This window comes from Ochlerotatus camptorhynchus, unplaced genomic scaffold, assembly GCF_037179485.1.
Source record: "Ochlerotatus camptorhynchus isolate MF236.1 unplaced genomic scaffold, CSIRO-AGI_Acam_v1.1 ptg000781l, whole genome shotgun sequence".
Lineage (NCBI taxonomy): Eukaryota > Metazoa > Arthropoda > Insecta > Diptera > Culicidae > Ochlerotatus > Ochlerotatus camptorhynchus.
In genome coordinates this window covers 153648-297826 of record NW_027041246.1, presented here as the reverse complement: position 1 = coordinate 297826, position 144179 = coordinate 153648, and the positions used below count along the sequence as shown (strand labels likewise).

Genomic DNA, 144179 nt, shown 5'->3' with positions numbered 1-144179 from the left:
TAGCAAAATGATATATGGGTTCTCAGAATTTCGTAAAAATTGGTAGTTTTGTTCCTTATCGCAAAATAATAGACCCATATTTTTTTGTTATTAGGGTGACCATTTCCATGTAAGAGTGGTCCAAAAATCGTTTTTCTCAAAAATCCTAAAGCTTTTGAACCACTCGACCGATGCAATGAAAGGTAATTAAAAATACTGTTTAATAAAAATATAATGATACTGAAATATTAAGTTTTTGAGTTGAAAAACATTGATTGTATTTGGAGTTGGTTGGAAATGTTAACATGAAGCTTTAGTGTGATAATTTATTAGCTAGAGAATGATCTTTAGAAGGGAGTAGGTGGATAGTTCCGTTAGAGTACGGCAGTATGAAAATTGAATAGAAGTTGAAAATGAGCGAAGGGCCATTAATGCGACAGTTTTTAAAGATAGACGCACATTTTTGCCTAACCCATACGATGTACGCGGAGACTTGAAATTGATTGATTGTATTTGTTTTTTATTGATTGGTATGTAGATAGAGGCAGCAATATATTTTTATTTTATTATCACATGATATCACAAAATCAGCGATGTTTTTTTTTTTCGTTTTTGAGTTATATTTTCTTAAGTTATTAATAATTATATTCTCCCAAAACCGAATATTGCGTTTTATTGCCGTTGGTAGAAAATTATAATATCGAAAAAAAATTCCGTTGAAACGATTTTCAACAGGGTAGTCATATATTTGGGGTAATGGCATTAGAGGTAATCGCTTTCGGGATAATGGTGTATTCAAGGTAATGGGATTCGCGAGATGTCCTAAAGTTGTGCATCGTATTCATGCCAAGGAATTGTAAGAAATGAATGAACTCAGGTAAACAAGCATTTTATTATTTGTATTTTTTCAGCTTTGTAGAGAGGACAAACTAAGTAGCACACGCATGTTGAGTATGACATAAAATTTTGCATAGCAAAAATGTTTTCCTGAACTATGAAACAATAAAATGTTACGATCAGATGCTTTACTTGTGGGTAAGTTACAAGAGAAGTTTCCTATGTATGTGTTTTACATATAAAAGCTGCGACTATTGCTTTTAGAGAGTCCAGTCTGCAATTTTATTATTGCTGAGTACTCACTCCGAGTGAGCATAATACTGTTATCATTAGCTTGTTGAGATGCATTTTAGTTGGAAATTCGATAATTGGGTGACGACCCAACTATGTAAACAGCTTAGAAAATTGTCCCAAACTAGGTACCGTAAAACGGGGTATCTTTGATAATGCGGATAACTTTGATAGTATAATATAAAGATTAAATTTACTCGCTGTGCTTTTTCCAAATAAGAAACATTGGTTCCATATTGTAGCTTAGGGTATTTCCGTTGATATGGTATATAGTTTTTAAATAGTATATGTTACATATTTTACAAAAATATTAATAAACCATTTTCGTGTTTTCGCCTTTTTGAAAAAGCACTGAAACCATCACATATGAAATGTATTTTCGATACAGCCATCACAAATTCAATGTTGTATTCTTATTGCTTATGAAGTTTCCTGATTATATACTCATTCAAAGTTTCATATTTAAAGAGCTAAATTGTTTGAGATTAACAATTTTTTTTTCTACATTCATCGAGCATTATCAAAGTAACCCCAAATCAAAATACTGAAGTTCGGTCACAAAACTAAACAAATAGTGCAAATGCTATAATTTTCGTTCAACATATGACTAACGAATTAACTCTTGGATCCTCAGTACTTGTTCTAAAAATATAAAATTTGAAAAACAGTCATTGCTTTAAAAAATATTTAGAATATACTTTAAAAAACTATCAATGTTACCCCGTTTTACGGTACTTGGAAATGATCTAGTGAGCTGTTTATGTGGAAGACTTGAGTTTGACATCTTCAAAACCGTCTCAATTATCTAATGGCATTCGGTAGATGGGATGAGGTCCCATGTAATACATATTCAGAGAATTATGTAGAGTAAACTTCTTTTCAAATAAAACCAGTCATATAGATGTTATATAAACTGTAATAGAACTTGTGTGTTGCTTGAGATTGCACCCAACCAACGAATGATGACTGTTCTACTCAATAAAATTAAAATTAAACTTACCGGAAAGTAATTTTGGTTTGAATTCATCCGATAAAAAATTGTCGTTGAAGCCCTGCGGAAAAATAAACATAGAATTAAAAAAAAATATCTGTTGCGTTCTTCAACAGTAAAGATGCATAGACTGTAAGCTGTTATGTGCAGTCCATCCACAATAGAATGTAAAAAATTAAGAGCGATCATCGCACTACGAGATGATTCTTATATGCCTTTACCCAGCTTTTCTCGATCTATGGGTCACGACCCACGCATACAGCATCATAGTATATACAAATACGACATATGTATTCAATATTGATGGGTTGGGAGCTTATTAAAGCTCAAAATAAGAAAAAGAAGAAAAAAGAAGATTGAGAAAAGCTGATTTAGCCTATTCGATTTCGCAAGTGGTGCAACGTGAGTGCAACGCTCATGGCTCGAGTCAAGTCTGCTCCATTTTATAATACTTTTTTTATGTTTCATAAGCGTTGTTTTGATTCATAATGCATAAACCATGGCCCACTTAGTAATGGAACAAACTCTTTTGCTCATTACAGCACTCCTAGTGGACGTTTTTGGAAGCTTTTAACGTCTATTTGTTAACAACAACAATAAAAACCACTCCGTATCGAGCGCTGAGCCGGTTAACACGGTCCCGGTCTCGTCACACGACATTCAGTTTGTGAGTTTTTTCCACCCTCGTGTTTTTTTTTTTCGCATTACAGTCAGTGCTGCGTCCTGTCAACAATGTCAATTGACGCAAGATATTGGTCTAGTACTGAATTTCACGTCTGACACTGATATTAGGCGGTACGGCTCTGAAATTGCTGCCCATATCAATATCACTAGAGAAATGCTGAAAATTATATGAATAATAATAAATCAACTTTTCTGTATAACCGGTGCATTGTTGGTGCCCGTCTATTTCGAATGTTCATCTCTATCCATCCCGGTAAAAGTGAAAGCTCATCATCATCATTATCGACGTAACCAGTGTCATCGACATCTGCAGCCGCACAGCAGCGCCAGCGGCAGCAAACGACTACCTACGGCCTTACCAGCAGATGCGGTTATTGACTCAACCGAAGTAAGTGCAGCGTTCAATCTCTGGATGCTCCAAGCAGTCATATGTACAAATGGTGAACGAAGCATCAGCCGTCCAAGATGCAAACCAATTTTCGCTTTTGTCAGCTGACCAATCGGACTCTGACTCATCCGATGAGGGTGATTCTACGGTGGTACACGCACCTTCAAAAATTGACAGTCCTCAAAAAGAAAATACCCCTCCCCGAAAGTGCGCCGTAAGAAAACTAAAGTCACCTCCAGAAGATTGCCAAATTACCAGGGTAATGGGGATGAAAAAACGAAACCGAAGGCTCCTGCTGACAAATCCTTGGCTGCAGCAAGAATTTCCCGCCATTAGCCAACAAAGACAAGAAAAATAAAAAAGCTGCTCCTCAAATTTCTCAAAAGAAATCCAAGTCCGAACGAGGTTTGCTAGTTTTTTCGGACATTGTGGAATTCATATTTAATATTTACGTTCAACATACAAACCCCTCTTAAAAGCTTAGTTTCTGCCTTGCTTCCAACATTAGAATCATATATTAAGCAATTGACTGTTTCATGGCCCCTCCTTGCATCAATCATATCTTTCGATGGATAATTCGTCGAACGAGGATCAAGATATGATCACTGTGCTACAGTGGAACTGCCGTAGTCTAGTGCCTGAACTAGAATCGTTCAAATTTCTATTTCACAATTCTGATTGTGATAGGTATATTTGCACTCTGTGAAACATGGCTTTCTTCCAATAAAAAACTCAACTTCTACGATTTCAGAATTATTCGCCTGGATAGCGACGATTCTTATAGAAGAGTACTTTAAGGGATCAAAAAGTGCAAAATTTCCCTTCCTGATCTATCAGGCGTTGAAATCGTCGCTTGCCAAATAAATGAAAGATCTTTGCATAGCTTCAGTATACGTTCCACCAAGAACCTCAATTAGCCGTAGTTAACTCTGGAATCTAGTTTCGATTCTTCCATCCCCACTTTTAATTCAGGGTGTTATGAACTCCCATGGTACTGGGTGGAGCGATCTATACGATGACAATAAAGCTATTTTTTCCGATTTATGTGACGATTTCAACTTGACTATTTTTAACACTGGTTAAGCGATAGGTATAGCAAAACCTTCGGCTCAAGAAAGTCGACTCGACCTAGCTTTGTGTACAAAATCGCTATCATTGGACTGTCGGTAGAAGGTTATCAATGATCCCCATGGTAGTGACCATTTGTCAATCATCATTTCAATTAAGTGTGGCCCTGACTCTGCAGAACCATCTCGAGTTCCAATTGATGTTACAAGAAACATTGACTGGCAGAAATATGTGACGGTGGTGACAATAGGTATCGAATCCATAGATTTCATCATTCCACCGTTGGAAGAATATAGATTCCTCATCGATTTTATTTACTAAAGCTCACTAGAAGCACAAAAAATAAAAGTTCCAAGTGTACCCTTCAAAAGGAGACCAGCCACACCTGGATGGGACGAAGAATGCACAAAATTGTATGTAGAAAAATCTGATGCTTTTAAAGCTTTTCGTAGACACAAGACCTCCACATACTTCGAGGAATATTCAAAGCTTGCTCGAGCAGAAACGAATATCTCGATACCTCTAATTGGTATGGATGAGCATGACATAAGAGGTAAAATACCAAAAAATAATACAAAAAAAAATGTTCCAACAATACCATTCCAACACCAAATTATGATAAACCAATACCAAAACAATAACACCCAGGTATTCTTTTGGTATCCATAATTTTTTTGGTATTTACAGAGTATTTTCCATGTAATTTTTTTGGTATTATTCTTTGGTAGTTTACCTTTTATGTCATGCTGGCCAAAACCAAATCAGAATTAGGTATTCATTAGTTATTTTCTCCTGCTCGGGTGAGACAAAGATGGAACAATTAGTCAAAGCAAAAAACGCGGATATTGGCGCAATTTCGTCGAGGGACGCTCACAAGAAACCTCAATTAGCACCTTGGTGAGGGTGGCTCGCAACATGCGTAACCGCTCATGTTCTAAGGGCCCATGCATTAATTATGTCACGCTAAATCGAGTAGAAATTTACCCCCCCCCCCCCTATCGTGACGTTTTTCCTATACCTAATGCATTAAAGGGTGTCCACGATGAAATTGCCACACACAAAATTGATTCGCAAAATTCGAGTTTTCATCCGATTGCCATCAAATTTTCAGGGATTGAGAAATAACTATTAAACTTCATTTTACCATTTTACTCGTATTTTATTTACAGTCCATACGCAAATGCCCGCACCTTGGCCTTAACCCCGGCCATAAGATTCTGCACAACCTGTGAATCAACCGTTTTTTGCATGTAAACCCATACTTTCTTCAGTTCCTCGACTGTCTTCACTACCTTAGGTCGTTTAAGAAGGTGCTGCTTCATAATCGCCCAGTACTTCTCGATGGGGCGGAGCTCCGGAGTGTTGGGAGGGTTGAACATTTTCGGCACGAAATTGATCTTATTGTCCGCATACCACTTCAGCACGTCCTTGGAGTAGTGGCATGAGGCCAAATCCGGCCAGAAGATTGTTGGGACGTTGTGGGCCTTCAGGAGAGGAAGCAGCCGCTTCTGGAGGCACTCTTTTATGTACACCTGTCCGTTCATCGTGTCCTGGGTCACGAAAGGTGCACTCCGCTTCCCGCACGTGCAGATGGCTTGCCAAACCAGGAATTTCTCCGCAAATTTGGACATCTTCTGAGTGCGGACATGCTCCGGAACGCTGAACTTATCCTTGGCCGTGAAAAACAGGTTGCCGGGGATCTGTTTGAAGTCGGCCTTCACATATGTTTCGTCGTCCATGATGCAGCATTCAACTTTCGTCAGCATGTTGAGGTACAACTTCCTGGCACGGGTTTTGGCGGACTTGTTCTGCTTCTCGTCGCGATTAGGGGCCTTTTGTACCTTGAACGTTCGAAGCCCAGCCTTAGTTTTGGCCTTCTGGACAAAACTTCGGCTTAGGTGCAGCTTCTTAGCCACATCCCTAACGGAGGCGTTCGGATTTCGGTTGAAGGCCCCAACTACGCGGTTGTGATTTTTGGTGTTGTACGGAATACTTTTTCCTTCACTTCTGGGCTTCCGATCGGTGGTCAACCGTTCCTCGAACCGCTTAATCACTCGCGACACCGTGGAATTCGCGATTCCCAACGTTTTTGCGATGGAACGATGCGAGAGATCCTTGTTCTCGTGATGAATGCGCAAGATTTTATCACGCACGAGCTGTTCTTTCGACTCCATTTCCGCGAGTTTTGATCACAGGACTTTAAAACTTGCAGGATGTAAATAATGCACTATGAACTAAATCCACCCAAATTTTCATTAAATTCTACCCAACGGTTAAAAAGTTAGAGCAATTTCATAGTGTGGCAATTTCATCGTGGACACCCTTTACTTGTCACAAAATCTTAGACCCCCCCCCTAGAGCGTGACATAATATATGCATCAACCCTAATGAGACTAAAGAATACTCCAACCAATGAATTCCGCTAAAAAGGTCTGTCCGGACTCAGTTCTAGCCAGGGCTGGCAAAAGTCATTTTCAATGAAAGATCTCACGCGATATTTGCAGAGATACTTCTGTCACTATCATTGGATGAGAAATACTGATGTCAAAACCGCATAAGAATTATTTTCATGAGTGCTTGATCATTGAAAAATGACAAGAATGCTAATGATCGGTCGCTTCGTCTCGTGATAGTGAGAGGACCTGTTTTCTCATCGTCACATGACGGCCGTGATATTTACCAGCTCTGGTTCTAGCACAACATATTCTTCGAGAAACGTCTCCAAGCGGCGGCTCTCCGTATAGACCATTCACAATGCTGGAATTCTCTCTGACACTTCTTTCATCGAACAACTCCTCCCGGGAAGCGATATGATTAAATTCAATCTTCTGAAAAATCTCCCAGATATCGCTAGAAGACGCTTGCTAGACGACTTATTCAATTCCTTACTAGAAAACAACATTATACCGCCTGAATGGAGACAGGTCACAGTAAGAGCCATTCGAAAACCTGGCAAACCAGCTTCTGACCATAATGCATACCCTCTGATTGCTATGCTTCCGTGCATTAGGAAATTGTTGGAGAAAATGATTCTTCGGAGATCAGTGGGTCAAGTCAAATAACTTGCTATCAAATATACAGTTTGGGTTCCGCAAGAGCAAAGGAACAAACGATTGTCTAGCGCTGATTTCCACAGATATTCAACTGACCTTTCCACACAAAGAGTAATTGGCTTCAGTCTAAAGATACGATAGTTGCTGTTTTTTTTTTAATCTTAAACGCGCTTTTGAAACAATTTCTCGGCCCTTAGTGTAAAGTACAATCAAGCGCTTTGGAATTACGAGCAGGGTTGCTTCCACTCACTAGCTATAAAAAAATGTTTTTCGGAATTATATAATCATTAGGGTCTGTTCATAAACTACGTAGACAGTTTTTTTGGGATTCTTGACCCCCCCCCCTCCCCCTGCGTAGACAATTATCCATACAAAAAATTTAAAATTTGTATGGGCCGTGGATAATTCTCAACCCCCCCCCCCCCTAAACTGTCTACGTAGTTTATGAACAGCCCCTTAGATATAATGATGTATTGTACTTATAAGTAACAAGAAGAGGATGTAAAGCATATGTTTGACTCATAAAACCTGGCAATTTCGCTTTCAGAGCGTCACAATCAGCGATCTTATGATTCGTGAGCGTTCACTCAGAGTGAACGCTCACGAGTCGTAAAATCACGCACTGAAAGCAATATTGACAGATTTTATGTTTCAAACATATACTTCACGACCTCTACCATCTCATGATTTCATAATTCCGAATAACATTTTTTTATAGCAAGTGAGTGGAAGTAACCCTGATTACGAGTACTGCATACAAATGGTTTGAAAGCTATTTGTCTGACAAAACTCAACGGACTGTTTTTAATGACTCTGTTTCCAGTCCCGTGGGGAATAACCTTGGGGTGCCCCAGGGAAGTGTATTAGGGCCCCTGTTATTTATTATGTATATTAATGACTTGCGACGTGTTTTACGATTTTGTGTGTGTGTGTGTGTGTGTCATCCTCTATCCCTCACCCAGCCGGGGGCGTTGGACAAGTAGAACTGCGAATAATTTGATCAAATCTCATGCTCCGTAATGGTGCCCTTTATGTTGTGAAGACTGGTACTTCAAAAAGGGTAACTTTTGAGGCAAGACAGGGTGTCCTCAACAAGTTAAGGGAACAGGATGCACTAAACGTCCACAACAGGTACAACAAAACATCACATATACGCCCTTATTCACACTAACTACTCAGGGGGTAGAAGGTCAAGAAGAGCCACCGCCGCCAACTAAAGCTTGAACCGGGTACCTGGGACTCCCACGATATACCCGCGGCAATGGTCAGCAGACGATGCCCTGTGCGTATTTAGTATGTAATATGTTTTATTTGGATACACAAAATGTTTGAAGCCATGCGTCATCTAAACAGTAAGTAATATACATCACCACAAATACACTTGTCAACAATCTTCAACTGGAACGTACTCACCAAATCACTTCACCCGGGAGCGCATTCCCTATGCTTCCACGGACATTTTTCCCTCCACTCCAATTACACAACAACCAAATATCACTTTTCTTCACTTTTCTTTTTCAAGTCACTCCGTGCACAAAAGCAATGCACATCGCAAAACCGTAACAATAGATCAGCGCCGTTCTAATCACCGCGTAAATAAACAGAAATTAAAATTTTCACTCGCGATTCCACAAATTTCTGGTCCGGGAGAAACAATCAAACCACGCAGCGCCAAATCTTCAGATGCTTGCCACTTGCGACGTGTTTTACGATTTTGCGACATTAATATTTTTGCAGATGATACTGTGTTATTCATTGCAGCTAAGGATTTAGATGATGCCGTTTAACGCTTGAATAAAGATTTGCGTTCTCTAAGTAGATGGTTGAAGTACAAGCAGTTGAAATTGAATACAAGTAAAACTAAATTTATGGTAATTTCACGGAATTGATTAAATGAGAACGTCTCTGTTGTAATTGATCGCGTTCGAGAGATTAAATATCTTGGCGTGATTATTGATAACAAACTTATGTTCAACTCTCACATTGACAATGTCATCAAGAAAATTGCCAAGAAGTATGGAATTCTATGTCGACTGAAAAACGATTTAACTATTGTCTGTAAAATACAGCTTGAAGTACAAGCAGTTGAAATTGAATACAAGTAAAACTAAATTTATGGTAATTTCACGGAATTGATTAAATGAGAACGTCTCTGTTGTAATTGATCGCGTTCGAGAGATTAAATATCTTGGCGTGATTATTGATAACAAACTTATGTTCAACTCTCACATTGACAATGTCATCAAGAAAATTGCCAAGAAGTATGGAATTCTATGTCGACTGAAAAACGATTTAACTATTGTCTGTAAAATACAGCTATACAGTCTTCATCAATCATCTCTCCTCATCTAGACCTTTGCCCTTCCATTTTATTTCTGGCCAATGCAACACAAATATCGAGATTACAGCGCTTGCAGAATAAAATAATGCGTTTGGTTTTGATATGTAATAGATTCACTTCCTCAACTTTGATGCTAGACGCCTTACAATGGTTGTCGCTATAGCACTGGCGTAAATAGAGGGGGGCCGGGGGGGGGCTTCCCACCCCCCCCCCTAGGCTTTGGGTTGCCCCTCCCCCCCAGAAAATTGCAGAAATAAATACCGGAGCAATTTATTTTCCAGATTATTCAGAATAAATTTTGCTGTGATTTTAAATTGCTTAATATATTGCATATTCATGGTTCATAATTGGTTCTCATCTTTTATTTATTGTTTCGTTGATTCCCTTTAGTGTAGAAACGTTATGCCTTGATGACACTTGGTGCAGTAACTAACTTTTTAAATTGGCATACCGTTACTGCAACTTCACTCTTCATAGACTTCTCTGACACAATTGGTATTAGTGAGTAAAAAAAACCCGCTGTCGGGTCAGACACTTTGACAGTTGATTTTGTGGTTAAAAAAAATAAACAAAATCTGTTCACCCAAAAATTGAGTGTGCAATATATTTTGCCTAACTAATGGTTACCGTGTAGTGCAGGCTTATCCCCCTGATTGTTTTGACAGTTAGATTAGCTTGATTTTTTCTTGCAACATGTAATTCCGGTTAGCGCAGGGAAGGTAGGAGCAAGAGTTTAATTTTCACTTAAATAAAGACCGTCGTGAAGTACGGAAGTTCAAACCTAATCCGAAAAATTACAGTCCACCGAATTTTATCTTCGACCACTGAATTCCTGAAGAAACAAAATCGTTTTTACTCTGTTAGACTAGCACAATTGTGTTAGTGAGATCTCGCGGCAAGAAGTCTATGTCATCCAATGACGTTTATATAAGGTTCGGGCCAATAGACAGCTTGCTGTTGTTCGAAGCAAAAATATTGTAAGTAATATCCCTCTCCATACTACCGATGGTTTATGTCTTGTCAGCTAGGGACATGGCCCCTCCAACCCAACATGGTAGTTACGCCTCTGCGCTCAAGTAAAGAATTGTATATTTAACTATGGTTAACGGTTTGCTGCCTCGATATTTGTGTGATCGAATTGAAAGAGGAAGTGACTTTCATAGATATACCTAATACTAGAAACACGGTTGAAATAAGAACACCACATTTCTTGACTTGTGCTTCACAAAATGCATTATATTTTAAAGGAATAAATGTTTTCAATTTGATGCCTAGACATATCAAACGTTCAGCTACAGAATTTAAAAGACACTGCATTTCACACGTTAAATCTGTCGTTTGAACAGTTACCCAGTGATTTTTTATGAATTGACAAATTATGTATCTTGACGAAGTTATCTATAACGAATTATTTTGTATGGATAGCTGTCATAATGACTCTTTAATAATTATTGTAGCACTGCAAAAACTATTTTTGTTCGCCACGATGGTGATGATGGATTTTTAATTTTTGATTTAATAGTAGTAGATTAATTTAAAAAAAGTAGTCTACAAAAGTTTAAGCCTCGCACGCGTATAATGGATATAAGGACTTTTTTTTAACATTTGATAAAAAAAAAATGCAATTTTGAAGCTTATTTGGAAGATACCTTGAGTTAGTAGTAAGTTTTCTGGCAAATGTTAGGGGTTCGTTAGCATTCCTGACATTGCTGAAAATTATGATAGCAGCAGATTGCGGGGTTGCTAGTGTAATAGGATGCTTTGTTGATTGTTCATTAACTCTTGATTGCTTGTAATACTTATGAATATTTTAGGTGGACAAAAAGGCGAACTAAAAGGTGGACGCCTGAGCTTTTCCACATTTATATCGCTGTGAAGCAACTGTAAACTCTAGAGGGAATTTATATCTGTAACTGAAACCAGTTTGATTTTGTTTGCTAACCTGGTTAAATGTTATACTTAATTATCTTAAAGATAAAACGTCCAGCTCAAACCTTTGTAGGGGTAAGAGGTAGGACCAACATCATCAAGGGGGCTTTTTATTAAGTTTCCATTGAAATTCTGTCAGACAATCTGCACAGATGTAGACTTTCTGGAATAAAAAAAAAAATAAAAAAAAATCTTGTACAATTTGTTGTCAGAAAAGCAAATGAACTTTTCTCTTGAATAACTGACAACTTCCAGCATTATTTACACGGGCCTGCTCCAAGACTCATGTCTCAGCCCTCTTCTTTAGAACTTTTATATCCAAGATATCAACAACTGTTTGGCAGAACAATGCACGCTAAGACAACTCGCAGATGACGGTGTGGTTTCTGTACGAATTCCACATGCCGTGGACTTGCAAGAATCATTGCAAAGTTCCTAGGATAACTTATCTTCTTGGGCCAGTAATCTATGGATCGAATTCTCGCCGCTGAAAACTGAACTGGTAGTGTTTACTCGAAAGCGGTACCCAGCCCAAATGCAGCTTAATCTTTTGGGCAGAAACACCTGTCTACGTTGTTTTATTAGAACATTTTTTTTAAGTATTTAGCCGCTTACTACTGTGATGCTTCCATCTACAAAAAGTCTCCTTAATAAAGATATAAAAAAAAATTCCATCTACAAGGTAGCCAATCAGAACCTCGATATGATTCAAATATCAAAAGAAAACAATCAAACTAACGTTTGTCAGAAAACAAAGAGACACAATTTTGATTACAGACAAAAAGGGACATTTATTCCGAATAGAAAATTTTCATTGAAATATCAAGAACAAAACCAGAAAATATCACAATCATTGAAAATTATGAGGAAAACATAACTCACGGAAATAAACAGTTGAATTGCATAAATTGGGTATGCTCATTTCAGTTTTGGATAAATCAGGATGCGATGCTGACCGAATTATGTTCCTATTGAGCTTTTTTGGATTAGTAAGTATATGATATTTAAATGACCATTATATGGAGTATTATGCAGTAAGAATAAATACAAGCTCAGCAGCGAAATGCTGTTCCAATTCATCTAAAACGGCTGAAGGCCGGCGCACAATGCATAAAGTGTCACGCACATTTGATACAGTTGTAATACGTTGCTGCAAAATAAAAGCTAAATCTATTGTCTAACTATTAAATTTGCATCAACGCTCCTCAAACGGATGAAATGTGCGTGAGTTTTAAGTAAGATTTGAAAAATTAGCTGGATATCCAAATTATTTAGCAGTATCATTTAAGAAAAGATCCAGGAAGAGCTGGAGATAAGTGGAAATAGGTTGTGCAAGCCGATATAGTAGTTCTTAGAATTCCCTAAAAGTTGGTAGTTTTGTTGCTTAATATATCAAAATATTAGACCTATTTTTTTTTTATTTTGTCATTAGGGTTCGGGTGATCCGAAAAATCTTTTTTTTTCCAAAGATAATTTTTTTTTCAAAAAAAATACTTTTTTTTATTCATAACTTTTGAACCACTAGCGGCGCCGGTGTAGTGCTAAGCGTGACTACCTCTCACCCCAGCAGGCCTGGGTTCAATCCCAGTCGGCGCCGCCAGTGTAGTAATATCCTTGAATCCTTCCTGGAATCCTTCCCTCTCTTTTCTACGGAACATGCAACACATGTTACGTAGCATCAAATTGCACTCTCACCATAAACAGAAACATTCCATAACAATCCATAAATTAAACGTTTATGTTTATCACCCAAATTCTTAACCTACTGAGGACTGCTCAGTCGGCACCCGAAAACCTTTTCCTCGATTGGCAACCTTCTTTAATTGTTTCCGCATGTACACTTCACGCATATACAACCTAAGTAAAATAAATACAACTCGCTGTGTCGCTTTGACCTCAATAGCCTTCTCCAATAGATAGAATGAAATAAAGACACATTCAATGTTCAACCGTAGAACGTTTAAGTTAATTATCGGAGTCCGTATGCCACATGGCTGACTGAATTTGATATTTTGATATAAGCGTTCGTGATAACATCCCGAGCAGAGTGAAAACAAAATGAAAACTAAATTTGATATTTTGATATAAGCGTCCGTGATAACATATTTTACTTACCGTGTGGTCGAGTTAACAGTAATCATAACAAAAATGACATCCAAATGGTATATGATGGATATTAAAATGATAAAAAATCATGTTTTCTTGATAACAAATCTATGTATGCGTTTTGATATCAGTAATTTCGTTTTTTTTTTTAATTAATTACTTTATTTGTACAGGCTCAATCGAATAAACTTTACAGAGCCGAGTTATCATTTTTGTTATACATTATTGATTTCTTATATTTAAAGTTAAAGGAGCTGGACCGGATACTCGCGGTTGTCTCGAGGTTAGTGGGGATTTACAATTTTTTTGGATGGGAAAAGGGAGAGGGAGGTTTGAAATGTGGTTTACGATACAAATATTTAATTAATCCTAAAACATGAACTAATTTCTATTCATCTTGAAAACAAACATAAAAAAAAACCCACACGTACAAAATACAAACTAAACACAAGGTTAATAAAACTTACAATCTTATGTTAATATTCTTAAAGTAAACATATATGAGTTTCATAAACTCCAGATCGCGTCTAGCCAAAATATCCCGAACTGGAACATTAGGTTGTCTACCTCGAGCCCGAAGGGAATCGTACAGTTCAGATCTGACTCCGCGATGCTCAGCACAAGACCAAATAATGTGATCTGCGTCCTGGTAACCTTGTCCACATTCACAGAGATTGCTGTCCTTCAGCCCAACACGGAACAAGTGAACGTTTAACGAATAGTGATTGGACATGAGGCGAGACATCATACGAATGAAGTCTCGACCCATATCCAACCCCTTGAACCAAGAACTCTTCGACACCTTAGGGATGATCGAATATAGCCATCGTCCCAAACTCCCTTCACTCCACTTATTCTGCCAGCTGACGAGTGACTGTTGACGATAAATGAAGAAAAATTCATCGTAGGCGATTTGTCGATCGTAAATATCGCCTTCCATAGCGCCCACCTTAGCAAGTGAGTCAGCCATCTCATTGCCTGGAATCGAGCAATGAGATGGGACCCATGCAAAGGTGATGACAAAAGATCTTAAAGATAAAGCACTCAGAAGCTCTCGTATTTTCATGAGAAAATACGAGGAGTGCTTTACCGGCCTCATAGAGCGAATAGCCTCGACAGAACTGAGACTATCCGTAAAAATAAAATAATGATCTGGTGCAAGTGAGGCGATCGTTTCTAGCGTATAATGTATTGCCGCCAGCTCAGCAACATATACGGAACAAGGAGCTTGAAGCATTCGAGAGGCGCTATGAAATTCGTTATAAATACCAAAACCAGCGGACGCCTCTATTAATGATCCATCTGTGAAGAACGATCTTGCGGAATCAACTTGGCCAAACTTTGCAGCGTAAATTGACGGAACAATCATGGAACGATGATGTTCTGGGATTCCACGAATCTCCCGCGTCATAGATAAATCAAAACTAACTGAATTGCTGAAGCCGGAGAAGCATACACGATGGGGATTATGCTGTGAAGGGCTGACATCCTGAGTTATGTACACGTAGTACAATGACATAAAACGAGTTTGAGGGTTCATCTCAAGAAGCTTTTCAAAGTTTTCGATTACCAGTGGGTTCATAACTTCGCAACGGGTGAGGAGCCTGAGGGACAATTCCGAGAACCGATCCGATAGTGGCAACATGCCCGCCAACACTTCTAGACTCATCGTATGAGTCGAGTGCATGCATCCTAACGCGATACGAAGACAACGATACTGGATACGTTCCAGTTTGATGATGTGAGTTTTAGCCGCCGACTGGAAACAAAAACTACCGTATTCTAAAACCGATAAAATCGTTGTCCGGTACAACGTTAGAAGATCTTGCGGATGGGCTCCCCACCACGTTCCGGTAATTGTTCGGAGAAAATTGATCCTTTGTTGGCATTTCCGCTTCAGATACTCAATGTGGGATCTCCAGGTGCATTTTGAATCGAACCAGACCCCAAGATATTTGAAGGACATAGAATGAGTGATCGGTTTACCCAAAAGTTGAAGCTTTGGTTGTGCTGGGCTATGCTTCCTAGAAAAAACGACCAACTCAGTTTTCTCCGTGGAGAATTCGATACCTAGCTGAATAGCCCAAGTAGACAAATTGTCTAAGGTATCCTGTAAGGGTCCTTGCAGGTCGACCCCTTTGGGCCCTGTCATAGACACTACGCCGTCATCTGCAAGTTGTCTCAACGTGCAGTTGTCACTTAGACAATTGTCAATTTCTCTGACGTAGAAATTATACAAAAGGGAGCTTAAACATGAGCCCTGGGGGAGACCCATGTAACTAAATCGAGAAGCTGTAGAGTTTCCATGAGAAAAGCTCATATGTTTCTCTGACAGCAAATTGTACAAAAAGTTATTTATTAATGGAGAAAGGCCACAAGCGTGGAGTTTGTCTGAAAGGACTTCAACGGATACTGAATCAAAAGCCCCCTTGATATCCAAGAATACAGAAGCCATTTGCTCTTTTTTAGCAAAAGCCAACTGAATTTCAGTGGAAAGCAACGCGAGACAGTCGTTCGTTCCCTTGCCCCTACGGAATCCAAATTGAGTATCTGAGAGTAGGTGGTTCGTCTCAACCCATTTGTCCAAGCGAAAAAGGATCATTTTCTCCAACAATTTTCGAATACACGATAACATCGCGATGGGACGATACGAGTTATGATCTGAAGCGGGTTTTCCAGGCTTTTTAATGGCTATAACTCTCACTTGCCTCCAATCATCCGGAACAATATTGAGCTCCAGGAACTGACAAAACAAGTTCAACATGCGCCTCTTAGCGACGTCTGGGAGGTTCTTCAACAAGTTGAACTTGATTCTATCAGCCCCCGGAGCCGAATTGCCACACGAAAGGAGCGCGAGTGAGAGTTCCAGCATTGAAAAAGGCTGGCTGATCTCGTCTACAGAATTCGTCATTTCGCGAGGAATCATCTGTGCCGGCACGGAATCAGGACATACTTTTCGCGCGAACTTAAGAATCCAACGATCTGAGTACTCCTCGCTCTCGTTGTTCGAAGACCGGTTACGCATCCTTCGCGCCGCGTTCCAAAGCGTATTCATCGTCGTTTCGCGCGATAATCCGTCCACGAATTGCCACCAGTATCCGCGTTTCTTGGCTTTGATGAGGCTCTTGAGTTCGCGTTCAAGAGCCGAGTACGCTTCGAAATACACGGGTGTTCCACGTTTCCGGAAAAGCTTAAACGCGTCGGACTTTTTACGATAAACCTCAGTGCATTGGTGGTCCCACCAAGGGGAAGGAGGTTTCCTACGCAAAGACGTTCCTGGAACCGGCCGAGTTTGAGCTCGAAGCGCGCTGTCCAAGATCAGATTGGAGAGGAAGTTATATTCCTCCAACGGTGGAAGCCCTTCTACCGACGACACGGCTTCCTCTATCGCGGTCTTGAACGTTGTCCAATCGATATTACGGGTGAGGTCGTACGCGACGTTAACGGATTCTGACGGATGGAACCCACTGGCAATCGAAATTTTGATCGGCAAGTGATCACTACCGTGGGGATCCTGGATCACATTCCACGTGCAATCCAACGATAATGAGTTAGAGCAAAGTGTGAGGTCTAATTTACTTCCCTTCGAAGATGGTCCAGCCAAACGTGTTACTTCTCCATTGTTAAGAATTGTCATATTGAAGTTATCACAGAGGTCATATATAAAAGTAGAACGGTTGTCATCATACAGTTCCCCCCAGCCTGTACCGTGGGAATTAAAATCTCCCATAATCAACCGTGGAGCAGGAAGTACTGAACATATATCTGAAAGTTGTTTTCGATTAACAATGGCTCTAGGAGGAATATAAACAGAAGCAATACAAAGGCTCTTACCTTTAATAATAGCCTGACATGCGACAACTTCAATACCTGTAAATTGTGGAAGATTCACTCTATAGAAAGAATGGCACTTTTTGATCCCCAAAAGTACCCCTCCTCCACGCGAATCCTCACGATCCAGTCGAATAATGTTAAAATCATAAAAGGGAAGATCTATATCTGAAGAGAGCCAAGTTTCACAAAGAGCAAATGCATCACAATCATTATTGTGAACTAAAAACTTAAAAGAGTCTAATTTAGGAATAAGACTTCGACAATTCCACTGTAGAATAGTGATCAAATCCCCGACCTCGTTTGGAAAATTATCCATCGAAAGAAATGATTGCTGCAATGAGGGGCCACTTCAATGTCAATTGCTTCAAGAGGGTCTTTACAGTAGGAAGCATTGCCAGAACAATGCTTTTGAGAGGATCAGAAATATTCAGGTACTTGAGAATATCGTCCACAATTTTATCAAATGCGAACAACCCAGATGAAGAAGGGGCTTCTGTTCTTAAAAATGGGACATCAGGGGTTTTGGATGTCCCCGGGAGAGGTGGAAAATCCTGTGTATAGTCAGTTCTTCTGAATCCAGGAGGAGTAGAAACTTCCTTTTTTCCACCACTCCTTGATTTGGGCAAGCTGATTTGGGGTTCTTCATTCTCAACTTTCAGCGAACGGATGCGTTTTCGTTTCCGTGCTGAAAAACGGAAAGAAGTTCCCTCCTCAGCCAAGTCAGAGTCAGTCTCGTCATCTGACAAAAGAGAAAAGGGATTTTTGTCGTTGGTCGATGGCGTGGCCGTCTTAAGCATTTCTGCAAAAGACTGCCGGGAACGTTCCTTAAGTGAGCGTTGTAATTTCTCCCCGCGTTGTTTGTACACCGGGCATGACGAGATACCATGAGGAGTTCCCTTACAGTACACGCATTTTGGTGCGGTAGCTGCACAGGTGTCATCCCCATGCTTCTCTCCGCATTTGGAACAGCGTGCCTTGCTGCCACAGTGGGAGGCCGTATGTCCCAACTGCTTACAGTTTTGGCAGTTCATGACCCGGGGAACGAACAAACGCACAGGTAGTCGAAGTTTTCCCAGCTCGATGTAGTGAGGAAGGGCTGAACCAGAAAAGGTCACACGGAACGAGTCTGTGGGGGTAAAACTCTTTTTACCCTCGCTGATAGATACTGAGCCCAGTTTTTGGACATCCAGTATCTTCACCGGAGGAAGCAAACGGTTCTTGAAACGGCCAACCGCCTGCTTCTCCAAGATCTCGGGGGTCAGACTCGCTTCGGTGACCACACCTTCGATCTCCACATCACGAGCTGGGATGTAAACTCTGTACTCGAGCGTGAAGAGCTGGGAGGCAGCAATCTCGTTAGCCTGCTTCAGGTTAGAAACGGAGACACGAAGTTTATTGTGCCTAACCTTCGTGATTTCAGTCACGGCCGAGTATCGCTTCGTCAGATCATTAGTAATTTGCATTACATTCAAAGGTTTGTTTCTGGGCTGAAAGTAGACAACCCATGGGCCAGTCGAGTCATCTGGATAGGCTCGCGATCGGGGGTTTATCTGAGCCTGTCCTTTGCCAGACTGAGACGATGAACCAGGGATGACATCATCTTTCTTTTGAGATGACGTACGTTTTCGACCCTTCTTGCCATCGCGTGGCAAAGTGGTGTCATCTTCCGACAAAACGTCCATTTCGTCTTGCGACAAAATGTCCATTTTGCCGTACTTGTGGGAGCTCAAAACGCTCTACCACTGAAACGATAATCACTCGGACACAATACACAAAAAAAAAACTACAAACACAGAACACAAACTTAAAATTTAACTATGGGCGAAAGAGAGAAACAAGAACAAAAACTTATCTGATAATCCTATACTACTACCACCGAGCGTTAAAACGGCAGCAGCGGAGCGACGCGCAGCGTGGATGATCTTCGATCAGCGTGTGCGGGCGGTCTTCGTTGGTGTGTGCTTATGTGAGCGTCGGCACTCAGCTGAACACACGATGATAGATGAGCGGTGTAAATGCGGAGGCAGATGCTGACACTCGATGACGATGATCCGTGTGCAGGTATGCGTTACCACGCACCGATGGTGTGCAAAATGGTTGGCGAATTGGCAATCGTAAAAACAATTTTCCTTCCGATGATGCCGAAAACACACTTTCTTCTCAGAAAAAACTCACTTTTAGTTAATTATTTAGCTGGGAACTCTAAGCGAGAAAAAACTGACAATTTAAATCAAGCGAATAGCGAGAAAACTTCCAAAATAGCGGAGCGCGAACTAAGTCGACCGTACTTCTTGCTAGGACGCAGTGGAATGATCAGTAATTTCGTTGATAATAAACAAAATAAGTAATCAATATATTATTACAACCAAGGTAGACAAACAAAAAAAAAATAATAAAAAAAAAAAAAAGGATTATTATTTTGATATCATGATATCACATTTAGTTATCTCAATGTTTTAAAATCTATTGGTTGATATCAAGATTCAAAATCAATGAGTTTTCATTTATTCAAAATAAAAAACAAACCTATATTTCAATCAGTTCTATCGATATCTATCTTATATCGATTAGTAAATTAAATTCGCAGGTAGATTAATATCAACAAATGTTGTAAAATAGAACTGTAAAAATCATAAATGTCTTTGTGATGTTTATAGAGAAAACAGCAAGCATTCTGATTGACTTGTAAGAAAAAAAATGTAGATTTCAGTGATAAATGTGGATGCTGTTTTCATAAAATATCTTTTTCTTTCATTTATTTAACATCGGTCTTTGTTCCGCAAGCTAGTGCCAATCACAGACGGACATCGATTGCCATTCATTGACGGCAATCGAATGTGCAGGAAGGCAGCTTCCACACCTGCGTAGGATATCGCACCCATTCAAACACACATGGGCCGGGACCAACGGCTTTACTTCCCTTGCGAAGGAAGACGTGAACAGAGATTTTTATGCCTCTAGACCCATTAGGGTAAGAAAACAGTCACGCTTACCACCACACCACCGGCGCTGGCTTCATAAAATATCATATTTTGTTTTTAATTATATTTTTTAGAAATATAAAAATAATATCAAAATATGAATTCAAATGAAATTAAAAAATAGTATATCAAAATATGTTATCAATATGATTTCAAAAACATAATTTGATATCATTTTGATATTATTTTTATGTTCGACTTTGCTCGGGAAGCAGCAGGTGAAAAGAAAGCAGCAGGCATCAGGTACGAGAGATAGTGATTTTAATGTAATTTTTCGTTATTTTGCGTTTTAAACTAAATAATTAGTTTTGTAGTTAATAATTAATGGAAAATAAGGCTGAAAGAATTGACAAAAAATTTAAGAAATTTTGAAAAAGGCTCCGAATAGGAGATATTTAAAAGAAACATTGTGTAGAAAGTTAGAAAAAGCCAAGGAAACCTATGAAAATATTCTTTACTTGTTAGAGAAATTCAAATTGCATCATCCGAAACCACTGTTGAGAGATGCTAGAAACATTTTTAGTGAAATCAAAATTTTTGTGGACACAAGATTAGATTGTGGCAAACATTTAGTTAGGTTCAGAACATTAACCAAAGTAGTAGTTGTTGTCATAAGTTTGTATTCAAAAGTCAAAAAGATGCCATTTGACTTTAAAACAGCTACGGCACTCGTGCAACCCTATGATGGTTCACCAGGTGGTTTGGAAGCATTCTTAGAAGCATCAAACCTGCTGTTAGAATTAACCGAGGCAGCAAATGCAGAAGTTGCTGCTAAATTCTTTAAAACGAGGCTTATACAATTGCCCTAATTATTCAAAACGTTAAAGATAGATGTCAGGATAGAACAACACCGGACAGTATCATCGCAAAACTCAAAGCGACTATATCTAAAAACACCTCTCAGAATTTTTGCGAAGAAGTTGAAAATCTTACAATTCAACTCGTAAATTCGTATATTACCAGTAAAATTCTTGCAAAAGTTGCTACAAAAATGGCAACCAAAGTAGGTGTGGACACTCTTATTAACGGTGTAACAGATAATGACACCAAAATAATATTGAAGGCAAATGAATTCACTTCTATTCAAGCCGCAATATAAAAACTTAACGAAAACACAGGAGGATTATCTCCACAAATATTAACTGTAAATGCTAGAAGAGGAGCCGTAAATAGAGACTTATACAACCCGAACCATAATAATTACACAAATCATACACGGAAACAAATCCGATTCCTTTATCATGAATAAAAAATCATGAAATGAAAAAAACTTGCCATCCCATGAAATTGTAACAATGATTCATGATTTCGTCATGGAAATTCATAATTTCATAATGCAGTGGAATCAAGACCGCTACAAGCGTTACACGTACTTGGCAAACCATGTTCATAAACCACACTACATAGGTATCTCTTATATGCCTTTTGTCTTCCATTTTATACGAGTACTGATAGTCTAGTGGTCAAAGTATGGACTTAATGATCTCAAGGTTCAAGGTGTTCACGGATTCTGATACTTTATTTTATTTATTTTTTTTACATTTTTTGGTTAAAAGTTAAACCCATGAATTTAGCTCGTGATTTCAATTCGGATGATTCATGATTTTGGGAATTTTTGATGCGTTACAGAAAAGTTGCTCATGATATCATGAAAATTAATCATGGTGTATTTTCATAACATGAAAACACGCTGTGTTCATGAAATCATGAATCATTTTTCTCATTTCGGAGATCGGTTTTTTCCCGTGTAGTAATTACAGTAGTCGTGGTAACTACACAAACCGTGGAAATTATACAAACCGTTTTAACCAAAATCGTAATAACTGTAACAGAATGCGAAATCAGTTTAATAATACCCCATTCAATCAACGTAGTTACTCTTTTCCTCGTGGACGTGGTAACCATCACACGTACCATCAACCTAATAACCGATTCAATCATCAAGTGTATTACACACATGAACAAAACCATCTGATGGGACAGCATGACATAAACAGACCCCCACACACTCACAATACGCCACACCCAATGCATACTCAAATTAATCACCCCTGACCAGCAACTGCCAAATGGCCAGTATCAACAAACAATGACGAATCACCCTTTTGCGGTACCGCTGGGGCAGTTTACACTATACACGTAGCTGCCTCTAATTTTGTACATATCAGCACAAACGCAGCAAACAGAGTATGTTCATTTTAAGTGGACACTGGAGCTGACATATCAACGTTAAAAATCGGAATTTTAGCAAACTGTCAAACATATAATCCTAATGATAAGTGTACCATAAGAGGAATAACATCAGAAGTCACCTATACCCTAGGAACTGCTGAAGTTTCATTAAATTTAGACGATCAAGTACTGCTAAATAGATTTCACGTAGTACAAGATTCTTTTCCAATACCAACAGACGGTATACTGGGAAGAGATTTTTTACCACGTACAGTTGTGAAATAAGTTATGATAGGGTTAACTACCCCATTTCCGGCCTATTAAGCACAACCCGCACTTAGTCTTTCTTAATCTAACGCAGTTTAGAACCAAACGGAATGTTATTATTACTGATAGCTTCCAAATTTATTTACCTTTCCGTACGTACCGTAAGATTTGATAAAAAGAAACCAATCGTTAAGATATTGTCAAAAATCTAACACTGCTTCTTGACGCCAAAATCGGCCTACGGATTCTAAACTCGGCCTAACGCAAAAATCGATAAAGATATCAATGCTGCTAGACTTAAAAAAACTCAATTCAGAAATAAATTTAGCAAATATACAAAATTATGCCAAGCACCCTTGACAACAGTTATGTGAAGAGTATAATGATATATTTACCTTAAAAGATGACTTTTTAACATGCAATAATTTCTACAGACAGAAAATAAATTTAGCAGATAAGTCACCGGTATATATTAAAAACCATCGAAATGCACAATGCCTTAGAAAAGAAATCTGTCGTCAAGTTGATGATCTAATTCCAAATGATATAATTGAACCTTCAGTATCGAGCTACAATTCGCCGATACTTCTTCTTCTTCTTCTTCTTCTTCTTCTTCTTCTTCTTCTTCTTCGCATTTCAAGATTATTGCGTAGGCATTATTAGCTTATTGCGTGCTCTCAACTTAGTGTTCTAGATGCACTTCCACAGTTATCAATTGAGAGCTTTCGATGCCTGTACCATTTTTGCATTAGTATAATTGTGTGGCAGGTACAATCATACTCTAAGCCCAGGGAAGTCGAGAAATTTTCCAACCCGAAAAATTCCTAGACCGGACCGGGAATCGAACCCAGCCACCGCCAGCATGGTCTTGCTTTGTAGCTGCGCCTTTACCGACTGAGCTAAGGGAGGTCCCAAGAAATCGACTAACTCTGAGAAAAAATGGAGACTTCCCCTGCCCAGGATTGATGATATTCTCGACCAGCTCGGCAGAGCAAAATATTTTTCCACTTTAGATCTCATGTCTGGTTTTCATCAGATCGAGGTCGAAGAAAATTCAAGATAGTTTACAGCGTTCTCTCTACAGGATCGCGGACATTTCCAATATAAACGATTGCCGTTTGGGCTCAACATCAGTCCAAACAGCTTTCAACGAATGATGTCCATTGCACTTAGTGGATTAAGTCCTGATTGTGCAATTTTATATATTAATGACGTAATTGTCGTAGGTTGTTCAGTTGAACACCATCTGGAAAATTTAAGAAAAGTGTTTGAATGTTTTAGACAACGAAATCTAAAGCTTAATCATGCGAAGTGAATTTTCTTTAAGTCAGAGGTGACATTTTTGGGACATAAAATAACGGACAAAGGTATCTTACCCGATACTTCTAAGTTTGATGCAATAAAAAATTACCGAAAACCACAAAACGTTGATCAAGTTCGAAGTTTTGTGGCAATGTGTAATTACTACAGGAGATTTATTCCAAATTTTGCAAATATTTGTTGCTGTTTGAATACATTGTTAAGGAAAAATACCATTTTTACTTGGACAGAAGAGTGCCAGTCAGCATTCGAAAAATTGAAAAGCATGTTACTTTCACCCGGAATTTTGAATATCCGGATGTTCAAAAACCGTTCATCTTGACAACAGATGCATCAGATATGGCATGTGGCGCAGTCTTATCACAAACACATGGAGACAATGATCTAGGGAAAAAGACGGCTTCGGCATGACAGACTATTTTCGGCAACCCAAATTGAAACACTATTTTCACTGGATTTTCTTACGAAAACACTTCGCTGAATGCATGCAAACGATTCTTTATGCTTTCAGCTTCAACATAAACAGCAGGGTTTTCTTGAAATGAAACTCACGCACTACAAATTGTAGCTGATTTCGAGTTGCCGATAATAGAACAGCGGATTTACATGCAGTTCAAATGGAACGGTTGCCGAAGAAAAACTGGTTGCCGACAATACTCGCTCTCACTAGAGAAGATTGGAGCTTTGTAAAAGCGTTTCAAAACAGTTTTTGACAATTCTTTCGACTGAAATTGTTAGAGCAGCTGGCGGCAAATGTTTGTAAACAAACCAATACTGCATATGTGTGCGTTCCATAGAGAAAAAGGCTATAGAAAGAAGGTCGCTGCTTAGGTTGCCGAGAATACGTAAATTCCCCTACCTGTTTCTTTCGCCAGTCGCGCGTTTACAAAATGCAAAGCAAACAAGCACATCATTGAGAAGGAATTAGCTGCTATACATTGGGCGGTTATGCATTATCGACCCAATCTATTAGGTCGTAAATTTTTAGTGCGTACCGACCATCGACCGTTAGTGTACCTTTTTGGAATGAAGAACCCATGGTGGGTATTTAAATGGTGATACAGCTTTGTCACTATATAGGCGAGGAGGTCGCCGGGGGGGGGGGGGGGGAGTGCGGTTTTAGAGCAAATTGTAAACAAACTCGGTCGCTGTCCCATACAAAAATCCAATATGGCTGAATCATGAATTTGACACATTAGAACACCTATATGTAGTCACCTTGGAAAAAACCCTTCTTCAAAGTTGATACGAATGAGAATTCATCTCGAAGAATTCGACTTTGAAATTGAGTATGTTCCAGGAAAGAGTAACGTCGTGGCCGACGCTTTATCTAGAATTAATATAACATCTAACGAATTAAGGTGATACGATACGTCACGCATTTTTTGCTTTTTTTCTCTCCTTTCTATGTGTCAGTGAATTGATTATCATTGATGCTGTAGTGGTGTGAGTGTACATCATGCACTACCGTAAACCTAGCTGCTAGAGTTCGTTATTATTAGGTCGAATGTGTAACAGAGACTATTACTACATTTCCATTCAATTTGCCAATATTATCGACCTACCACCTCCCAGGACACCCCTTCCTATACAGAAAATAATTATGCGCCTAGCCACCAAGACCAACATGTCAAGTCATCATAGAAGTTAATTGATTCAACATCATACTTTGGTTACATACGACCTTTCCAAAAGTGATTCCAGAGCTCAAACCTCCAGACACACGGTAAGAAAAAAGATCCCAAAGTGACTCAATTTCACAAATTTCGGCACTATATTGCAGGAAGCCAAAAGTTGGTAATGTGGGTCGAAGAGTTTTCATTTGATTGTTTTCAACTAGTATGGAACTGACAATTCGTTTCTACCCATAAATAGTTAGTTGTACCCAAAAGTAGGTGAATACGATTAAACTCAAAGTCAAAAGTAGGCAAAAATGAACTGGCCGCTGGATATTTTTTCTTATAGTGTATGTTTTTGTTTTTGAATCATCCTTTGCCGCCTTTTGCATATCAGCTGATGGCTTTGAGCAGTGCAACCAGAACGACACATTGTTTTCTTTAGAAAATTTCTAGGATCATTTACTATCATTTTTTTGTCTTGAGAAACAAAATAAGAAATTGTTTTAAACATTTATTAGTGATAGTTTCAAAATTGCACACAGTTTAACCACCTTAAAAAGCAAAAGAAGCATTGTTTTTACACACTTTGTTTCAATTAAATCGACAACACTGGATACGATGATAGATGATTCGTACACACACCTCCATAATGAGGTGTGTAGAAAAAAGGTAATCAAAACAGTTTCAACTTGCAAAATTATTCGCGGCTCGTGTTTTTAACGATGCAAATGATATTATTTAAGTAAATATCGTATTTAAAAGTGAATTAACTTGAAAGTTCTTGTAGAAGCACGTGTCGTAATTGTTTTTAGTGTGGTTCTGAGAAGTGAAAGCTAGTGAAAACAGTTATTGAAATGTCATGCCCTGAGCAGAGCAAAATCGGCTGATCGTACTTTTTAATGTAAATATTACCAATGAGTGAATGAAATGGAAATCTTTTGGTGGCAAAGTATAGAAATATGTATCCAGATCTTATTCATACAATTCAGGCCCATTTTTTAAGGTTTATAATTAGTAACTTACTGTTTTGTAGGAAGATGTCTTTCGTACGCATACCATAATACATTTATTTAATTGTCTGTTGATTTGATTTGTTTGAATTGGTTTTCGGCTCTTTGGTGTTGGCAGTCGCGGGCGATCAATTTTGCTCATGCTCATGCTCTAAGTTCATTTTTAGCATTTCGATGATGGAACGTCTTCAGATTTGTATTATAAGGGGGCTTATTACGGATGTCACATCACGGTGAAAAGTTGTCACTTGTCGTCACGGTGAAGTGATTCCCATTTGATTTGTACGGTAATCACGGCTCTTATTCTGAGTATCACTTTCTTATCACCGTGTAGTGACACCCGTAATAAGGCCCAATGATACACCATTTGGTTTTGGCTTCGGGCAAATCCAAGTATAATGCATGATAACACTGATTCATTTAAAACCATGGTCGCATCACTTATCAAGGTGAATCCTGATCCAACGAACCCAGCTTACTAACAAAATCTCCTTTTCTGTGTCTTTTGTCGGGAGCTGAGGAGACATAGAGCTGCATCATATTGTATGTAAAGTGATTATTGTTTTCATTGCGGAATACCAGTTTTTTTTTTTATTCATATAAATGTATTTTCATTATTACGTATTTTAATGTTCTGATATATTTCATTTCTCCATTACATATGTTTACTATATATATCAATAAATACTGGGTTGGGAGGGAGCATCAGGGTATCATTTGACCTGAAACTGGACGATTGGAGTGGTATGACAACCGGAGTCTAGGAGGGAATAAACACTATCATTTTCTTTATCCTACCGATTCGATTGTGATGGTGTGAATTCTACTCCAACAGTTTCAGTGAGATTGACGCGCCCTTCTTAACAAACCATCCTGTAGGAAGCTTAATAAGTATTGCGAATTGCGTTATTCGATTTGTTGGATCGTATCGTTGGAAGGAGATTCTTAAATTCCCGTGGATTTCGCGTAAGTGTCTCTGCTTACGGGTCCACCCCACCGTTTTTGGCCCTTCATACAGCGATATTGTGAATTCAGATCGGTAGCTCAAATTGATCTTGCTATTAAGTGGAGCTGCATACAAGACAAGATCTTCGAAGGGATGGTGGCTACCTTACATACATTACATACATACCATAATACATTTATTTAATGATTGTAGGGACAGCCATTGTTGCATGACGTGCCGTATCACCTTAAAGACGATGAATATTTTACAAGTGCAGACAAGGTCAATGCTACGCAAACCATGTCTAGTCAAAGATAATAACCTCAGCAGACTACCGGAGCCTGATCAACTTCACGTGTATGAGGCAACAACGAAGAGGTATATAAGCTCAGAAAGATAGAATTTTCTCCAATTTAAAATAAAAATAAACAAATGATGGCACTAAATATTCTAGAGAAAAATTACAAAACGAGACTAACTCTAGCGTTAGGGCTCAAAATCAACAAAAGTGAATTGCGATTTTTTTTAACTGATTGAAAAGGGTTCCTTCCAAAATAAAACATCAAAGAAAACTGAAAGAGAGTGTATCGCTATTTCGACTAGCGATGCCATATTTAATTACATAAGTATCAATGATTTCAAAGCGATTGGAAATCAAACACTGAAAAATATAACCATTCTTATAAAGAAATAACTGATCCTAATGAAATACAAGCTATATTACGACAATACCATAATATGTACACCAATCGGAGGCCATGTTGGAATAAACCGGTTGTACAAAAAACTTAAAAACACTTATATTTATTATAACCAAATTTGTTAAATCATGCGAAACATGTAAAAGGAACAAACATTTCTCAACAGTACAAACAAACACTTTAACACTTAAAGTATTCGACATAATTGCAATAGATACAGTAGGACCATTTACAATGAGCAACAAAGGAAACAGATACGCAGTAACCATACAATGCGATTTGAGCAAGTATGTAATAGCAATACCTGTTCCCGATAAATCCGCAGATACAATAGCCAGAGCAGTAGTGGAAGGATGTATCTTAGTATATGGACTATACATTCCATAACGAACCACCTTTGCGTTCGGACGCGCTTTAGCAGCGCTCTTGTATATACTTTTAAATATCCAAACAATTTTTTATCATATTTTAAAAACTGACCCGCGCGAACTCCGTGTTTATTTTAAACGTTTTTTTTTTATCATCCGACGCGAGTGCAATGAAGTGCGGAATAGTGAATTGCGTGCAAAAAGACAATCGCTTTCTATGGCGCTGCCATGGCACCTGCAACCGGACCTTTCACGCAGGTTGTGTTGGTGCACAGCGAAATCATGAAGACATTCTTCGGACCTTCATGCTGCCTTTGTGCCAAGACTGCCAGGATAAGTTCATAAATGAACTTAATCTGAAGGAACTGTCTACAACATTGAATGGCATCAAAGAAAACATTGGCAATACTTTGGAAGCAAATCACAAATTGCTTACTAACTTCAAAAACCTCAGTGCGACGCATGACGCAGTGCTCGACCGTCACCAGCAGCAACAAACTTATTGCTGTTGAAATGAAAAATGCAATTTCATCAATTCTGGACACACCTTCGGCGGACACCTGGACAGCTGTAAAAGCGGCAGCCAAATCAGCGGCAACAGCAGCAGTAGCGGCAATAACAACAACAACAACAACGCACTCAATTAACCAACTACCTGCAATAATTTCCACACTCAAGAATGAGTTAGCGGACTCCCAAAGTACTCTAGCATGTGAAATAAAATCTCACATAGAAGAAATGGCAAAATCTCTTTCAACACCAGCCGTCATCATTTCCAAGAATTACACAATTGACGAACCAGCCTCCAGCTGGTGAATCTTGGGAAATAAAAAAGTATGGAAGCGTGACTGGACAGAATATGGCGCCAAGCAACATTCCCGCCGTCTCCAGGAAAAAAACGAGGAAAAAGCCAGACTTAGGCGCAAAAAACGAGAAAAGAAACCAGGTAACAACCCCCACAACAACAACAACAACAACAACAACAACAACAACAACAACAACAACAACAACAACAACAACAACAACAACAACAACAACAACAACAACAACAACAACAACAACAACAACAACAACAACAACAACAACAACAACAACAACAACAACAACAACAACAACAACAACAACAACAACAACAACAACAACAACAACAACAACAACAACAACAACAACAACAACAACAACAACAACAACAACAACAACAACAACAACAACAACAACAACAACAACAACAACAACAACAACAACAACAACAACAACAACAACAACAACAACAACAACAACAACAACAACAACAACAACAACAACAACAACAACAACAACAACAACAACAACAACAACAACAACAACAACAACAACAACAACAACAACAACAACAACAACAACAACAACAACAACAACAACAACAACAACAACAACAACAACAACAACAACAACAACAACAACAACAACAACAACAACAACAACAACAACAACAACAACAACAACAACAACAACAACAACAACAACAACAACAACAACAACAACAACAACAACAACAACAACAACAACAACAACAACAACAACAACAACAACAACAACAACAACAACAACAACAACAACAACAACAACAACAACAACAACAACAACAACAACAACAACAACAACAACAACATGCACCCACTCGGCAACTCCGAAATCGAAATTTATTTGCCATAAAACATCACCGCACAAATTATGCAAAATATGGGCCATTAAACCGCATGATGGCCTCTTACAATAAACACTGCGAAACCATTGACTTTACAATGTCTCGGCATAAACTAAAGCAATATTTTTATTCCATAAGAAATAACAACTCATAAAAGAAAAGACAAGAAAGCTGACACTACTTTTTTATATAAATATATATTTAAGAAAACAAAACTGTATTAATTGTACTAGTCTACGTTGGTTGACGAAATAAATAAATAAATAATGAAAGCAATCAAAACTGATCAAGGGACAGAGTATAAAGGCATATTTGATTCCGTTTGTAAACTTTTGAATATTGACCACACCTTAACTACCGCTTATCACCCACAAACTCTAGTAGTGTTGGAAAGGAATCACATATGTTTGAATGAATATCTGATAATCTTTGTCAACGAGTTAAAGAATAATAGGGATGAATGTCTACAATATTACTGTTACAGCTACAATACAACGCCTAATATAAACCATAATTATACCCCTTTTGAAATAGTATTCGGAAAGTCAGTTAACCAATTTGACCAAATAAAGTTAAATCAAGTAGATCCAGTATACAACCATGAATAATATGTGAATGAACTTCGATATAAATTGCAAATGATACGTAACCATATATTCAAAAATATAGAAAATGTCAAGCATTCAAGAACAAATGAAGCAAACAAAACAATAACACCAACAACAATAAACGTCGGAGAAAAAGTAGAAAGAAAAAAATTGGATATCGTTAATGACGGACCATACACCGGAATAGAGTTAGATAACGCTAATGCCACGATAAAACATGCAATCAATATGAATATTTTGAAAGTACACAAATCCAGATTAATCAAACGTATACATTGTTAACTAAATTTTAGTAAAGACGAAGCGAGTGACATTGATTAAATTACTCAGAATGGTTCAACCATTCTTCCTAAGGAGGGAGGTGTAGTAATATCCTTGAATCCTTCCCTCTCTTTTCTACGGAACATGCAACACATGTTAAGTAGCATCAAATTGCACTCTCATCATAAACAGAAACATTCCACTCACCCAAATTCTTAACCTACTGAGGACTGCTCAGTCGGCACCCGAAAACCTTGTCCTCGATTGGTAACCTCCTTTAATTGTTTCCGTATGTACACTTCACGCATATACAACCTAAGTAAAATAAACACAACTCGCTGTGTCGCTTTGACCTCAATAGCCTTCTCCAATAGATAGAATGAAATAAAGACACATTCAATGTTCAACCGTAGAACGTTTAAGTTAATTATCCGAAGTCCGTATGCCACACCGGGATGTTCTGAGGCATAACATCTCTGATCACGCCTTCCTTCGGCTTCGCCTTTGGTCCCCGGTTCATGAGTTGATGGGTCGATAGGTAGGGTCCAGGCGTGGGAGCTGCCTCCCTGGCGTCGGTAGCATTGGTGCTCAGCACGGATTTGGATAATCCTCTTACTCGACATTAACAAAACGTATGGAAGACCACCGTTAAGTGATTTTGCTTTTTTTGTTTTTGAAAACACACATGACAACTCCATATTAAGTTTAAAGAACCCAATTTGTCTTCAAAGGCATCATATGACCATGTCATGGAGAGCATATGGTTATGTGGATTAGTCGTCTCTTTCATTCTCGCACTGGAATCTGGAGTAAGTTTTCCACGAAAAACCCGCATGAAAAATCCGAAAAACCATTGCCAGGGTGATACATTTTTTCTTATAATTTTTTATGCTTGAATAAGGTACACCGGGGTAAGTTGAAAAGAAAGGCGTAACTATTAGCGAAAGTGAGATATCACTGAGCAGTTCCAGGCCAAATAACAAAAAAAAATGATTTTCAGACTCGACCCTCTCTGAAATTGCATGAAACTTTATATGGCTATAATGTTGGCCTATGGATCTAAGATTGGGCCCATCGCTAAAAATCTGCTATTTATCAATTTTATCTAGATGAACGCGTTATTGGGACGGCACTAATGGATATTTTTGATCGCTATTGAAAATTTAGTCGATTGCTGAATTTATATATGGGCCAAAATTAGGGGCATTTAGGCCGACATTACACCCAATACCCCTAGTTGCTTGTTATGGTCAATCATTCACATTTCAGCTCAAATTAAGTCATTTTGAATCTTGCAATAGGTTGCAAAATAAAGTATTCAAAAAATTTCAATAAATCCACTAAAACGCCACAACAAACCGAAATGACATCTAAGACAATGTTGTAGGAAGAAATAAATGCTTTTCAGAAAGAAATATAACAGGTACAAAAATTTACGAAATTTTTGGTAAAAAATCTAGAAAGTCTTAAAATCATTAATAACCAGTGAATCCAAAATGACTAACCAGTATATGACAAACATATGATCATTGTTTTGAAATTTCATGACAAAAAAAATGATGTATCTTTATCATTGTTGCAAGCTTGACGCAATAATAACACATAATAAACACAATAAATAACGAGGTTTTTTTTTATCATGATACACAAAATGTGTCACATCTCATTGTTGCTTACGAAACATATAAAGGCTTTTTAGTAGAATGCTTTGTATGCGACAGAAACGAAGTTAATCATGTCACATGTTGCTCTTGCCAAAGAGAGAAGTTATTTAGTTATTCTCTCTTTGATGTGTCACTTTTCATTCTACTACTACTATAAGTTTTGTTTTATGGCCTGCTTTTCCTTTGCTTCCTATTTCAGTTGCTTCTATACTGTTCGTGAGTGTAGACATTGTAAAACCATGAGTGCGTCGTTCGGAGACGAAAAATCAAACGTATCCGAAAAAGTTCGTTAGGTATTGTTGGAAGATGGTGCTTTTAATTAATTAATTAATTTATCTTTATTAGGGAGGCTTTCAGCCTGGGGCTGGTTCGCCTCCAAAGGTGGTGCTTTTAAGTGCAGTTTGGGCACCAACTGTAAGTTCCCGCACAAAAAAATTATTGTGTTTTACATGCTGAGCACCAATGCTACCGACGCCAGAGAGGCAGCTCCCACATCTCGACCCTACATATCGACCCATCAACTCATGAACCGGGACCAACGGCTTTACTTCCCATCCGAATGAAGGCGTGATCAGAGATGCTATGCCTCAGAACATCCCGGCGGCGCACAGTGGCACGAATATGAATAAAGACGGTCAAAAATATTTTCTACCCTTTTTCGACGTTTTAGAGACTGGGTGTCTTGGGAGAAGTTGCTCAAAATTATAACTCGCATCTTTTGAAATACACACCTGAATAATATTTAAGCTAGTATTACACATCCAAATTCTAACTTTTTCCAGTTACGAGATAATGGTTCCATGTCTTGGACAAAGTTGCAGAGCAGTTGATTTCATGAACATTTGTTAAAGACACGAAATTTCTACATCATAACTCTGCAGAGCTATAATAGATTTTCTTTTAAGACTACCTTAATATTGGTTTTTTTTAAGTTAATTAGTGCTTTTTTCAAATTTGATCAATTTATCATGTTCTAAGAAATTGTTGGCTTCATATACAACTTTGCTGAATACACCAATGCTTTTCATTGACATCAATGTGATATACAGCCTATCAAGCGTTTTTGTGATGTCATATTCAACGGCTCGAAACGAGGGTGGGCGGGCCCAGGCGGGGTCTAAAACTGGTTGTATTTTGAAGATTACCTTATAAAATAGTACTTCTGAAAATTTCAGCGTTGGGTACTGAGGGGTACCTAGCCAAATCTCGATTCGAAAATGTCAATATTATATACAACCCATCGGACGGTTTTGTGACGCCATATTGAACGGCCCGAAAAGATGGTAGGCGGCCCCTGGCAGGGTTTAAAACCGATTGAATTTCGAAGATTACATTATAAAATAGTGCTCCTGAAAAATTCCGCGTTGGGTATTGAGCTATGAATCAATGATTTTAACCTGAGTACTGCGGACTCACTCAAGGTGCTTGTTACTTGGGAGCCAGTGTGAACTGCCAAGCGGGAGCCAAACATTCAGAATCAGCAAATGCAGTAACTGTTCTTATCTACCGTCAAGCATTGTAATCTCATTAAAATGCTCTATACTTTTTCATAACACATTCTTAATTTTAAGCTCAAAGATAAAAACCAACAAGCTTAGTGATGAAAGTATAAAAACCAGCATAGTTTTTATGAGGCAGCTGAGTTTTCAATTACTGTAAAACATACTTTGGCGAAACATGTATGTAAACAAACTTTGATAGAGTCATGGGGGCTCAAGCACTCCTGGCGCAGAGCTTTTGGCGGGAATCAACTGAGAAAGAGCAAATCAATTTTAAACTTGAGAAAATTTTCAAGCAGTTTTCCATTGGCTTGCAAAATAAAATTGGTCGACTCCGCAGTACCCAGATTTTAACCTACACATGTTTGAACTTGCAAATTATTTAAATTATTAAGCTTAATCTGGAGATGTATTTAATGGGTTTGTTCTTAATGTGTTTGTTCTTAATGTGTTTGTTCTTCAGTGTACCTACATTGATATGTACATTCATTGCAATTATGATACTCATATGTTGATAGTTGCAAATATTATAATGCAAGCTAATAATATTGGTATATTCTTTGCACCTTTATTATATACAATATGGACTAAAATATCGGTATAACTTTCAAGAAAACTAGAATAAATGATAAAATTCTGACTACGGTTCTAAAGGGTTCCAACTTTGGACCTACCCACACCACCCTCATTTCAGAACATGGAACGTGACTTCACAACAGATGTTTGAAACTTCCTCGTGCACATCGCTGAACGCTGCTGCAGATGACTATTTTGCGCTTGACGTTTTGGCGATAGCAAAGAGCGATAGAGTTTATTTAATTATCTAGGTGTGATTTTTTTCACGAACAACTTTTTTTTTTTTTGCTTTTTTATAGAGACTTTCAGCCTGTAGCTGGTTCGTTTCTTTACGAACAACTTGTATTGAAGTTGTGGTTCAAAATGAATTCATTCAATCTTTGTCGGATGGAATTGTTCAAAGTGTGGGCGGAGCAGATTCATGGAAATCGTCATGTCAAATATTATCGAAGATAGTCAGGTAAGGAGTAATTAAAACATATTTTTTTCAATATTGGCATACTCTAAATATCAAAGTTCAGAATATGCAGTTGATGAACAAACCTATTGATAACATTTCAAGATAATGCAATTTTTATATAGTTGTAAATTTTATCAGGAGTAAGTAGCACACTCGTAGCACACATTGGTTTATAACTTGTACTAAATATATATAAACGAGATTTGGCTAGGTACCCCTCAGTACCCAACGCTGAAATTTTCAGAAGTACTATTTTATAAGGTAATCTTCAAAATACAACCAGTTTTAGACCCCGCCAGGGCCCGCCCACCCTCTTTTCGAGCCGTTGAATATGACGTCACAAAAACGCTTGATGGGCTGTATATCACATTGATGTCAATGAAGAGCATTGGTGTAAAGGGTGTCCACGATGAAACTGCCACACACAAAATTGATTCGCAAAATTCGAGTTTTCATCCGATTGCCATCAAATTTTCAGGGATTGAGAAATAACTATTAAACTTCATTTTACCATTTTACTCGTATTTTATTTACAGTCCATACGCAAATGCCCGCACCTTGGCCTTAACCCCGGCCATAAGATTCTGCACAACCTGTGAATCAACCGTTTTTTGCATGTAAGCCCATACTTTCTTCAGTTCCTCGCCTGTCTTCACTACCTTAGGTCGTTTAAGAAGGTGCTGCTTCATAATCGCCCAGTACTTCTCGATGGGGCGGAGCTCCGGAGTGTTGGGAGGCTTGAACATTTTCGGCACGAAATTGACCTTATTGTCCGCATACCACTTCAGCACGTCCTTGGAGTAGTGGCATGAGGCCAAATCCGGCCAGAAGATTGTTGGGACGTTGTGGGCCTTCAGGAGAGGAAGCATCCGCTTCTGGAGGCACTCTTTTATGTACACCTGTCCGTTCATCGTGTCCTGGGTCACGAAAGGTGCACTCCGCTTCCCGCACGTGCAGATGGCTTGCCAAACCAGGAATTTCTTCGCAAATTTGGACATCTTCTGAGTGCGGACATGCTCCGGAACGCTGAACTTATCCTTGGCCGTGAAAAACAGGTTGCCGGGGATCTGTTTGAAGTCGGCCTTCACATATGTTTCGTCGTCCATGATGCAGCATTCAACTTTCGTCAGCATGTTGAGGTACAACTTCCTGGCACGGGTTTTGGCGGACTTGTTCTGCTTCTCGTCGCGATTAGGGGCCTTTTGTACCTTGAACGTTCGAATCCCAGCCTTAGTTTTGGCCTTCTGGACAAAACTTCGGCTTAGTTGCAGCTTCTTAGCCACATCCCTAACGGAGGCGTTCGGATTTCGGTTGAAGGCCCCAACTACGCGGTTGTGATTTTTGGTGTTGTACGGAATACTTTTTCCTTCACTTCTAGGCTTCGATCGATGGTCAACCGTCCCTCGAACCGCTTAATCACTCGCGACACCGTGGAATTCGCGATTCCCAACGTTTTAGCGATGGAACGATGCGAGAGATCCTTGTTCTCGTGATGAAAGCGCAAGATTTTATCACGCACGAGCTGTTCTTTCGACTCCATTTCCGCGAGTTTTGATCACAGGACTTTAAAACTTGCAGGATGTAAATAATGCGCTATGAACTAAATGCACCCAAATTTTCATTAAATTCTACCCAACGGTTAAAAAGTTAGAGCAATTTCATAGTGTGGCAATTTCATCGTGGACACCCTTTATTCAGCAAAGTTGTATATTTTAATGATGCCAACAATTTCTTAGAACATGATAAACTGATCAAATTTGAAAAAAAAAGCACTAATTAACTTAAAAAAACCAATATTAAGGTAGTCTTAAAAGAAAATCTATTATAGCTCTACAGAGTTATGATGTAGAAATTTCGTGTCTTTAACAAATGTTCATGAAATCAACTGTTCTGCAACTTTGTCCAAGACATGGAACCATTATCTCGTAACTGGATAAAGTTAGAATTTATATGTGTAATACTAGTTTAAAGATTATTCAAGTGTGTATTTCAAAAGATGCGAGTTATAATTTTGAGCAACTTCTCCCAAGACACCCAGTCTCTAAAACGTCGAAAAAGGGTAGAAAATATTTTTGACCGTCTTTATTCATATTCGTGCCACTGTGCGGCGCCGACTGGAATTGAACCCAGGCCTGCTGGGGTGAGAGGTAATCACGCTTACCACTACACCACCGACGCCGCTTGTCACATTTATGAACGGCCCTTATATTTAAAATGACGTTTTACATTCATCTAGCTATGTCCGATTTTGATTCGAATAATCGATTAACGAACCGAAAAGTAATACATTTGTAATTGGTTATATCATGCTTAGTAGGTAATTAATTTCTTATCCAGAGAATCATCGCCCATTCTTTCAAACATGTTCTGCACTCTCATTGGTGGAAAATAAACATAAAAAATGGGACATAGGGTAGAGCACTACTTCGTCGTAATCGCCCATTTCCGTTCTATCGATCAGAAAAGATCAATAATATCAATGATTTCACAATGCAGAAATCAATAATAGGTTTGTTCCTATGCGTTAGTTCATTAGCTACAACATAAACCCTGTTAGAGCGCATTGTATGAATATTTACGCTCATTGTTCTCAAAACAAAAGAAGCGCTCCTAGCGAATTCCCTTTTTCTACGTTTACCCGTAGGACGAAGGAAATCTAATGGCGTTTCAATGCGTTAGGACGGAATTGAAACTCGTAGAACGAATTTAGAATCAAGAAGCAGTATTAGATTTTAAACAATTTCTCAACAATGTATGACTCTTTATCAAATCCAACGGTACGTATGGAAAGGTAAATAAATTTAGAAGTCATCTTGACAGAAATATTCCATTTTTCGTTCAAACTCGTTCAGACAAGAGAGGAAAAGTGCGGGTTGTGCTTAGTAGGACGGAAATTAGATCAAAAGCCCTATCTGATTTTTAATGTGCTTGAAAAATCGCTATACGTCAACTTTTCCGAGGGGGCAGTATAACCAAAAACACCTAGTATACGGAGGGTATTCATTTGATGAAAGATACCGTGAAAGAGGAGACTAAAATAGAATGTTTTTTTTTCTTCTGACCGTTTCATCTTAGTATTCTTCTTTGGCAAAAACTCGTTGCTTCGTGCCAAGTTTTGTAGCATGCGATACATTTATCCACTTTGCACACAAGGCACATTTACATGACGTGACGCAAACGGCTAAAAATCACGATAATAAAGAAAAAAGACACATTTACATTTGCTTGATATGAAAAAAAAATTCAACTGATGAACTCTTTGACAAACACACCTTCTCTATACTGCATAGGTAGAGTACATAGGTACATCTTTACAATGCACAGGTAGAATAAGTTTTTCGATTCGTGGCAGGAATACACATCATGACTTTACTAACATAGCTGAAAGTCATGTACTACTTTCATATTGAAAATAGCGATCTAGGTCAGCTATTAATTTATTAATTAAATTGATAAAAACACATGATTATTCAATTGCTTTGACTCAATGGAGACGCATTGTTTAAAAAAATTATATCTGAAAAAATAAAAATAAAATGTTTTTAATATGCTGGTTATAATGTAAAAAAAATATGACATTTCCAATAAAAATATAAAAAGGGAGGTCTCTTTGGTCTCAACACTGTAAACACCACAAAAAAACAAATTTACTTTTTGATTTGGTACACTGTAACTTGTATGAACCCGTTGGTATTTTTTGTAAATAGCGCAAACTAATATATTTAGTTTGATGAATAATCTAAAAAGATCTAAAATTGGCCAAGTAGTTAAAAAGTTGTGAATTTTTAAAGTTGGCTGTATAGTCGAAAATGACATTTTTTTTGATCCACCCTTACTCACGAAGGTGAACCTTAATAGCAAAATAAATAAAAATATGGGTATAATAGATTTAATTAGGAACAAGCGCACAACGTTTGAATGAAATCTGAGTAATTTTTTTCCGATACGTCTTTTTACGAGGAATTGCTGAATATGTGTACAAAGCATAAATCCCGTTTTCAAAAAATACTCTCATACTGGTCTTCTCTCCTGAGGAAAATCCTGGGTCTATCATACTGAAAATGTATGCCAAGTTTTATCCAAAGCGAAGATGGTCGAGGAAATGGATTTGCCGGGCTTCTAAAACAGCAACAGCAACTCGCAGAATTACCTTCGAGCAATGATCACTGTTTGTCATTTTATTTTATGTATCTGACAAAGCTTTGTTGCGCTCATTAGTGTCTTGTAATAATGATAAAGCATTTTTTGTTGTTGCTGCTACATAGACGAGTGCACGGATGGATTTGAGTTCACTCACTCGACAAAAAGTGACACAACAGCGGGGCCCTGTTTACTAAAAATGAACACATGAATAATACTCGCGTAACATTTTAAACGGCCTTGTCAACTTTTGAACACAAAACTTGTTATGCCCTTTTCGTGCGAACCGAATACGCCCACGCAAACTAGAAACACCATCGGGTAGGGGAAATTCTCCCCTTACCAATAGGGCTCTCGGTTTGCGTGGGCGTACTTCGGTTCTCGAGAAAAGGACATAGGAAGTTGTTTACAAAAGTTGATAGGCCCGTTTCAAAAGTTACGCGAGCATTCTTCATGTGTTCATTTTTAGTAAACAGGGCCCGCTGTTGTGTCAATTTTTTTTCAGTAAATGAACAAAAGTTCACCCGTGCACTCGTCTATACTAAAATGAGTGTTGCAACATGCATGTGTATCATCGATATATTCTCACAACAATCTGCCTCTCTCATATTGCCGGCGCAACATTTATTTTTCTCCTCCGCTTCCTTGTTGTGTATAATTCAAGCTAGCACATATCGTTGTTGTAGAGAGAGGGAACAACGGGTACATCACTCGTGTGGATTTTCGTTTGTTTTTGGGTAGAAGAAGTGAACATTTGACACCCTGTTAATAACAGAAAATTACCCTCTTTAATATATTTACACTTACAAATTGACAAAAATCATGGAAAAACTTTGAAACCTTTTGTTTATACAACTTTTTGAATGTTTGTTTTTTTTTTTTCACAGAAAACAATCAATTAGGTCTAAACCATCAAATTGTGTTCAACAATATACTAAAAATTCGTTAAAATTTTTGTTTAAGAACATTTGCCTAAAAGTTGTTGTTCTATGATTTTTATCAATTGTGTCCAACATAAAAGTTTCACATAAAATTTACACACATTTATTTTTTTCTACAACTTTGTCTCAGACGTCGTTTTGATTGGAAGTAACGATTTCGTGTCATGGTTTAAAGCTTTGAATACGCCATTTTAAAGTTTTCTTTTTTTTAGCGGTGCCGGTGGTGTAGTGGTAAGCGTTATTACCTCTCACCCCAGCAGGCCTGGGTTCAATCCCAGTCGGCGCCGCCGGGATGTACTGAGGCATAACTTCTCTGATCACGCCTTCCTTCGGAAGGGAAGTAAAGCCGTTGGTCCCCGGTTCATGAGTTGATGGATCGATAGGTAGGGTCCAGGTGTGGGAGCTGCCTCCCTGGCGTCGGTAGCATTGGTGCTCAGCACGGAAAACAAGATCGACGGAAAACAAACAAAGGAAAAAAAAAAACTTTAAAATCGTCGCGTCGACTCTTCAATTGGCGCGGAACTACTCACAGTATTATAAGCACCTATACGCATTTTTTGCCTGCCAAAACAAGTAGGGGAATTTACGTATTCTCGGCAACCTAAGCAGCGACCTTCTTTCTATAGCCTTTTTCTCTAAGGAACGCACACATATGCAGGTTTGTTTACAATCTTTTGCTGCCAGCTGCTCTAACAATTTCAGTCGAAAGAATCGTCAAAAACTGTTTTGAAACGCATTTACAAAGCTCCAATCTCCTCTAGTGAGAGCGAGTATTGTCGGCAACCAGTTTTTCTTCGGCAACCGTTCCATTTGAACTGCATGTAAATCTGCTGTTCTATTATCGGCAACTCGAAATCAGCTACAATTTGTAGTGCGTGTGTTGCATTTCAAGAAAACCTTGCTAGATTGCTTTTTCTCAGTGGTAAAAAATATAGTCAAATTGAAGCTGAAAGCATAAAGAATCGTTTGCATGCATTCAGCGAAGTGTTTTCGTAAGAAAATCCAGTGAAAATAGTGTTTCAATTTGGGTTGCCGAAAATAGTCTGTCATGCCGAAGCCGTCATTTCCCCTAGTTGCAAATAGTTAAACGTGCCCCTCAGCTTTGTTTATTTTAATGAGTTTTTTTCTGTGATCATACAGTATGCAAACAAAGTTTATCCACCCCCCTACCAATTTACATATTTTTTTGCGTAATTATTTACCATTTTTTATAATTTATCACATGAAATCTCAAGAAAAGATATAAACGCCGAATTTTCAATGGCAATGTGATAAATAAACATAATTTGATAAATCATGGTGGAACACTCATAAAATTAAACTGATTTTCACCAGAAAAACAAAAAAATATGTAAATTGGTAGGGGGGTGGATACACTTTTTTGCATACTGTACATATGTGTAATTTTATAATGTACAACACTTTCATAAATCTGTAGGAGTAAAAACATCTGGTGTGTGTGAGTGTGTTTTGCGTGTTTTCAATCTAACCCCCACTGGCCGGCAGTGGTATTATGGAAGAAATTTGCTTACAACAATCCTTGATGTAATAATTCAAAGCAAGTTTAGTCCGAGAGTTAGAAAGCGATAGCTCTACTGCAGATCCAGCAACCCATTTCAGAAAGCCTGATAATTCACGTCCATTCCGTGAATTACTTTCCATTCCGTGTGTTACTTTCACATACAATATGCCCCGCATGTATTCACTACCGTTATCATATGAATAATGGTACGGCAAACACACTTCCAGATTTCGAAATGTGATGTTTCGAAATCTGGCGCGTATTTAGTAATAGGGGAAATGCAGGTAATGTCGGCCTAAGTGTCCCTAATTTAGGCCCATACATAAATTCAGCAATCGACTAAATTTTCAATAGCAACCAAAAATACCCATTAGTAACGTCCCAATAACGCGTTCATCTAGATAAAATTGATAAATAGCAGATTTTTTGCGATGGGCCCAATCTTAGATCCATAGGCCAACATTAGAGACATTTCCCCTATATGGAAATATGTATTTATGATTGATTTATAATCAGATGGATCTCACCAAATTCTGCCTCCGAAAAAACACCGGTTTGTTCACTCGCGATAATCGAAAAAATATTCTACGTTGTTTTTACAACCGAACACAACATTTTTAATCACATGCGAAGTTTTTCATTTGCACTGAAATCTTGCCTAACACCTCATTTGCGTGCATTCTCCGGAAGGCAGAACAGCACCAAGAAAAGAAAAGAAAAGAAAACCCGGTAAAACTCTTCTTGGGAGGGAGGCAAAGCACCAAAAACAAGCGAAAAGAAAAACCAACCAACGCGACACCACAGTAACACAGCTACTCGAAACAAATTCTTGTCCCAGATTTTTCACTTTAATTACAATATCACTAAAAGCTTCTTAAAACGTGATACACACTTAGTTTTTTCTACCGAGCTCGGTTGTACAAATCTCGGCAAAAAAAGTTTCACTGAGATCTCAGCAAAAGTGACATTTGATTGCTGAGTCTCGGTAATGCTTAGCTGAAACTCAGCAAACAAATGAGATGTTTGCTGAGATCTCAGTGAAACTTTTTTTGCCGAGATTTGCACAGCTGAATGTGAGTGAGTTTACACTTATCCACACGCGAAAACTAATATTTTTTGACTTGGTACAATTAAAAAATATGCGGAAAACAGATGAAATCAGCGCCAGCGAAAGCAAAACCAACCGTTCGCGGGCAGAGCCTACTGCGGTTTTTTTTCTGTAGGAGTAAAAACATCTGGTGTAGGGAAAAAGGCTCTAATGTTGGCCTATGGATCTAACATTGGGCCCATCGCTAAAAACCTGCTATTGATCAATTTTATCTAGATGAACGCGTCATTGGGACGGTACTAAAATTTAGTCGATTGCTAAATTTATGTATGGGCTCAAATTAGGGACACTTAGGCCGACATTACATACATTTCCCTTAAATTAATTATTGTTCCAGAGAGCCACCAAAATACCGTTTAAACTTGCCCCGGTGTACATTACTTCAGGTGCAAATTTCGGACTGGTATCTTTTATCGATTTAGAGTAATTACCGAAAAAGTAATGGCCAGTTATGGACCATTTTAAGAAAATCATTTAACAAGAAAACGATAGGATCGGGCTGGTCGTAAGTATTACCACTGAAAGATAAGAAGTATTCAAGGATGTATAAAATCATAAGAAAAATTTCATCAACCTGGCGAAGGATTTTCCTGATTTTTCTTGCGATTTTCCTCCACTGTGGTAAATGCCATTTAAAACATTTTTCAGATTGGTAGATAGATATTTTTAATGTATGAGATAATTTTTTTAATTTTCTTAGCATTTCTCTATACAACGTCATTTCTACAATTAGTTGTGAATCATCAAAGTATGGGATATTCAGTTTTTTTAGGGTAACTCCAAACTTGTGGGCGATGACATAAATAACTATTTTAATTATTTAAAATATTTTCAAAAAATTCCAAAATTTCAATTTTAAAATTTGGCCAACCAAATTCTGAGAAAATCAGTCATGATTGTTCAATGTGAATTTGGAAAATGTTGTAACTTGAGGTGAAGTTTTATTTTACAAAGCTTGCAAAGTATATGGATCCAAATGCTTACGAAGTAAGTTTCATTTAATATCTTTCAAATTACATACAGGAAATGTAAATATGTAATGGTAATGGTATGTTATTTGGCGGTGCCTCCAAATTTTTGATGGGGAGTGTAAATGATTTCCCATAGCGAACAATTTGCAAAGTTTCATGGTACTCTGTATTTCCGATTTTAGCTCATTGGTCCGGATTTGCCAAAATGACAATCGGTATCGTTTTTTTTTTTGACGTAGGACTACGTCTTTGATTTCTATATGGGGTACACTTTGTGAAAACCGAAAATGGAAAATTTAACAAATTAAGAGAGATTTTGAACGTTAATAACTCAGCTGCTCCTGGTCCAATTTCAATAATTGTATCACCAATCGATCAGAAATATGGCTACGCATCGATGACAATGCTTCCGAATATTGATTTTCAACAAGAAACTATTGAAAAACTGGTAAATGTCTAGCATTGTCCAAAAGCGTCAAATTAACTAACAAATCCACCAATTACCTACATGCATATGCTGCTTCCCCAGCACAGTCGTCAGAGAGTAGTAACTAGACGAAACAAGTCGAAGTGGCATTCGCCTCCGATCCTCGGGCGCGTGCGAATAGGGAAGATGGAATTGCGTAATATTTTGCACACTCATCGCCATACTCAGAACCACACGCTCCCAACGACCACACCACTGTGTGGTGGTGTTCGGTCGTCGAAATTAGTAGCAGCAGTAGCAGTGTTTTTGGCGTGTGGCGTTGAAAATTGTTCTCCAGTAACAACGAAAGGCTGCCTGCAAGCAGCGAGCTGCAGAGCCCACATAAGCAACCATCAAAGGAGGAAGAAGCTGCACCGCTATGCTAGGAATCGGAATCAGTAGCTCTTCGTGAGTCGCTGCGGGTCGGTCATCTATGCCAAGCGTGTCATCCTCGCTCCAAACGACATACAGCTCGACAGCCTCATCCGTGTTGAACACCCAACTCAGAATTACTCAACCATCACTACAAAACGGTCCTTTCAGGGCCACCAAAAATTTGTTAAAGAGTATTATTTGGACATTGGTCAAGGTCATCAGTTCCCGCAAGCAGCTAGCTATCAAGGCTCAACCTGTCTATAGAAGGTGTGGAATTGTAGGCCTGAATATATTGATGCAATTAGTTTTTCCTCGGCTTTCATTCCGCACGATTCGTTTCTTTCGTTTAATCAATCACCCTTGTAGTGACGTCGAAAAGATTGTTTCAATTTTTGTATGTTACCAAAATTTATGAATAGTTTGCCACTAAATGTTGAGATAATTTATTGATTATTGAATTATCACACTGTATACCATTAAAAAGCAGCCTGTGTGTGAGTTTTTGCCTGTTTTCAAGTAAGGAATTATCATAAAAAAACAAGTCGCCAGCAGGTATTTCCCTGCGACTTTACAAATAAATAAAATCAAACAAAATCATCGTGCAGAACTAGCCCGAAAAGTTTACATTTTTCCCTCTACCAACACATACAACACAGGGCTAGATAGATCTCCATGCACAGCATTACGAAAAGAGGTTAGGTTTCGACCAATAGCATATAGATTTTAATTCTAAACAACAGGCTTGCAATTGCTCATTACAGCTAAAATGCTATGTTTCGTAATTATGAAACAATGAGATACTATAATGATAATTTTTATTTGTAAGATGGATGAAGTGGTGGTAAAGTTTGTGTATGACATATAAAATTTGTCAATGTTGCTTTCAGGAGGTCACAACGAGCGATTAACTGTAACGATGAGCAACGCGATGAGCGAGCAATCAGCGATCATAAAATCGCTCGTTGCCTCGAAAAATGACCCTATGCAAAATTTGAGCTCAATCGGGCATGATTTAGGGGTGGCGCAAACGCGTCAAAGTTTGACTTTTTTCACTCGCGAAAATCTCCCAAGGGGGGGGGGGGGTACATGAAATTTCGGAAATAAAAAAAAAATTGATGCCAAATGTCTTAAATATGCATAAAACGTCGAGATTTGGTGTTATCTCGAAAAAAATTTTTTTTTTTCAAAAATCGACTTTCTGGGACTTGGATTTTTTTATGAGTTCTATATGGAATATAGAAGACTGATGAGTCGGCTTCTAAAACTGTTCACAATTGTCTCCAACATGCTTATATATCGAATTAAACCACCATTTAGGATCTAATACGAAATAATTCATTAGGGTGGTCCAATTGTTCTTCATTACAGTGGTCCAAAAATCAAAATAGGTATGTAAAAACCATTACTTTTTACATGGCATGTATCTGAAAATATCATCATCTTGTGTTTTGGAATTTTTAAGAATCCAAACTTCAAAACATTTGATGATAATACTTTTTAGTATCTGAGACCACGTAAAATAGAAGCATAGACAGACATAAATCGTAGAATAATTCCGAAAATTGTACAGGACAACCGTTAGTGCTGTTTAGTTTACAGTACAATCCGACGAAAGTACAATGAATTTTTAACATATCCACCTAAAACGGGACAACCCTTTATATGTGTTTCTTTTAAATTCCTACCCTATAGAGGTGCCAAAAAAGTACCCGCATAAAGCATATTGTTTGGGTATTAATTAAAAAACAAACACTAACAGTGTTCTCCGACAGGCAAGCAACGGGTCTCAAGTACTTATTTCTACGTAAACTTTTCTACCTTGGCTTTTTCTATTTATGCTTTAGTATAAAAAAGGATGCGATCTGAGGATGTATGATCAATCAGTAGTGCGTTTGAAGAAGACAACAAGCAGAGAACTGATAGAGAATAGTACGATAGTTTGTTAAAAATGGTTGACATTTGGCTAGTTGGAGAATATCTGCCGTCGTTCGGCCATTCTGTTAACTTGCCGACGTATAGTGAAGTTTTTCGTAAATATAGGTTTCATTTGCGTGCTGAAAAAAAAAGTTGTAAGCTTAGTGCCTTCCTAACAATAAAGGAATTAAAGGATGCTTGGAAGAAAAAAAACTTAACACATTTGGTAAATGACATAAGCATAAAGAAAAAAACTGTTGCTATTTTTCAATACCTGGAAAGCCTTATTAAAATGCAAACTTAAAATGGCTAAGAAAGACGTCGAAAAAAGGAACACATTTCATGGATCATTGCGGAGTTTGTTTGATATCGGGAAGAATTTTAAGGCGAAAACCCGTGAAGAAAAGCAGGCGATGCAATATTTGTAAAAACAGCGGGAACAAGCTCACCTTGAAGAAGAAACTGAGGTTCTCCCTACCAATGAAACCATTTCGTGTAGCGGTTTTGAGGAAGAAGGGTCAAGCCAAAGACCGGATCAAATTTGTAGTGCAACCTCAATTGAAACATCATCACAAAACGACAGCCAGGCTGGGTCAGTGTACTCGCCTAGTACATCCGAAAGAGCTTCTCCAAAAACAGGTACGTTGTGATGTTTTACTAATGATTTTTTTTTTTCTTTTAGATTATACACCTATTACCATCCATATTAATATATTTTGAACGTTCTAGGTTCTCCAAAACCAGCTTTGACACGTAAATCGCAACTGATAAGAGTTGTTACAGTTGAGGTAGCTGCTGCATTGGACCGCTGTAAAGTGAGTGATCAAAATGCTGTGTTTCTAATATCATCGATCGCTAAAGCTTTAGGGCACGATGTTTCACCATTATTGTTGAACAAGGAATCTGTCAGAATCGCCAGAGCAGGAATTCGCTTACAAATGCAACATGATTTAAAAGCGTCGTTTAAGCCAGATATAAATTTAACAATAGCTGCTACCTAACATATTACCATCCAAAGCTCTACCAAAAACCGAGCGCTTGGCCATAGTTGTATCAGGCGAAGGCATTAGCAAATTATTGGCTGTGCCACCCATCGAAAACTCTACGGGGGCACAACAAGCAGAAGCGGTGTACAATGCAGTCGTCGAATGGGGGTTTGTGGACAGGTATGATCTTAAATCTTGTATGTTCACCTCAGAATTCTGACTATTTTATCGTTTGTTTTCAGATTTATGTTTACATCTTTTGATACTACTGCATCAAACACCGGTAGAAAAAAGGTGCGTGTCAGTACCTGGACAAATTGTTTAAGAGGCAGCTTATAGGCCTCCCTTGTAGACACCACATACATGAACTGCTACTTGGCAAAGCTTTTAAAATTCTGAAATTTGAAACGTCAAAGTCTCCAAATGTTGAGATTTTTAAGGAATTCCAATCAAAATGGCACATTTTGGAAAAGACTTCATACCACTCAGGTATGGATGATGACTTTTTTAAATAGCTATTTCGGAAATAGAAAGATTGGCGTTATTGGAGTTTTATGAAAAACAAATTAGGGAGCAACACCACCGTGGTGTTTACCGAGAGGTTCCACAACTTGCCATTTTATATTTGGGTGGAAAAATCTATGAAAAATTGCAAATAAGAGCTCCTGGTGCGTTCCACAATGCAAGGTGGATGGCCAAAATCATTTATTCTTTGAAAATGTTTATTCTTCGGCATGAATTTGCTTTACCAGATAAAACTAAAAATCAACTAGCTCGATTTTGTGTGATCATTGTAAAAATTTATTTGAAAAGTTAGTTTCTTTCTCCGTGTGCTGCGATGGCACCCAACAACGATCTGAACCTGTTAAAAATATTGAAGGAATATGAAACTGTTGATGATGACGTTGCGAAAGCAGTACACAAAGGAATTTTAACTCACTTGCAATATTTGGACAACAGCCTTATCGGACTATGTCTGTTCGACGAAAATGTAGACCTCCCGGTTAAGAAAAAGGTCATCGAAGCCTTACTTCTATCAGGTAAATGCTTTAATTGATACATTTGCATTTAATTTTCTAATGATTTTTTTTTACAGATACTCATAAAACATTACAGCCAGATCCATTGTTGAATCCAACGATATTTCAACGATTGAACTACACTCGTTTGTACAAGGCAGCAGTGGTATTGAAAACTTATTCAAAGCTCTCCAAATTCCGAAGTCGTTGCTGAATGTCGATATGGAGCAGTGGAGTAGTTCCATCGAGTTTAAAAATGCCAAAAGACGGGTTCAATGTTTGGAAGTAGTTAATGATAATGCAGAGCGTGGTATAGCATTGATTAAAACATACAATTCAAAACTATCAACGGATGAAGATCAAAAGCAGTACATCGAAAAAATTATAAGAGTACCAGGAAATCTGATTTGGTGTAGCTAATAAGGAAATATATGGCAAAGTATAAAACAAGTATTTTTTCATCTTTTCAGGCAAATGTTCCTCTTGTGTAAAACTCATGATTCCCAAAAAAAACAGAATAACGCAATTCAAGATATTTTTACAATTGATTTTTGGAATTTCTGATGAAAAGTTGTGGTTTTTCATATATTTTTGAATTTTTGGACCACCCTAATGAAGAATAATTGGACCACCCTAGTGAATTATTTCGTATTAGACCCTATATGGTGGTATAATTCGATATATAAGCAGGTTGGAGACAATTGTGAACAGTTTTAGAAGCCGACTCATCAATCTCATAGAACTCATGAAAAAAATTCTAAGTCCCAGAAAGTCGATTTTTGAAAAAAAAAAATCGAGATAACACCAAATCAAGACATTTTGCATCAAATTTTTTTTTTCTTATTTCCGAAATTTCATGTACAAACCCCCCCTTGGGAGATTTTCGAGAGTGAGATTGAGCTCAAATTTTGCATAGGGTCATTTTTCGAGGCAATAAACATTTTGTATATGGTTTGTTAGCGAAATCAAAAATTACCATTTTCGCTGGCAGTCTATTGTAGGGACATCAAATTACAGCGCCTTTCATAACTAGGGAGATTGAAAGAATCACTCTAGGGTAGCCAACGAAGAGATAAACGTACAAATCTTCGCTGAATGGCCTCAATACGATTCACCCCGTTGCTGTAAAATGAACTCATACTACGGAACAGTACTCTAATGTGGAGCGGACAAGCGAACAATGGAGTGTTTTTAAACAGAAAATGTCCCTAAAGTCTTTGGCGAAACGAAAAATGAAACCAAGTTGAGAAGATGTCTTAGCGGAAACATAAGCCCATCCTTGAAAGTGAATTGTGTCAGATAAATAGCTTTCAAACCATTTATATGCAGTACTCGTAATTCCAAAGCGCTTGATTGTAAGGGCCTAGAAAAGCGCGTTTCAGATCCAAAAAACAGCAACAGTCGTATCTTTACGCTCCAATTTGTCTTTCCACTTTGCTAACACCAAATTCAACGCAGTTTCACAAGAATGACCTTCCCGATATCCTGATTGTTCAGGTACCAACAAAGAGTTGCTATTCAAATACTCCAACAGTGCAACATGATAGGACGAAACTCTTCGGCTTTAATCGTTCCAGCAACTTTTTGAATAGGAACCACTAAGGATTCCTTCCAAATTTGTGGCACATGTCCATTCTGCAATGATTTATTAATAAGTTTCAGGAAGATGTGGTCAATGACATGAAAGCAATCTTGAATAACTCTTGCATTAACATTATCTACTCTAGCCGATTTTCCTAATGAAAAGCAAATAACTCTAAGTTCATCTAATGTAATTGGGTGTAAACCTTCAAATCTACAACTACTACTAACTGGCTGTTTTATTTCGTCAGGTTCATCGACCAATTCAATGGATTGATTAATCAATTAAACACTTTCGACAAAATAATCATTAAATTTAGATTTTTTTTTTTTAATTCTTTATTTAAGAGATTTTTAGCCTTAGGCTAGTTCATCTCTAAATTAAATTTAGATGCAATTACTTGTTCTGACTGTTCTAATGTGCCATTAAAAGTTATGGACCGCGGTTTGCAATTACTGGGTTTTAATAAAGATTTCAACATTTTCTGACATCAATCTGACTCTTTGCTGTTCTTTAGGTGCTGATCAATCTTCCTTTGTACATATTCACAACGAGTTTTCTTTACCGATTATGAATAGCTATTAAAGGGTGATACGGTCAAAATTTGGTCAATATCAACTTGACGTATTTCTTTCAATTTTGCATTTAAAAAACCTGAAAACCCCTCATTTTGAAGGTGTGTGTGTGTAGAATGTTGCTCCTATTTTGATTTTGGAATTCACTCTTCAGTTGTCAAAATGCCGTCCAAGCAAGAAGAGCAGCGTATCAAAATTTTGCTCGCGCATCGCGAAAATCCGAGCTACTCGCACGCAAAGTTGGCAAAATCGCTAAAAGTTGCCAAATCAACCGTTACAAATGTAATTCAAGTGTTTGGGGAACGTTTGTCGACAGCCAGGAAGTCTGGATCGGGGGGAAATCGAAAACCGGAAGCCGCTGAGACGACAAAGAGAGTTGCCGGTAGTTACAAGCGAAACCCTAACCTCTCTCTCCGAGATGCCGCAAATAAGCTGGGTGTATCGTCTACAACCGTGCATCGAGCCAAAAAACGAGCCGGACTATCGACTTACAAGAAGGTAGTGACTCCAAATCGCGATGATAAACAAAATACGACGGCCAAAGCGCGATCCCGGAGGCTGTATACGACGATGCTGACGAAGTTTGACTGCGTGGTAATGGACGACGAAACCTACGTCAAAGCCGACTACAAGCAGCTTCCGGGACAGGAGTTTTATACGGCAAAAGGAAGGGGAAAGGTAGCAGATGTTTTCAAGCACATGAAACTGTCAAAGTTCGCAAAGAAATATCTGGTTTGGCAAGCCATCTGTACCTGTGGCTTGAAAAGCAGCATTTTCATAGCTTCCGGGACTGTCAACCAAGAAATTTACGTGAAAGAGTGTTTGAATAAACGTCTGCTGCCTTTCCTGAAGAAACACGGTTGTTCCGTACTGTTTTGGCCGGATTTGGCATCTTGCCATTACGGCAAAAGGCCATGGAGTGGTACGCCGCCAACAACGTGCAGGTGGTTCCCAAGGACAAGAACCCTCCCAACACGCCAGAGCTCCGCCCAATTGAGAAATACTGGGCTATTGTCAAGCGGAACCTAAAGAAGACCAAAAAACTGCTAAGGGCGAGCAGCAGTTCAAGGCAAACTGGCTTTCTGCGGCGAAGAAGGTGGACAAGGTGGCTGTACAAAATCTGATGGCAGGGGTCAAGCGTAAGGCCCGGCAATTCGGATTTGGAAAAGCGGAAGCCTAACTGAATATTTTTCCTGAATTTTATACTAATTGAACTTGAAAAAGAAATTTAATTTGATTTTTTAAACAAACGATTTCACCGATTTACACGCGTTTTCCCTTGACCAAATTTTGACCGTATCACCCTTTACGCGCGATTGTGTACCTATTCCAATGATTGTCATTATTTGATCTACAAAACTTTTTGTACCATTTGTCGCTTTTCCGTTTAAGACGCAAAAGATCCACATTGTACCAGCTGTTCGACTTTTCAAAGAAACAAACTTTTGCTCAACTAGTAATTGGTGCACGTTTTCAAAGCGTTATTAAGAACAGCTGTAGGTTCATCTAAGTTACCGGCCGTGAATGGAAAATCCACACTCCTCTCAACAAGATTCGAAACAACCTGTTTCGAATATTCCCTCTAGCACTTCAATTTAATAAATGATCGTTGTTATTGATGTTATCTAATACCACAGACAAACTGACAATATTTCTCACTGTAAAACATCGTCGCTAAAACATTACCGCCATCTGTTGAAAAAACTGTGGTGGGCAGTATGCTGAACAGATGGCGGTAGTGTGTAAACGTCAAACGCATGAGAATTGACTATGTGCGCCTCAGGTGGCGATATTACCAACTACGATACTTTTAAATTGCGATACATTAATCACTAAGGTCTCATTCATGATCGGTTATTTTCAAATCAGTATCCGTAACTGAACAACGTGGTAAATTAAAGTTCTACCATAGAGGTAACTCTAAGACCAGAAGGTCCCGAAGAAACGTGCTCAACTTTTGGCTCAGCTCTGTGGGCACATTGCGCATCTCGAAACGAAACACTTTTTGTACGAATGCTTGCATAAAAAAGTTTTGCGTTTAGAGCTGCGCAATGTGGCCCCTGGTACTCTCTTTGGTCCCAAGCTAATCGATGCACCCCTCGAAACATAGGAAAATCCACGAATCCCTCATTTTTACCTGTCAAACTTTCATAGCGAATCAAAACAAACATAGTGTAGTACTAGAAGTTCGTCTAGAATGGGATACGTTAATCTATTTGCTTGGGACCAATAGGCTAGTCAAGTAGTGAGCCAATTTCAAATCGGTAGTTTCGTATTGATTGTTGGTTCTATTGTGCCTGGAAATACGCGTATACTCATCTACCGTTTGTTTTAAATTGAAAAAAAAATCAACGAAACGCTTCAAATGATTCGAACTATAACTATCACGCCAATTAATATTCAAATCACCAGCTAATATATTTAATTTACTAGAATCAAGGAATGTCTCGAGTCAGTTCTCTAAAACTTCAACAAAACGCTGGTCACTAGAACTGGAAGAATGATACAAAACACCATAATTGCCCATCTTCATGCAACTGTAATGCCCAAGAACCAGTTACCATCGATAACTTATTTATTTGACGTCAATCAGTGTAGACCGTTTTACAATTGTTGTTTTAAGTGCTATTTTTACATTTTTTTTTTTGTATAATATGTATTGAGAACAAGTAAAAACAATTACTTCTAGCTGACGTTTTGCGTGGAATTAAAATATTGCTTTAATTTGGTTTTTGTCATTGTAAAGTCAATGTTATCGCAGTGCTTATTATATGTGTCCATCATTTGGTTCAAGTGTCCAAATTTGGCATAATTCGTACGATGACGATTTGTAGCAAATATATTTCTATTTGGTAAATGCCTAGATGGTGTATATAAATTTAAGGATGAAAATAGTTCTATTGAATCAATGCGATGTGATACGATATCGTTTACGAATGAAATCATAGCAAATTCACGACGCTCTTTTAATGTTTGCAAGCGACATTTACCGCCTTTACCCTGAACTATGGAATAGTTAATACTCTTACCAATAGATGTCATCTTTCAATTATGTATGTTACTGTCATTTATCCAGATTGCAATCCTTTAAATTTGTCGAACCTCTTAACGGAATCCCTTTATGAAGAGCTTTGAGTGGGTTGGTTTATTTCCTTTTAATTCCGTTATAATTGCTTATCTTTTGACAGATGCGCGTATTTCGTCTACTACTTGCAGACTTCATCAGTGCCAAGTGGTGTTGAGTACTTGGCACTGATGAAGTCTGCAAGTAGTAGACGAAATACGCATATCTGTCAAAAGATAAGCAATTATAACGGAATTAAAAGGAAATAAACCAACCCACTCAAAGCTCTTCATACAGATTGCAATGTTATTGATACCATGTCGTATATACAATAAATAAACACACACAATATTGTGTGCCTCCGACATGGCAGGACGACCCAAATCATCATCGTATTTCAATCTTTATAACACAACGTAGAAAATCGGGTCCTACCGTGCGCGATCATATGGTGCCGTGACCAGGATAGCGCGAACCGTGCTGAAAGTGATGTAATTGTCGAATTGATATGATCCCAATGTATCACCCATTTCTTGCGATCAACACCAGTGCTACGAAAAATTCCGCTACGCTCCCGACTACGATGGTGTGGCTGTTCAAGTAGCCATCTAGCAGAGTATTCCGCTCCGGTCTATCTCATTCTTTGATACTGCTGCAAACGGCTCAGTATTTGGCTAGAAGAGGATGCTCATTCTCAAGGGACAGGCGTGGACGTCGAATATTCATTAGACTGTGGGTTTACAACAGTGTGCCTTTTCTACTCCGATAAACAATGTGGAAACCATCAGGGTTATTCTGCATGGCGAATGAGGTGAGACGACTCGAGTCACTCGTGTCACCCGATTCCAGCTGGCGAGTGAGGTGAGAGAAGTCACTTGGGATGAACCCGGTGAACTCTCACCTTATTCTCACAGTCGTATTTCGGTGACAAAAGTCGTACTGAAGTGACGATTTTAAGTGACAAGAGTCGTAACCTCCGCTGCAATCGACTGGAAGGAAAACCTTAGAGTTCTATAAGCGATGGTTGCGGTTTTCGGTAATTTATTACTTCTAAATTTGTTTCAATCAATTTTTTTTTTGTTTCTTCGGCTTCCTCAATATGGGTATTTTTGGAATAGGAGTGACGTGTAGGAATCGGAAACCCATGTCTGAGGTCATTTTGAATTCAAGATGGCGGCTTCCGGTTGGAGAAAAACTTGAAAATTATGTCTAATACCCCTCAATATGGGTATTTTTAGAATTGGGGTAACGTATAGGGTCCGGAAATAGATGTCTGACGCCATTTTGAATTCAAGATGGCGGCTTCCGGTGGGAGAAAAACTGGGAATTATTGCCAAATTACCCACAGTAGGAGTATTTTTGGAATCTTGGTGACGTGTAGGGTTCGAAAATCGATGTCTGAGGCCATTTTGAATTCAAAATGGCGGCTTCCGGTGGGAGAAAAACTGGGAATTATTGCCAAATTACCCACAGTAGGAGTATTTTTGGAATCTTGGTACGTGAAGGGTTCGCAAATCGATGTCTGAGGCCATTTTGAAATTCAAGATGGCGGCTTCCGGTGGGAGAAAACTGGGAATTATTGCCAAATTACCCACAGTATGAGTATTTTTGGAGTCTTGGTAACGTGTAGGGTCCAGAAATCGATGTCTGAGGCCGTTTTGAAATTCAAGATGGCGGCTTCCGGTTGGAGAAAAACTTGAAAATTCTGTCAAATACCCCTCAATATGGGTATTTTTAGAATTGGGGTGACGTATAGGGTCCGGAAATAGATGTCTGATGCCATTTTGAATTCAAGATGGCGGCTTCCGGTCGGAGAAAAACTGGGAATTATTGCCAAATTACCCAAAGTGTGAGTATTTTTGGAATCTTGGTAACGTGTAGGGTCCAGAATCGATGTCTGAGGCCATTTCGAAATTCAAGCTGGCGGCTTCCGGTTAAAAAAAAACTTGGAAATTCTGTCAAATATCTCTCAATATGGGTACTTTCAAAATTGGGGTGACGTGTAGGGACCTGAAATCGATGTCTGACGCCATTTTGAATTCAATACGGCGGCTTCCGGTGCGAGAAAAACTGGGAATTACTACCAAATTACCCAAAGTATGAGTATTTTTGGAATCTTGGTGACGTGTAGGGTCCGGAAATAGATGTCTGAAGATATTTTGAAATTCAATATGGCGGCTTCCGGTTGGAGAAAAACTGGGAAATTCTGCCAATACCCCACAAAACTGGTATTTTTGCAGTCGGGATGACGTGTAGGGACAGGAAATCGATGTCTGAGGCCATTTCGAATTCAATCTGGTGGCTTCCGATAGAAGACAAACTTGGAAACACTGTCAAATACACCACAATATGAATATTTTTGGAATCGGGTGACATGTAGGGTCCAGAAATCCATGTCTGATGCTATTTTGAAATTCAATATGGTGCCTTCCGGTTACAGAAAAATAGAAAAATACAGGCGGGTTTTCCGTCCATACACGCCACTCCAATTCCAAAAATACCCATATTCGACAGAATTTCCAAGTTTTTTGCTAACGGAAAGCCACCATATTGAATTCAAAATGTCGTCAGCCATGCATTTACGGCCTCTAAACATCACCACGATTGCAAAAATACCCATATTGAGGGGTATTTCATAGTATTTTTCAATTTTCCTGTAACTGGAAGTAAACTACGCTTCGTTGTAGTTTCAAAAGAATCGTGTAGACTTCATGCCTGGGCTTTCTTTGCCAACCTACAGGTCTTAACCCGTAGGAGTAAGAAATACTTATTACTTTGTTCAGAGTAGTCGATTGGCCAAGATCGGAGAACCTCCGGTTGGGTCGAGCTCAGAACGAATAATCCTTTTCGTATATTTCAGCGTTTCTTATTTATAGGGGTTATCGAATACAGTTTTCCTATGAGACAGCTGGGGCGACATCAATAAATGCATCCTTTGCAGTTTTACAAAATTGGGTTTTTTCGCCTAATAAACATAAAGCACTGCGGCCGGTACGGGTTTCGCTGTGCGAGGTAAAAAGTGGTAACGAGTAGAGAGACTGAAGTAGAGACACAGAAGGTGTGCTTCTTTAAGCGTAATTATAATTTGCTGCCTGTGGGATATGTATGTAAATTAGCTATGGGTTTGTTCTCATGCTACACCATCCCCCTTAGAGAGAATAATGTAACAGGGTGGAATTATTCAAACATAAATGGTCTTTCCCCAATTGTCTCGAACATTTTTATTGCTTGTTGATTTTGTTCTTTTTTCTTTTTTTTTTTTGTTTTTTTTTTACTTTTTTATTTTGCCTAACCGAATTTCGCACTCTCAGTGACATTGAGAACTTTCACCCATTCCATTTTTTTACTATTTTTTTTTACTTTCTTATGAAATTGGGCTCGGTAAATGGCTTATTTTTTACACTTTTTGAAGGAAAAAAAAATTCTGCTTAGTTTTTGATCAATCTGTTTTTATGAACTAAAAATTGTTTTTCCTGTAGTTGTATTTTTAATCTCGCAATTTGGTTCACATATTGATATAACTTCGTATGGTCCAAGATAAAATGGATCTAATTTCCTCCTATTTTCATTTTTCAAAAAAACTAAGTCTTGTAGTTTGATATAAATTGGGTTTAGAGTTTGTTCATGTTCCTTTTGTCTCTTCATTTTTTTCTCTATTAATTTTGCTTTTGTTATTTCGTGAGCTATTTTTAATTTGTACTGTAGTTCATTCTTAAACATATCAAAATTATAAATTGGTTCATTAACACTGTCGAAATTGTCTTGTGGAAGGTTTGCTTTTTTACCGAATACTAACTCAAATGGAGTGAAGTTATGATCTGTGTGGGGTGTAGTGTTGTATGAAAATTCGTAATATTTGACCCAGTCATCCCAGTCTGATTGGCGTTCATTGGTGAATGACCGCAGATATTCGTTAAGACATCTGTGGTTTCTCTCCAATGATCCAATTGATTCTGGATGATAAGGTGTTGAAAATGTTTGCTTTATCTGTAGGAGTTTGCATACCTGCTCAAGGATCTCATTTTTATATTCTGTTCCTTGATCAGATCGCAATTCCATAAAATGTCCATATATTAGAATAAAGTTTTCCACTAGGGCTTTCGCTATAGTGTTGGCTTCTTTATTTTGAATCGGATTTACTACAATATATTTGGTTAAATCGCACTGGATTGTCACACAGTAGCGATTATTATTAATGGTTCTCGGTAGAGGTGCTACCGTATCTATTGATATGATCTCAAATGCTCTCGATGGTGTTGTGGTGATAACCATCGGTTGTTTTGTATGCTTGATAATTTTGTTTCTTTTGCACAATTCGCAGCGCTTTACAAATTGAGCAATAGACTCTTTCATATCACGCCATTTATAATATTGACGAACACGTTGGTACAATCGGTGTTGTCCTACATGTCCTCCTGTGGGTGTGTTGTGGTGATTATGTAAAATTGTTTGAATTTCGTTAACATCAGTAATGAATTTTGGTTCCTTAAAGATAATTATTTGCAAATCTTTCAAAATGTTATTTGCCATTAATTTAAAGTAATTTAAAGGTACTATTTGAAAAATTATATCCTCTGCAGAGAGCGCTATTTAATGCGTACGTCTTGATTTCGTGATTTTCTCAATTTCTGGAAGAGCAAATTCTAGCATCTGACTTCCATTTCTTACATCTTGATGCACTTGTGCGACAAGCTTGTTTCTTTTTCTCACGTTGAATTTTATTATATTGTCCACTACGGCTGTCGACAGTTTTAGTAATTTTTTTATTTCCGTAGGACTCTCGGCTTCATATATGCGGGGTTGATCAGACTCCCTTTTTTCATCTTCATAATTTTTATTTTCCTTATTTTTATTCGGAGATATCGATTTTTTCGTCATCGATCTCGTATTAACTAGTAAAATATTAGCTTTAAGTTGTTCCGATGTAGTAACAATGCGTGATAATGCGTCTGCTGCTACGTTTTCCTTACCTACCATGTATACAATGTCGAAATCGTATCCTTCTAGATCGATACGCATCCTCGTCAATTTTGACGTTGGTTTCTTCATATTAAACAGATAGACAAGAGGTCTGTGATCTGTTCTTACTGTGAATCTTCTACCATACAGGTATGACTCGAAATGGTTAATAGCCCAGTGTATGGCTGTTAACTCCTTTAGAATTGTTGGTTTGTTTCGTTCAGCAGGAATAAACGTTTTGCTTGCAAAAGCAATCGGTTGATCTCCCGCTTCAGTAATTTGAGACAAGACAGCTCCACATCCAATATCAGAGGCGTCTGTCGTCAGTATAAATTGTTTGGTAAAGTCCGGGTACTGCAATATTCTTGGTGACATTAGTTGGTATCTCAAGTAATCGAATGCTTTTTGGCATTCTTCTGTCCATACAAAAATTGCATTTTTCTTCAATAGTTGGTTTAGAGGGTACGCAATTTTTGCGAAATTTTCGACGAATTTACGATAATAGTTGCAGAAAGCAACAAATCGTCGTACATCGTCTGCGCTTTTGGGTACTGGATAATTCCTAATAGCTTCATATTTCGAATCATCGGGTAATATCCCTTTGTCTGTTATCTTATGACCGAGATATGTGACCTCAGTTCTAAGAAATTTGCATTTTTAAATGTTTAGTTTAAGGTTATAGGTTAAGGTTATAGGTGTCAAAGATTTTCTCTAAATTTTCCAAATGATGTCTTAATGAGCATCCGATGACAACTATGTCATCTATGTAAATGAACGCACGTTCCGGCGTTAAGCCAGCCATTGCGATCGCCATCATTCTTTGAAAGCTATTCGGGCTAATATTCAGTCCAAACGGCAATCTTCTGAATTGATAGTGACCGGAATTCGTTGAAAATGCAGTGAATCTTCTAGAATCCTGTTCCAATGGGATCTGATGAAATCCTGACATCAGATCTAGCGTGCTAAAGTATTTCGCTCTACCAAGTTGATCTAAAATGCTTTCGATTCTTGGTAGAGGAAATTTATCTGGCATAATCTTTTTGTTCAGTTGGCGGTAGTCGATAACTAATCGCCATTTTTTGTCTGATCCTTCTGATTTTTTAGGTACCAGAAGAATCGGTGAATTGTACGATGAAACTGAAGGTTCGATTATCTCTTCAGCTAACATCTTTTGTATTTGTTTTTCTATTTCTTCTCCTTGGGAGTGAATAGTTTTGTAATTCTGGATATACACAGGAACATTGTCGTTAAGGCTAATGTTGTGTGAGTAAAAATTATTTGTTAATAATTTTTCATCTTCTAAGTGGAATATGTCAGAATAATCTGTAATTAATTCTTCTAATTTAGCTCTTGCATAGGGTGGTATGTGTTCAGTATCTATTTTGCTTAATATCCGTTTACATCTCTTTGAGTCGATTTCCTTATCTCCTCTAGTTGGAACTACATGAAAATTCCGAAATGGTTCTAATTTAGGTTTGAAATCTGAATATGATATGTATATTGATTTATCTGTAGTATTTATAAATTTAAATATTGGTTGAGCAGCAGATATGATTGTATTTCCACAAAATACCCCTGGTTGGATTTCTTGTGAGTACACAACCATATCTTCTGATAAGTTTAAATTTGGTACAAATCGTGTTACTTCATGACGAGCTGGTAGAAATAACATCCTTTTATAGTTGTCTTCAATTGGTATTGTTAATTCTTCTTCGTTTACCATGACTGTAAGAAGCCATGGCTCGTAGTCTATTTTACATCTGTATTTTGTTAAAAAATCTCTTCCTATGATTCCATCTGTTGGAATAGGAAAATCTGTTTCAACAATATGAAATTTGTGCTCGATAAATGTTGTATCAAAAATTATTTTAGCAAATGTACTTCCTTGTGAGCATATGGTATCATGACCAATGCCTGAGATAGTACATCTTTCTTCCGGATAGTAAATTTGAGATGGTAAAAAATAAAAGTACATCTGGTATCTGAAAAATCTACATTAAGACATATAAAATTTGATATTGACGCGTTCACTGTGAACGCGCTCCATACTGGCTACCTAAAAAATTAGCCATTTGTTGCGGTGTTGGATTTGCTTGTTGAATATATAGACTCTGAGCTTGTGGTTGATTTGGTATTTGTTGGTTTGATGGTTGTAGAATCATATTATTGGGACTTAGTTGTTGATTTTGATTTGCATAGAACATTGCGTAATTTGGATTAAAATTTCCTTGCTGGGGCCAATTTCCCCTCTGCTGAGGATATCGTTGATATCCTCTTCCTCTGTTATGATTTCCGCGTTGTTGTGGGTAACTATTATTTTGATGATTTGGGTAATTTCGTTGGGTTTGGTTATGATAACTACGGTTACCTCGCCAATTTCCACGTCCATTACCTCGTCCACTTCCCCGTCCTCTTCCAGAGAACCGTGTTTTTATTTGGAAAACATGATTTGTTTTCTCAGCGGACTCATTTTCGGCTGCTTTTCCAATAGCAGCAGAAAGTGTCTCAAATTGTCCTGCTTTGAGAATCAATTTGGTTTCATTGTTTTTAATTCCTGCCGTCAGTGACCTAACAGCAGCCTTTGTGGATATTTTTGTCGCTGCGTCAATCGGTATTCCTTCAGCTATGTAAGCTTTTTCCAGTTCGAGGGCTAATCGCTCAATCTGGTTCGTGAAAGTTGCCAATTCGTTGGTTTGTCTAGTAGCGTTTAATTTAGCAATTATAACTTCAGGCTGATCAGGCTTGAAACATTTCTGTTTTAACCTGTTTATAATTGTAGGGATGTCAGCGGGGTCTTCTCCAACCGCTGACCTTGCTTTTCCTTCCAGTTTTGATAAAACAACCTGGATTGACAAAGCACGATTGTTGTCATTAATGAGTGTATCTATAGCAGTCAATGCTGCTACCACACTATTTAGTTTCTCGGTTGATCCATCATATGATGGTAAAAGTGAACTTATCACTTTTATTACTTCAATATTATTTTCCATTTTTTCTCGAATATTTGTTTTTACTTTAATTACGAATAATATAACTTGTGCTATTTTTTTTAAATTTTACTAAGTGTGTGTTGAGTTCTAAACGACAATTTATAAAATCAATTGTTTCACTATATATTTTTCGTACTGCTGCTAATAAAAATTTATCCTCTTCTAGTAAATCGAGGAGTTTATTGTAAACTATTTTACTTTCATTAAGTTTATTTATTAACGTTGATTTTAGGAATTTTCTATTGGGCGATTTTTTTTAAATTTTTGTGTATGGCCGTTAGTTTTTTGACCAATAAATCTATTTCGATTTCTAATGTCATTTAAATGTTTAATGCATTGAAAATTTACCACTTCTCATAACTTCACTTAAGTTGTTTATTTCGTTTGTTATTAATTTATATAATGTCATTATTGTTATTAAGAAAACTAGAAGTTAACACTTCATGGTTAATCAATGATCATCAAATCACTCACACTTAAATAAACTAGTTTTCGATTAATTAAATTTAAAATTATTTTGAACTTATCTTACATCCAGCTACATCCTTATTGTCTCGATGGTATGATGGAGGCGCTCTCCTCAACATCATGTTGCGTCGTTCTAGCTGCTCACTTCCCGCTTCTTGCCTGTTGTTGATCTGCCTTCCGCCGTTTTACTTTGCTTCCACTTTTAATATACCAATCCGATAACGATTCCTCCCATTTTATTGTTCAGGGCATCACTATGCGTCATTATCCCCTGCTTGGTGGTTAACAGTATGACACCACTCAGCGAAGGGAGTACTTTTCTGGCCATCGTCTTTAGGTCCTTTATTGTTGCACTCGCGGTGAGTTTTTTCTGACCCGTATGTTCGGTAACGTCATATAGTGGGCTAAACTCTACTGCTTCGATAGTAGGTTAATTGTTATAACCGCACTGTTTTCGACTACTTCTATAAAGTTGTTGTCCACTAGCACTTGGACAAAATTTTTCATTGAGTTTGTTTTCTTCACTGTAATCACGCTGTTTATTTTTTTAGCCGCGTTTAGTTTTTTTAAAGTGTCTCTTAACACTTCCATTACTGCCTTGTTCTTTTCATTTCGCACTCAGCACATTGGTTAAGGACACAGCAGTCTTGATCGTTTCGTTTGTCTTCAATCTTTCGTGCTTAATCACTGCACGCATAATTATATACGCGACACCAACCACTATTATTGCTAGCGTCACATATGCTAGTATTGACGTAGCGTTGGCTGTTTTCTCCAAATGCGCGGTTTGATTTGTGTTGATTATTTTTATGATATCTTCATGATTCGTTGGGGGTTTTTCAGTGGACGGTTCGTTCCCCATTGTTGCACTTTAAATTCACTTATTCTTCACTTTTGCACGGTTTCGTGCCACTATTGTCGGTCGCCATAAACTACGCTTCGTTGTAGTTTCAAAAGAATCGTGTAGACTTCATGCCTGGGCTTTCTTTGCCAACCTACAGGTCTTAACCCGTAGGAGTAAGAAATACTTATTACTTTGTTCAGAGTAGTCGATTGGCCAAGATCGGAGAACCTCCGGTTGGGTCGAGCTCAGAACGAATAATCCTTTTCGTATATTTCAGCGTTTCTTATTTATAGGGGTTATCGAATACAGTTTTCCTATGAGACAGCTGGGGCGACATCAATAAATGCATCCTTTGCAGTTTTACAAAATTGGGTTTTTCGCCTAATAAACATAAAGCACTGCGGCCGGTACGGGTTTCGCTGTGCGAGGTAAAAAGTGGTAACGAGTAGAGAGACTGAAGTAGAGACACAGAAGGTATGCTTCTTTAAGCGTAATTATAATTTGCTGCCTGTGGGATATGTATGTAAATTAGCTATGGGTTTGTTCTCATGCTACAGAAGCCACCATCTTGAATATAAAAAAAGGCATTAGTTTACGGTCCCTACACGTCACCAAGATTCCTAAAATACTCATAATGTGGTGTATTTGACAATATCCCAGTTTTATTTAAACGAAAGCCGTTATCTTGGATATCAAAATGGCGCCAGGCATGGATTTCTGGTCGTCACCCCGATTCCAAAAATACCCCTAGATAAGGGGTATTTGAAAAAATTTCCAATTTTTCTCTAACTGGAAGCCGCCATCTTTAATTTTAAAATGGCCGCAGACATCGATTTTAGGTCCTTACACGTCAATCCGACTCTAAAAATACAAATATTGTGAGGTATTTGAGAGAATTTACAAGTTTTTCTCTTGCCGTAAGCAGCCATCTTGAATTTCAAAACGCCAGACATCGATGTTCGGTCCCTACACGTCATCAAGACTCCAAAAATACCCATAATGTGGATAATTTGGCAGTAGTTCCCAGCTTTTCTCTAACCGAAAGCTGGCATATGGAATTCAAAATGGTATCAGACATGGGTTTCCAGTCCTTACACTTCACTAAGATTCCAAAAATACACACATTGAGAGGAATTTGACTTAATTTTCAAGTTTTTCTCCAACCGGAATCCGCCATGTTTAATTTCACAATGGCCGCAGACATCGATTTCCGGCCCTTACACGTAACCCCAACTCCAAAAATACCCATATGGTGCAATATTTGAGAAAATTTCTAAGTTTTTCTCTAACCGGAAGCCACCATCTTAAATTCAAAATGGCTTTAGACATCGATTTTCGGTGCCTACACGTCATTCCGATCCCAAAAATACCCATATTGTGGGTAATTTGGTAGTATTTCCAAGGTTTTCTCCAACCGGAAGCCGCCATCTTGAATTTCAAAAAGGCGTCAGACATTGTTTTTTGGTCCCTACCAAGATTTCAAAAATACCCAATGTTGTGGGTAGTTTTGCAGTATTGCCCAGTTTTTCTCTAACCGGAAGCCACCATATTGGATTTCAAAAAAGCATTAGACATCGATTTCCGGTCCCTAAACGTCACCCCGATTCCAAAAATACCCATATTGTGGGTAATTTCGCAGTATTGCCCAGTTTTTCTCTAACCGGAAGCCGCCATATTGGATTTCAAAAAAGTGTTAGACATCGATTTCCGGTCCCTACACGTCACCCCGATTCCAAAAATATCCATATTGTGGGTAATTTGGTAGTATTTCCAAGTTTTTCTCTAACCGGAAGCCGCCATCTTGAATTTCAAAAAGGCGTCAGACATGGTTTTTTGGTCCCTACACATCACCAAGATTTCAAAAATACCCAATATTGTGGATAATTTTGCAGTATTGCCCAGTTTTTCTCTAACCGGAAGCCACCATATTGGATTTCAAAAAAGCATTAGACATCGATTTCCGGTCCCTAAACGTCACCCCGATTCCAAAAATACCCATATTGTGGGTAATTTCGCAGTATTGCCCAGTTTTTCTCTAACCGGAAGCCGCCATATTGGATTTCAAAAAGCATTAGACATCGATTTCCGGTCCCTAAACGTCACCCCGATTCCAAAAATACCCATATTGTGGGTAATTTGGCAGTATTGCCCAGTTTTTCTCTAACCGGAAGCCGCCATATTGGATTTCAAAAAAGCTTTAGACATCGATTTCCGGTCCCTACACGTCATCAAGACTCCACAAATAATCATATTGAGAGGTATTTCACAGAATTTCCAAGTTTTTCTCGCACCGGAAGCCGCCATATTGAATTTCAAAATGGCCTCAGACATCGATTAAGGGTCCTTACACAGCACCCCGTCTACAAAAATACCAATATGGTGAGGTATTTGACAGAATTCCCAAGTTTTCTCTAACCGGAAGCCACCATCTTGAATTTCAAAATGGCCTCAGACATCGATGTCCGGTCCCTACACGTCATTCCGATTCCAAGAATACCCATATTGTGGGTAATTTGGTAGTATTTCCAAGTTTTTCTCTAACCGGAAGCCGCCATCTTGAATTTCAAAAAGGCGTCAGACATGGTTTTTTGGTCCCTACACGTCACCAAGATTTCAAAAATACCCAATATTGTGGGTAATTTGGCAGTATTTCCCAGTTTTTCACTAACCTGAAGCCGCCATATTGAGTTTCAGAAGGACGTCAGACATGGTTTTCCGGTCTCTACACGTCACCCGGATTCCAAAAATACCCATATTGAGGGGTACTTGACCGAATTTCCAAGTTTTTCTTTAACCAGAAGCCGCCATCTTGAATGTCGAAATGCCGTCAGACATCGATTTCCGGTCCTCAAACGTCACTCTGACTCCAAAAATACCCATATTGTGGAATATTTGACAGAATGTACAAGTTTTTCTCGCACCGGAAGCAGCCATATTGAATTTCAAAAAGTCTTCAGACATCGATTTCCAGTCCCTACACGTCACCAAGATTCCAAAAATACCCATGTTGTTGGTAATTTTGCAGTACTTCCCAGCTTTTCTCTAACCGGAAGCCGCCATATTGAAATAAAAATAACGTCAGGCATTGATTTCCGGTACCCGTACGTCACCCAGATACCAAAAAATACCCATTTTGTGCGGTATTCGACAAAATTTTACAAAAACTTTTTTGGAAATAAATCGCAAATAATGTTTTTTTTACGTCTGTTTCGATTTACGAACCGCCGGTGTGGTTCGTAAATGGAGGAATACACTGGAACCTGGAACCTAATTAAAAAAAAACCACGATTGGAAAAAAATCTTCGTCCGCAATCGAAAACAACAAACAGCCAAAACTGAAAGGGTCTAGCACAGGCCGAACATTTTCAATCCATTTAAATGATGTTTTTATGCAACATTTCGAGCATGTGAACGCGGATTATGTTTAAGAAAATAATAAAATATTTAATCTACCATGTTTGACATGAAATACGACTCGAAAGGCATGTTAATAGTAATAAATAAAAACCTGCGATTAAACTGACAAATGAACCTACAAAAACTGCATGGGCCCTCTTCGGAAATCAAAGCAAACTGACATTTCGGTGAATGAACACCGAGTCGCTTTGCAACTCACCTAAGAATGAACCTCTCACCTCACCCGAGTCGACTGTCGGAATAGAGTGAGAAGAGTCATGTGACTGCGAGGTGACAATTGTCGTCTCACCTCATACGCCACGCAGAATAACCCTGCATGTCATTTTTTTCAACTACAGTAACTTACCAGCCTTAATTGTTATGATATATAGCTAAATGTTTTTACATTGTTCCTGTCTTGGCAATTAAGTATTTTAAACAGGTTTTTTAAACCTGCATGTCAGTATAACAATTGATATCTTAAAACTAAAAACTAAACCTAAATCTTATCTAAGTATAAAGGGAATTTCTCGTTGCAATTGAGGATTTTAACGATTTTTGCCTGAAATTATTAATTATTTTGTTGGACATTTGTTCTAAAGTCTTAACATTCGAAATCCTATGTACTTCGGTAGTACTGTACCAGGGAAGCAACTTCAAAATCATTTTCAGAACTTTGTTCTGAATCCTTTGAAGTGCTTTTTTCCTGGTAGTGCAGCAACTAGACCATATTGGCACAGCGTAAAGCATGGCCGGTCTAAAAACTTGTTTAAATATTAGAAGTTTATTCGTCAGGCAAAGTTTGGATTTCCTGTTTATAGGATGAACAATGTGATCTTTAAAAGTTAATTTTTGGTCAAGTATTAATCCAAGATATTTCACTTGGTTTGACCAGGAAATTGGAACTCCGTTCATAGTGACTATGTGACTACTACTAGGTTTCATAAACGAAGCTCTAGGCTTATGTGGAAATATTATAAGTTGAGTTTTGGAAGCGTTGGGAGAAATCTTCCATTTTTGTAAATAAGAAGAGAAAATACCGTGCCGATTCAAATTTCGGACACTTAAACTCGAATTTCGGACACTTTTAAAAGTTGATTATCTCGGTCGAATATGATCCACATGTCTTGTAAATTTTAATTTTTTTTGACTAGTGCCCTCCACAATCATCTAACATTATTACTTTGTTTCTAACTGGATGTAATATTTAATTAAAAATGAAAGTGTCCGAAATTTGAATCGTCCGAAATTTGAAACTTTTCTGCAGTCTGCTGCAAATAACACGAAGACTTCTTCCTTTTGCGGAAATGCCTGTGTCATCAGCGAACAAATATTTGTGGCAACCCTGAGGCAAATCAGGGAGGTCCGAAGTGAAAATTTTATACAATATAGGCCCAAGAATGCTACCCTGAGGAACTCCTGCTCTAACAGGTAGTCGATTAGATTTGGAATTTTGATAATTTGCCTGCAGAGTTCTGTCAGTTAAATAATTTTAAACCAATGTCATAATATAAAGTGGAAAATTAAACTAAATCCGTCCAAGGTTTCAGCCAATACACTGCATTCACCCCGACGTCCAATTTGTAGTGAAAACTTAACTTCCACGAAATTCAAAAGTTCCATGCGAAGAGCATGGAAATCGGAAGTGTTTATCACAATAGGGGGAATCTTTTCCTTCTTGGCATTAAGCCGGGAAAGTTTACTAGATTTTTTCTTGGATGATGGATCATTCTCATCATCCGTGAGCAAATCAAATTGATTACTCAAATTAATTTCATCAGAAGGGGGGTCAAGAGTTTGCCCCTTTCTTTTGCGTTTAGGTGCCATGGCGGCAGTAAATTTTTATCCAAATCGGCTTCCAAGCAGATTACTATAAGAATCTGAAGGATCGAAGTGGAATTTTCCAAATCGATATCCAAGAAGGATTACCTCGTGTAGGGTCCAAACAAGGATCGAAGAGGAATAAGAGTTGAACAAGGTAAAACAAATTTTTTACAGGTTAAGCATTGAAAAGTGCTGTTTAAATTTGTTGTAGCTTTAGGTAGTAGTAACACTTCCTTCAGCAAAAAGCAAATAGATCCGCACGGCAAGAGAGCACGATGCGGACTCGGAAACCGTGTCATTTTTTTTTTTTTTTTTTTTTTTTTTTTTTTTAACTCTTTATTTGTTCCAAATTCAAAATAAATTACATTTCATTTTTAACCTAGGTGCTCCAGTTACTACAGTAACTTACCAGCCTTAATTGTTATGATATATATCTAAGTGTTTTTACATTGTTCCTGTCTTGGCAATTCAGTATTTTAAACAGGTTTTTTAAACCTGCATGTCAGTATAACAATTGATAGCTTAAAACTAAATAACTAAAACTAAATCTTATCTAAGTATAAAGGGAATTAATCGTTGCAATTGAGGATTGTAACGATTTTTGCCGGAAATTATTAATTATTTTGTTGGACATTTGTGCTAAAGTCTCAACATTCGAAATTCTATGTACTTCGGTAGTACTGTACCAGGGAGGCAACTTCAAAATCATCTTCAGAATTTTGTTCTGAATCCTTTGAAGTGCTTTTTTCCTGGTAGTGCAACAACTAGACCATATTGGCACAGCGTAGAGCATGGCCGGTCTAAAAACTTGTTTAAATATTAGAAGTTTATTCGTCAGGCAAAGTTTGGATTTCCTGTTTATAAGAGGATACAAACATTTTATATATTTGTTACATTTGGCTTGAATGCCCTCAATGTGATCTTTAAAAGTTAAATTTTGGTCAAGTATTAATCCAAGATATTTCACTTGGTTTGACCAGGAAATTGGAACTCCGTTCATAGTGACTATGTGACTACTACTAGGTTTCAAAAACGAAGCTCTAGGCTTATGTGGAAATATTATAAGTTGAGTTTTGGAAGCGTTGGGAGAAATCTTCCATTTTTGTAAATAAGAAGAGAAAATATCTAAACTTTTCTGAAGTCTGCTGCAAATAACACGAAGACTTCTTCCTTTAGCGGAAATGCCTGTGTCATCAGCGAACAAAGATTTGTGGCAACCCTGAGGCAAATCAGGGAGGTCCGAAGTGAAAATGTTATACAATATAGGCCCAAGAATGCTACCCTGAGGAACTCCTGCTCTAACAGGTAGTCGATTAGATTTGGAATTTTGATAATTTACTTGCAGAGTTCTGTCAGTTAAATAATTTTGAACTAATTTCATAATGTAAAGTGGAAAATTAAACTTTTTCAATTTAGCAATCAAACCTTCATGCCAAACACTGTCGAATGCTTTTTCTATGTCTAGAAGAGCAACTCCAGTTGAGTGGCCTTCAGATTTGTTTGAACGAATTAAATTGGTAACTCTCAAGAGTTGATGAGTAGTTGAATGCCCATGGCGAAATCCAAACTGCTCATTTGCAAAAATTGAGTTCGTATTGATGTGAAGCATCATTCTATTCAAAATTATTTTTTCAAAAAGTTTACTTACTGAAGAAAGCAAACTTATTGGACGGTAGCTAGAAGCTTCAGCTGGATTTTTATCCGGCTTCAAAATTGGAACAACTTTTGCATTTTTCCATTTATCAGGAAAGTATGCCAAATGGAAACATCTGTTAAATAATTTTACCAGGAAAGACAAGGTACTCTCTGGGAGTTTTTTGATGAGGATATAGAAAATTCCATCATCACCTGGAGCTTTCATATTTTGAATTTTTTTAGTTATAGACCTTACTTCGTCCAAATCAGTCCCCCAGGAATCATCAAAAATATTTTCCCGAGAGAAAATATTCCGAAAATCCCGAGCAACCTGATTCTCAATAGGACTAGTAAGACCCAAACTGAAATTATGGGAACTCTCGAATTGCTTAGCAAGTTTCTGAGCTTTTTCCAAATTTGTGATCAAAATTTTACCACCTTCTTTAAGCGCTGGAATTGGCTTTTGAGGTTTTTTCAAAATTTTTGTGAGTTTCCAAAAGGGTTTGGAACTCGGGTCTAATTTAGAAACATTATTTTCAAAAGTTTTGTTCCTCAGGGCAGAGAATCGCTTTTTAATTTGTTTTTGCAAATCCCGCCAGATAACTTTCATGGCAGGATCGCGTGTTCTTTGAAATTGTCTCCTACGGACATTTTTAAGACGGATCAAGAGCTGAAGATCATCGTCTATTATAATTGAATCGAATTTAACCTCGCATTTTGGTACTGAGGCAGCTCTTGCTTCAACTATAGAAGTAGTCAGAGATTCAAGAGCATAATTAATTTCATCTTTGGTTTGCAAAGGAATGTTTGGATCGAAGTTATATTCCATAAATGTTCGATATTGCTCCCAATCAGCCCTATGGTAATTGAAAGTAAAGCTGTTGGGATTAGAAATTATTTCTTGGGATATTTCAAAAGTTACTGGAAGGTGATCAGAACCGAAGTCAGCATGGGTAACCAATTGGCTACAAAGATAACATGAATCAGTTAAGACCAAATCAATAGTTGAGGGATTTCTTGCAGAAGAAAAGCATGTTGGGCTGTTTGGATATTGAATAGTGTAATAACCTGCAGAACAATCATCAAACAGAATATTACCATTGGAATTGCTTTGAGCATTATTCCATGAGCGATGTTTTGCATTAAAATCACCAATAATGAAGAATTTAGACCTATGACGGGTAAGTTTCTGGAGGTCACCCTTGAGAAAATTCTTTTGCTGGCCTACGCATTGGAATGGCAAATAGGCAGCTATAAACGTAAGTTGTCCAAATTTTGTTTCAACAGAAACTCCCAAAGTTTCAAAAACTTTGGTTTCAAATGAAGAAAGAATTTTATGCTTGATTCGTCTATGAATAATGATGGCAACGCCACCACAGGGTCCATCAAGACGATCATTTCTATAAATCAAGTAATTTGCGTCCTTCTTAACCTTATGGTCAGGTTTAAGGAACGTTTCAGTTATAACGGCAATATGCACGTTATGAACTCTCAAAAAATTAAATAGCTCGTCTTCATTATCTTTAAGAGATCGAGCATTCCAATTTAAAATGTTTAATGCTTTAAAATCCATTACTGAATTTTAAAGTCATGACAATATTATTAGCAAATTTTACTCCAGTTTGAATAGCATCAAACATGGAGTTAGATTTAAGCATATCAGAAATCATGTCAATTAATGAATTCTGTAAAAATTCCATTTTAGGAGCAGTAATGCTTCCTAAGTCAAAATTGTCAAAATTTCCGTTAGAACGTTGGTTAGTATTTTGATTTCTACCCGCTGCAATAGCAGCATAGGTAGCTCCATTAACTCGCTGAACATTGTTAGCAGCGAGGGGAGTAGGTACAGATGAAACATTTGAAGCAGGGGTGATATTTGTACCTACGGGTACGAATGTAGAATTTGTTCCTCGCTGACCGTTGTTAACAGCAGAGGAATTTGTACCTGGTCGGAAACGTGGAGCGTTTCCTACCTGTCGGTTAGAACGAGATTGTAGGATCGCTTTGCGAGTCTTACATTCCCAAAAATTGGATTTGTGGTTTTCACCACAATTTGAACATTTAAATTTCTTAGGATCTTCCTTCACAGGACAGTCGTCCTTTGCGTGAGAGGAATCACCACAATTCATGCATTTAGCTGGCATGTAGCAATTTTTAGTTCCGTGACCCCATCCCTGGCACTTACGGCACTGAGTGAGGTTTTGGAAATTTCCTCCAGTCTTCCTGAAGTGTTCCCACTTCACTCGGACATGGAGCATAAGGCTAGCTTTTTCTAAGGCCTTAAGGTTGTTTAGTTCACTAGACTTGAAGTGAACTAAATAAAAATCATTAGAAATCCCGTTGCGCGAATCGCCAGGACGGGATTTCATTTTCATTTTGATTACTTGGAGTGGCACAACTCCAAGTAATTTTGCCAGTTCATCTTTGATCTGATCCAGGGATTCACCACTGGGCAGTCCTTTCATGACAACCTTGAACACACGTTCAGTTTTGGTGTCGTAAGTAAAAAATTTGTGCTTCTTCTTAGTAAGATACTTGAGAAGACATTTAAATCCGTCCAAGGTTTCAGCCAATACACGGCATTCACCCCGACGTCCAATTTGTAGTGAAAACTTAACTTTCACGAAATTCAAAAGTTCCATGCGAAGAGCATGGAAATCGGTAGTGGTTATCACAATAGGGGGAATCTTTTCCTTCTTGGCATTAAGCCGGGAAAGTTTACTAGAATTTTTCTTGGATGATGGATCATTCTCATCATCCGTGAGCAAATCAAATTGATTACTCAAATTAATTTCTTCAGAAGGGGGGTCAACAGTTTGCCCCTTTCTTTTGCGTTTAGGCGCCATGGCGGCAGTAATTTTTTTATCCAAATCGACTTCCAAGCAGATTACTATAAGAATCTGAAGGATCGAAGAGGAATTTTCCAAATCGATATCCAAGAAGGATTACCTCGGGTAGGGTCCAAACAAGGATCGAAGAGGAATAAGAGGAGTTGAACAAGGTAGAAATTTTTTACAGGTTGAGCACTGAAAAGTGCTGTTTAAATTTGTTGTAGCTTTAGGTAGTAGTAACACTTCCTTAAGCAAAAAGCAAATAGATCCGCACGGCAAGAGAGCACGATGCGGACTCGGAAACCGTGTCATCATTGTACGTTCTACTCAGCTATGGGATACATGCAATGCCGACAGTCAACAGCAGTTTCAGCAACAGTAGTTTAAGCAACAGCAAATTAAAACCGTTGGTTTTGGCGGGCCGGTATGTTCGTGCAAGCGTCATTTACAACCTTTACCCTGAACTATGGAATAGGTAATACTCTTACCAATAGATGTCATCTTACAATTATGTATGTTACTGTCATTTGTCCAGATTGCAATGTTATTGATACCATGTCCTATATACAATAAATAAACACACAGTATTGTCTGCCTTCCGCCATGGCAGGACCGGCATAATCATCATCGTATTTAAATCTTTATAACACAACGTAGAAAATCGGGTCCTACCGTGCGCGATCAGATATTTATGAGCATACACCAAGCTGTGTAAGGTGGCAGAGGAAATACAGTCCAACCTAACTTGCGGAGTGCATACGATAGAAACTACTTTTGAACGGACTCTATTCTTTCTTCGTGTGTGATTAAAAAAGGAGACCAAACTATGCTGCAATTTTCTAATATCGACCTTACATAAGCAATGTACAATATTTTTATCGCATACGGATCGTGAAAGTTAAAACAGAAACGTTTTATGAAACCAAGCATTTTGTTAGCTCTGTTAATAATTGTGTTATAATGATCTGTGAAAGTAAGTTTTGAGTCCAAAATAACACCTAGATCCCTGACTCTATCACACTTTTCTACGATTTGGTTTCCTAAAGTGATTGTTATATCGTGTAGGATTCGTTCAGGCATAACATTTGATAACGGCACAAAAGCATTTGTAAACAAACTTTCTAAGGCCCTTTACACGCGAACCAAAGTACGCCCACGCAAACCAACAACATCATCGGATAGGGGCAACTATCACCTTTCCGAAAGTGGTATTGGTTTGCGTGGGCGTACTTTGGTTCGCGTGTAAAGGGCCTTAGAAAGTTTGTTTACAAATGCTTTTGTGCCGTTATCAAATGTTATGCCTGCGTTTTCTACTAATAGTAGGTAATTGAGTTACATTTTTTTATATTTAATTGTAGCAGGCTTTTTTGACACCAAGTATGGAATATCTGTATTTCCTTTTTGAATGTGATGATGTCTTTGGCATCTTTTATTTAAAAAAAAGTTTAATGTCGTCAGCATAGATTAAAACTTTCAATTTCTTTGATTGAAACGAAGGTCGAATTGAATTGATTATTTGACATAAATAGGAACACCGCCCGTGTGTCAAGAATGTGATAAACAAGCAGCAACAATATATCCCGGAATACTATACTGATCAAAACCTTCATTTTCTACAATATGAGTTTCAACTAATAAAACTAAAAATGAAAACGCTTTTCCTCAACAATCTGACGTAATGCTACGTAGTTTATTGACAACCCCACAATATTCAAATACAAAAAATCGAATTGATTCACATTCCTGGAACTTGGCTGCTATTTGTTGAAACGCAAGCTGTTTTTTTCTCTCTTTCTCTCTATTTCTCTCTCTCTCTCTCTTTTATAGCAAGGTTTAGGAAAGCTTCAAGAAGCCTGGTCTGTAGTGAAGTTGGCACGGTGTGGTATCCATTAGTTGCCTAGTGCAGCTCAACTAAAACCCATTCCTTACTCTCTCCTCTGCCTGGACCCCCCCGGGACCACTGTTGAGCGACTATTTCGGGGGGTGGTTGTGCTCATGCACTTGTCATACTCGCAGCGCTAGCTGGCGTTGCTAGATCGCTGCTCTTCTCTCCATTTACGCTGCAACTCCGACATGATCTGCGTGACTGCCCTGCTGACGGCATTCCAAGTGCCCTCCTCTCGACACATTTCAGCGACGACATTCTCCACGTTAAGAACGGGCATCTCCCTTCGCACTGCCTCGAACCTTGGACAGTCGAAGACCACATGCTCCGACGTTTCATCGACGTTGCCACACTCCGGGAGGGATGACGCTGCGTGTCCGAACCGATGCAGGTATTTCCTGAAGCAGCCGTGGCAGACAGGAACTGCGTTAGGTGGAAGTTGACTTCTCCGTGTTTTCTGTTCACCCAGGTCGAAAGAATCGGTATTAGTCTATGTGTCCATCTACCGTTCTCCGTCGTGTTCCACTCCTGTTGCCACTTAGCCAATGACTCCACTCTCACAACTTTCCGTACTCTTCCGGCTTCTCTCCGCCTGTAGCACTCGATGTCCTCCGCCAAGGTGATGTCGATAGGGATCATTCCGGCGATAACGCATACTGCTTCCGACGAGATGGTTCTGTACGCACTCACGACTCGCATGGCCATTAGCCGAAACGTACTGCTCAGTTTCCGTTGGTTCTGCTTCGTTTCCAGTACTGCAACCCAGGCTGGACCTCCATACCTCAGTATCGATGACGACACACTGGCCAGAAGACGTATTCGGCATGATTCTAGCTATCGCGTTGATGGCCTTCGAAGCCTTCTCACAGGCATATTCGACGTGGCTGTTGATGTTTAGTCGGTCACCGATCATTACTCCCAGATATTTCAACACACGCTTATAGACTATGGCGTGCTCCCCAACGGTGATTTCTGCTCGCTGTACCACTTTACAGTTACTAACCAAAAGCACTTCCGTATTGTGGTGGACTATCTGCAGCTTCGATCCTTGCATCCAGTTACCAATAATGTCGATCGCATCGGTGGCCAACACTTCCACCTCTTCCAGCGTCTCGTCTGTTACCGTCAAGACGACGTCGTCCGCAAACCCAACGATCTCAACTCCTTTGGGCAGTTTCAGCATCAACACGCCGTTGTACATCCCGTTCCAGAGCGTTGGACCAAGGATGGAGCCTTGTGGAACTCCCGCTGTGATTCTAATCGACCTCTGTCCCATGTCTGTTTCGTAGACCAGAACCCGGTTCTGGAAATAACTCCTCAGGATCCTGCACAGGTAGTCAGGGACCCTCATTCTATGCAGCGCTTCGGCGATGGCCTCCCAGCTGTCGCTGTTGAACGCATTTTTGACGTCGATCGTTATCACGGCGCAAAATCGATCTCCTCTCCGCTTCTGTTTGGACGCCTTCTCAGCTCTCTCGACCACTGTCCGAATTGCATCCACCGTCGATCTCCCTTTCCGGAATCCGAACTGCCTCTCCGACAATCCGTGCTCACTCTCCCTTGATTTCGTCAGCCTGTTTAGGATGATCCTCTCCAAGAGTTTTCCGGGTGTATCCAGCAGGCATATAGGCCTGTACGAAGCTGGCTCCCTCAGCGATTTTCCTGGTTTCGGCAGCAGCACTAGCTTCTGTATCTTCCACCTGTCAGGGAAAAGACCCTCGTCCAGGATTTTCTGCAGCACCATCCTGAACATGTCCGGGGATGACTGGATCGCCGCTTTCAACGCTACGTTGGGGATTCCATCCGGACCGGGAGCTTTCTTCACCTTCAATCCTTTCGCCACTGCTACGAGTTCCTCGTTGGTGACTTCGACGTTATCTCCCTCTCCTTCTCCGTACGGTGTAGGTGACCAGGTCGTTGGGTCGTGCTTCGGGAAGAGTCCTCCCACGATGACTTTCCGCTTCTCTGGGCACATTTCAGCGGGCATCGTTGGACCTCTGATCTTCGCCATCACGACTCGGTATGCGTTGCCCCAGGGGTTGGCATCAGCGTTTCGACACAGCTCCTGAAAACAGTTCAACTTGCTCTGCTTTATCTCTCGTTTAAATGCGGCCCTGGCCGCTCGAAACACTTCTCTTCGTTCCTCTCTGTCTGCTTCCGTTCTTGCTCTCTGAACACGTCTTCTGGCTCTGAGACAACTAGCACGGAGAGTGCTAAGTGCCTCGTTCCACCAGTAGACTAGACGCCGTCTGTTATTTGGCTCCAGTTTCCTCGGTATGGTCGTGTCACATGCAGGGTTATTCTGCGTGGCGTATGAGGTGATATGACAATTGTCACCTCGCAGTCACATGACTCTTCTCACTCTATTCCGACAGTCGACTCGGATGAGGTGAGAGGTTCATTCTTAGGTGAGTTGCAAAGTGACTCGGTGTTCATTCGCCGAAATGTCACTTTGCTTTGTTTTTCGAAAAGGGCCTACACAGTTTTTGTAGGTTCATTTATCAGTTTAATCGCAGGTTTTTATTTTTTACTATAAATATGCGTTTCGAGTCGTATTCCATGTCAAACAAGGTAGATTAAAATATTTTAATTTTTTCTTAAACATAATCCGCGTTCACATGTTCGAAATCTGTCTGTCTGTCTGACCCTTATAGACTCGGAAACTACTGAACCGATTGGCGTGAAAATTTGTATACAGGGGTTTTTGGGGCCGTGGAAGGTTCTTATGATGGTTCGAGACCCCTCCCCCTTCTGTAAGAGGGGGGGGAGGCTCCCATACAAATGAAACAGAAATTTCTGCATAACTCGAGAACTAATCAAGCAAATGGAACCAAATTAGGCAAGTGGGGGCGAGTGTGGGGGTATAAGGAGATAATCATAGGGGGTAGCCCCTTAGATAATAGGGGGGGCTACGTACAATATAGCATGCTTTTTTAAATCGGCGCATAAACTCAAGCTAATATTGAATCCCGAGCAAGACCGGGCACACTCAGCTAGTCATGCATAAAAATATCATTAAAATGAATTGAAAATGTTCGGTCTGTGCTAGACCCTTTCAGTCTTTGCTGTTTGTTGTTTTCGATTGCGAGCGAAGATTTTTTTCCGATCTTGTTTTGTTTTAATTATTAATACACTGGAACCTCCATTTACGAACCAAACAAGCGCGGCAGTTCGTAAATCGAACCAGACGTAACAAAAACTCATTACGTGGGATTTTTTTCATAACAAAGTTTTTTGAAAATATTATCAAATACCCCACAATATGGGTATTTTTGGTATCGGGGTGACGTGCGCGGACCGGACATCGATGTCTGGGGCCGTTTTGAAATTCAATATGGCGACTTCCGGTTAGAGAAAAACTGCCAAACTACCCACAATATGGGTATTTTTGGAAGCTTGGTGACGTGTAGGGACCGGAAATAGATGTCTGACACAATTTTAAATTCAATATGCCAGCTTCCGGTTGGATAAAAGCTGGGAAGTACTGCCAAATTACCCATAATATGGGTATTTTTGGAGTTTTGATGACGTGTAGGAACCGGAAATCGATATACGAGGCCGTTTGAAATTCAAGATGGCGGTTTCCGGCTAGAGAAAAACTTGAAAATTCTGTCAAATACCTCACAATATTGGTAGATTATTGGTTAGAGTCGGGGTGACGTGTAAGGACCGGACATCGATGTCTGAGGCCATTTTAAAATTCAATATTGCGGCTTCCGGTTAGAAAAAAACTTGGAAATTCTGTCAAATTCCTCTCAATATGGGTATTTTTGGAATCATGGTAACGTGTAGGGACTTGAAACCCATGTCTGACACCATTTTGAAATTCAATATGCCAGCTTTCGGTTAAAGACAAACTTGGAAATACTGCAAAATTACCCACAATATTGGTATTTTTGGAATTGGGGTGACGTGTAGGGACCGGACATCGATGTCTGACGCCTTTTTGAAATTCAATATGGCGACTTCCGGTTAGAGAAAAACTGGGAAAAACTGCCAAATTACCCACAATATGGGTATTTTGGAATCTTGGTGACGTGTAGGGACCGGAAATAGATGTCTGAAGTCTTTTTGAAATTCAATATGGCGGCTTCCGGTTGGAGAAAAGCTTGGAAATTTTGTCGAATACCCCTTACTATGGGTATTTTTGGAAACGGGGTTCCGTATATCGACCGGAAATCCAAGCCCAGCGCCATTTTGATATCCAAGATGGCGGCTTCCGGTTAAATAACCACTGGGATATTCTGTCAAATACACCGCCTTATGAGTATTTCAGGAATCTTGGTGACGTGTTGGGACCGGAAATCGATGTCTCACGCCTTTTTTGAAATTCCAGTTACAGAAAAATTTAAAAAATACTATCAAATACCCCTCAATATGGATATTTTTACTTGTGGTGATGTGTAGAGACATTTTGAATTCAATATGGTGGTTTCTGTTCGAGAAAAACTTGGGAATTCTGTCCAATTGAGGGGTAAATATGGGTATTTTTGGAATCGGAGTGACGGGTAAGGACGGAAAACCCATCCGTTATTTTTCTATTTTTCTGTATTCGGAAGCCACCAAATTGGATTTCAATAAGGCGTCAGACATTGCTTTCCGGGCTCTACACGTCACCTCGATTCCAAAAATACCCATATTGTGGTGTATTTGACAGTGTTTCCAAGTTTTTCTTCTACCGGAACCCACCATCATGGATTTCAACATAGCCTCATACATGAATTTCCGGTCTCTACACATCAACACAATTCCAAAAATAGTCATGTTGAAGGATATTTGACAGTATTTTTATATTTTCCTCTACCTAGAAACTGCCATTTGGATTTCAAAAAGGCGTCCGATATGGATTTACGGACTCTGCGCGTCACCCTGATTCCAAAAATACCCATACAGAATTTTCAGGGTTTTCTCCAATCGGAAGCTGCCATCTTGAATTTCAAAACGGACTCAGACATCGATTTCCGGTTCTCACACGTCTGCCCAACTCCAAAAATACCTATATAGTGGGGTATTTAACAGAATTTCCAAGTTTTATAGTTCACCAACCGGAAGCTGCCATTTTGGATGTCAGAAAAATACCCACATTGAGGGGTATTTAACAGAATTTACAAGTTTTTATCCAACCGGAAGCCACCATATTGAATTTCAAAGAGGCGTCAGACATCTATTTCCGGTACAACACGTCATCAAAATTCCAAAAATACCAATATTGTGGGTAATTTTACAGTATTTCCCAGTTTTTCTTTTACCTGAAACCGCCATATTGAATTTCAGAGTGACGTCAGACACGGTTTTCGGTCCCCACACGTCACCCCGACTCCAAAAATACTAATATTGTGGGTAATTTGCAGTATTTCCCAGTTTTTCTGTAGCCGGAAGCCGCCATATTGAATTCAAAATGGTGTCATACATGGGTTTCAGGGCCCTACATGTCAACCAGATTTTAAAAAATACCCATATTGAGGGCTTTTTGGCAGAATTTCCAATTTTTTCTCTAACCGAAGGCTGCCATATTGAATTCAAAATGGCGTCAGACATGGGTTTCCGGTCCTTACGCGTCACCCCAATTCCAAAAATACCCATATTGAGGGATATTTGACAGAATTTTCAAGTTTTTCTCCATCCGGAAGCCACCATATTGAATTTCAAAACGGCCTCAGGCATCGATTTCTGGACCCTACACGTTACCAAGACTCCAAAAATACTCATACTGTGCGTAATTTGGCAGTAATTCCCAATTTTACTACAACCGGAAGCAGCCATATTGAAGTCAAAATAGCGTCAGACATCGATTTCCAGTCCCTTCACGTCACCCCAATTCCAAAAATACTCATATTGAGGGGTATTTGACAGAATTTTCAACTTTGACTACATGTTTTAGTATTACTTCTACGTGAAGTTAACGATTTACATAGTTGAAGATGCTAATTTCAAATAACAGAGTGTAGTGGTAATTTTTATACGATAGATGGAGTAGATGAAAGCATAGAGTTGATAGTTCCGTTAGGGTACGGCAGTGTGAAGATTGCATATAGATATTAGAATAGCGAGCTAGGACAACTTTTAAGGAAGGTACAAATCGGTTTTTTCATCTCTCTTTACCAAACTCCCCCTTTGGAGAGGGATGGTGAGGGGTGCCCCCCCCCCCACGCCACCACTGGCAAAAAGAGATGAAAACCGACCGCTCAAGTACCAACTGCGTGTTTGAAACAGTTCTACCGATTTTTACCGCACAACGGTTGTTATTTGAAGGAAGGCATCCAGTCGTAGGTTTGGAAATTGCAACTATTGTTTACCCCTACCACGATATGTGCTCCTGACGATCTCGAGGGGACACGGGTGGGGTAGGTGCTGCTACTGTACCTTTCGACCATTGTCATCCCGACTCCAAAAATACGAGTTTTGTGGGGTATTTGGCAGAATTTCCATATTTTTCTCCAACCGGAAGCAGTCATATTGAAGTCAAAATATCGTCAGACATCGATTTCCGGTCCCTTCACGTCACCCCAATTCTAAAAATACCCATATTGAGGGATATTTGACAGAATTTTCAAGCTTTTCTCCAACCGGAAGCCACCATCTTGAAATTCCAAATGTCCTCAATATCGATTTCTTGTCCCTACACGTCACCACGATTCCAAAAATACCAGTTTTGTGGGGTATTTGGCAAAATTTCTAAGTTTTTCACCAGCCGGAAGCCGCCATCTTGAATTCAAAATAGCATCAGACATGGGTTTCCGGTCACTACACGTCACCCCAATTCCAAAAATACCCATATTGCGGGATATTTGACAGAATTTTCAAGTTTTTCTCCAACCGGAAGCCACCATCTTGAATTTCAAAATGGCCTCAGACATCGATATCCGAACCCTACACGTCACCAAGATTCCAAAAATACTCATACTGTGGGTAATTTGGCAATAATTCCCAGTTTTTCTCCCACCGGAAGCCACCATCTTGAATTCAAAATGGCGTCAAACATCTATTTCCGGACCCTATACGTCACCCCTCATGCTCTCACTAACGTTTCTGTCAGCTCGTCTGCTTTTAGATCTGCGGGACTCCTGTGCACACGAAGTGCCTCATCGAACAGATCCTTGTCGAAAGCCGTCGTCTTCCACTTCCGGTCACAAGTTCTCGTCCTCCGTACTGCCACAGTATTTTCCGTTGGCCGATGCCATATCGTATCGCCTGATGGTCTCTATGCGTATATCCTTCGTACTGTCCAATCCATGTTTGCCACCAGCGACGGACTGCAGAAAGTAACGTCGATAATGGTTTCCCGGCCATCTCTGCGAAAAGTGCTGCTGGTGCCTTTATTGGCCAGCATAACTTCCAGTTTTGCCAGAGCTTCCAGCAGACTGTGCCCTCTTGCATTGGAACATCTGCTTCCCCACTCCACTGCCCAAGCATTGAAGTCTCTTCCGATGACTACTGGTCGTCGTCCGATCAGCTCTTCGGTAAGTCCATCCAGCATCTCCTGGAACTTCTCTCTTGCAATATGGCCTTTCTCTCCGCATTTCCTGCACAGATCAGATCTGTTAGGGCCATTGCAGTATCTCGCCTGGTGACCGAACCCCATGCACTTGAAGCATCGCTCCAGTTGCTTGGTAACCCGAGGAGTAGCTTTCAGCGAGCACACTGACCAGCCAACCTGGACCTTGCCCGTCTCCAACAGCTTATTCGCTGCAACTGTCGAAAGCCGTATAATCACCGTTTGCATGCCGCCGTACGCCTTCCTCATCCGACATCCGGGACATCTCCCATATCGCAGTGCACTCTCAACGCACTTCTTAGCTCTTCTTCTGTGGTGATCTCGTTCAGGTCCCTGCACTCGACCACTGTCTCCTGGGATAGAGCTCTTACGCTCGCCCCTTCGCCAAGAGACTTTTCGACGAGATCCTTGAAGGCTGAGCTCTTGATCGAAGGATCCTTCTTCAACTCAAAGAGCATCTTGCATTTCTGGGTGCGTCTGGGTTTCACCACGTTCTCTCCTAGTTGCTTCAACTCCGGATCCTCTCGAACCTTCCGGAGAAGTGCTGCATACGACGTTTTGTCTTTAGCTTCGACGATCAGAGCATCGCCCTTACTTCGCTCCCAACGAGTTCTGGATATCTCCTTCTTCTGTTCAGCTTTCTTCTTCACTTCTTTTTCCTTCCGTTTTTTCCACTTCTCCTTCGGCCTCTCGACGGTACGCCATCTTTCCTCCTTGTGTTTTCCTTGTCGTTCTTGCCTTTGTTAAACTCCTCTTCCTCTCCTGGCGTTTCCCTTTTCCTCATCACCGAGCGTGGCTTTCGATGTCCCTTTGGCGTCTCCTGTATTTCAGCTGCTGCTTTCTACCTTGGCCTCGATCAGCGCCCTTTCGGCAGTCACGGATCTTGTCCTTAGCGCATCCTGTTTACGTTCGGCAGCAATAATGGCGGATTTGATGCCCGTCACCATTTCCTTGTTCATTGATCCTCCTCCTAACCTCCATCAATTTGGTCTTCCAAGCTGCAATCCTTCTTGGGGTGTGCTACTGCTGGATTTCGGTGTGAAAATCTGGTTTAGCATACGACCTAGCTCTCCTTGGTGTCCTTGCTGCTCACCTTGGAGCTTACTGCTGCTGCTGGAACTCGCTGTAGCCTCCAGGTTCAACACTGGTCATCTCTGAAATATCCCGCTTCTTGCGAACATGTTCGCTCCTCCGTTTTCACTTTCTGGCGTCTTGCCGTCGTTCTTCATATTTTTTTTTGGGTTTTCTCATTTTCTTTTTTGTTTTTTCTCCGTTTTTCTCCATTCTGTTGGGTCCCCCCCACCGGGCCACTATCTTCACTCGTTGTATGTAGTTGCCTACCGTGACCCCACGGTTATCTATGCAAGTAGTGAGGCCATGCTAGGGTTGACACGGTCCTCCATGGGGGCCGTGTTCAGAGCCAGATCAGCGTAAGTCAGGAATGTTACATCTGAGCCTACTACTCACCAACCATCAATTGGTGACGAGTTTTGAACGTATCCGGAGTCCTGCAAAGATTTTACCAGAACGGGGACAGCCGCACTATTAGCCCACTCACCATATCAAGAAGGTGTTACCCATCTTTACTCAGGGAGAAGAATAGCACGACTGTCAGCCCTGTAGCGTGGTATCCAATCCATTGTGTCGTGTCGTGTCCATTATTCCATGCCGTGTCCAGTATGCCGTAATTTGGATCCTACTGGCGTCGATCCTAATGTGCCGGTTGGCACTCCTGCGGGATGTGTGTGTGTGTGTTTTTTGTATAGTAAGGAAAGCTTCAAAAGCCCGGCCTGTCACTTTGTTGCGTGTTTGTTCTCCTTCTGGCACAGTGTGGGACTCTTAACCACTAAAACCTTACTCGCCTCTAGCCACTATCCCCCCGGAACTCCCCTAGAGTATTTCGTCAGGGGGGGCTTATGCTCAAGCACTTCTCTTTAGCTCAGCTAGCCGGCGTTGCTAACTCGCTGATCATCTCTCCATTTTCGCTGCAGCTCCGACAAAATTTGCGTCACTGCCCTACTGACGACGCTCTACGTCCTCTCATCCCGGCACTAAGGGCCGGCATCTCCACTCGCACTGCCTCAAATCTTGGGCAGTCGAAAACCACGTGCTCTGGCGTTTTGTCCACGTTGCCACACTCCGGCCAGAGGGGTGACGTTGTGTGTCCAAAGCAATGAAGGTACTTCCTGAAGCATCCATGACCAGACAGGAACTGCGTCAAATGGAAGTTGACTTCTCCATGTTTACTGTTCACCCAGGTCGAAAGAATCGGTATTAGCCTGTGTGTCCATCTACCGTTCTCCGCTGCGTCCCACTCCTGTTGACACTTAGCCATCGACTCCGTTCTCACCAATGTCCGTACTCCTCTGGTATCTTTTCACATATAGCATTCGGCGTCCTCCGCCAAGGTGATGACGATGGGTATCATACCGGCGATAACGCATACTGCTTCCGTCGAAATTGTTCTGTACGCACTCACGACTCGCATGGCCATGAGCCGGAACGTATTGTTCAATTTTCTTTGGTTCTTCTTCGTTTTCAGCGCTGCATCCCAGGCTGGACCTCCATACCTCAGTATCGACGACGATACACTAGCCGGAAGACGCCTGTTGCGTAATCGACGTGGCTATTGATGCTTAGTCGGTCATCGAGTATCACTCCAAGATACTTCAGCACGCGCTTAGATGCTATGGCGTTCTCCCCGACGGTAATTTCTTCTCGCTGAACAGCTTTACAGTTACTGACCAATAGCACTTCCATTTTGTGGTGGACGATCTGCTGCTTCGATCCTTGCATCCAGTTGGAAACCGTGTCGATCGCCTCGGTTGCCAGCATTTCCACCTCTTCCAACGTCTCGCCTACTACCGCCAACACGACGTCGTCCGCAAATCCTACGATCTCGACTCCTTTGGGCAACTTCAGCATTAGCACGCCATTACACATCACGTTCCAGAGCGTTGGGTCAAGGATGGAGCTTTGTGGCACACCCGCCGTGATCCGGATTGATTTCTCTCCCATGTCCGTCTCGTAGACTAGAACCCGGTTCTGGAAGTAACTCCTTATAATGCTACACAGGTAATCAGGAACCCCATTCCATGCTTCGGCGATGGCCTCTCAGCTGGCGCTGTTGAATGCGTTCTTCACGTCGATCGTTATCACGGCGATGCTGGATCCCCCGGCGGTTTTCCGGGTTTCGGCAGCAGCACTAGCTTCTGTATCTTCCATCGGTCCGGGAAGTGACCTTCATCCAGACACTTCTGCAGCACTATCCTGAACATGTCCGGGAACACCTGGATCGCCACCTTCAACGCCACGTTGGGGATTCCATCCGGACCGGGAGCTTTCTTCGTCTTCAGCCCTTTCGCCACTGCTACGAGTTCCTTGTTGGAGACTTGTCTACCTTCGGTGTTGTCTGCCTCTGCCTCGCCGTACGGTGTAGGTGGCCAGGTCATTTGGTCGTGCTTCGGGAAAAGTCCCTCCGCGATGACTTTCAGCTTGTCTGGGCACATTTCAACGGGCGTCGTTGGACCTCTAATCTTCGCCATCACGACTCGGTATGCGTTGGGTTGGCATCAGCGTCTCGGCACAGCTCCTTGAAGCAGTTTGACTTGCTCAGTTTTATCTCCCGTTTTAGAGCGGCCTTGGCTGCTCGAAACACCACCCTTCGCTCTGCTCTGTCTGCATCAGTTCTTGCCCGCTGAACGCGCCTTCTGGTTCAGAGACAACTAGCGCGGAGGGTGCTAAGTGCTTCGTTCCACCAGTAAGCTGGGCGCCGTCTGTTCATTGGCTACGATTTCCTCGGCATGGTTGTGCTGCATGCCCTCGTTAACGATTCGGTCAACTCGTCCGCGCTTTGGTCTGGGACGCTGCTGTCTTCCCGGAGAGCTTCTAAAAAGAGATTCTTGTCGAATGCTTTCGTCTTCCACCTCCGCTTGCTTACTTTCGTTTTCCACATTGTTTTCTACATTCCGTAGGTATCCGTTGGCCAAAGCTGTACCTAATCGCCTGATGGTCACTATGAGTGTACTCCTCACACACTCTCCAGTTCATACTTGCCACTAACGACGGACTGCAGAAAGTGACGTCGATAATGGATTCCCTACCATCTTTGCGGAAGGTGCTGATGGTTCATTCGTTGGCCAGACTGACGTCCAACTTTGCCAGAGCTTCCAGCAGGCTATACCCTCTTGCGTTGGTACATCTGCTTCCCCAGTCCACTGCCCAAGCATTGAAATCTCCTCCAATGACGATTGGTCTCCGTCCGATGAGTCTATCTAGCATCTGATTAAACTGCTCCATTGTCCATCCCGGGGGTGCATAGCAACTACATACGAAGGTTCCATTAATTTTAGTGATCACAAAACCTTCGTAAGACCTCGTCACCACTTCTTGTATGGGATACTTGCCCATAACTTGTATTGCCGCCATCCCTGCTCTATCGGTTATCGGGAGGGACTCGATACGGCTCCGCAATCATTGCAACGTCGCACTTTGTTTCCGTTGTCGACTGCCACAACAGTTGCTGTGCTGTGTTACAATGATTGAGATTTATTTGGGTTATCTCCATTACTATTGGCCCGCTATCGACTTTTTGTAAGCTGGGCACCTGAAACTTCCCGTCATATGACCGTTTCCGTCCTCCTTTCTGCAGAGCATGCACCTCGGTTGCTTCATACAGTCTTTAGCAACGAGCCCCTTCTCTCCGCATTTCCTGCACAACTCTGATCTATCAGGGCCTTTGCAGTTTCTCGCCTGGTGACCAAAGTTCATGCACTTAAAGCATCTCTCTATTTTCTTGGTAACCCGAGGGATAGCTTTCAGGGGGCATACTGACCACCCAACCTTGACTCGTCCTGTCTTCAGCAACTCGTTAGCTGCGTCCGTCGCAAGTCGTATCTGTGTGTGTGTGTGTGTGTGTGTGTGTGTGTGTGTGTGTGTGTGTGTGTGTGTGTGTGTGTGTGTGTGTGTGTGTGTGTGTGTGTGTGTGTGTGTGTGTGTGTGTGTGTGTGTGTGTGTGTGTGTGTATGTGTGTGTGTGTTCCCTCAAACCCCCACTCACCGGCAGTGGTATTATGGAAGAACTTACATAACTTACAAATAAATACTTACATAACCATAAATTCGTATTTCGCAGACAACTTTAGTTCGGGAGTAAGAAGGTGATAGCTCTATTGCTGATCCAGCAACGCTGTCTGGAGAGTCACGCCTATTCCGAGGTTACTTTCACCTACAATAAGCCCCACATGTATGTATTACCTATATCAATTGGATATTAGTATTACACGCACACTTCCAGTTTCAAAATGTTCTTTTGAATCCTGGCTAAATACGTTCATGTTTTTTTTTTATTGTATAAAGTATTTGGACTGGTCTCAACATGGGCTCAGTAGTTTTGTTTTTCTCTACGATTTGCATCTCATTTCGTGATTCACCTTTGTCGTAATACTTCCTTCAACGAACACAAATTTTCTTGCATTGCCATGGTCATCTGGGAGGAGGTTCGAGTCTAGTGCTTTCCCCGGGAACCATTTTCCGCCACCAGCTATATCTCGTCCAGTCTTGGGCGTATGCAGCGAGGCATCTTTCAGATTGCTCGCAAACTCCGACACCGTCGAGAGACCAGCAGCCGAGCACTTTTGCAAGCGAAAAACTTGTTGATTCACGGCCAGTGGTGGCACGAGTCCTGGAGTTTAACATTTTTTCCTAAACATTTGATACTTTTTGCGATAACCATTGTGACGACACACAAAAACAAACTGGCAAGCGGCAAAAATGTCATGACATTTCTAAACTGTTTTCTGCCAGCGACAGAACATTTTCGCACGAAGAAGCAGACAAGACCGGCGGCGCGCGCGACATAAATTTATGTCGTGTAGAATTTTGCTGATTTCTGGCTAATTACTGCATTTATTTGATGTTTATTGCATGGAATTAAAAGATAAGAATGAAGACTGACCACTCATAAGCATTGATGTTAAAATTATGCGTAAATAAGGGAGTTGGTAATTTACTGTCACACGCAAGCCTGCAGCTAAAATTTCATTACAATAAACTGTTTGGAAGAATCAGGCTGCGAGATTTTATTTATTCTCTATCTCCGCTGTTCGCTTGGAATGTAGTTATAAACGGCCGCCCGTGTGCTGGCTGTTTTGTTTCGCTCTGGACGATGGTTTTTCAAAAAATGTACTGTTGCCACCTCTGTTCACGACAACGTCGGCGACGAAAACGCAGCAAAAGAAAAACACGTCAGCTTTCAAGTGCGGCCTACTGCTGCGATTCCAAACGCAAGCTGCTTTGCTTCTGTTCAAAAAGTCTTTGGAGAGCTAAATTCCAAGTTCATTTTACGTTCTTTATTAATTTTTAAACAATTAACATATTGCAATACAGTTGACGTACACTCCGACGTTTTGTGTTGTTGGCTGCACCTACAGCATCTCTCACAATTTTTGTAATCCATGCTCTTGTGCCCAAGTTCTCCACATTTGAGCATCTCAACGTATTAATCGCGGGAACTATGGAGCACCGATCAAACTCTACATTTACTTTTTTCGCACATAACAAACATTTATACGTATCGACATTGACTTGAATCACAACACTAAACTACTTTTACATAATTGTCAATCGTCAATCAGTGTGGACGCGTTTTTCAGTCGCTCCTAGCCGCGTGCGCTTTAATTTCGTTTTCATTTTTTTTTTTTTGCGTGCGGGTGCCGTTTTGCGTGTGTGTATTTTTTTTAATTTTTTTTTGTTGTACGCCATTAAAATGAGCTGTGAAATTTGTGCTGTGTATTCTTCCACAAACTCCGGCATGTGGAAATGTGCTGGATGCCCGCGTCAATTCCACGCAGCCTGCCTAGGATTATCTGTACCTGTGCCTGTTCAGAGGAGCTCAATTCGCAAGAGAGACAAGGCTGTAGCTCATGCCAAACTATCATCACGGCTAGTTTTGAGTTCAACGCGCTTGTGGAGCAACAAGCGCGGCTGGTCGACCAAGTCAACAAAAACACTGAGATGACTCATCGCTCCACGGTTCACCCAAATAATGCTGACATTTCTACTCGTCGATATAAAAAAAAAACAGCTGACGGCAACTGGAAGCAGTGGTTCTACTGACAACGTTAGTGCTATTAAAAATCACATTACCTCGCTTTTTGACATAGCGATGAAAGCTTTAAAAGAAAATTTTGCAAATGCAATGCCAACAATGACATCAGGAATTTCCGAAGACCTAAACTTTCTCAAGGACGAGCTGCAAAATATCAGCAATATAACTTCTGACCTGTGCTCTACTTTCAAATTAACTGTGTCACACTTAATACGCCGGACTCCCCATACGAAGTGATATCATCATCACCTGACCCCCTCCCAAGTTTGCTGGAAGAGTTAAACAATGAGCAAAACGTTGATGACTCAGGGTGGCGTCTTTTGGGCATGAGGAGTGTCTGGAAGGCAGACTGGTCAGATTACGACGCGCGCAAATCACGACGGCTAAATCAACAAAAACATGCTGAAAAAGCTAGAAGGAAAAGGAAACAAAATATAGCACGAAATTATTCTAACGTAAGGAACAACATACACAGCAACAGTTTAAATCATCGTAATCATCGAAACATGAATTCCGACAACGGTTACAGTACCAATCACAGCAACATTTTCGGCCACCGGAGCATCATTCGACATAACGACCAGGATAACATTAACAGCAATAACAAAAACAACAGTTCCTACCAGTTCCACATCAGAAATCATGGCAACCCCCGTTTTCTTCCACCTGATCGAGAGCTTCTTTCAGCAGCAAAAAATGTCTTCAACAGACCACCGGTTAATTATCAACCTACGATGCAGTTTGAAAAAAGGGAAACTCTAAACCCGTACCCAGTAAGCGGTCTTCCGAATTCACATGGTATGGCTCCGGGGAATTCTTCTTCTACATCGTGTCAGCCGTGCACATGTAGACATGCGTGTTTTCGGCGCAACTGACGCACTCACCTGAGGTAGAATATGACAACACAGCTGAGTCCGAGGATCAGGCATGGCATCTCACATAACTTGAGGGATTTCGGACAGTATGCAGCAACTTCACCCCCTGACCAGCACGATGTAAGTGACCATGTCGCTTGTTTATCAAGTACCTAGCTCTTTTTTTAAGTGAAACTACTGTCTATTGCCAAAATTTTAACCGTATGCGTAATGCGTATAAAATAAATGAAATTCAAAATAAAATAAGCGGATGCACATATGATATAATAATTGGAACAGAAACTAGTTGGTATTAATAGCGAAGAGGTCTTTGGTAGTAAATTTAGTGTTTTTCGATGTGATCGCGATTTATCATTATCAGGTAAAAAATCAGGTGGTGGTGTACTTATTGCTGTGAATGCTACATTTCAAACTGAACAAATTGCTAGTGAAAGCCAAAAAGAATTTGAAGATGTGTGGGTTAAAATTTTAATAAACGGGGAAGAACATCTTTTCGCTTCTGTCTACTTTTCTCCACACTTTTTCAAAAAACCAGCTAACGAAAAGTTTTTCACTGCTGCAGAACTGAAAATTAAAAGAGAAGATCCAAGAACTAAAATTCATATTTATGGAGATTTTAACCAGAATACTGTTAATTGTATGCAGGATAGTGATAATGATTCTCTGCTGTTACCAATTGTAGGTGAAAACGATACTTTGCAATTCATCTTTGATAAAAGCAGACACTTGGGACTTCATCAAATTAACCATGTTCGTAACCAGCTCAATTCCTATTTGGATCTTATGTTTACTAATTGTACAGAAGATTTTTGTATTGTAGAAGCAGCAGTTCTGTTATGGAAGAATGAAAAATTTCATACGGCTATTAAATACTCAGTGTTCACAGACTCGCATCGGTCACGCCCAAACGTTGTTGATTTTGAATTAGTTTATGAAAACGCCTTACCTCGTGCGACCACCGGCCGTAGTTAACACGACGTCATTTTCTACTACCAAAACGTAGGAGGAATGAATTCTGATGTTCTTGACTACCACCTAGCTGTATCGGACCGGTGCTACGATGTCATCGTTTTTGTCGAGACTTGGCTCGATTCTCGAACGCTTTCCATCCAGGTGTTCCGAATACGAGATTTTCCGCCAGTGTTCGGAAAAACTCAAAACCTTTAGTCTCATGCATGAGTTTATGCGCCTATGAGTTTTGCCTTGCAAAATTCAACGTCGCAAAAATCACCGATGAGTTTTCAGGTTAAAAAATTCATTGCTTTATATTTTGGCGTTATTCATTGTTATTACTATTGTTTGTGCATCAGGGGTTTGAAAACTAGCACATCATGCATAGGCATAATATCAATTGACGTTTGAGTGGTTTTTATGAGTTTAAAACTGGAATGATTTTTCGGCGTTGTGAGAGTGAGTGCGTGAATATGCATGAAAATTTCAAGCGTGAATTTTGTTTGCCGCATTCGCACGCGAGTTTATTCTCGCAGGGAGGCTCAAAGAATGAGATTTGAGAATGATTTTCCGAACACTGTTTTCCGCTGTGACAGAAATCCGAAAAACAGTCGGAAATCTACTGGAGGTGGTGTTCTCGTGGCAGTTCGTTCCGGGTTAAAGGCGAGAGCTATTGAAAACGTCTTGTGGAACTGTGTGGAACAAGTTTGGGTGGCCCTAGAACTGAGCGATCGCACACTGTACCTATGTGCGGTGTATATTGCACCTGACCGGGTTCTTGACAACGAACTTATCGATACCCATTGCCGGTCCGTTTTCACCATAATGGAGAGTGTCACACCAACTGATGAGATAATCGTTCTGGGTGACTTCAATCTACCCGGCGTTTCCTGGAAACCATCTCACAGCGGCTTTCTCTACCCAGACCCTGTACACTCTGTATAGTACAGCAACACTATCTCAAATAAACCACGTAGTCAACGAAAACAACCGTAGCCTGGACCTCTGCTTCGTTAGTGTTCAGGACACCGCTCCTTTCATCTCCACGGCACCTTCTCCACTAGTAAAGCAAGTACATCATCACCCTCCCTTGGTTGTCACTGTTGCTGACAATCACGATCGGGTATTTGACGACATTTCCACGACCGTGTCATACGATTTCCGGAAAGCCGACCACCGTAGTATCGTCAACGTGCTATCTAGTATAGATTGGGAGAGCATCCTCGATCCTGATAATGTTTTCACATGTCTTGGCTTATGTCATTGACAGGCACGTTCCGAAAAGAGTTCACGGTAAAATTTCTCATCCTCCCTGGCAGACGAGTGAACTGCGTAGGTTGAAGTCGACCAAGAGAGCCGCATTAAGAAAATTCACTAAGTATCGTACGCTTTCGCTGAAACGTCACTACGTTAGGCTCAATTAGGAGTTCAAGCGAGTTAGCCGTCGATGCTATTTGCGATATCAACGAGGGATTCAGAGGAAGCTTAAGTCGCACCCGAAGTCATTCTGGAATTACGTAAATGAGCAGCCCAAGGAATCCGGCCTACCTTCTTCTATGGTGTTGAATGGAGCAGTTGCTTCCACTCCTCAGCAGATCTGTCGCTTGTTTTCTGAGAAGTTCGCCAGTGTTTTCACGAATGAGATATTAACTGACGAACACGTTACCCTAGCAGCTAGTAATGTTCCACTGTACGGTCAAACACTGGGTGCGATGGATGTCAACGTCGAGATGATTTCCACTGCCGCATCACAACTCAAGTCGTCCTTCAATCCAGGACCCGATGGCGTTCCATCCGTATTCCTGAAAAAGCATATCGCCAGCTTGCTGATGCCCATGCTTCACCTATTTCGATCGTCCATCTCGAGTGGTACATTTTCATCTTGTTTGAAATTCGCACATATGTTTCCTATCCACAAAAAGGGCAGCAAACGGGATGTGGACAATTATCGTGGAATTACGTCGTTGAGTGCAGTTTCGAAGTTATTCGAGTTAGTCATGATGGAGCCTCTACTCTCTCATTGTAAGGTAAGCAGTTTCTAAGTGGTGATCTACACGGCTTCACTTTCGGTCGTTCTACTTCCACAAATCTGCTGTGTTTGATATCGTATCTTACGGAAAGCATGGCAGAGAGGACTCAAACAGACGTCATATACACCGACTTGTCAGCTGCCTTTGATAAGCTAAACCATGCCATAGCGATTGCCAAGTTGCATAGACTTGGGGTCAGCGGCAACCTCTTGCGATGGTTTCGTTCATATCTCACTGATCGGCAACTGATGGTTGCCATTGGTGACAACCGGTCCAATATCTATCTAGCTACGTCAGGAATACCTCAAGGAAGTCACCTAGGACCTTTGATTTTCTTACTCTACTTCAATGACGTTAACTTGGTCATCGAAGGCCCACGACTATCGTATGCAGACGATCTTAAAATCTACCTACGAATCCGCTCGATTGATGACTGTCACTTCCTTCAACGTCAGTTCGAAGCCTTTGCCAGCTGGTGTAATTTGAACCGAATGGTGGTTAACCCCACTAAGTGTTCAGTGATCACTTTTACTCGGAAGAAAGAACCAATCACATTTGAATACAAACTTATCGGCACTGTAATCGACCGTGTGAACCATGTGAAAGATCTGGGTGTTATTCTGGATTCTCAACTTACGTACAAGCAGCACATCTCGTACGTTGTCGACAAGGCGTCTAGGACACTGGGATTTATCTTCAGGATAGCAAAGAATTTCTCCGATATCTACTGTTTGAAGTCACTGTACTGTTCCTTGGTGCGATCCATTCAGGAATATTGTTCTGTGGTCTGGAGTCCAAACTACAACAATGGTGCTAAGAGAGTTGAGCCCGTTCAACGCCGTTTTCTTCGATTCGCTCTGCGGAAGCTACCTTGGAGAGACCCATTTCATCTGCCCAGCTATGAAAGTCGTTGCCAGCTGATTGATCTGGAGCCTCTCCGAACTAGAAGAGACACTTCTAGGGCCCTGTTCATTGCGGACACTTTACAAGGTAGAATTGATTGCAGTGCAATCTTGGGGCAAGTCAACATTAACGTCCAACCCCGTGCGCTACGTAACAACGTTATGCTAAGATTGCCACTTCAGCGCACAAACTATGGCATGAACGGTGCAATAGGTGGGCTGCAACGAGTGTTCAATCGAGTCTCGGGCATCTTCGATTTCCATATTTTATTTTATTTCTTTTATTTTATTTCCATTTCGTCAAGCCAGTGTAGACTACATACAATGATTATTACAATGTTTACTTACATACTATGCATTAATTCTATTCTGTTTTAGCTTAGTCCAGGCTCCATTTCTATTTTCTGCAATTTGAGGATTAATAATGGTATGTCGATGCGGTCAAATGCTTTACTGAAGTCGGTGTATAGCGCTTCAACGTGCTTGCCACTGTCCAACGCTTTAATAATGAAAGATACATATTCTAGAAGATTAGAGGTAGTTGAGCGATCTTTAAAAAAGCCGTGCTTTTTACTTGTAATTAGATTTTTCACCTGCTGAAAAATATTGCCGTTTACGATTGATTCAAAAAGTTTTGGAATGCACGAAATAATAGCAATTCCACGATAATTTCGAATGTCTGATTTTGCACCTGATTTGAAAATAAAGGGTGATACGGTCAAAATTTGGTCAATATCAACTTGACGTATTTCTTTCAATTTTGCATTTAAAAAACCTGAACACCCCTCATTTTGAAGGTGTGTGTGTGTAGAATGTTGCTCCTATTTTGATTTTGGAATTCACTCTTCAGTTGTCAAAATGCCGTCCAAGCAAGAAGAGCAGCGTATCAAAATTTTGCTCGCGCATCGCGAAAATCCGAGCTACTCGCACGCAAAGTTGGCAAAATCGCTAAAAGTTGCCAAATCAACCGTTACAAATGTAATTAAAGTGTTTGGGGAACGTTTGTCGACAGCCAGGAAGTCTAGATCGGGGGGAAATCGAAAACCGGAAGCCGCTGAGACGACAAAGAGAGTTGCCGGTAGTTTCAAGCGAAATCCTAACCTCTCTCTCCGAGATGCCGCAAATAAGCTGGGTGTATTGTCTACAACCGTGCATCGAGCCAAAAAACGAGCCGGACTATCGACTTACAAGAAGGTAGTGACTCCAAATCGCGATGATAAACAAAATACGACGGCCAAAGCGCGATCCCGGAGACTGTACACGACGATGCTGACGAAGTTTGACTGCGTGGTAATGGACGACGAAACCTACGTCAAAGCCGACTACAAGCAGCTTCCGGGACAGGAGTTTTATACGGCAAAAGGAAGGGGAAAGGTAGCAGATGTTTTCAAGCACATGAAACTGTCAAAGTTCGCAAAGAAATATCTGGTTTGGCAAGCCATCTGTACCTGTGGCTTGAAAAGCAGCATTTTCATAGCTTCCGGGAATGTCAACCAAGAAATTTACGTGAAAGAGTGTTTGAATAAACGTCTGCTGCCTTTCCTGAAGAAACACGGTTGTTCCGTACTGTTTTGGCCGGATTTGGCATCTTGCCATTACGGTAAAAAGGCTATGGAGTGGTACGCCGCCAACAACGTGCAGGTGGTTCCCAAGGACAAGAACCCTCCCAACACGCCAGAGCTCCGCCCAATTGAGAAATACTGGGCTATTGTCAAGCGGAACCTAAAGAAGACCAAAAAAACTGCTAAGGGCGAGCAGCAGTTCAAGGCAAACTGGCTTTCTGCGGCGAAGAAGGTGGACAAGGTGGCTGTACAAAATCTGATGGCAGGGGTCAAGCGTAAGGCCCGGCAATTCGGATTTGGAAGCGGAAGCCTAACTGAATATTTTTCCTGAATTTTATACTAATTGAACTTGAAAAAGAAATTTAATTTGATTTTTTAAATAAACGATTTTACCGATTTACACGCGTTTTCCCTTGACCAAATTTTGACCGTATCACCCTTTAGGTACCAAATAAGATGATTTCCAAATTTCAGGGAATTTTCCATTTTCAGAGACATGTTGAAAAGACGCTCTAGAGGAAATGCGAGTTCTTCAAAAAGGTTTTTCAAAAATATGGGTGCGATGCCGTCAGGTCCAGACCCTTTCGACAAGTTTAAGTTTTTTAGTGCATTGAGGACTTCATGTTGAGAAAGTTGGTTGACAGAGATGTTTTTAGAAATTTCAGGAATGAATGCAAAGAAATCGCGGTCACGATCTTCATCGGAAAATGTGGTGTATACTTCTTGGAAGAAATTTGCAAAGAGACTGCAAATTTCAGAAGAATTCTCACCTACATTTGCATCCAAATTCATTCGCGAAGGAAAATTGCTGCTTTTTAATTTCGTGTTTACATAATTAAAAAAGTTCTTAGGACATGATTTGACTTCATTTTCGACTTTGCGGTTATAGTCCTCATATGCAGAGTTGGTGGCTGTCTTTAATTGGTTGCATAAGTTGTGATAGTTTCGCAAATTGGTTTCAGTTTTTTATTTTTTGTATAGTTTATGAGCTTTCTGTTTTTTATTCTTCAAATTTTTCAGTTGTGGATTGAACCATGCGGGTAGTTTATTGTTTTGTGTTCGTCTTCTTTTTTTTGATGGTACAGTTTCTAAGATTAGGTTTTGTAGAATTAAGTGAAATTTTTCTACTTCAGTATCGACATTTCCTTCAATACTTATTAAATTTTGCCAATTTATTGTACATAGTCTACGTTTGGCTTCTTCGTAATTTGCTTTATGGTATTCCGGCACTTCCTCGTATTCCCAGTCGCTGGAGGAGGAAGAATTATGTACGAAGATTGAGTATTCAATTGCTGTGTGAAACACTTCATTTTTCCATAAAGGTGCTAATGATGTATCCACACAGAAGTCTTCAGTACAATTTGTAAATAAAAGGTCTAAATATGAGTTTTGTTGATTTTTTACATGGTTTATTTGATTAAGACCAAAATAAGATATTTTGTCGAATAATAATTGTAATGTATCGTCTTCACCTACGACCGGGAGTAAAAATGATTCATTTTCAATGTCTGTAATAAAGTCTGCGTTTCGTTGATTGAAGTCGCCATAAATATGTAGTTTTACTTCTGGTTCCATATTTGACATTATAGTTTCAACAATTTGAAAAAATAGTTCAATAAGTTATTCTTAGTTTTTATTTTTTGATTTACCTATATAAGTTACTTAAATCCTCATTGGGGCTATACACAGCCTGTTGATGCAGACAAATAAATGATTTTAAAAATGCAAATGTTCCTGAATTTCACAGCAAACTTAATAACATAAATTGGCAAAACTTTTTAAAATATGAAAACGACATGGACAAGGCTGTTGACATATTTTATACTAATTTATTCAATATCATTGAAGTATTCGTTCCTAAAAGACTAAAGAAAATTATTGAACAGCACCAAATATCCTGTGCAGTATACACAAGAAATCAGAAATATTAAAAACAGGAAGCAAAAAGCACACAAGTCGTATAAAAAGTTTAAAACTTCACAAAATTTAGAAAAATACGTTGAAATTTGCGGAGCACTTGAGGCAGAAATATCGTCAGCATGTGAGAATTACAATTCAAGAGAACAGTATAAAATCTGATCCCAAAACGTTCTTTAATTTCGCGAACGAAAAAATGAAGTCATGTACATTCCCATCACGCATACAGTTTGAAGAGTGTGATAGCACTGATAGTGAGGATATTTGTAACCTATTTGCTTGTTTTTTTCCAAAACACATATAAGAAATCCAGTAATGCTTTCGATTTGAACTATTTTTCTTACCTACATGAAGGGGAAAATGGCGTATCAGTAAATAATATCACTGTTAATGAAATTTGTATGACTCTTGAAAGTCTCGATGCCGGCAAAGGACCTGGTCCTGAAGAAATACCTCCATTTTTAATGAAAAAAAAATAGCAACTAGTTTTGTTAAACCATTGCACTATGGTCCGAATCGACAATTTAGCAGGAAAAAATTGTTTTCTCAATTGTTGTTCATTCTAGATGCTAAGTATCGTGAGAAAAGTTGTTTGTTATCATACCATGCTTCTTTTGAGCAAAAATCTGGTTAGGGTGGTCCTCGTTTAAATCCAAATTCAAGTTCTAACTTTTTTGTTTCATGTTATAGGTAGTTATATTGCTGTGCAAAATTGTAGAAAATATTATTTTAGATAACTTTGCTGAATACACCATTTATCTATCTCTTAAGTTGACTGTTTTAGAGCATTTATTGAGTATTTAGTTAGGGTGTCCCTAAAAAAGCAGTTTTTTTATTCTATCTTTTTTGAACCATTTTCTTTTAGAAAATGATCTTCAAAAGACTTGTAGAACAAATATTGGCGCACGTTCTTGCTGAACAAAGCATGTTGATAAGTCTTAACGTTAAAAAATTATAGACTATTTTGCTCAAAAAACCAAGTGATGTTAAAATGTTTATATCACATGGAGTTGGATCGCTAAAATTTTTCTTGTGGTATCATCTGAAACGCCATACTTAAAGAAATATTTGAGGAAAAAACTGCGAGGACAACTTTCTTTAAATTTGAATAAATCAATTTTAAAAATTCCCTAAAAAAACTTGAAAATTACCTGTAACTCAAAAATGTCTAAGCATAACAACATACTATCGTCATCAAAATTGTAGGTTTTGACTAAATCTTAAAGTCTTCTTTGCACAACTTTTTTGTAGAATGTAAAGTAAAAGAGATAGAATTAATTATGTTTTTTTTTTGTAACTTAAAGACAGTAATATTCAATGATTGTTTTTTTTTTATTTGTTTTCCGTCGATCTTGTTTTTCGTGCTAAATATACGCGTGTTTTTACAGCAAAGAAGCTGAACGATCCCGTACGGCAAGAGGATGCAAACGATCCTATGCTCTATTCATTTGGGATGTTCCCTCTCCACGCATATATCCAGTGTATGGAATTGATGCTTAAAATTACAAACAGGTTGGCCTTGGAAAAACCAACATGGAGAGTTAGCAAGTTGAACGAGAAAGTGAAAAAACGAGAGCTCAGTATGAAAATTGCATTCAGGGAACAGTTGAGTTTGTGCATAAGTGAACCAATGCCGTCTGGAAGAAACTCTAATGACGGCAACACTGCCCGAATATTTGTTAAGGAATTTAAAATCGTTTAAGAAATCAATGGCCTTTATGAAAGATTAGTGGAGCGATTTTATCTGCTTCTCACAATAATTAACAGTAGATCTGACATAAACATTGAGGCATTTCAAAGCAATGCCGAAGAAACAGGGGCTCTTTATGTCAACTGTATGGGTGGTACCCACTTTCGCCAACCGCCCATAAATTGCTGGTACATGGATCGACCATAATCAGACCTGCACATCTAACCCGGTGGTATCCTTGACTAACAAAAGAACAAGAAATAGTACATTGGTTTTGCCAGAAAATTCTCAACATCTCGTACTTCGTTAAATTTAATTACGCTTGTTTCTTTATTTTTGTGAAATATGCCTCAAGAATATAATATTTGTTTCGTAAATATATATGCTTCGTTCCATTTAAAGCTTTCAGAGTCAATCCGTACAATGACAGTTTACTAAAAGGTTGTTCTCCATGATAATTTACACGAAACGAAAATCAATTATTTAATTCATGTGTTTCACTTATACATTTTTGCCATAGCATCAGCCTTATACATTCCATAAGACAAACCACATAGGTCCTATTAGAATGCATAAAAGGTATGTGTGACCGCTTATACATTTCATTTGACACATGATCTTTGTTAACTTTTTGCAAGGTGTCTGCTTATTAGTTAACTTATACATTTTATGAATAATCAGCAATGGAAATTTGCCAAAAGGTATAAGGAGATTTCTATCCGTGTATACTCGATATAGGGTGTCTCACACAAAAAAAAAAACATAATTAATTCTATCTCTTTTACTTTACATTCTACAAAAAAGTTGGGCAAAGAAGACTTTAAGATCTAGTCAAAACCTACAATTTTGATGAAGACAGTATGTTGTTATGTTTAGACATTTTTGAGTTACAGGTAATTTTCAAGTTTTTTTAGGGAATTTTTAAAATTGATTTATTCAAATTTAAAGAAAGTTGTCCTCGCAGTTTTTTCCTCAAATACGTCTTTAAGTATGGTGTTTCAGATGATACCACAAGAAAAATTTTAGCGATCCAACTCCATGTGATATAAGCATTTTAACACCACTTGGTTTTTTGAGCAAAATAGTCTATAATTTTTTAACGTTAAGACTTATCAACATGCTTTGTTCAGCAAGAACGTGCGCCAATATTTGTTCTACAAGTCTTTTGAAGATCATTTTCTAAAAGAAAATGGTTCAAAAAAGATAGAATAAAAAAACTGCTTTTTTAGGGACACCCTAACTAAATACTCAATAAATGCTCTAAAACAGTCAACTTAAGAGATAGATAAATGGTGTATTCAGCAAAGTTATCTAAAATAATATTTTCTAGAACTTTGCACAGCAATATAACTACCTATAACCTGAAACAAAAAAGTTAGAACTTGAATTTGGATTTAAATGAGGACCACCCTAACCGGATTTTTGCTCAAAAGACGCATGGTATGATAACAAACAACTTCTCTCACGATACTTAGCGTCTAAAATAAACAACAACGGAGAAAACATTTTTTTCCTGCTAAATTGTCGATTCGGACCATAGTGCATTGTTTTGGCTTTAAAATTTATCTCTCAAAACAGGTGATTTTCCAAAATATTGGAAGAAATTATTTTTAGTCCCAATTTTCAAATCTGGCAAACGGTCAGACATTAAAAACTATAGAGGTATTGCAATTATGTCATGCATTCTTAAAATGTTTGAAGCAATTGTTAACCAGAAAATATTTAACCAGGTTAAGCATCGCATTTCAAATAATCAACATGGTTTTTTTAAAGGTCGGTCAATGTCTACTAATCTGTTGGAATTTGTAAACTTTTCTATTGAAGCAATGGATAGAGGTAATACCGTTGAAACCTTATACACTGACTTTAGTAAGGCCTTTGACAGAGTAGACATTCCCTTACTTCTTTTTAAATTAAAACGTTTATGTATGACAAGCACACTTTTAAAATGGATTGAATCATACTTGACAGAAAGAATACAGATGGTCCACTTTAAAGGAAAAATGTCCTCGCCAGTTAATGTTACCTCGGGAGTTACACAGGGATCTCATTTAGGTACTTTATTATTTATTTTATTTGTGGATGACGTGAAGTTTGTGTTGAATCGCTTAAATGTGCTCATATATGCTGACGATATGAAACTGTACATGGAAATCTTTAACAATTTTGATTTGCTACATTTTAAAAATGAAATTGGTGTTTTCTACAATTGGTGCGTTGAAAGTCTGCTTGATTTTAATGTTAAAAAATGCAATATTATATCTTCTTCCAGAAAACACACTACTCTAGATTTTACATGTACTCTTGGAAACCAGCTGGTTGTAAGGTGCGATAAAATTAGGGACTTAGGAGTAATTCTTGACTCGAGGTTGACATTTGTAGATCATGTTAATACCACAATTCACAAAGCACTTAATATGTTGGGATTTATAAAAAGATTTAGTTATTATTTTAAATACCCATATACCATCAAAACACTTTATATATTCTCGTTTGGGCGCCATACTATGAAACTTATATAAATCGTATAGAATCAGTTCAAAAAACAGTTTTTGTTATTTGCTCTTAGGAAACTAGGCTGGACCTCTTTTCCCCTTCCTTCTTATGAGTCCCGTTGCATGTTGATAAACATTGAAACACTTAAGAAACGAAGAGAAATTTCCATAATTTCCTTTGTTAATGATATTATCTCACAACGCGTAAATTCAGAAAAAAAATATTAGCAAGCTTAAATTTTTACATCACGCATGTTAAGAACTCGAAATGTGTTTCAACTGTCACCTCACAGAACGAATTATGGTAAAAATGGACCAATCAATAGAATGATGAGAGTGTATAATAATTATTGTGAGCGTATAGATCTAACGATGTCTAAAGATACAGTAAGGAGAACACTAACTGTTAGGATTTCATCTCGTTAAGTTTAAAACAATTTTTATTTTTTAGATATTTGTATATACAGTCTACATTTACTGATGATTTCAAATAAAACGTATGTTTTAAAATAGCATGTAAGACAACAGCACTATTGTAAAACGGTCAACACTGATTGGCGATAAATAAATAAATAAACATCATTTATAGCGACGTGCCAAGCTCGCGAAGGTTGGCCACGCGTCTAAACGTTTTTTGTCGCTCGTGAGTTTTACGGGTGCTCCGTGAAAATACAAATCCAAGACCTTGTCAGTTTTTTTCTAGTCAGTAATTCCAACTTCTTGGGAATACCCAACGATGGAAAAGCTTCTAGGTCTGGACTTATATTTTTTCTTGTGTTAATCCGAAGTCTTTGGAAGAATGTCCAAGGCCTAGTACCCGACTAATTGGGGGCACTGCAATCCGTTGGAGTGAACCTTCTTATAACTTTGAGGAAAAAAACGCTCTTGGAGTAGGGAATTGGATCTTTGAGGAAAACGAGTGATAGCCATGTGTGATAGTGTGGTTATAGACTATGTTTATTTTCTTCTAATTTCTTCCTTATATACTAGATTTGGGCCCTAAAGATTACATCACGTGGTCATGTTTGCTTTCTATCACCCTTGTTCCTACTTGCATCGTTCTAGTAATAAAGATATTTCGAGATGTTATTACCTTAGAACGAATGTAATTACTGTCGTTCAATATTACCTCGTTACAGCTCCCATGCGCGCCAGCTACCAGGGTCTTAATTATCGATCCCTTCCAACTGACTCCTTATCTCGGGGCTATGAAATTGTCTTGCTTTGAGAACATTGTCCCTTGGGATTTCTGGCGCATGACCCTACCCGTGAACCGAATCAAGCGCGGTTCTTGATCATCAAATTTTGTTTTCTTTCCACACACTATTATCTGCCTCGGTTCCAATAGTTCTTTCCTATGCATGTCTTATCAATGCATCTCTTCTTAGGTAGCCCCCGTTTAGTAAGTCGGTAGAGAAATCATCTTCCCTGTGCAGCAGGGTGCGTTATGTGAGCTAGGTTCGAGCCGGCCTTAACGACACAAGCTAGGAACATACAAGAATGACTTTGGCTTTATTCTGCTAGGCAAGCGCGCGCTAGGCAAGTGCGCGCAAGTCCGCGCTGGTTTTTTTCATTACTTTCTCTCTTTGCGCTTCCCTTGGAGTGAATGATCTTTACTTGCCGGAATAATTTCACTTTCTTCCTACTCATTCTCGCAAGATCAATGACCGACCGTGAGGACTTTAACTGATTATCGATTTTTAATAATTGCAATGTTGCGTTTGTAACCGAGGGGCTGTCAACTTGAGTATTTTCGATTCATCTACCCGACTTGAAAAGGTGTATTTTGTATTTTTTCGTATTTATGTATTTTTGAGTTTTGTCTATTTTTGTATTAAAGTGTATTAAATTCATTATGAAACGTATTTTTCGTGAACAAAGTATTTTCGAGGTATTTTTGAGTATTTTAGTTTCACCGTGTACGCATTTACGTATTTTTTTGTGTATTTTCCGAAAAGTGTATTTACAATTCAGCTTATTCATGATGTTGATCGCTCCTCGTTCTTAACAATAGCGATGTCTTCATTTTGACTTTTTAAGTAGTCAAGCACTATAGTTTTCACCCAGATCACTACCATTTTTCACATCAGTTACATTTGCTCCTGTTGCACACTCAACAATAATGGAGCCATCTTTACCATTCCTAAAATTATTGATTTTGTGTGTTTTTGGATCCAACTGAATTTTCAAAAACTTACGAGTATCTTCGCAAGGTTATTTCGGCTCTTTCGGTTCAATCACAATGACCGGACGAGTCTTACGATTATCTGGTTTGTTACTGTTACTAATAGTTTTACTTTGACTAGCACGACTACAACAACATATGCAAAACTCGCATTTTCTTGAAAAACATTACCATCATCATTATCACTATTTTACGTTTTTTGCGATTCCGACTGAATCGTCCTAGATGAACTGCACTGATCATTCATTACAGCTAATTGGTTTTCCGCATCTATTTTAAAAACATGATTTTTTCATACTGTCCAATTTCTCACAAATTCAATTTTCAAGACCATTTACATTTAGTCTAATGTCTGCCATCCCGCTTTTAACCGCGATGTCCACCTGAACAGCAATGTGATCTTGCATGCCAGTGATCGAGTCCGAGAGTTGAAAAACCTTCTTCATCTCTTCCTCTATCATTTTGACCCGCGAGATCAGATCATTCTGCTCGTCACAACTCTGATCTGATAGACAACTATCATACTTGAACAGAACATTTGCATTATCTGCTATAAGCCTTGCCGCAGTCTTAGTGAGTGCCGCATAAGCGAAGTGGAAAGTTCCATTGCACGGACCTACACATGTAACTGGGAGCCCACTCATAGCAATAGACTGCTCGCAGACATTACACACATCCATTTTACCAAACTAAACGCTAACACTGTTAGCAGCAGACATACACAGGGGAGAACACAAAATAAAATTTTACCACCACAGCCTACTATACAGAATCAATAGCGCGCCGGAGGAAAAAATACAAAATTAAACAAGAACGAGACGCTAGGCCACCTTTCCTCTACTCATCCTGTTAAAAAAACACAACGGACACGAGTTGGAATAATCCTTTCCTGGAATATTTCTGTCACAGATGACTTCTAAGACGGAGATGAACTAGCCTACGGCTAAAAATCTCCTAAATAAAGGAAAAAAAAGATGACTTCTAAATTTATGCACGTATTGTTGGATTTGATAAAGAGCAACAAATTGTTGAGATATTGTTAAAAATCTAATACTGCTTCTTGATTCTAAATTCGTCCTACGAGTTTCAAGTCCGTTGCATTGAAACGCCATTAGATTTTCTTCGTCCTACGGATAAACGTAAAAAAAGGGGATTCGCTAGGAGCTTTAACAGGATGTATGTTGTAGCTAATGAACTAACGCATCGGAACACGGTGCACGGTGAAATCATTGATATTATTGATATTTTCTGATCGATAGAACAGAAATGGGCGATTACGACGAAGTAGCGCTCTATTCTACTACGTGCTATTCAAATCTCTAATATGGAAAAATTCCCAAAGGCTTGGTAGACATCATAATGAAGTAATGCAATTGGGTTGTTAGTGGAATGCTTGAGTAAAACAACAATAAAAAAGATTTTCTTCCATTTAATTCCACTTAATTAATTTTGGTATCCATGACAGATACGTATTTCAACTACAATGTGCAGTCTTCATCAGTATGGGAGTGAGCTGTCAATTTGTTAGTGTTGTGTCAAACGATGAAGTGGTTTTTTAGCTTTAAATCTTGATTTAACAATCGAGATTGAAGTAGGGTCAGGTGGGGCAAGTGTGCCACGTTAAGAAAATCTTTCAATAAACATAGGTTAATCTAACTTTTTTTTTTAAACAAATGATGTACATAGAATCTTAAACATCCTCTACTTAAACCTGTTGTATCTGAAACTGAATATGTAAACGTTAAATGTTTTTTCTTAATTGTTTTCATATGCCTTATCAATAAAGGCTAAAAAACAGTGTGGGGCAAAAGTGCCACCCCCATGGGGCAAGACGGCCATATAACTCAATAACAAGAAAATCATCAAAATTTCGCAATCAAACGGTTCATATTCTTCTTAAACTACTTTTTAATTAGTCAACAAGGTGAAAGATTTAACCAACAGTGTCAAGTACTCCTTTAAACATGTATTAAAAAAAATAAGCCTTAAAAAAAGCATGTGCAATTTTATTGTTCGTTGTAATAAAAATTACAGTTCATTTATAACAATAGGGTATACATACAATCAATATAAATCAAATACAAGTTGGGCAAGCAAGGTTAACACACTTGTGGAACCATGAAGCACAACGACCACATTTCGTCCATCCTTCTCCGTTGTTGGATAATTTGAAACATGAACCACATGCATCGCATAGTGGATCCGGAAGTGTATCGCTCTTAATATCAGCTACACGTCGACGTTTTGGATTTTGTTTAGACTTCCGTTTGGTTTCCTTCCTTATTTGACCGATGTCTCAAAAACTTGCTCGAAGCGCCCCAAATATTGCGATCCAGGTTCCAACGCCAGCAGCACATATTTCGATAGCGTTTTGCGAGGGACACCGTGTTGCACTGCTGCTCTTCGCACAGAAATCCCATATTTAGTCACGGATCGTATGGCCGCAACCATATTCTGTTCCGACCACGATTTACGCAACGATTTTCGCTTGTAGACACGCACCATCACTTCGAAACTTCACTCTGAGGCGACAACTTTTTGAGGTGTCTTGTTTACTATGGCTCTTTTGCCCCAGGCAAGTATGGCGCTCTTGCCCCCGTGGAGAAGACGAATTTCAAATACGTTTTTTGAGGATCTACATGCAACAATAAGTATTTATATATTGAGGGTCGCAAAATGTATTACCGTACAATAAAATCTACATCGTATTATTAAATTTTCTTAGAAAAATGATGAGAAAAAGCTTATTTTATGTCATCGATTTCTTATAACATTTTAAAGTTTTCGACAACGTGTAAGTTTTTTAGATTTTTTGATAATATTTACATCATAATGTATAACCAAATTTGATGCAGTATATCTGAAGGGCTTTTTATAGCATCCCATTAATAAGAAATATCAAAAATGTATTTCAGGGTTCGATACAAGCAGGTGGCACTTTTGCCCCATATGGCACTCTTGCCCCACCTGACCCTAAGTGGGATTAAAAAAATAGCAAATCAAATCAAATTCATTCACCACAAAGAATTACCAAAAAATCGCGGAGCTCTGGCATCATTTGTTGCGAATTTACCACTATTATGGATATTCTTAATATTCCGGAGGCCAGCAAAGAGCGCATGCTAGTTCTAGATTCTAACTAATTCATGCAGCATCACAACGACTTCTTCTTCTTCTTCGCATTTCAAGCTTAATGCTTATCGCATTTTAGCTTATTGCGTGCTCTCAACTTGTGTTCTAGATGCACTTCCACAGTTATTAATTCAAAGCTTTCGAAGCCTGTACCAGTTTTGCATTAGTATAATTGTGGCAAATACAATCATACCACAGACAAACAGACATAACACTCACAATCACATTCATCGCAAATAATGTTTTAGTTGAGAATGTGCTTGCATTTATCATGGTGGCATTTGCATGGTGGCATTAGCATTGAGCAAGCCACCACATTTAGAACTTATCAGTGATTCCAGTTCTTTTTCACGTTTAGTTAGTAGATTTCAGATCTTGAAAATGATAAGTGATCAAGGCATCCCACATCTGACGAATACAGAAAAAAAGTTGTTGAATATAACATCAAAGGTGCTGCACATTAGTCATTCCGTTCCTAACCTTACGAGGTACGATTAACACAAAATTCTAGAACAAATCATGTTGATGACTGTAATATTCTATCAACTTTTACCCCTTTTACCAGTTATTGATGTTCAATACTTCACCATGAATTTCATTGATTGATACATATTATATTTTTTTGCTGTACACACATTAAAGTGATGAGCAATGGTAGAAAGTGCACTAATTAGTGATGCATTACCTCGTTTAACAACTTATTTCCAGGAAAAGAAAAAGCACACTAAACAAACAAAACAAATCCCTAAAAAAAGTCTTAGCTTCTGTGAATTTTTCCTATGGATCCGTATTTCTGCAGAACTCAATCAATTCTATAGATCTACGGAAAATTTAGTAGAACCGACATCACTGACGTCCATATGCTTTGTTTTTATTCAACACATCTGACGCGTTGACAGAACGAGGGAAAAGCAACTGGTAAAAAATGGCATGAACGAGGGATGCCCTGGTTGCACATCAATGCTTGGGAATGTGGATGATAGATGGTGCCAGTGCGGATGCAAAACGATATTTCTTGAAGAATTTTCTTCGAAGAGTTATGTCTGTTTGTCTGTGATCATACTCTATGCCCAGGGAAGTCGAACAATTTTCCAACCCGAAAATTCCTAGACCGAACCGGGAATCGAACCCAGCCACCTCCAGCATGGCCTTGCTTTGTAGCTGCGCCTTTACCGACTGAGCTAAGGGAGTCTATTATGCAATCCAATTCAACCAGTCGGAAACTGTTAAACCTTATCGAAGAATTGTTCGACCTAAGTTGAAGAATTTCTCGTGATGGATTAAAGAATCGGTGCATGCAACGTTGAACTACCGATTAAAAATTTATAACATTATTCCACGCGGTTATTATCCCAAATGGTCATTACCCCGAATCCCTTGCGAAAAGCTATTGATAATATGTTTTCCTTATATATCAAAAGAAGGGAATATTCCCTTCTTTATCGCATATCCAAAGAATTAATTATTTCATTTTGTTATATTTTCAAAGAAGGGAATATTCCCTTCTTTATCATATATTTAACGAATTAATTATGTTCTTTTTAAAAAATAAGAGAAGGGAATATTCCCTTCTCTATCGTATATCCAAAGAATTAATTATTTCATTTTGTTATATTTTCAAAGAAGGGATATTCCCTTCTTTATCATATATTTAACAAATTATGATCCATTATGATTTTTTTCTATTCTTTTTATATACGCGAAAGAAGATTCCAGGAGAGACTATAATAAACAAAAATAGTCAATCTAATACATGGCATATTTTTCTGGGGAATGATACATTCTGGGGAATGGTGCATTATGTGGAATGAGATTCTGGGGAATGGTTTTCGGGGGAATGGTTTTCTGGGGAATGTTATTGAATCATTTGATCTCATGACACTAATTTTCATTGTATCGTTAAAAATCTAAATTTATTTTTTATCCATTACAATAATTGAACAATAAAGTTTAATGTAACGTGTTCAACAGTAAAAATCATTGTAATGTCGTTGTTTTATTATATTTTTTTTATTCGGACATGCTGGTCTCAAATCCAAATTCATTCATATAGCTTCACAACAAGTGATATAAAAAAATCGCGGAGGTCTAGAATAATTTTTACGAATTGACCACTTTTACAGATGTTCTCCCTAGTAAAAATAACCATAAAATAGAGGTTAACGACGTGTTCGGGGTATCATCCAAACCATTTGCGGGTTAGTTTACCCATCCGGGATACAGTTCGTTTATGGTATTTGTTTATTAGGGTGGATCTCATATCTCGATAATCAGTTCTGCGATCAGTTTCGAAGTTCGACGATAGATTTAGCAACTACCGGTGCGAAAGTTAAAAATATAAATTAACAATCGTGATAGTAACACGACCGGTGCGAAACCTGGTTGCTAATTAAAATAGCAACGGCTAAAGTTGTCAAAGTAGCAGCCTGAATAGCAACGCACCGTGCGGGTGGTCTTAATAGCCCTTAAAACCAAATTGTGCCCTACTTTCGAGGGATTACACTATCAACAATAGCCTTTAGCTTATAGCGAATTCGTTTTTATCGGGGTTTGAACAGTTCATTGCGAAACCGACCTTTTAGTCAGTGCGAGCCTCGACCTGAGGTTGGTTTTAAAAACAAACTTTGTTTTTAAAACCTACCTCAGTTTGAGGTTCGCACTGATTAAAAGCTCGGTTTCGCAATGATCTGGTTCCAACCCCCTATAAAAACGAGTTTAACTAACGTTTTACAGAAAACAAGCAGTCTCAATCTTGATACGCGATCCAGGTTGGAACTGAATAATAAACGAATTCGCTATTAGTTAACATACGGATGTCTCACAAGTTAAATTCAAATTGAATATTTTTTTCCTAGCCTATACTGCCCTTTTCAGCATCGTTGTCCCATTCGTGAAAACAGCAAACTGAGAAAAATTCTGTTGAAGGTTTTTTTTTTCTCAATGGACTCTTAAGGACGGAACAACGTTGTTTAGGTATTTTTTGCGACATTTTCTGACCAAAGTAGGAAACTTTTCCTGTTCATTTTGAAGTTACGTACTTGACTATCGATTCCAATGTATCTCATTTTCGCCAAAAATGCTAATGGGACTGTTATGCAGCACAAGGCAGTATAGTTGGATAACTGGCAGGTTCTCGATTGTTAGTAATAAATTACAATTCCAAACATAAAAACTTTTTGTTTACCTCTTTCACGTAACTGGTGAAATTTTCCTTCTGTTTACGGCGAAGCTCATCCATCGCCACAAAGAATACCTTTAAAATGAAAACGGTTAACACAGAATTCGAATGAAAGTATGGAAAAACTATTTACCTATTATTGAAAATAATATTTAGAAACTATTCAACTTCACACGACGTCTTAATAACAGAACAAACGATATGAACATATCAAAAGGTCCAGTCTTAATTGATTGATTCAGTTCTCCAAGCCGAATCACACGAACACTACACGCTAACTTCTGCTTACTCACCAGGTGAGTCGATTGTACTCACTTTCGTCCGATGTATCGAGTTGTCAAAAATTGAGTAAACGAGAAATGTCAAACTGAGTAAAAACCACTCAGTCAGTAAAATCCTGGACTTGGAAAAAATGCCAGTCATGTCGGAGGAAACCTCATAGAAAATGTTACTCAAAACTTGCTGAAATGCCTTCAAGTAAGTACGAATTGCTTAGGGAAACGGTGTTGGACCGTGACCGGTGTACACTACACGCTTATTCTGGTCAACTCAAAATTGAGTCGAATGAACTCATCTCAGCGGCAAGTATGGCTTCTCAAAATTGAGTAGTATTATGTTGACTCACTTTTGAGTAAACTACGTTCTCACGTAGACTGAGTCAAATCCACTCACCGGTATTTTCAGTTGCAGGGAGAATTTTTGTTTTGATTTTTATTAAAGGAAATGGAAATTGCCTGCTCCGGATTCATTCTCCCGGAGCAAAAACCGGTCCAACACCGTTTCCCTAAGCAATTCGTACTTACTTGAAGGCATTTCAGCAAGTTTTGAGTAACATTTTCTATAAGGTTTCCTCCGACATGACTGGCATTTTTTCCAAGTCCAGGATTTTGCTGACTGAGTGGTTTTTACTCAGTTTGACATTTCTCGTTTACTCAATTTTTGACAACTCGATACATCGGACGAAAGTGAGTACAATCGACTCACCTGGTGAGTAAGCAGAAGTTAGCGTGTATAATATATAATTTTACACACACTACTGTACACGCTATTTCAAAACTCCCCAAATTTGGGTAGAATCCACCCATATCGGTCAAAACTGAACCCACCCAAAAATCGGTAAATTGTGTTGGGAGTGACAAGTTGACTAATGAACAACATAGACATGAATCCGATCAACGTTGTTCATTTGTCAACTTGTCACTCCCAACACAGTGTCCCTATTTTTGGGTAGGTACATTTTTGACAGATCTGGGTGGATTCCACCCATTTTTGGGTAGTTTTTAAATAGCCTGTATCATGGTGGTGATACCATAAATTTACCTCACCTAAAATGGTTAAAAATTGTTTATAATCCCTGCTAAACTTTAACTGAAATGGTTATGGAACTTTACATGAACGTTTAATGATAAAGTTTCAACCTTATGTATTATGGTTTTTTGGAACTAGACCTTACAAATAATGGGTTGTTAAGAACCATTACCATTCCAAATTCTTGTTTTCTCCATACATTTTCAGAAAGAGAACTATATAAGAACGTGTTTACTTATGATTTGAGAACATTAATGGTAATGGTTATGGTAGACAGTAAGGTCCATTAATGGTTTTGTATTATCGCTCAACTTTACGTGGAATATATCGTGAATTGGTAATCAGTAAATTACAGGCAACCAATTCGCGATATATTCCACATAAAGTTGATCGATGTTACAAAACCATTCGTGGACCTTACTAACTACCATAACCATTACCATTAAAGTTCTCAAACCATAAGTTAAAAGGTTCTAATATAGTTCTCTTTCCGAAAATGTATGGAGAAAACAAGAATTTGGAACGGTAATGGTTCTTAACAACCCATTATTTGTAAGGTCCAGGTCCAAAAAACCATAATACATAAGGTTGAAACTTTATCATTAAACGTTCATGTAAAGTTCCATAACCATTTCAGTTAAAGTTTAGCAGGGATTATAAACAATTTTTAACCATTTTAGGTTAGGTCAATTTATGGTTCGCGTTTATGCGGGTGGTAGGTGGTCTCCTTCGGGAGTGGCGCTTAAGCCACTTTTACTTGAAAACGGGAAGACTGCATGGCTGACCGGTTACATTGTACTAGAATGTTTTGGTTCTATCTCTTTCACTCTACTCCAAACTGAAAAGCATAAAAAAATGACAAAATGATACACTCTTTGCACCGCAAACGAAGTGACAGACGGTGCGGCTCGAAAACTTTGGTGACTAACCTGCTATTTCAATTTTTCAGTGTACCACATGGCAACACCACTACTACTGGATTGTACCACATGGCAACACTACTACCACAAACGAAGTGACAGACGACTAACTGGCGAAGAAATCCATTTAAATAATGTGGTTCACTGTAATAGAATTTTCTTGGAAGCTTGTGCCATCATCCACCAGATGGGTTAGTTTTTTTGTTTTGATTTGAACAAAGTGTATTTTGTGTACAATGATTCTTTGACAGTGTGCAAAGAGTGCGTATCATTTTGTCATTTTTTTATGCATTTCAGTTTTGTGTAGAGTGAAAAAGATAGAACCAAAACATTCTAGTACATTTGGTGAAAATGCTAGTTCAATCTAGTAGTAGCACAAACGAAGTGACAGACGGAGCGGCTCGAAAACTTTGGTGACTAACCTGCTATTTCAATATTCCAGTGTACCACATGGCAACACCACTAGTACTGGATTTGTACCAACAATCAATACGAAACTAACGATTTTAAATTAGCTCACCACTTTAGTAGCCTATTGGTCCCAAGCAAACTATTAACGTACCCTATTCTAGTTGAAATTCTATTACTACACTATGTATGTTTTGATTCGCTATGAAAGTTTGACAGATAACATCAGGGGTGTGTGGATTCATGCAGAACATGCAGGGGTGAGTGAAATAGCTTGGGACTGCTTGGGACCGTTCTTCTGGTACTGAGTGAGCCAAAAATAATAATGATTTTCTTCGGGACCCAGTGGTCTTAGAGTTACCTCTATGGTAGTAGCATAGAGGTAACTCTAAGACAAGTAGGTCCCGAAGAAACGTGCTCAACTTTTTGGCTCACCTCTGGTACTATCTTCGGTTCCAAGCTTGTCGAATCACCCCTCGAAACATAGGAAAAACCACTAACCCCTCATTTTATCTGTCAAACTTTCATAGCGAATCAAAACAAACATTGCGTAGTACTAGAATTTCGACTAGAATAGGGAACGTTAATCGTTTGCTTGGGACCAATAGGCTACTAAAGTGGTGAGCCAATTTAAAATCGTTAGTTTCGTATTGATTGTTGGTAGTAGTGTTGCCATGTGGTACAATCCAGTAGTAGTGGTGTTGCCATGTGGTACACTGAAAAATTGAAATAGCAGGTTAGTCACCAAAGATTTCGAGCCGCTCCGTCTGTCACTTCGTTTGTGCTACTACTAGATTGAACTAGCATTTTCACCAAATGTACTAGAATGTTTTGGTTCTATCTCTTTCACTCTACTCAAAACTGAAATGCATAAAAAAATGACAAAATGATACGCACTCTTTGCACACTGTCAAAGAATCATTGTACACAAAATCAACTTTGTTCAAATCAAAACAAAAAAACTAACCCATCTGGTGGATGATGGCACAAGCTTCCAAGAAAATTCTATTACAGTAAACCACATTATTTAAATGGATTTCTTCGCCAGTTAGTCGTCTGTCACTTCGTTTGTGCTTTGCACACTGTCAAAGATCATATTGCACACAAAACCAACTATGTTTTTTTTTTTTATCTAGTTCGTTTATTTGGAAGGCTCAATCGCGTTAGCTTTACGGAGCCGATAATTCATTGTTCACTGCGTGTAACAAAATTCACTTAATTCTATGTCTAGTAGGAGTTGGGCCGATTACTCGCGGCTTACTCGAGGTTAGAAGGGTACATTTTCGAAGGATAGGATCAGGGGAGGAGCTTGGGGTAGGGTTTCGTTGTCTCATCAGAGCGTTGTCGCCAGTATGAACGGTAGTGCTGTTCTAGCTTCGTCCGGAGTTCGACCGGCTATGGTGGGTGACCAGTGGGCGACGATGAGACTCATCGAGACGGGGGACAAGACAAACAAAAACTAATAAAGAGAGACAAAAGACAAAAGGAATTAAATTCTTATACTAGACATTTGAAGAAAAACATAAACGGACTGCATATAGCAGAGATCACGGGTTGCCAACACGTCTCTGATAGGAACATAGGGTTGTCTTCCTTGGGCCTCGAGGGTATTCAAAAGTCGCTCTCTGGCGGCGTCATTATCCGTACATTGCCAAACTGCGTGTTCGATGTCATCGTAACCGTTTCCACACCGACAGATGTTGCTGTCCACGAGGTTTATTCTATTGAGATGAGCATCTAGCGAGTAGTGGTTGGACATAAGTCTACTCATCACGCGAATGAAGTCACGACTTAAGCCCAAGCCTTTAAACCACGCTCTCGAAGAAACATTAGGAATAATTGAATGTAACCACCGTCCAAGATTTCCAGTGTCCCAATCGGTTTGCCAACTCGAAAAGGTACTCTGACGCACTAAATGGTAAAATTCATCGTGTGAAATTTGCCTGTCATACAATTCGCCTTCCTGCGCGCCCACCTTTGCGAGAGAGTCCGCCTTCTCATTGCCTGGGATTGAGCAATGTGAGGGGACCCATACAAAGGTAATCATATATGATCTTTCGACCAGCACACACATCTGCTCCCTTACCTTTGAAAGGAAATAAGATGAGTGCCTACCTTGTTTCATCGACCGAATAGCCTCAATCGAACTGAGACTATCCGAGAAGATGAAGTAATGGTCTGTGGGCATATTGGAAATCATCCCCAATGCGAAGTTGATTGCTGCCAGCTCAGCAACAAAAACGGAACAAGGTTCCTGAAGTTTGCGGAAGGCGCTAGAGTTTTCATTGAAGACACCGAAGCCAGTGGATCCATTGAGACGGGACCCGTCTGTAAAATATCTTTTCATGCAATTGACTTGTTGGTACTTTTCGGTAAAAATACGTGGGATAATAATAGGTCGAAGTTGATCGGGAATCCCATGAGTTGCTTGTTTCATGGTCAGATCATATTCAATTGAGGAACTGCGATTGGTGAAGTGAACACGGTCTGGAGTATAACAAGGAAGACACATATCTGATGATATGTAGTGGTGGTAGATTCTCATAAATCGAGATTGTGTGTTCAGCCCAAGAATTTCTTCAAAATTAGCAATTATAAGTGTGTTCGTCACTCCGCATTTGATTAGTATTCTGAGAGAGAGCTCCCAGAAACGGTTCTGGAGGGGTGTTACTCCTGCCAGAACCTCGAGACTCATGTTATGCGTTGAGTGCATACAGCCTAGAGCAATACGCAGACAACGATATTGAATTCGTTCCAATTTTATTAGGTGACTTTTTCTTGCCGAGAGAAAGCAGAAAGAGCCGTACTCTAGAACAGAGAGAATAGTTGTTTTATAAAGCGTTATGAGGTCTCCCGGATGAGCACCCCACCATGTGCCGCAAATTGAACGGAGAAAGTTGATCCTCTGCTGACATTTTTGCTTCAAATACGTAATATGGGCATTCCAAGTGCACTTTGAATCAAACCAGACCCCAAGGTACTTGAAAGACAATGATTGAGTAATGTTTCTGCCCAAAAGATTAAGATGCATTTGGGCTGGGTACCGCTTCCGAGTAAACACTACCAGTTCAGTTTTCTGCGGCGAGAATTCGATCCCTAGATTCATAGCCCAAGAAGACAAGTTATCTAAGGAATTTTGCAATGGTCCTTGCAAGTCCACGGCATGTGGACCTCTTACGGAAACCACACCGTCATCTGCAAGTTGTCTTAGCGTGCATTGTTCTGCCAAACAGTTGTCGATATCTTTGACATAAAAGTTATAAAGAAGAGGGCTGAGACATGAGCCTTGGGGCAGGCCCATGTAACTAATTCTGGAAGTTGTCAGTTTTCCAAGAGAAAAGTTCATTTGCTTTTCTGACAACAAATTGTACAAGAAATTATTCAAAATTCCAGAAAGTCCACATCTGTGCAGATTGTCTGACAGAATTTCAATGGAAACTGAATCAAAAGCCCCCTTAATGTCCAAGAATACTGAAGCCAATTGCTCCTTGTGCGCAAAGGCCAGTTGAATATCTGTGGAAAGCAGCGCTAGACAATCGTTTGTTCCTTTGCTCTTGCGGAACCCAAACTGTGTATTTGATAGCAAGTTATTTGATTCGACCCAGTGATCGAGTCTCCGAAGGATCATTTTCTCCAACAATTTCCTAATGCACGAAAGCATAGCAATCGGACGGTATGAGTTATGGTCAGACGCTGATTTGCCAGGTTTTTTAATGGCTATTACTTTGACCTGTCTCCATTCAGGCGGTACAATGTTGTTTTCTAGCAAGGAATTGAATAAATCTAGCAAGCGTCTTTTAGCGATATCTGGGAGATTTTTCAGAAGATTGAATTTAATCATATCGCTTCCCGGTGAGAAGTTGTTCGATGAAAGAAGAGCCATAGAGAAATCCAGCATTGAGAATGGTCTATCCAGAGAGCCGCCGCTAGGAGACGCTTCTCGAAGAATATTTTGTGCTGGAACTGAGTCCGGACAGACCTTTTTAGCGAAATCGAATATCCATCGGTTGGAGTATTCTTCACTCTCATTGAAAGATGAGCGGTTACGCATGTTGCGAGCCACCCTCCACAAGGTGTTCATTGAGGTTTCTCGTGAGAGTCCCTCGACGAAATTGCGCCAATAACCGCGTTTTTTTGCTTTGATTAATTGTTTCAGCTTTGTCTCAAGCTTTGAATATTCCTCGAAGTAAGTGGAGGTTTTGTGTCTACGAAAAGCTTTGAAAGCATCAGATTTTTCTACATACAATTTTGTGCATTCTTCGTCCCAACCAGGTGTGGCTGGTCTCCTTTTAAAGGGTGCACTTGGAACTTTTCTTTTTTGTGCTTCCAGTGAGCTTTTGTAAATCAAATCGGCTAGGAATCGATATTCTTCCAATGGTGGAAGCGCATTTATTGATTCGACACCGATTGTCACCGCCGTTGCATATTTCTGCCAGTCGATGTTCCTTGTAAGATCAAATGGAACCCGAGATGGTTCTGCAGAGTGAGGGCCACACTTTATTGAAATGATGATTGGCAAATGATCGCTACCATGGGGATCATTGATAACCTTCCACTGACAATCCAATGATAGCGATCTTGAACACAAAGATAGGTCGAGTCGGCTTTCTCGAGCCGGAGGTTTTGCTATACGTGTCGCTTCACCAGTGTTCAAAATAGTCAAATTGAAATCGTCACATAAATCGTAAAAAATAGCCGCTCTATTGTCGTCATATAGATCGCCCCACCCAGTACCATGGGAGTTCATATCACCCAGAATTAATACTGGGGATGGAAGAATCGAAACTAGATTCCAGAGTTGACTACGGCTAATGGAGGTTCTTGGTGGAACGTATACTGAAGCTATGCAAAGATCTTTGTTCTTCACATTTATTTGGCAAGCAACGATTTCGACGCCGGATAGAGCAGGAAGGGAAATTTTGTAGAAAGGGTAGCACTTTTTGATCCCTAAAAGTACTCCTCCATAAGAATCGTCTCTATCCAGGCGTATAATGTTAAAATCGTGGAAGTTGAGTTCTTTATCGGAAGAAAGCCATGTTTCACAGAGAGCAAATATATCACAATCAGAATTGTGAAGTAAAAATTTGAACGAGTCTAGTTTAGGCACTAGACTACGGCAGTTCCACTGTAGCACAGTGATCATATCTTCAACCTCGTTCGACGAATTATCCATCGAAAGATATGATTGATGCAAGGAGGGGCCATGAAACAGTCAATTGCTTAAGATATGATTCTAACGTTGGAAGCAAGGCAGAAACTAAGCTTCTTAGAGGGTCTTGTATGTTGAACATGTTTAATATGAATTCCACAATGTCCGAAAAAGCTAGCAAACCTCGTTCGGACTTGGATTTCTTTTGAGAAGTTTGAGGAGCAGCTTTTTTATTTTTTTTATCTTTGTTGGGCAATGGCGGAAAATTCTTGCTGCATCCAGGGATTGGATCAACAGGAGCCTTCGGTTTTGTTTTTTCATCCCCATTACCCTGGGAATTTGGCAATCGTCTGGAGGTGACTTTAGTTTTCTTACGGCGCACTTTCGGGGAGGGGCATTTTCTTTTTGAGGAACCGTCTATTTGTGAAGGTGCGTGTACCACCGTAGAATCACCTTCATCGGATGAGTCAGAGTCCGATTCTTCAACTGACAAAACCGAAAATTGGTTTGCATCTTGGACGGCTGATGCAGCCTTCAACATTTGAGCATATGTCTGCTTGGAGCGTCCAGAGATTGAACGCTGCACTTTATCGGAGTGCTGTTTGTACATCGGGCACTCCTGCAAGGGGTGAGGATTCTCGCCACAGTAAGCGCATTTTACTGATTCTTTGTGGCAAGAATCCTCTTTGTGGTTTTCACCACATTTGCCACAACGAGTTTTGTTGCCGCAATGGCTGGCCGAGTGTCCCAGCCTTTTGCAGTTGGTACAATTATATACCCTCTGTACAAACAACCGCACCGGAAAAAAAGCACCATCAATTTTAACAAAGTTTGGGAGAACTGAACCTGCGAAAGTCACCCGGAACGAGTCTGAATGTTTATAAACTTTTTTACCGTCTAGCAAAGATGCTGAATGCAGTTGCCTTACATCCAGTATCTTCACTAGCGCGGTAGCGAATGTCGAGTTTTTAAAAGTTCCCGAGGCATGTTTCAAGTCCTCGACAGTCAGACTCGCGTCGGAGACCACGCCTTCTATCTCCACATCTCGAGAAGGGATGTAGATGTTGTACTCAACACTAAACAACTCGTGATCAGCAATTTTATTTGCCACATCATAAGTCGGTGCTTCTACACGCAGTTTGTTGAATCTTTCTTTGTGTACCAAGATTCCCGGATACTTACGCAGCAAATCTCTCGTTATGTCGAGAGTTTTCAAAGGTTTATTTTTGGGCCGAAAAAAGACAACCCATGGTCCTTTCGAAGACGGTTCATAGTATCTGGTTCGCGTAACGTAGGCATCGGAAGATGCCATAAGTGTTGCGCAAAAGCGGTGCGCAACCACTTAAGAAGGAAAAAAAAAAATAAAACCTTCACTAATTAATTAATTTTAATTACTAGTAATTAAATTTTTTGCCCGACGTACGAACAAATCAAAAAGAAAAAAAAAAAATCGAAACAAAAAAAAAAAAAAAAAAAAAACTTATATCTACTTGCAAAAAGTTGTCTCACTATGACCCATACTCCCCTACCAGGGGTGAGAGACAGAGTCACGCGCCACGAGGCAAAATTAAACTACAATAGGGAGGCAATGGACTTGCAAAATGTATTGTCTAATACTTATGCCGGTTGTAAACAACCTATCAGCCGTTGCAGCTAGATGGTCCGTTTGCTGCTGCTGGTGGTGATGGTTGGTGTTGGTGGGTCGGCACGATGATGAAAAAATGGCTTGACGACCGGATTAAAGCTGGATGGCAACTCCAAGGGGCTCGGCCCATGGAATTCCACTTCCTCTGTTGCACACTGGTCACTTGGGGCACCCAATCGGGGGGTGAAAAAACCGCTCGGGCGGAAAAAACACCGAAAAAAACTAGATGCCGCGCGACTGAGACCGGGACGTTGTTAACCGACTGAGTGTTCAACTAGGAATGAACCAACCAACTATGTTCAAATCAAAACAAAAATACTATCCCATCTGGTGGATGATGGCAAAAGCTTCTAAGAAAATTCTATTACAGCGAACCACATTATTTTAATTGATTTCATCGCCAGATAGTCGTCTGTCGCTTCGTTTGTGGTATTACGACAAACGAAGTGACAGACGGAGCGGCTCGAAAACTTTGGTGACTAACCTGCTATTGCAATTTTTCAGTGTACCACATGGCAACACCACTACTACTGGATTGTACCACATGGCAACACTACTACCAACAATCAATACGAAACTAACGATTTTAAATTGGCTCACCACTTTAGTAGCCTATTGGTCCCAAGCAAACGATTAACGTACCCTATTCTAGTTGAAATTCTATTACTACACTATGTTTGTTTTGATTCGCTATGAAAGTTTGACAGATAACATCAGGGGTGTGTGGATTCATGCAGAACATGCAGGGGTGAGTGAAATAGCTTGGGACTGCTTGGGACCGTTGTTCTGGTACTGAGTGAGCCAAAAATAATAATGATTTTCTTCGGGACCCAGTGGTCTTAGAGTTACCTCTATGCTACTACTAGATTGAACTAGCATTTTCGCCAAATGTACTAGAATGTTTTGGTTCTATCTCTTTCACTCTACTCAAAACTGAAATGCATAAAAAAATGACAAAATGATACGCACTCTTTGAACACTGTCAAAGAATCATTGTACACAAAATCAACTTTGTTCAAATCAAAACAAAAAAACTAACCCATCTGGTGGATGATGGCACAAGCTTCCAAGAAAATTCTATTACAGTGAACCACATTATTTTAATGGATTTCTTCGCCAGTTAGTCGTCTGTCACTTCGTTTGTGGTATTACCTTCCGGTTGAATACTGTCGGCAAGGGTAGTGGCATCATTCAGAATTTCATCCTTTTCGCTCTGACTTTTGCCGGCCAAGAAGGTTCCTCAGCTTAATGTCCTCATTCTCATCTTATTCCTCCTGTTCGTCCATATCTTCGTCGGATGCAGACAGTTTCTCCGGCTGTGAAAACAAAGGGAAAGTATCTTTCAAAATACATAAATTATGTAAGTTACGAAAACCGCGCGAATTCCGAAAGCCGTGCGGGACAACCGAAGCGAGAAAAAAGGCTTCCCGTAAAAAAAAGAACGATACAGGTACAATGAAATGTATTGTAACCATACATTAGAATCTATTGTACTTAAAATGCATTGTATTGTCAGCAACGATAAAATAACCATTTAATTTATAGTTTCCACAATAGAATCAATGGTAAATGTGGAAATCTACAATAGAACAAGGGGGTTGTTATGTATCTTAACCGTACAGAAAATCAATTTTTCCCGAACAAACTTGAGTCATTTATCATTGATTTTATTGTTTTTCTATTGTTGAAAATTTATGCTCTATGGAACGTATTGTAGATCTATTGTAATAACAATATTTTAAATTTACTTGTATGATACACATACAATAGGATCGATTGTTGGTAATAGATTGTGTTGTAATTTTATATTATTTTATGGTTATTGTATTGTTATTTTTTTCCGGGTTATTATCATTTAAAGAGTGCCACCAAAATAAATGTGATAGCCTACACTCAAAAATATTACAAAACGAATATAGATTAAATTGTATGCATTTTATGGTTTTTCAAAATTTATACATTGGTAAGATTAAAATTTTCGTCAAAATTATACTAAGTCCGAATAACGGAGTGGAATTCGATCAGTGTTTACTAAAATGATGGGAAAAAGAACATCTGGGTTCTCTTCGGAGCTTCGTGCTGGTGCAGAGCTTCATCCCGGTTGATTACTACTGCGCCTGTAATCTGCTGGGCAGCTAGCATGCGTGAGCACGAGTTCATCATAATAAACATCGAAATGGTAAGTATTTTTTAAATCATATTCATACAAATAAAATTATTCAAAACCCCTCCTGAGACAATTTTAATTTTAATTTGAAAACAATAATATTTACAATAAATAAAATAAAGAAGCGAAACATACATTCTCTTGAATAAACCGTATCTATTCATTGTATGTATATTTCGATTTTATACTATGGCACGCATAAACCATTTTTATACTAAGTTTGCATTCTCTCACTTTATACCGACCTTTGCGTCGGTACGGAGAGTTGCGATTTAGCGTAACTTTTATACTATTAAGATTTCAATATTTTTTTAGTGTATGTTGGCAAGTTGATTAATTTTGGTTTCCTCCCTAAATATTCTACTTATTTTACTGTTGAGCTTTGTTTCAATTTAGTTATTTTACCGCACGTATCAATCATTTCAAGATTTCGCGACCGTACCGAACAAATTCTATACTACAGAAGCTCAAAAGCGTTTGACAAGCTCTACCGAATTGCGTATAACTTCTGCGTAAGCTCCGTAGACATAGGCGCGTTAAATCCGACAGTCGGCAAAAGTTTAACCTGTACCAACACCGCTTAAGGAACGACCTCGAGTCAGTAAAACCACAAACGAAGTGACAGACGGAGCGGCTCGAAAACTTTTGTGACTAACCTGCTATTTAATTTTTTCAGTGTACCACATGGCAACACCACTACTACTGGATTGTACCACATGGCAACCCTACTACTGGATTGTACTAGCATTATCACCAAATGTATTAGAATGTTTTGTTTCTATCTTTTTCACTCTACTCAAAACTGAAATGCATAAAAAAAAATGACAAAATGATACACTCTTTGCACACTGTCAAAGAATCATTGTACACAAAATCAACTTTGTTCAAATCAAAACAAAAAAAATAATCCATCTGGTGAATAATTGCACAAGCTTCCAAGAAAATTCTATTACAGTGAACCACATTATTTTAATGGATTTCTTCGCCAGTTAGTCGTCTGTCACTTCGTTTGTGGTAAAACCGTTTAGAGCTAAACATCTTAATTACGTAAGATACGAAAATCGCGCTAATTGTGAACGCCACGCGAAACAACCGTAGAGAAAAAAAACAACTTATAATCACTTAAAGAGGGCCACCAAAATAAATGTGAAGTCTATGTTGGCAAGTTAATTAATTTTGGTTTCCTCCCTAAATATTCTACTTATTTTACTGTAGAGCTTTGTTTCAATTTAGTTATTTTACCGCACGTATCAATCATTTCAAAATTTCGCTACCGTACCGAACAAATTCTATACTACAGAAGCTCAAAAAACAAAAAAAAAAACTTTTGGTGAGCTCTACCGCATTGCGAATCACTTCTGCGTAAGCTCCGTAGACGTATAGGCTCGTTGATTCCGACAGCTGCGAAAAGTTAAACATGCATCAATACCACAATAAGGAAAGATCGATTGTACGTATGGTTTAGTTCATAGATTGACATTGACTGCTGTGTACAAATGTAAGTACTTGAACACTAAGAAATAAGTTAACTCAAATGCTTTAACCGCATATATAAGAGATTTCGCGTATTGAGAGAATTATATAGTAATCGAGTACAACAAACTCAGGGGACAATACTGTAGTGCTTCCAAAATTCCCAAATAAAACTCCGATTTCAATTAACTTTCATTGCTCCTTTATTCCGCACGGTTTTTATCTCCTCGTTTTTCACCCACGCTTTCTCTTCTCCTCCCTGTCACTCTACTCCCCTCCAGGGTTACCAATCTCACCGCTCATCAGTTGAATACCGTTTTTCCTAGGGACAACCCACATTACGCTAAGGTAGAACCCTACAACCCCCCCTTACCTTATTTGATTAAAATGGCACGTAATCCTCGAAATGTCGTGGTTCTCGACACGTTCTTTTACGTGACCCTACAGTTGTATTTGAAGGCTCTACACTATGAGGCATCTCCAAGGGTTGCACCGATTCCGGATCCACTCCATTGTCTGTCTCCTCTACACCTTGCTCCTTATCGCCAAACACCAAGTCTGGTTCATCATCATGTTGCAGTCGCTTCAAATGTGTGACATTCCGGCGATATTCCTTCCCAGACAGCTTCGATTGTACTGTACAATCTGCTCCTTCTCTGCGCTTTACAATGAAGTCCTCATTCAGGAAATCTGCATCTAATTTATTTGTCTTCTTCATTCGTTTTACCAGCACACGATCTCCCACTGCTATCTCGCTAGGATGAGCCTTTCGTTTAGCATCGGAATATTCCTTCCCTTTTTCCTTCTGTAGTTTATCCTTATCACGCACTTCTTCGTCATCTTGTCGTGAAAATGGAACTGATGGTAATTTATTACGAATTTGCCGACCAAACATCAATTCAGAAGGCGCTTTCCCAGTCGTGGAATGATTTGTGGAGTGATACACCAGCAAATACTGACTAAGTGCATTTCTCCAGTCGTGTCCTAGTTCTTGTGCTATTCTAAAACGCTTAAGGATTGATCTGTTCTGCCTTTCTACCTCGCCATTCTGTTGTGGCCAATAGGGAATCGTATTGACAAGTCGGATTCCATTATCTCGACAAAAAGATTTGAACTCATCGCATTCTCCGCTAAACTGTGGTCCATTGTCTGCTCTGAGTGTTACTGGTAGCCCAAACAAAGCAAAAATAGCACTTAATTCCTGAATTGTAGCCTTTGCGTTTGTCAACATCATCTCTCGCACCTCTATATATCGACTATAATAGTCCACGACCACCAATAGATGCTGACCTTCAGGTAATGGGCCTAGGTAGTCTACAACCACATCTTCCCACGGTCGCAACGGCATTTCTCTACGTTCCATTGGCTCCGGCGCTTCTGGGGCTGACACTAAAGAACATCCTCGACAGCACTTTACAAATCTGTCCACATCCTGATCTAACTTCGGCCACCACACGTTAGTGCGCAAGTGCGCTTTCATCATCCTGCTGCCAGGATGACCCTCATGAGCTAATTTTAGGACTGTTTCTCGTAGGCTTTTCGGTATAACTATACGATCTACGCGCAACAACACCTCTCCTACAGCACAGAGTTCATTTGCGATGACACGGTATGGAATGGGAAGCTCCATTGTTAATCCCGATTTAAGCAATTCTAATATCGTCTGAATTTCCTCGTCTTGCAAACTTACGCTCTCAATATCTTGCCACCTTAAAGCTATGGCATTTGCAGCCGATGTTGCTACTTCTCTAATGATCAACTCTTCGTTTACGTCGAAAGGTTCTGAATTTCCGGTTGTCAGACGCGATAACGCATCAGCGGCATTTTTCTCCCCCGCAATGTGCTTTACAGTATATTCAAATGCCTGTAAACGCAGGACCCATCGCTCAATGCGGGCGCAAGGACGTGATCGAGGAGTAAATAGGTATTGCAATGCTTTGCAGTCAGTGACTAATTCGAAAGGTCTTCCGATCAAATAAAATTGAAACCTTTCCACTGCCCAAACAAGTGAAAGTGCTTCTTTCTCCGTCTGACAATATCTTGTCTCTGTATCAGTGAGTGATTTTGATGCATAACTGACTACTCGTAATTGTTTATTTTGGTCATATTGCGCCAAAATTGCCCCCAATCCGACAGGACTGGCATCAGTTACAACCACCGTTCGATCGTTAACATCATAAAATCCAAGCTTCCCGGCTTTGTTCATGGCTCGTTTGATCGCTTCAAATGCTTTTGCATGTTCATCGTTCCACTCAAAATGAACACCCTTCTGAGTCAGCCGACGAAGCGGTTCATCAATAGTGGCTAGATCATAAATAAATTTGTTCATATAGTTAGCAAGCCCCAAGAAGCTCCGAACTTCAGCTTCATTTCGCGGTTGCCGAAACGATAGGATCGCGTCTGATTTAGTTTTTACAGGACAGATTCCATTGGAAGTAATAATATGTCCAAGAAACTCTAACTCTTTGACCTTAAACACACATTTCTCCCAATTAAGCTCCACTCCACGTTCTTTGAAACGTTGAAGAACCTTGTTTAATCTTTCGTCATGTTCAGTCAGCGTACCGCCTTCTACGATAACATCATCCAAGTACCAGTGTGTTCCATCACAACCGGTTAATATTTCATCCATTGTTCTTTGAAATGCCTCCGGAGCCGTCGCTAATCCGAAAGGCAGACGCTTGAATCGGAACAGGCCTTTGCTTGTGATGAAAGTTGTCACGTCGCGAGATTCTGGAGCCAGTTCTACTTGAAGAAATGCTTCACGTATGTCTAATTTGCTTCGAATCATATTCTTCCCTAGGCGTGCCAAATACTCCTCTACCACCGGCATTGGATGTCGCTCCCGTAAAACTGCTTCATTGACTCTTCGTAAATCCAGGCATAATCTAGGCTCTCCGTTCGACTTCCCAACAACAACTAGCGGTGATACCCATGTGGTCGGTCCAGTTTTCGCCTCAATGATATCCCGGGCAAGAAGCTGTTCGAGCTTCCGGTTCACTGCGCTCTCGAGTGGAATTGGCACTTTTCTCAGCGGTTGGAAAACAGGCTTCACATTAGGATCCATATGTATCATAACCTGTACCTCCGAGATTTTAGCAAATGGTTGTGTTTGTTCCGCGATATTGTGTACATCTAGCCCCACTTTAAGCACCCCTAGTTGCTTCGATGTCAGGTCTCCTAGGAGACACTGCTGACCGCCGTCAACAACAAAAAACTCGGCTGTAGTGCGCTTTTGACCAACCTGTATGTCAGCTATAAAACTGCCTAGAATCTTCAATGGGTTTTCGCTTCCGTACGCTTTCAGAATACGGCCACTTCGCTTATTCGATGAATGTACTTGAATGTTTTCTTCCTTCATCTTTTTCCACGCAATCGGTGTGATCAAGTTACAATCAGCACCTGAGTCCACTAAAAACTGCCATTCGATCTTTCCAACGCAACAACGGATAACGTTTTGTTTATTGCCCGAATAAAAAGCATAGTAGGCTTTTGCTTCAGACGACTTCCCAATGTTTGATGACAATTCTTCCAGTGCCTCCACCACTCGCACCTTCTTTGCTGGCGGCTGAAAAACGGAAATTGTCTTAGTTTTTCGACAAACTGACTTGAAGTGGCCCTTTCGTTTGCAGTTTCTGCATTCCTGGTTCCGTGCTGGACATTGCGGAGAACTGGAAAAATGTCCAGTCATGCCACAGTTGAAACAAGAGATTCGTTCACGCCCTGAATATCTACTGTCCGTCTTTAGATTCTGTCGAGGATTCTGTGTAACTTGGTAGGTTTTATTCTCCGGTTGCTGAGTGTTTGTTAAATTTCTCAACTGTTCTTCTACCCCCTCGAACATTGCTCCCAGGGCCTCAATTTCCTGTAGCGTTTGATCCTCTTTGAGAATCCTGCGTCGTAGCTCGTTGGAAGTACACCCTTCTGCAATCACGTCGATCAGTGTTATCTCCATCAAGACTTTTGAAACTTCCGGGTGATGCTTATCAAATCCGCAATCAGCAGCCTGTTGCCTCAACCGCAACACGTATTGTGCAAATCGCTCATCCTTCATTTGTTTCATTTCACGCAGACGATGTCGTTCCAATGTATCCTGCCGCATCGGCTGAAAAAAATCGTCCAGTCTTTCCAGCGCCACATCGTACCACTTCTTCTCTAGAGCCACAAACGCAAACTTCTCGGTATCTGGAAGATTCGAGAACACACGCTGAAGTTGTGTGCCTCCAAGATACAACATTTTAGCTCTTTTTATCCTTTGATCTGTTATTTCATGAGCTTCAAAATAACATTCAAGTGTTCCTTTCCATGCCTTCCACTCCCTGGCTAACTTAGTACGCTCTATTTGTTCGCACAAGAACGGTGGTATAGGACGCATATCAGATTCCATCTGCAAATACATGTAAATTTTCCATCAGTGATTACTTCGTAACAGCAAATCAACCTATTTGATTTTGTTTCAATCACACAATTTAGGTACCAAGTTTTAACCAGTTACTCGTTCTATTTTAGCCCCGAGTGACACTTTTCCACTCCTCAATAATTACTTCTAACTTTCGGTTCAAACATTTGTCTCCCGACGAACAGTTGTACTACATCTCCTGGTAAAGTACACTTCCACCTCCCGGCAGACACACTTCTGTCTCCCGACACTTTTACTTCCCAGTAGATTTCAACCTCCCACCAGAAAAATCTTTTGTCTCCCGACCATCACTTCTACCTCCTAGTAGAAAACTTTCGTCTCCCGACGAACACTCTACCTCCCGGCAGATAAATTTTCGTCTCCCGACAACATTCTACCTTCGTCAGATTTTTTTTCCGACCAACACTCTACCTCCCGGCAGATACATTTCCGTCTCCCGACCACATTCTACCTCCCGGCAGAAAAGATCTTTGTCTCCCAACAAGCACCTCTACCTCCCGGTAGATATCCACCTCCAAGTCAAAAAAACATTTCTTTCGCCCAATCAATACAAAACATAACCTCTTAGTGCAACCGCTTTTCACACACATTTATCTTACTGCCATTTCAACAAAATTTGGTATTTTCATCCCATTTTCACTACATAGTAACATTACGTACCTTTATCCGATCCTCGTCGCCAAGTTGTAGTGCTTCCAAAATTCCCAAATAAAACTCCGATTTCAATTAACTTTCATTGCTCCTTTATTCCGCACGGTTTTTATCTCCTCGTTTTTCACCCACGCTTTCTCTTCTCCTCCCTGTCACTCTACTCCCCTCCAGGGTTGCCAATCTCACCGCTCATCAGTTGAATACCGTTTTTCCTAGGGACAACCCACATTACGCTAAGGTAGAACCCTACAAATACCTCCAAAAGTTTAAAAGCTATTAATTGTCACATACCTCTACTTTTACTTATTTCCTAAACTATTCCTCTCCTTGTTAATCTGCTAAATGCTATTGGTCTGCCTACGTTTTCTTTTTAAAATTCAAGACTAAATAAAATGATTTATTCTACAACTTTAAAGGTTAGTTGCCTCCCTAAGCGCACCCTCCGCATCCTAATTCTTTTTTTAATCTACTTAATGTCATTAGACTTTCTGAAGTTTCTTATTTAAGTTCATTTGATGATTATGATATCTCATTAGTCTAATTTAATAAATTATCAAAAGCTCTAATTCACCTAATCAATCATAACCCATGCTTTATTAAGTACCTGCACTTGTGCTTGTAATCTAAAATTAAACGTGTTTCAAGTACTTTTGATTTTGACCTATACCTATTTATTATAACACCTTCAAGTGACTAAAATGCTTCATTTTGAAGTTAGTTTCCTAGCTGATTTTTAAATTATATAGGGTATATGCTCCAATTAGGCTCACACGTTTCCACTATGTCGCACCACAAAAATACATATGGGTATTGTCGTTCAAGTTGGACACTGGAAAACCCACACGTGACATTCGATTTTACCCTCGTTCTGTACGTTAAATATAACGTCGGACATAATGCGCTGGATAGCGCATCATTGTGCAAATACAGCGCACTATGCCCGACGTTATGTTTAACGTACAGAACAAGAGTAAATTCAATTGGCGGGTGTGGGGTTTTCCGGTTTTCAACTGAAACGATAATATGTCACAATAGAAGCACACCACAGTTGAAATCCCGAGCCATAGTTCAAACACTTATCCCAAATCAAAATGAAGCACATATAAGATTAGTTACAATACCATGTACAAATATGATGTTTAAAATTGTTTCCTGGATAATACCTCAATGAAAACAACAATGAAAGCTTGTCACGCAAATAGAAGGAGCACTGTTGGGCACTTTCTGAAATATTTCAATAGTATGATTCCCTTGCAAACCCAAATAAATCTATCTGCGTAAAAATAAATAAAATAAGAGTGATTTGCGGCAAAACCCGCCAGTATCACACCTAACGTCAGTGCCTATACGTAAGCGTACTACGACGCGGCTCTCAATTAAAGGAGTAACAAGTGTGATACTATCACTGCTAGACTAGATCTTTGGTTCTCTCATGCAGTGGTTTATCAGAGAGGGGAAGCTTAGTAATCCCCATTACCTGCCCATGACGCCATTCTATCGCGCCATGAGCCAGCAACGCCGACCATAAACCTACCGTCTCCAACACTCCACTATAAAGCATGAAATTAAGCCCGCCCACCAACAGCAAGGTGCAAAAACTAGCCAAGTGGAGGGCATTTTTGATATTGGCTTTTGGAATTAAAATGGGTAACATTCTCAAAGAGCAGAAGCTAGAAGCAAGCTCAGTGCGGAAGTGAAACTTTCAATCCGAAAAACTGGAAGGTAAGAATATTATTAGTTTATTTTTATTTTTCAGCAATTCATATGATGATCTTTGTTCGTTACAGGCAATCCTATTTCTAAGCCGTAATTATGTTGCTCAATATAGCTTTGATGGCCTCAACCCTAACTTGTCATCCCTGGAAAGCTGTATCCAGCTTTCCATGCTTGGTAATGGTGGCCTGTTTGTATGAAAAAATGTATCCTTCACTGTACTATCTAGAGGTTCGGATTTTGATCCCTCCCTTTCTATCTCCCAGGAACAGAAGAAAATGGAACAACATACGCCCTCCAGTTAGTGTCAAAAAGTACAGTATAGGATACATATGTTCATTAGACTGATGCAAAATTTGACTTTTTCGCTCCACAGTGCTTAAATGGTTTCAAATCCGGTCCTGGTTAGCCTCCCAAAGTTACAACTCATTTGGTTAGAAACAGACCATTGAACCATTGATAACTTTCGATCCTTGCATTTATTCAAAATGTGATCTTGAGCAAAGTTGTAGCTGGGAAAATTTCCTACAAGCACAGTTGAAATTTTTTGAAGCAGACTAATATGGTGAATTATTAGATGGACATTAACAAAAATCTTGGTTTTACCATAGTAATTCCCATACAAACTTCAAATGGTTTGTGCCATCTCAGTTTCTCACCAAATGGGTTCAAATTTTGAGAGGTTAGTCAGGATCCGATTTGGAATCGTTTAAGTATTGTGGAGCGAAAATTTCAAAAATTGCATCACTCTAATGTTCATACAAACAAGCCGCCATTACCAAGCATGGAAAGCTGGATAGGAGATGATTTTGCAGGATTTCATGCCAATATACACCAGTAAGCCAAAGTAACAGGAGGAGAATAGGACGCAAAAGTTACACTGATAAAATTTCAAAGATTGTTTTTATGTGTCCCACACATGAATTTTTGCAATGTGATCAACAAATAATATCTTTGTGTCGGACACATACTTAATATGTGTACACATAAAAGCCATGTGTAACCACAAATAGTATTCATTTGACTCATAAATTTCATATGTGCTTCTATGTGGATTCTGTTTATGTGTGGTCACATGAAAATCATGAGGAATTTTACATGGAAATACGCCAATAAAAATGTGTGGAATTCTATTTGTGTACCGATACAAAAATCTCTTAATAATTCCCAGCTCAGCACAAGCGGTTGACTTTTTTTTTTAATGCTTTGGAGTGTTGAATGTGCCATTGTTTCATCATTCAAATAAATAAATGAGATGTTTTGTTGATCTTAAGTTGACCTCTGACCTCGCCTCTGACGTATTTATTATTGTTATTTATGAGCCATATGAAGTGATTAAAATAATGGGTACTTTTTATTCATTGCCAAAAAACATGAAGGATAAAAAATACCCATTTTATGAAGTACTAGTCGAATACTCATTAATGAGTACACTCGTTTATACTCTTTTCATGAGTTAAGCCACTTTTCTTCGAAATGAGTAAAATTTTACTCATTAATGGGTATTTTGAAGTTAGCGTGTACCGATAAAGAAAAAAATAATCTGGCCACCCTGAGACGTTTAATCGTCTTTCTCTATAAATCAAAGTTGGCACTCGTGGAGAATAGAAGAACTATGAGAGTGATGATGTTTTCAAAATTTTACACGGTGAGGTATACGAGTGCAATCTTTAAATGCTTGTATTTTGCAAATGGAGTATTTTATTTAAATCTGGTTAATGCTACGCTAGTAGAAAACTTAAGGACTACCAAATAGACATATAATATAGAAAAAATAATTTCTTTTCAGATTTTTATGTGTAGACATAGATTTCAGCTTTTCTACAACTATAGCAGCAACCAGATTTAAATAAAATGCTCCATTTGCAAAATAAAAGCATTTTAAGATTGCACTCGTATACCTCCCCGTTGGAAAATTTTGAAACCATCATCACTTTCATAGTTATTCTATTCTCCACGAGTGCCAACTTGGATTTGCCAATCCAGCACACAGGGATGAACTAGAGTCGGTGTATAATGAGTCACGCCAAGTCTACCTATTGAACTGTCAAACCGGCTACCTATCGTGCAAAGTAAACAAACATTACGATGCTATGAAAGGTCCACGAAAGGTATTGCAATAAAATATAAAATATAATCGAAGAAATGATCATAAACACGCAGTGATCATTAAATTGTCATGGGATACGTTTGGTAGCGATCATCAATGAGAATTTCTAATATTTTTTGTTGAGATGATTGGACAAAATCACTGATATAATGATTTACAACAGCCACTATTTTTTTTTGCTCGCTGGAAGTCATTTGAAGTTGTTGTAGTAGTCCTCTGTTGCCAAGTGCATGGTGGCCAGCAAACCGGGAAATCCGGGAATACCGGGAAATATCCGGGAATTTGGAAAGTAACCGGGAAAACCGGGAAAAACCCGTGAATTCTGCAAGAGAACCGGGAAAATAAATTAACCATATCATAGGAACAAATTTTTACATCAGAATTTCAGAATAAACCATTAAAACAGAGTGATCCTTTAGCAAATGAATGTCTTGCTCTATTTGTTGCATAATTTTCTTCAGTATACCGTCTTATTGTTTTTAGAATTTAATCACTCAGCAATATTGCAAATTGATTTTTGTCGTTTCAATTTCAGATGTAAAGTGCATGGTCCTCTAAAGAAAATATTGAAGATGCTGGAGTTTGTAAAAACCGAAACTGAATTATTCTTTTCCGGGGTTTTAATTTTTCGTTGTTCAAAATTCTCATGATGAATTCCAGAATTAACTTGGAATTCTGCTCTGAATTATCTTGAAATTGTTCTGAAATAAACCAGAAAACACTCCGCGTAATAATTACCGTTGAATTCTTTTAGGAATTTTCTTCCAACCCCTTCTAAGAATTTATTGGAATCCTTCATATAATTCCCGTTCCCGCCTATCCGGAGACTTTGATTCCTTCAAAAATCTTTCCTATTTTCTTTTAACTCTATTCAAAACAAAAGAAATCTTTCGAAAATTAATTTACAAACCCCTTGGAGTATTTTAAAGAATTTCTTTCTAATTATCAGCCAATTTTTTGGAATCAATTTTGTTTGGGTTATGTGATGAATCATTCGCACTAGGGTTGAAATTATTGCCAGAACATTTTAAGAACTCTGTTTCTTGTTGAATTCCGATCATAATTCTCTTGGAATTCTTCTTAAAATTCATCTGTCATGTTCCTCACGATGCCCATACAAATCTCATCAGAACCACGTAGGAATTTTCTGCAATGTTTTATTTTTATTTTCACAATTCTTTTTTAAATCTACTAAAATTACCTAACAGTTTAATTTAGAACTTGCATTCTTCTCCAAAGAAATCCTTCCAAATTCATCTACCAATTTCTATGGATTTCATAAATAATTCTAAGAATAATTCTGGAAATCTGCTCTTCTCCTTCGAAAACTGTGTGGGAATCCTTCTCAATATTTGTTTTTAATCAACACTTTGAATTCTTTTAAATTTTACTAAAAATTCCAGGGTTTGTCCGCCAGATTCTACAGATTGCTATGTAATTTGTTATTACCCTTAAAATGCTTCCAAGTCTCAGAGCGTGACAATTATGACTCCACGACTCATAACTATGATGTTTTTTTTTTTTATAAATCTGTGATCTTGAAAAAAATTCAAAATTTCACATTTTAATTATTGTTTCTCCAAATCTTGCATCACGAAGCATGTTATTAATCACAAATTTTGAAGAAAAGTTCTAGTTTCAGACTCTACACAAATTTCAAAGCTCCAGAATCTTGGGAATCTTCTTAAATCACATTTTTTTATGCTATCAGTAAATTTTGTTTTTTTTTTGTTGTATATTAACAACCGGGAATTTTTAAGATTTGAACCGGGAAAACCGGGAAAAAACCGGGATTTTCAAAATGAAAATTCACTGGCCACCCTGCAAGTGAAAAGAAATGGAATCTTTCGAAAACCGTGATGCGAGTTCAACTGTTTTTCTCTTGGCGTGACTCATTATTGGCAAATCAAAGTTGGTACTCGTGGAGAATAGAAGAACTATAAAAGTGATGATGGTTTCAAAATTTTCCACGGGGAAGTATACGAGTGCAATCTTAAAATGCTTTTATTTTGCAAATGGAACATTTTATTTAAATCTGGTTGGTGCTATGTTAGTAGAAAACTTAAGGACTACTCAATAGACAAATAATATAGAAAAATTCATTTCTTTTCAGATTTTTAGGTGTACACATAGATTTGAGCTTTTCTACCACTGTAGCAGCAACCAGATTTAAATAAAATGTTCCATTTGCAAAATAAAAGCATTTTAAGATTGCACTCGTATACTTCCCCGTGGAAAATTTTGAAACCATCATCACTTTTATAGTTCTTCTATTCTCCACGAGCGCCAACTTTGATTTGCCAATACACCGACTCTAGGATGAACGGTTCACAGAAATTCAAAACAACCCAAAATTAAGTTCTTTTCACTCATCTCCCATGTTCCGTACGATAAACCAAATTTGGGTAAACCGGCTCAAAGTACACAGAAATTCAAAACAACCCAAAATTAAGTTCTTTTCACTCATCTCCCATGTTCCGTACAATAAGCCAAATTTGGGTAAACCGGCTCAAAGTAGTTTGCATTTAAGCACGGCAAAAAAAATTACCCATCGCTAAGTAATTTTCAATTTTTTCTACCCAAAATTAAGTTCAATTAACTCAAATTTGGGTATATCGCATATTACTCAATTTTGGCTTCTTGTACGGAACTAGACGGTTGAGTCGAATCTTTCGTTCTATTTTTGACAACAATAGCGAGAGGAAATGAAACGGACAGAGGTCAAATAACTCAAATTTGAGTTTAAAAAACCCAAGCGGTGGGTTGTTTTGTTTTTCTGTGTAGTTTGCATTTAAGCACGGCAAAAAAAAATACCCATCGCTAAGTTATTTTCAATTTTGTCTACCCAAAATTAAGTTCAATTAACTCAAATTTGGGTATATCGCATATTACTCAATTTTGGCTTCTCGTACGGAACTAGACGGTTGAGTCGAATCTTTCGTTCTATTTTTGACAACAATAGCGAGAGGAAATGAAACGGGCAGAGGTCAAATAACTTAAATTTGAGTTTAAAAAACCCAAGCGGTGGGTAGTTTTGTTTTTCTGTGTTGGTTTGTTTTCCCACTAAACTGTTTCACTCTTGTTCATACTCCTTCAGTTTAAATGGTGCATTAGTGTCAAAAAGCTCTATAGCTCTTCACTCCAATAGTAAAATCCATAAGCAAACGTCAGACTTCACAAACATGGCGGACTTTGTACTATCTTTTCACTCCCCTGAAAATTCCTATAAGAAGCTGTCAATCTTTGCTAGAAGAGGCGATTTTTCGGCGCTGTCGTCAACGCCAATAGTCAGAAATTAGAAAATAAAAATAGCCATTTCCATTAGATCTTGTGACCCGTTTTGCACTGGTTGGTTGGTTGATCGACAAAGAACACAAATTTCTCAAGAATGTCGTCCAAGGATCGAATTCCGATTTTTCCATCCCGAGGGTAAGTTCCAAAACGAATATTACGTTTGTTTTAATGTAATTTAGTTTTCTTTCTTGTTAACAGTGCCCAAATGCAGATGAAGGCCCGTTTAGCAGGTGCCCATAAAGGTCACGGGTTGTTGAAAAAAAAGGCTGACGCCCTCCAGATGAGATTCCGTATGATTCTTGGCAAAATTATAGAGGTTCGTAGAAAAATCAAAACATTTCATGATATTGGCAAGATTGCATTTGGGTTAACACACGAGGAAGGTCACGGGTTCAGATCCCTTTTCTGGATGAAATGTATTTATTGATCTAAATTTAATTAATAGATACATTTTATTTAATCATAAATGACCTAAACATGTTTTCGATCATCCAAAAGTAGTTTTTTCGTTAGTAGAAACGTAATAAAATTAATGTAATAGCTATGATAAGGTGTTCAGTGTAATCCAATGGGTAAATATGAATACATTTTCATGTCCCAAAGTTCAACGGAAAACCGTGTTTTTTTTTAGATTTTATTTTGTGACAATATAATATTAATATTAATAATAATACAAAACAAAAATAGATACATTTTGCTCTTCAATAAACGTTCATAATAATTCTAGACTAAGACGTTAATGGGCGAAGTGATGAAGGAGGCTGCTTTCTCGCTTGCAGAGGCAAAATTCTTGTCAGGAGATTTTAATCAGGTAGTGCTGCAAAACGTAACCAAGGCACAAATTAAAATTCGCACCAAGAAGGACAACGTAGCGGGCGTCACTTTGCCTGTATTTGAATCCTATCAAGATGGCAGTGATACCTATGAGTTGACTGGTCTTGCTAAGGGTGGTCAGCAGATGCAGAAGCTGAAAAAGAACTACCAGAGCGCAGTTAAACTCCTTGTCGAACTTGCATCTCTTCAAACGTCGTTTGTGACTTTGGATGAAGTCATCAAAATTACAAACAGAAGAGTAAATGCCATCGAACACGGTAAGTACAGCTTAACGAGAAAAGTAAATATCTATACATATGATAGTGAAAGAGAAAGTGTGTTAGTTTTGGCTACAGTCTTTGTATCGAGGGTCAAGTATCATATACATTGTATCCAATCTCATATCTGATCCGTATGCAAAAAGTAGATATTGTACCTTGCAAGATAATTGCGCATAATCGCCTCAGAATGATGAGGATACAATATATGCACAGAGTTTTTTTATCGAAGACAACAATGTTAATGTTATCAAGAAGACTGGGAACTCTTCAATTTTCTCGTACGACCACTATGAGGCAGGTACAAACACATCATCTGCCGCTCAAAGGTAAATGATTCGAACGAATTTGATAGCAAAGATTACATCCTCATAAGAAAGGTTTCTCGAGCAATTTCGGATATCAAAATAATATCAAAACAATATTATTTATCTTCATTTATCACTGAAATCTACATTTTTTATTTATTTTTTCTTACGAGTCAATCAGTATGTTAACTTTTTTCTTCATGAACATCACAAAGAGAATTCAATCTTCGTCGACATTCTCTTTCGTTAATAACTTGATCACAAAACCGTTTCTTGTTGTGTTTGTCGTATTAGATGCTAGATAAAAGCTTCTTTTACAGATCTGTGTGCTGAAAATTCTTAGGAATGTCTTTACATGGCCGTGGATATACAATGAGAAAGTCGACGAAGAGAATCTGTCAATGTTACTTAGGATGTTCAAGTTGAATTATGATTTTTACAGTTATATTTTACAACATGTTTTTATATTAATCTACCTGCAAATTTAATTTACTAATCGATGTAAGATAGATATCGATAGAGCTGATTGAAATATAGGTTTGTTTTTATTTTGAATAAATGAAAACTCATTGATAACATTATTTGATTTTGCATCTTGATATCAACCAATAGATTTAAAAACATTAAGATTACTAAATTTGATATCAAGATATCAAAATAATAACTAATTTAGTATTTTTTATTTTTTTGTTTTCCTACCATAACATATTGATTACTTATTTTGTTTATTATTAACGAAATTACTGATATCAAAGCGCATACAGGTTTGTTATCAAGAAAACATGATTTGTTATGTTTTTAATATCCTTCATATGCCATTTAGATCTCATTTTTGTTATGATTACTGTTAACTCGACCACACGGTAGGCAAAATATGTTCTCACGAACGCTTATATCAAAATATCAAATTAAGTTTTCATTTTGTTTCATTCTCTGCTCGGGGATCCATTATTATTTGTCGATGTGAAAATTTTCGTCTGGCGGAAAATCTTCTTAATAAAGACAACCAGCCAACCAACCAATTATGTGATAATTTCTAAGTGTGTGACTTTTAACAATATTATCTAATCATATGCTTCGTTAATTTTCAGTTATTATTCCACGCATTGATCGTACCTTGGCATACATAATATCGGAGTTGGATGAATTGGAGCGTGAAGAATTTTATCGGTTGAAGAAAATTCAGGTAAAGTATTCAAATTTAAATAAAACATTTCCGTTGTCGATGGAATACGACTTCATAAGCTGATTGATACTCTCCTTGTAATATATTAAGCAAACTTTCCCAAGCAACTCCTATTTTATGTTTCCTATAGTAATCTGGGTAAAAATTCGAAAAACAAAAAAGTTTCGCCATCTTTGAGCATTGAACCATTTACCCGAATGAACTATTTCACAATAATGTTAAGGTGATATGATCCAGCGATCACAAATTTTAGGCACTTGCACTGCCACTTTGAGTTTTCTAGGGAGTTAATCTCGGACTCTATTGCGCTTTCAGCCATTAAATTTACATCACCATATTTGTTGCGTCGCAGCAAACATGTGGAAGCTGTTGTTATTGTATGTTTTCCAGAGGCAGATAATTATCCCATGGAAAATGCGAAGTGGCATCAGAGCCCGGGCTTCTCAATCGTATCACCGTCCGTCTAACATAGAGTAAATTTCTATAGCGATGAAAAGCAGTAACTTTGCAATACACTGGCCCAATTCTGCGCGGCGTGTGAGGTGAGGTGACTCGCTTTCACTTGTGAAGTGACAATTGTCACCTCGCGTGAAGTGACTCTCCATACAAATCAAATTGGAGTGACAATTTTGACTTCACCATAATTTTACTGTGATCTCAACTCACATGCTGCGCAGAATACGCCTAACAAAATGTTAGTTCGGGGGCTCCTTTGGTTCAGTTATTCGTGAGTGTTCAATCTTGAAAGTATTTTTAACAAAAAGCCCAATTAACTTCCTTAAACTTTACTGTTCACAGTTTTTCAATCATACGCATGAGTTAAGATATAATAACATTTCAAAAGAGCGAAAATTGCTCAAATTATTATTATCTCGAAAATAACAACTTTGGGCAATTTAAGCATTATGAGCTTTTTTGTTGTAAATTTAATGTGTTTTAATATTAACACTATTTCAAAGATATTCGATAACTACACGCAGAAAAATGGATTTTTGTTTCAGGGCCTAATGTATTTTATTATTGATTCAAACATATTGTATCACTATTTCAACGAAACATATTTTTGAATCAACAAAATGGTTTTTGGAATCAACAAACAGATTATTGACTCTACAACCGGTTTGTTGATTCAAAAATATTTTTCTTTGAACTAATCGAATAATATATTTGAATCAATACCAAAAATATATTAGGCCCTGAGCCAAAAATATATCCATTTGGTAAAAAAAAATCATTTCTCTGTGTGTATCGGTAGTATTTTGGAAAATACTTATTTTTTTCAATAATTCATAACTTTTTTTAATTATGCTTTGCCCAGCAAATACACAGTGTCAATAGGTATTTCTTTACCTAAGCTACAAAATAAATATAAAAAAAATATTTTAGAAAGATATGCAATTTGAGTAAACATCTCAAAAGGGCGAAAATTTCTCAAAATATGCGATAAGTGAATTTTAACTTACGAGTATCTCGAAAATAACAACTTTGGGCAATTTAAGCATTATTAGCTTTTTTGTAGTAGATTTAATGTGTTTTAATATTAACACTATTTTAAAGATATTCGATAACTGTGGGTGGTATTTTGGAAAATACTTATTTTTTTTAATAATTCATAACTTTTTTGTTTATGATTTGCCCAGCAAATGCACAGTTTCAGTAGGTATTACTTTATCTAAACTGCAAAATAAATATAAAAAAATAATTTAAGAAAACATATGCAATTTGAGTAATTCTATTTTTGTTTTGGATAATTTTGATTTTTTTTTGTAAAAAAAATATATATATATAATGTTTTACAGGAGGCATAACATCTCTGATCACGCCTTCCTTCGGAAGGGAAGTAAAACCGTTGGTCCCCGGTTCATGAGTTGATGAGTCGATAGGTAGGGTCCAGGTGTGGGAGCTGCCTCCCTGGCGTCGGTAGCATTGGTGCTCAGCACGGAAAACAAGATCGACGGAAAACAAATCAAGGAAAAAAAAAAATAATGTTTTACAGTGTATATTTTTTTCTTGGAAGGCACAATACTTGTCCGCAACTTCTTCTAAGACACCATCTCGATCAAACAAATCGTTCACGAGATATATATTTTTTTATTGATACGTATCATTTTTGCATAAGCCTTTTTCAAGTGTTAGTCGTGTGCAAAACTAGGGAACCATATATGTAAAATGGCATGTTGGGCAATAACAAACAACTGTGCAAAGTTTCATCATAATCGTAAAAGGTCGATCCGAAACGATTTGCGAATCTGTATGGAACTGCTTAGTTACCGACTGAGCTACAAGTGCATTGAGCATTATTTGTATAATAATTATGAGCACTATCCCGAGCAAAGTCGGATATCAAATAATGTTTTTGAAACCATATATATATATTTTTTGTGGTATCACAGTGGCAGCAACTTGCTTAAACTCTACACTGGACCCCTTTTATTGATAAATTTTGCTTCTATGAGCCTCTATTTTAAATCAACACACAGACGTTCCTAGGCTATGGTGCCCGTTTGGTCACTGTTGTTTTTGTGCTGATCCAAATAGTTTTAATAATATAATTGCGCATTCTTGTTTTTTTTAAAGGTTGATTTTTGTCCCAGTCTTGTCTTCTGTCGTCACTTATTTTGTCATTTTGTCTTGTGTATTAACCCCCACTTGTCTTGTTTATTGTGTCAACTTGTGTCTATTAATAGACACAAGTTGACACAATAAACAAGACAAGTGGGGGTTAATACACAAGACAAAATGACAAAATAAGTGACGACAGAAGACAAGACTGGGACAAAAATCAACCTTTAAAAAAAAACAAGAATGCGCAATTATATTATTAAAACTATTTGGATCAGCACAAAAACAACAGTGACCAAACGGGCACCATAGCCTAGGAACGTCTGTGTGTTGATTTAAAATAGAGGCTCATAGAAGCAAAATTTATCAATAAAAGGGGTCCAGTGTAGAGTTTAAGCAAGTTGCTGCCACTGTGATACCACAAAAAAATATATATATGGTTTCAAAAACATTATTTGATATCCGACTTTGCTCGGGATAGTGCTCATAATTATTATACAAATAATGCTCAATGCACTTGTAGCTCAGACAATTGTCCTTCCCCATCTGTTTTTAAACTCGTTCTGTTACTCTGTCATGACTAATTTCATTGCTATACAGTGGTGACCCAATTTTGTCAGCCCCCGATTTTGTCTACCCCCGATTTTGTCAGCCTATATGATTCAATTAGTTTTGGTTGAGGTGGACTGTTTTGTACCTCCATATCTCAGTATCGATGATGACACGCTGGCCAGAAGACGCCTCTTGATACTGCTGGGACCAGCGTTGTTCGGCATGATTCTAGCTATCGTGTTAATGGCCTTCGAGGCCTTCTCACAGGCATATTCGACGTGACTGTTGAAGTTTAGCCGGTCATCGATCATCACTCCCAGGTATTTTAACACACGCTTCGAGGCTATGGTGTGCTCCCCGACGGTGATTTCTGCCCGCTGTACCGCTTTACAGTTACTGACCAATAACACTTCCGTTTTGTGGTGGGCTATCTGCAGCTTCGCTCCTTGCATCCAGTTACCAATCATATCGATTGCCTCGGTTGACAACAGTTCCACCTCTTCCAGCGTCTCGCCTGTTACCGTCAAGACGACGTCGTCCGCAAAGCCAACGATCTCAACTCCTTTGGGCAGTTTCAGCGTTAGCACGCCGTTGTACATTCCATTCCAGAGCGTTGGACCAAGGATGGGGCCTTGTGGGACTCCCGCTGTGATCCTAATCGATCTCAGTCCCATGTCTGTCTCGTAGACCAGAACCCGGTTCTGGAAATAACTTCTCAGGATACTGCACAGGTAGTCAGGGACCCTCATTCTATGCAGTGCTTCGGCGATGGCCTCCCAGCTGGCGCTGTTGAACGCATTCTTGACGTCGATCGTTATCACGGCGCAATATCGATCTCCTCTCCGCTTCTGTTTGGACGCCTTCTCAGCTCTCTCGACCACTGTCCGAATTGCATCCACCGTCGATCTCCCTTTCCGAAATCCGAACTGCCTCTCCGACAATCCGTGCTCACTCTCCGTGTATTTCGTCAGTCTGTTTAGGATGATCCTCTCCAAAAGTTTTCCGAGTGTATCCAGCAGGCATATAGGCCTGTACGATGCTGGATCCCCCGGCGGTTTTCCTGGTTTCGGCAGCAACACTAGCTTCTGTATCTTCCACCTGTCAGGGAAGTGACCCTCGTTCAGGCATTTCTGCAGCGCCATCCTGAACATGTCCGGGGATGACTGGATCGCAGCTTTCAACGCTACGTTAGGGATTCCATCCGGACCGGGAGCTTTCTTTACCTTCAATCCTTTCGCCACTGCTACGAGTTCCTCGTTGGTGACTTCGACGTTATCTCCCTCTCCTTCTCCGTACGCTGTAGGTGGCCAGGTTGTTGGGTCGTGCTTCGGGAAAAGTCCTTCCACGATGACTTTCAGCTTCTCTGGGCACATTTCAGCGGGCATCGTTGGACCTCTGATCTTCGCCACCACGACTCGGTATGCGTCGCCCCAGGGGTTGGCATCAGCGTCTCGACACAGCTCCTTAAAACAGTTCAACTTGCTCTGCTTAATCTTTCGTTTGTGTGCGGCCCTGGCCGCTCGAAACACTTCTCTTCGTCCCTCTCTGTCTGCTTCCGTTCCTGCTCTCTGAACACGTCTTCTGGCTCTGAGACAACTAGCGCGGAGAGTGCTAAGTGCCTCGTTCCACCAGTAGACTGGACGCCGTCTGTTATTTGGCTCCAGTTTCCTCGGCATGGTCGTGTCACATGCTCTCACTAACGTTTCTGTCAGCTCGTTCGCATTCAGATCTGTGGGACTCCAGTCCACACGAAGTGCCTCAACGAACAGATCCTTGTCGAAAGCCTTCGTCTTCCACTTGCGGTCTCAAGTTCTCGTCCTCCGTACTGCCACAGTATTCCGTTGGCACACTCTCCAATCTATGTTTGCCATCAGCGACGGACTGCAGAAAGTAACGTCGATAATGGATTCCCGGCTATCTCTGTGAGCTGGTGCCTTTATTGGCCAGCATAACTTCCAGTTTTGCCAGAGCTTCCAGCAGACTGTGCCCTCTTGCATTGGAACATCTGCTTCCCCACTCCACTGCCCAAGCATTGAAGTCTCCTCCGATGACTACCGGTCGTCGTCCGATCAGCTCTTCGGTAAGTCCATCCAGCATCTCATGGAACTTCTCCATCGTCCATCTGGGGGGTGCGTAACAGCTACACATGAAGATTCCGTTGATTTTGGCGATAACGAAACCTTCGTATGAGCTTGCAACCACTTCTTGAATGGGGTATCTGCCCATAACTTGTATAGCAGCCATCCCAGCTCTATCCGCCACCCAGTTACCGTTATCGGGAGGGACTCGATACGATTCCGCAATGATTGCAACGTCGCACTTTATTTCTGTTGTCGACTGCCACAACAGTTGCTGAGCAATGTCGCAATGATTGAGGTTTATTTGGGTTACCTTCATTATTGCTGGCCCACCATCACCTTCTTGAACTCTGGGCACCTGAAACTTCCCGTCACATGGCCGTTTCCGTCCTCCTTTTTGCAGAGCATGCACCTCGGTTGCTTTGTACAGTCTTTTGCAACGTGCCCCTTCTCTCCGCATTTCCTGCACAGATCAGATCTGTCTGGGCCT

The 144179-nt window shown here is 39.1% G+C and overlaps 1 protein-coding gene across 1 annotated transcript in view; it reads left to right on the top strand.

Moving 5' to 3' along the window:
• The first annotated feature begins 135926 nt into the window (after positions 1-135926).
• The window catches only part of Vha36-1 (V-type proton ATPase subunit Vha36-1), a 31165-nt gene continuing 22912 nt past the window's right edge, over positions 135927-144179 (top strand). The window contains exons 1-4 of the mRNA XM_065238428.1: positions 135927-136047; positions 136111-136228; positions 136640-137003; positions 138403-138497. Coding sequence (XP_065094500.1) covers positions 136007-136047; positions 136111-136228; positions 136640-137003; positions 138403-138497 — 618 coding nt within the window. The 5' untranslated portion in view covers positions 135927-136006. The remainder of the gene's footprint in view (positions 136048-136110; positions 136229-136639; positions 137004-138402; positions 138498-144179) is intronic.